The sequence below is a fragment of the Schistocerca gregaria genome, chromosome 1 (assembly GCF_023897955.1).
Source record: "Schistocerca gregaria isolate iqSchGreg1 chromosome 1, iqSchGreg1.2, whole genome shotgun sequence".
Lineage (NCBI taxonomy): Eukaryota > Metazoa > Arthropoda > Insecta > Orthoptera > Acrididae > Schistocerca > Schistocerca gregaria.
Window position 1 is genome coordinate 523,354,640 of NC_064920.1, and position 144,179 is coordinate 523,498,818.

Consider the following 144,179-nt stretch of genomic DNA (forward strand, 5'->3'; position numbering starts at 1 on the left):
TTTCAGCACAGTGATTTAGTCACAGCTCCACTCCATGACTGAATGGTCACTGTTCTGACCGCCACTCAGAGGTCGAGGTTTCGATCTACAACGTTAGTGAGAGGACAACAGTATTATCATAAGAGAGTGACGAAGGTGTAGGGCTAATGAACAGCTCAACCTCATGTCTTTTACGGCCTGAATAGCTGACAGGTTTTCACTGCAGAAAATACTTCGATAATTGCTTACAGCAAACTAAGAAAATTAAGATCTATGAAATTAGTTCTTATGAAGACAAATAAACACAGTTGAAACAGCTGCTGCAGTATGGATATGTAAATCAGGCATTCTTGTAATTTAAAAAAATAGTGGTAGATCAATATTCTACATCTACATCTACATGCATACTCTGCAAATCAAATTTAAGTGCCTGGCAGAAGGTTCATCGAACCACCTTCACAATTCTCTGTTATCCCAGTCTCGTATAGCGCACAGAAAGATTGAACCCCTGTATCTTTCCGTAAGAGCTCTGAATTCCCTCATTTTATCATGGTTATCGTTCCTCGCTATTTAGGTCGGTGTCAACAAAATATTTTCGCATTCAGAGGATAAAGTTGGTGACTCGAATTTCGTGAGAAGATTCTGTCGCAACGAAAAACGCCTTCGTTTTAATGATGTCCAGCCGAACCCCTGTATCATTTCAGTGACTCTCTCTCCCATATTTCGCGATAATACAAAACGTGCTGCTCACCTTTGAACTTTTTCAATGTAATTCACCAATCCTATTTGGTAAGGATCCCACACCGTGCAGCAGTATTCTAAAGGAGGACGGACAAGCGTAGTGTAGGAAGTCTCCTTACATTTTCTAAGTGTCCTGCCAATAAAACACAGTCTTTGGTTCGTCTTCCCCACAACATTTTCTGTGTGTTCCTTCCAATTTAAGTTATTCGTAATTGTAATTCCTAGGCATTTAGCTGAATTTACGGCCTTTAGATTTGACTGATCTAACCGAAGTTTAACGGATTCCTTTTAGCACTCATGTGGATGACCTCACACTTCTCGTTATTTGGGGGTCAAATGCCAATTTTTGCACAATTCAGGTATCTTTTCTAACTCGTTTTGCAATTTGTTTTGATCTTGTGATGACATTATTAATGGATAAACGACAGCGTCATCTGCAAACAACCTAAGACGGCTGCTCTGATTGTCTCCCAAATCGTTTATATAGATAAGGAACAGTAAAGGGCCTGCAACACTACCTTCGGGAACGCCAGAAATCACTTCTGTTTTAATCGATGACTTTCCGTCAATTACTACGAACTGTGACCTCTCTGACAGGAAATAACAAATCCAGTCACGTAACTGAGACGATATTCCATAAGCACACAATTTCACTACAAGCCGCTTGTGTGGTGCAGTGTCCAAAGCCTTCAGGAAATCCAGAAATACGGAATCGATCTGAAATCGCTTGTCAATAGCACTCAGCACTTCATACGAATAAAGAGCTAGTTGTGTTTCAGAAGAACGATGTTTTCTAAATACATGTTGACTGTGTGTCAATACACTGTTTTCTTCGAGGTAACGCATAATGTTTGAACACGATACATATTCCAAAATCCTGCTGCATATCGACGTTAAGGATATGGGCCTGTAATTTTGTGGATTACTGCTACTACCTTTCTTGAATACTGGTGTGACCTGTGCAACTTTCCAGTCTTTGGGTACGGATCTTTCGTCGAGCGAACGGTTGTATATGATTGTTAAGTATGGAGCTAAGACATCAGGATACTCTGAGAGGAACCTAATTGGTATACTGTCTGGACCAGAAGATTTGCTTTTATTCAGCGATTTAAGTTGCTTCATTACTCCGAGAATATTTACTTCTACGTTACTCATGTTGGCAGCTGTTCTTGATTCGAATTATGGAATATTTACTTCGTCTTCTTTGGTGAAGGAATTTCGGAAGGCTGTGTTTAGTAACTCTGCTTTGGCAGCACTGTCGTCGATAGTATCTCCATTGCTTTCGTGCAGAGAAGGCATTGGTTGTTTGTTGCCGTTAACATACTTCACATACGACCAGAATCTCTTCGGATTTTCTGCCAGGTTTAGAGGCAGAGAACGTTGTAAATATAAGGGTTTTCTACAATAAGTTTTCAGACAGTCAGATGTAGAACCTCCAACAGAGGAAGTCGCGGAGTCATTTCTGCTAAAGTTGTCTTAAATGCTTCTGATAGTCTACGAATATATGAATCTACCATACCTTGTGAGAAATAAATAAATTTCCGCTTCCCGGAAAAGACGCTTAGAAACAGGACATTCCTTAGGAGTTAGAGAGTTGCAGTTATCTGAAAATTGCAGATTTCGATTTCCATTGCGGGATTTCTTTTTCTACGCTTCTATAATACAAAAGGCAGTAAATACGTAATTCATAGGAATGCGAGGTATTCAATACAAACAATCAGAGTTCTTACGAAATTCGTAGGTCTGGGAGATATCTGGGGGTAGCAGGGTTAAAAAACAGGGGGCGAAAGGTTATTTACGACTTGTTCAAAAAGCAGACAGCAGTTGTAAGAACCGAGGGTCATGAAAGATAAGCAGTGGTTCAGAAGGGAGTGAGACAGTGTTGTAGCCTATCCCTGATGTTATTCGATCTGTACTTTGAACAAGAAACCTAAAGTAAATTTCGAGAACGAATTAAAGTTGCGGAAGAAGAAATAAAAGCTTTAACAGTTTGCCGATGACACTGTAATTTTGTCGGAGACAGGAAAGGACTTGGAAGTGCAGTGAAAAGGAATGGACAGTGTCCTGAAAGGAGGATATAAAATTAACTTTATGAAAAGGAAAGGAAGAGTAATGAAGTGTTGCCGAATTAAAAAAGACGATACTGAGGGAAATGAGATTAGAAAATTAGTCGCTAGAATTAGTAGATGAATTTTGTTACTTGAGCAGTAAAATAACTTACTATGGCCGGAGTAGAAGGGATCTAAAATGCAGAATGCAATGATAAAAAAGCTGTTCTGAAGAAGAGGAAGTTGTAACATGGAATATAAACTTAAGTTTTTGGAACCTTTTCTGAAGGGATTTGTCAGGAGTATAGCCTTGTACGTTAGCGAAACGTGGATGATAAGCAATTCGGACAAGAACAAAGTAAGATTTCTTTAAAATATGATACAGGTGATTGTTGAAGATTAGATAGGTAAATCACGTCATTAGTGAAGAGGTACTGAAAAGATCAGAGCAGAAAAGAAATTTGTGGCATAACCTAAGTAGGGATCAGTTGATACGACACATTCTGAGACAGCAAGGAGTTGTCAGTTTAGTACTAGAAAGGAAGCCTGGGTGGCAAAAATTTCAGATGGAGCGCAAGAAATGAATACAGTAGGCAACTTCAAATGGCTTTGGGTTGCAGTAGTTATTCGGAGATGAAGAGGCTAGCGCAGGGTAGAGTAGCGTAAACAGCTGCATCAACCCACTCTCGGACTGGAGACCATAATGACAAAAACAACGAGAGATATTAAATATAAACACATTTTATTGTGAGTTACACTTGACATGAAGTATGATGTTATTTTCAATAGAGGGGCTTTATGGAACTCATCCAATAAGAACTGTATACTTTAGTGAAATGTTGAAAACAAAAGCTTTAACAATATTAAGATATTGCGTCGTAGTTTTTAACAACACAGGTACTACAATCTCGTATTTTTCCGCAGTTACCAGGAAGCGACTGTCATTTAATATGTCTTCCCCCTGTACGCGAATTACATAACTTGTACAAATGCAAGATGTGATGCACAAACAACGAGATATGGTAGTTTGGGTCTTAGACATGAATCGTGCACGGATAACCAAAGCGGTTATGCCGTCTGTCCACGTAAAACGGGAAATACGGGTTCGAGTCCCGGGCCGACACACATTTTCATTGTCGTCAAACAGCTTATACTTGTCCGTATTCGCAATTGCGTGTAATTTCATGTATTAAACATCGTTATTGGTACTTGTAGCGATATATGTAACGATGACTTGTTTCACTGCAATTAACAAAATTAGAACTTTCACAAAATATCGAGCGATATGTTTTCGCTCCGTCTTCGTCTGCTTTTTTATCGTTTTTCGTTTTTACGCAAAATCTATTTTTATTTTATACATACTCGGCGGTCCAGAACGCTAAGTTTTAGTGCTCACTGAAACCATCAAATTAAACATTACTGGGCATATTTCATCGTTACTCGCCAAGAACGACTTTATTCCTCCCGACGGCACGTACACGCTGCAAGTATGGCGAGGGATTTGTTCAGTCGGCTGACTTTTTTACGGCAACCTTATACTCGTTTATAATGGAAGAACACACTTCCGTAGTTAAGTGGCCAATCAAGGCCGATAACAGCTCATCTTAGGAAACAAATATCAATTTGCCTCTGAAACGTCTAATGTGTGCTCTAAGGAGTGATATTATATTGTTAGGTGGGTGTTACTCCGAAAGGAGGAAAAGTCATTGATAACTGTACTAGACTTCTGTTTGCAGGTAACAGTATCTATAAGGAATGTGTCTCGTAAATTTTCCAGCAAACGATATAGCTGCGGGAAAGCTCAGGGTATACTTGGCAGCCTCGAATGAAGCATTTGACTTTGTTAGAAAAGCGTCTTGCTCGATTCTTTGAATTTCCTGTAGTCCACGTGACTGAGAAAAATGTCTTAAATAACGGAAGGTGCTCAATTTCTCGTGTTGACGTGTCAGGAGCGGAGACAGCTGAGGCAGAAGCAGGAGAGGTAGGTCACGAGTCTGGGCGCCTCTGATTCGGCGCTTTCTGGACGACGTCTCCCCCCCCCCCCCCCCTCCAATAGGTCTGGGATTTGTAGTACTCACCTGGCTCACGCGGGCGAATCTTGCTTGCACTATTCGGCTTCAGAAGAAAACATGAGTAAAACTGATGTCTGTTAGTTATGATTCATAGTGTCGTGGAACATATAATTCTGAAATCATATAGGTTTTTACTTTTACTACAGAGCTTATTACCATTAGAAAGTAGAGAATCTCTTGGTCTCAACCTCTTTCCCGTGTTCTCGGTAGTCATCGATGCGTTTTAGAAAATCTCAATCAAGTTTTCGTAATGGACTGGCTTGTATTCGCAGTAATTCTTGCCCCTTGTAGTCGTTTACATAAGGCTTTTGCTGTACTTTACAACGGGAATCAATACAACGCCTGAAAGTAGTACAAAATTAAATTTTGCGTTAGCAGATGTGCTAAAAATAATTGCCTTTGGATAACGCGCACTTCACCTTTGCATTATGACAACATTATATAATCTGCAACGCATTTTGCATGAATTCTAAAATGTGATTGTGCAGATGATTGTCGCTGTTCTGGTCTTCAGCCCAGACACTTGCTTTCATGTAGTTCTCCGCGCTACTCTATCCAGTGGAAGCTTCTTGAATAACCCGAACAACTTCTGTAACCTACTCTCATTTGAATCTGTTTTCTGTATTCTTCTCTTGATATCCCTCTACAAATTCCCCCCCCCCCCCTCTTCCCTGTTCACTCCAACAAATTGGTGATCTCTTGATATGTCAGAACGTGTCCTATCACCTGATCACAAATTTTAAATTTCTTTTGTTCGCACTTCTATTCCATACGTCTACATCAGTTACGCCATCTACCCATGTAATCTTCATCATCCTCTTCTAGCATTTCGTTTAACTTATTGTGTAAACAGCTTGTCGTCCACGTTTCACTTCCGTGCAAGGTTGCACGCAGATGAATAGCTTCACAAATGACCTCCTAGCACTAAAATTTATGTTCAAATCTAAACTTAGTTTCTTCAATAACGCTTTTCTTGCCATTGCCAATCTACATTTTGTATCTTACATCCTTCGACCATCATCAGTTATTTTACTACTGAAACAGCAAAAAAATCATCTACTGCTTTTAGTATTTCATCCCCTCAGAGTCGTCTGATTTAATTTGACTACATTCCATTACCCTTGTTTTATCCAACTTTCAAGACACTCTTCATTCTGTTCGATTGTTCTTCCAAGTCCTTTGCTGCCTCTGACAGAACTACAATGTCATTGGTAAACCTTAAAGTTTTTGTTTGTTCTTCGTGAACTTTTTTCTTTTCCAAATTATTCTTTGGCTTCTTTTACTGCTCCTTCAATCTACAGACTGAATAACACGGAAATACGCAAAAGATTTCACTTCCTGCACAATATCTGCTTCCCCTTCATGCCCCTCGAATGTTTTAATTGCCATCCGGTTTGACTACAAGTTGCATACAATCTTTCGCTTCCTGTTTCTTATCCCTAGTATCTTCAGAATTTCAAAGAGTGTATTTCAGTCAACATTGTCATATACTTTCTCTCAGTCTACAAATGCTATAAAAGGAGCTTTACCTTTCTTTAACCTATCTTCTAAGACAAGTTGTAGGGGCAGTATTGCGTCGCGTCTTCTTGTATTTTCAGAAACCCAAAGTTATCTTCCCCAGAGTAAGCATCTATCAGTTTTTCTATTGTTCTGTAAATAATTCCTATCAGTACTCTGCAGCCATGAATTATTAAACTGTGTAACTGCAGATAGGATAATTAACAACATTCTATTTGATAGAATTTTCATCTGATCCTCAATGAAACATATCTAAACAAAAAAGATTGGTGACAAGGAGAATCCATCATGACATCGCTGCTATTTTAATAGTACATATTACCAGGCACTACGAAATAAAAGAACTTGAAAACAGTGTTGTGGAAAGGGAAGAGGAAGCTAATAAAAGAAACATGAGAAATATTGTACTGAGAGAATAAAGACAAAGCATTGAAAGACCCAAGTGGAAACAAGGGACTTATAGAAGACAACCTTCTCACAGGTATATTAAGATCCTTGGAAGAACGTACCGTGCCAAAACTATTTAATCGGAAACTACATGAAACAGGCGAAACATCCTCAGCCTTCAAGAAGAATGTTATTATTCCAGTTTCAATGAAGGCAAGCATTGACAGACTTGAACGTTAGAGAACAGTCAGTTTAATTATTCATGGTCTCAAAACACTAACACAAGTTATTTTGCAAAATAATGAAAAGATTGGTAGAAGCCGATCTGGAGAAGTATTAGTTTGGGTTCCGGAGAAACGTAGGAACACGCATGAAATAGTGACCTGCGATTTATCTTACACGATAGACCTAAGAAAAGTAAAACTACGTTTATAGCATTTGTACATTTAGTAAAAGCTGTTTCGGTGTGGACTGTAATGCACCTTTTGAAATTCTAAGCTTAGTAGAGATAAAATAGAGAATGAAATATTAAATACAGGATGCACAGACCCAACAGGTAAAAAGTCGAAGGGCATGGAAAGGAAGCATTAGTTGAGAAGCCGGTGGCGAAGGCTTCTCCCCGAGATCATTTAGTTGGCAAATTAAGAAAGCAGGAGAGGAAGCGAAGCAGAGAGAGGTTGAGAGAATTAAAAATGCAGAATAGCAATAGCAAGAAATACTCTTCTAAAATGATTATTAGAAAATCTTTTTCGAATTTATTTGTACCGCGTCTAGGTAGCTTTGTACGAAAGTAAAGTAAGGATGACAAACAGTTCGGATGAGATAGAAGCTTTTAAAATGTGGTGCTGCAGAAGAATGTTATAGATTCAATGGGTAGGTGCGATAACTAATGAGGAGTTACTGAAATGGGTAAAAGAAGGGGTCGGTTAATACACCACAGTATGAGGCTTCACATAATCCTTAGTTTGGTAACGGTGAAACGCGTTAGGGATAAATTGTAATGGGAAACTGGTGGCTGACTACAGTAAGCAGGTTATAATGAATGCATTTTGCAGTTTTGAACGTCATGCACAAGCTGTATTTACAGGAGAACCTCTCGTCAGGCTCGGAACTACCGCACAAGTGCTGAGTTAGACCGAACAGAACCTCAACGTGTCACGGAAGATGTCCATAAGCTAAAACGTGTTTCTGGTCAGACACCTTATAATTGAACGTGCCAGAACTGTGAGGGACAATGCACTTCAAGTGTACCAAGCGTGATGGAAGGGCTTCTTTGAAGTACTGGTCTCGGCTCATCTTATGAATAAAAGTTTTCGGTAGTTTTTTTACTACGTTCGAATCTTACACACTTTTACGTTCGTTTCTTGCTTCTGACACGTGTAAATCTAAATTTCATACTCGCATGCCTACAACGCGGATTCGTCGTATACGCCGTATCATAATTAAAGAAATGAAGCCACACAGTAACTGATGGGGTCATATATACATACACATGTAGGTTCATTGGAATAGTGCAGACACTTAGCGCCTCGTAAAAGCAAAAGTACCTGATAAGAATTTTAAATCTTCATGAATAAACTGAAATTGGTTTGACAAAAAACTTTCTAAAATGCGACTAGCGCAAAATCGATTTGTCCTATGGTGAAACGAACATACACGACGGAAAAAAATCAGCACCAAGTTATAACTACTGTAGAATAATTAAATTTCTAGAATCAGTTTGTATCGGTAACAGATTTAAGCGATCAACGTTGCAAGATCGCATGTTACTGTGAGAACGAGAAAATGTGAAATACTGCTTCATTAGTAATCAGTATAACCGCCAGTTTGTTAAATGCAAGCATGCAAACGTGCATACATCGTGTCCTAGATCTGCCAAACGTCAGTTTGTGCGATGGAGTTCCACGTCTGTTGCATTTGTTAAGTCAGTACATGAACGACTAATGCTGTTTGTGGATAACGATGGAGCTGTCGTGCGATGATGTCCCCTACGTGCTCGATTGGAGACAGGTATTCTAACTGAGCAGCCACAGCCAACATTTCGGCACTCTGTAGAGCATGTTGTGTTACAAATGCGGTATGTGAGCGAGCGTTATCCGGTTGGAAAACACCCCCTGGAAAGACGTTCACGAATGGCAGCACGGGAGGTGGAATCACCGGATTGACGAATAAATTTGAAGTCATAGTGTGTGAAATACCCCTGAGAGTGCTCATGCTGTCACGCTAAATCAAACCCCAGATGTAGGCCCAATGTGCCTAGGTCTCAGAAAGGCGCTCACCTGGCCTCTTTATCGCCAACATACGGGCATCACTGGCACCGAAGCAGAACCGGTATTTTTCTTTAGGTCATCAGTCTTGTGACTGGTTTGATGCGGCGCGCCACAAATTCCTCTCCTGTGCCAACCTCTTCGTCTCAGAATTGCACTTGCAAACTATGTCCTCAACTATTTGCTGGATGTATTCCATCTCTGCCTTCCTCTACAGTTTTTGCCCTCTACTTTTCCATCTAGTGCCATGGAAGTCATTCCCTCATATCTTAACACATGTCCTATCATTCTCCTTATCAGTGTTTCCCACATATTCATTTACTCTCCGATTCTGCGCAAAACCACCTAATTTTCTACATTCGTCTGTAGCAGCACATCTCAAATGCTTCGATTCTCTTTTATTCCACAGTCAGTGTATCAGTACAATACAATACCGTACTCCAGACGTACGTTCTCAAAAATTTCTTCAACAAATTGAGGGCTATGTTTCATACTAGACTTCTCTCTGCCAGTATTGGCCATCTTTCAATTGCTAGTCTGCTTTTGATGTCCTCCTTGCTCCGTCCATCATCGGTTATTTTACTGCCTAGGTAGCAGAATTCCTGAACTTCGACTACTGCGAGGAAATCAATCCTGATGTTTAGTTTCTCGCTGTTCTCATTTATGCTACTTCTCATTACTTTCTTCCCATAACATATCCTGTACTCATTAGATTGTTCATTCCGTGTCAGCAGATCATGTAATTCTTCTTCACTTTCCCTCAGGATAGCAATCTCATCAGCGAATCGTATCATTAATATCATTTCACCTTCAATTTCAATTCCACTCCTGAACCTTTCTTTTATTTCCATAATTTGCTTCTTCGACGAACATATTGAACAATACCGGGGAAAGACTACATCCCTGTCTTACACCCCCTTTAACCCGAGCACTTCGTTTTTGGTCGTTCACTCTTTTTATTCCCTCTTGGCTCTTGTACATATTGTGTATTACCCGTCTGTCCCTATAGCTTATCCCCATTTTTCTCAGAATTTCGAAAATCTTGCACCATTTTATGTTATCGAAGGCATCTTCGATGTCGGCAAACCCTATGAACTTGTCTTGATTTTTCTTTAATCTTGCTTCTATTATCAACCGCAATGACAGTGTTGCCTCTCTGGTGCCCTTAAAAAGCAATACTGATCGTCATCTAGCACATCCTCAAGTTTCTTTTCCACTCTTCTGTATATTAATGTTGTCAGCAACTTGTATGCTTGAGCTGTTAAGATAACTGTGCAATAATTCTTGCACTTGTCAGTTCTTGCCGTCTTTGGAGTTGTGGGGTTGATGTCTTTCCGAAAGTCAGATGGAATGTCGCCAGAGTCATACATTTTACATACCAAAGTGAATAGTCGTTTTCTTGCCACTTCCCCCGATGATTTTCAAAATTCTGAGGTAATGTTATCTCTCTGTTCTGCATTCTTTGATCTTAAGTTCTCCAAATCTCTTTTAAATTCTGATTGTAATACAGAATCCACTATCTCTTCTAAATAGACTCCTGTTTCCTCTTCTATCACATGAAACAAATCTTCACCTCATAGAGGCTTTCATTGCATTCTTTCCACCTATCCGCTTTCTCCTATGCATTTAACAGTGGAATTCCCGTTGCACACTTAATGTTACCACCCTTGCTTTCAGTGTTATCGAAGGCTGTATTGACTTTCCTGTTCGCTGAGTCTGTCCTTCCGACAATCATTTCCTTTTCGATTTCTTCACATTTTTCATGCAGCAATTTCGTCTTATCTTCCCTGCACTTCCTGTTTATTTCATCCCTTAGCGACTTGTATTTCTGTATTCCTGTTTCCCGGGACATTTTTGTACTTCCTTCTTTCATCGATCAAATGAAGTATTTCTTCTGTTAACCATGGTTTCTTCGCAGTTAACTTCTTTGTACCTATGTTTTTCTTTCCAACTTCTGTAATGGCCCTTTTTAGAGACGCACATTACTATTCAACTATACTGGCTACTGAGCTATTCTTTATTGCTGTATATACAACCTTAGAGAACGTCAAGCATATTTCGTCATTCCTTAGTACTTCTGTATCACACTTCTATGTGTATCGATTCTTCCTGAGTAATGTCTTAACTTCAGCCTACTCTTCATGACTAGTACGAGGGTTATTCGGAAAGTAAGGAACGATGGGTCGCGAAATGGAAACCACAGTGAAAATCCGATGAAGTTTTGCACAGGTGCGTTGGGCAGTGTCTCTAGTATGCCAGTCGATCACGTTACGTCGTTCTTTCTAGTTCTGAGCACACTGGGAGCTCATAAAGGTACCTAGAACAATAGTGTCTCCCACCAAGTACGAGGACCTGGTGAGAAAGTTCGCCTGGAGCTATGAAGCCAAAACTACACGACTGTCGTGAGTTTTCTCCTTCAAGGCAATTTTCAGTCGCATTCTGCAGGGGCAATGAGGATGTTTCTACGTCGTTTTCACTTGGAAATGTTTGATTACCCACAATGTAGCCCGTAATTGTCTCCCTCTGAGTTTCATCTATGCTCGCATGAACCGCTGGCTATGAAGACAACATTTTGGCACAGACAACGAGCTGTAGGGCAGCGTAGAGAATTAGCGGAAAGCACTGGCAGCTGACCTGTAAACCGAGGGTACTGGAAAGTTGGTACAACGCTACGACAATCGTGGAAGTCGGATCGGCGACTATGGAGATAAGTGGCTGGAAGTTGTAGCTAACTGTTGCAAATGAAACAGTTTTTATTTTTCACTGTGGTTTCCATTCCGCGACCTGTCGTTCCTCACTTTCGGAACAGCCCTCGAATATTGTGATCTGAGTCTATATCAGCTCGTGAGTATGCCTTACAAAACAGTATCTCTGTCTGACCATGATGTAATCTAACGGAAACCTTCCCGTATCACCCTTTTCAAGTATACGTCCTCCTCTTGTGATTCTTGAACAGACTATTTGCTGTTACTAGCTGAAACTTGTTACAGAATCGTCTATCATCGGACAACACAAGAGACCTCCACTCCGTACTCCAATGAACTCTCACTTGACACCTCTGAAGTCGCAAACGGCAGTGCTTTGGGGTCGGTGGAACGCACGCTACAGGGCGTCTCACTCGGAGATGTCTTTGAAGTAACAGATTTGTAACAATTCGTTGTGTCACTGTGGTGCTGACTGTTGCTCAGATGGTTACTACAGATGCAGTACGATGCGCCAACGTCACACGTCGAACACGATGGTAGTGCCACGTGGCCGTACGGAGTTCGGGCCTCTTGCAACCGCACACTCTCGTGAGCACCGCTGCCAGTAGTCACGTACAGTGGCTGCGTTCCTGCCAAGTTTCTCTGCAGTATCGCAGAAGGAACACCCAGCTTCTGGTAGTCCCATTACACGAGCTTGTTCAGACTCAGTGAGGTGCTGATAATCACTTTATCTTTGTCATCTTAAAGGCATTGTTCACTAACTTCACCTCACTTCGTACAGTCTCAAAGGTAAGTAACACTCACGACCGTTACAGTGCGTATTTAAAGCTAACGTGATTTTCATCCCCATAGTGGCGCTACTAGCGCCATTCTGAACCAAGTAGAGAGAAATATGGTTAGACGTTAACTTTCAGATGTAGAAACAGGCCTACCAACTTTCGTTTATCTCGCAGAAATCTTTCTTGGTGTTGGGATTTTTTCCCCGTCAGCGCATAATTCTCAGATTTGTACTGGCAAATATGTTTGAAGCGATGGAAATGTAGACTCTGAAAGACACTTTGGTCAGAATAAATCACGAAAAAAAATCAGGAAACGTGAGGCACTGTAATTGATTTATGGGGCAACTTCTTTTATTTATAAGTACACTTTATAATCATTTGTATCTCTTCCGGTATTGCACCAATTTTTCAATCTCTGCATCTTGAAATTTGTTCAACTCGTATAGTTTTTTGCCATTATAATTATTATCCTCTGCATTTCTATTCAGTAACAACTGATTACTTTTACAGTTGTCTCACTACAACAATCCTCTCTTTGTCGGGCGTTTTACTTATATATGAAGCTCTTTTTCTCACCTTTTAATTCTTCAGTCCTCCCCCTGTCTAATAATTAATATAATGATGCTTCGTACAGGCAGTAGATAGCACACACTCATGAACCAAAACATTACGATCATCTGCTTAAGAGCGAGTTGCTCCACCTTTGGAGCGGAGTACTTCAGCAATTCTACGAGACATAGACTGTACTACTCCTTAATAGATTTTCGGTGGTATGTGCCACCATATGCGTACGCACATGTCGTACAATTCTCCTATATTCCGGCCTCTGATTTGTGGGTGCAGAGATGAGGTTTCATAGCATCACAGATTGTTCCATCTGGTTCAGATCAGGCGAATTCGGTGGCCAAGAAAATAATGTGAGTTTTTGGCGTTGTCCCATGGACAGTTCTCCTACTGAGAAATACAGTTACTGTCAAGAAAGATATTAAGCATGAAAGGATGCAAGTGATCTTCCATAATGATCATTTAATCCACAATTGACATGACACCTTCGATAACTACAACAGGTCCCGAGAAAGGTGAGGTATATGTCCCACAGAACACGATACTGTCCCCATCGGCCTGCCTTCGTGGCCCGGTGCGTTTCGAACAGCTGTTCGCCTTGAACGACACCTATCTGGACAGGACCATCAACTTGGCGTAAAAATAAACGTGTTCATCCCACTAACCGACAAGTTTCCAAATCCCGATGATACCGTGCGAACCACAGTCGTAATTGACAATGTCGTTGGATCAACATGGGAACACATACGGAGAGACAAACGTAGATACAATTGTGAAGAGACTATAAGTAACATAAGAAACACTTTAGTTGATAGACAAAAGAAAGAAGTAGAAAAATGTACAGGTAAATTCTGGAATAATAAAATACTTAGGAATGGAATAAGTAGGAAGTCTAGAGAAGCGAAGGCGTGACTACATGAAAAAGTGAATAAATCGAAAAAGAAATGATTGTCGGAAGGACTGACTCAGCATATAGAGAAGTAAACACAACCTTCGGTGAAATACAACGCAGGAGCGGCAACGTTAAGAGTGCAACGGGAACTCCACTGTTAAATGCAGAGGAGAGAGTGCATAGGTGGAAAAAACATACATTGAGAGCCTCTGTAAGAGGGAGGACTTATTTGATAACACAATAGAAGAAGAAACAGAAGTCGACAGGGAAGAGATAGGGGATCCGTAATAGAATCAGAATTTATAAGAAATAAGGTAGCAGGGATAGATAACATTCCATCGGAATTACTAATATCATTAGGGAAAATGGAAACAAAATGATTATTCACATTAGTTTGTAGAATGTGTGAGACTGGCGACATACCTTATGACTTTCGGAAACTCCACAACTCGCAACATTGCAAGAGCTGACAAATTAGAAAGTTGTCGCACAATCAATCAGCATACCTGTTGTTGTATCAAAGTTGCTGATAAGAATAATATACAGAAGAATGGAAAAGAAAATTTCGATCTATTAGATGATGATCAGGTTCGCTTTAAGAAAGGTGTGGCACCAGAGGAGAGGGTCTGATATTGCGGTTGATAATAGAGGGAAGACGGATGAGAAATCAAGACACTTTTATAGGGGTTGTAGACCTAGAAAAAGCTTTCAACGTTGTGTAATGGTGGATGATGTTGGAAGTCCTCAGAAAAGTAGGGGTCAGCTGTGGAAAGAAGTAATTTACAACATGTACAAGAGCCCATAGGGAGCAATAAGAGTGGAAGACTAAGATCAAAGTGTATGGACTGAAAAGAGTGCAAGACAGGGTTGTAGCCTTTCACCCCTGCTGTTCAATCTGTACATCGAAGAAGCAATGACGGAAGTAAAAGAAAGCTTCAAGATTGGAATTACAACTGAGAGTGAGAGGATATCAACGATAAGATTCGTTGGTGAAATTCCTGTCCTGCGTGGAAGTGAAGAATATTACAGAGTATGTTGAATGGAATGAACGGTCGAATGAGCACAGAGTATCAACGAAAGACGAAAGCAATGAGAAGCACAGAAATGAGAGCAACGAGAGACTTATCATCGTTAAATGTGATCACGAAGTGGATGAAGTTAAGGAATTCTGTTACCTAGGCAGCAAAATAAATCGTGATGGAATGAGCAAGGAGGAGATATAGAAGAATAGGACCTACAAAAAGGGCATTCTCGGCCAAGAGAAGTGTCAAACATAGGACTTAATTTGAGGAAGAAATTTCTGAGACTGTAGGGTTGGAGCACAGCATTGCATTGTAAGGGGCATGGGCTGTTGGAAAACTGGAAGCTAAGAGAACAGAAGCATCTGAAATATGGTGCAACAGAAGAGTGTTGAAAATCACGTTGGCTGATAAGGTAAGGAATGAGGAAGTTCTCCACATAATTGCGAAGAATGGAATGTACGGAAAAGCTAAGAGAACAGAAGCATCTGAAATATGATGCAACAGAAGAGTGTTGAAAATCAGGTTGACTGATAAGGTAAGGAATGAGGAAGTTCTCCACATAATTATGAAGAAAGGACTGAACGGAAAAGACTGACAAGAAGGACATCTGTTAAGACCTTAGGGAATAATTTACATGGTAGTAGAGGGAACTGTAAAGTGACAACACTGTAGAGGGAGACAGAAATTGCGATACATTCAGAAAATAATTCAGGAAGTAGGTTTCAAGTGCTACTGTGAAAGACAAAGGTTGGCACGAGAGAGGAATTCATGGTGGGCCACATCAAACGTGTCAGAAGACTGATGACTCAAAAACAAAAGTCTACTCAGAAGCTCTTGTTCAATTATATGCGCTGAATGGTGTTCTCCGAAACATTTCGGCCTTCGCCCACGTTGAACTGTGTCGTCAGGTCGGGCACAGATCGCCGCCTATCCTACCAATTGCGGAAGTCTGCGACCACCACGTTCTGTGGTGAGCCATGGCCATCTGACACATTGTCGAATGCTAGTGCTTCACATTCCTTGAATCTCTTTCCATAGCGCCTCCCGACAGTAGCAAGAGGACAGCAGACTAGATTCACTGTTTCCGTGATGTCTGTCCCCAAGCATGGAGCAATTACAATTTGCTCTTGGTCAAAGTCTCTTTTGTCAATGGATACCCGAAATTTACTGCAAGTATCGTAGCTAGAATCATTCCCCATCTATTTCGTCTCGAATTTTATTCTTTCCTTACCGCATCATGAGCCCAGAACGCTACCAAGAGTATTTAATTTTGTGGTGTGCAGTGGTGATGATGTTTTGACTAGTTGGTATATATGTATGAATTGGCCCACGTATGCTACGACTGTGAAACAGCATTGTTTGGTTAGCGATTAAAATGTTGCTGAACTACATCTTTATATGCTAATAAGCCACTTGATAAAGGGTTAGTAGAGGAAGTAATCCATTCAAGGGTGTCACTGCACAGCCATAGGGGGTCTGGACACTGCTAGCACCACAGTGGCTTTGAAGACTGTGCCTTCCTCAACAGGAGCCATCATGGAGCATCCCTCGCCGGACAGCGACTCGCTGTTGGGTCCCGGCGCCACCCTGCGGCGGCTGATGGGCCTCTGGCAGCCGAGAGGTCGTGCTGCCCGCCTCCTCAACGGACTGCTCGCTTGTATGACGCTCGCCTGCATCACATTTCTGGCGCTGTGTGTGGTCCTCAGGCTGTATATGGACCCTCCGGAAGAACTCGAGCAGATCACGCTGTGCTGCCTCGTCGCTTCTATCTGCGTTGGTTTTTTTTGCAAGGTACACTTTACTTTTAAGTCCACCATTCATGTATGTGGTTATGATTCTCATGCACGGTATACATACTTTACGATGACTACAGGAATGTTAACGCTTGAAACAAGAAATAATTAGCTGAAATTTTCAGTTACATTGATTTGCTTAGCGAACTGTTTAGTCAATAAATAACGAGAAAAGATTTTTTTGACTACAGGAACAGCCTTTGAGCACCTCCTGTGCCAAGAAGCGGCGGGTGCGTGGCTTCGTCAGAACAAGCAGAGGCTTCCTGGTTCGTGTTGACTATACACGATCGAAAAAAGAAGAGAATTAAACTCGTTCGACTCCTTTGAGATGCCCTCCAAGTAGCGCTACAACCGAACTTTGGAGGAAGTAGAGTTTTTCAAATGTTACGCGCATCTTTCTACTGGGCTGACCACTGAAAGTTATCGTGCATTTTGTGATAAATGTACTTCATTTAGACGAAGTACCTCCATGAAATCTTTATTTTTTTACTGAATGCCAATTTCACATAAGCTGTAATGGGTATAACACTAGATTTATACATCTTTCCTCGCTGCGTGCGTCTGTTTCCAGCATTTAATGCCCTGTAATATATGACAGTCGTCTGTCCATTTCTAACCAATGGCGCAGTTCTGGGTAGCAAGTTTCCACAGCTACCGTAATGGACTTGTGTCGCGGCAAGACCTGACGCTCTCCCTTTCCTCTTACAGATCAATAGCGTAGGTCAGCGATTATAACTCCAAGCCCTTCAGCTTGATTAGTAATATGTTAGGTCCTCAATGAAGGGTCGCCACTGGGTAAGATTAGTTCTCGGAAAACTGTCGATATCAGGTGTTACCTGGGTACAGAGATCGTATACCAAAATCAAGATCCTTCTAATTATGTCTCCACGAATTATGCGTAACCAGGAACTAAAGCATAGTTCTTCGTTGATCTAATCCACGCCCACATTTTCACTACTTCTTGCTCGTTCTAGATACCTTCTGCATCTTCCTCAACCTTGAAACCGCATCCGGACTACAGAAGAGCGTCGATTATCGGCTCTAGTTGAGGGATATGCATCTTCAGAAAAACGGTTTATTCGGATAAGCGAACTGTATACTTTTATTTAACAATTTACCAACAAAAGTACATGTTTTTATAATAAAATGACTCTCTTTCATTATTACAATCGCAAGTACACAGAAACGCAAGTAGTACAGCCTACTAAGCAAAAGATATGTAATACATATGCAATTTGTGTATACGGTACGCATGTATAGGATAAACGCTTAAGAATCTCCTTAATGTTGGTGTGTCTAAGCAAGTTCACTCACTTCTTCAAGGACTGATACCTGATGCTGTTCGTTTCGTTCTTGAGTTTCAAATGATCGCGAGGCAGCATCTAAAAAGGTAAACGCTTCGGAAGCAGGGCAGTCCATGTTCATCACCATTTCCTGGACCGTTAGGTGGTAGTGTTAGTCCTTGGAAAGTCGTCGGTATCAGCTATTATCTGGCTGTAGAGTTCGTATACGAGGATCAAGACCTTCTAATTCTTCTGTTGCGTTTGCTGAGGCCTCCATGTGTCCGTGACGAGGTTTACAATTTACTTATCGTACATGATTTTGTGCTCTGGACGTCTGCAACGTCGACACTCATCCATTCTTGAAAACCTTCTTCACCACATTCAGGGCAATTGAGTTCTTTTAGCATATTGATCGTTTCAGACATATCATCCTGCTTGTTATTTTCAAATAGACTTCGAGAATTTTCCGCCAAACTCAAAATTTTATTCCAGGCTTTATTCAAATTGTGTTCCTTTACACTTGCTCATCCTGCTCCTGTCATGTAGGACGCATCCTTCGAATCAATACATCTTAACAGACTTTCTTCTGCCTCCTATACTATTTCTAACAATAACTCAATCAACAATTCTTTGCCGTTATACCGTCAAAAAATCTCAATTACGCCTTGATACATGGGCTGTAGTAAAAAGGTTACCTTGGGTAGAAGAAACTTTAGTTTTAAGAAATTACCCTTTTCGTTGTCCGCCCCCGGTAGCTGAGTGATCAGCGCGACAGACTGTCAATTCAAAGGGCTCCGGTTCGATTCCCGGCTGGGTCGGAGATTTTTTCCGCTCAGGGACTAGGTGTTGTGTTGTCCTAATCACCATCATTTCATCCCCATTGACGCGCAAGTGGCCGAAGTGGCGTCAAATCGAAAGACTTGCACCAGGCGAACGGAAGGCCCTCGTCACACGACATTTCATTTTCACCCTTTTCGTTTAAATGATGCATGGGACGGTGTTGTGTGAAGTATCAGTAAAACTTTCTCTCTTTTGTCATTATTTCACTAATGAGATTTGACATTCCACAAACCGCGAAAACCGCTCTTTCATTCAGGTGCTGTTTAGTGGATGTAAACAATAGAGATCGCAGACGTCTTAACGTGTTTGAAACAACGAGATTTCTTGCTTTTACCAATGACGTCGGCTACGAGTAGCATTAGCACAAGCTAAACCAGCAAAAAGATATTTGCTTATTTTAGGACCAAGTTAGCAAATTCGCCACGTGAAGCAGGGGTTTTTCTTGGAAAATTTTTCCAATTGAGCCCAGTTAGCATTGTGAACGTTTTCCAGAGCATAATCTTGTTTCCGCAACAAATCCCTTAGTTTGATTTTGAAAGAATGAGCTACTTTAGAAGCTGCAGACAGATTCTTCCTTGTATTTGAAGCTCACGACTTACAGCGTTTTAAGCAGCCCGTACTTGCTTTCAAACTAGACGCTACTGCAAGATTTTCATTAAATGGAATTGGCTTTTTGCCTAGAACGGGCTATACTTGTGATTTTTTCTGTGTAAACCACTCGTAAACGAAGTCATCCGTGTCAGTGGCGTGCTTCATTAGACTCAAGCTCAGATATGTAATTTGTGATGCTCGTCGTTTGTAATTTTATGCCCGTAATTGTCGACTTACCGAAACTGCACCCGTTAAATAATGTGGATGGATGCAGATTCACCTGCCTGTAACCTTTTACTGATCTTCTATTTATCCCTCATACAAGGGCAACATGCTTACGTTTTTACCTTTAGGCAATTGATATCGCAACTTTATTTTACGCGGCAGATCTGACACAAGTGTCCGTAACAGAGTGTAAACGTTTAGTGTTGTCGGCAGTTCAGCATGGGTGTGCATGTGTCGGGGGGGGGGGGGGGGGGGGGGGAGGGGGGGCGTGTTGGAGGTGGAGGTGAGGTAGGATTAGGGGGCGCGCGAGAGTAACAGTAGCAACTCTTCTGTTGAGCGGTCCTTCGGTTGACCGACATTCCCATAATCGACGTTCTAGTGTGCTAGTGTGGCTCCCACTGAGACTGCCCCCTCAAATCCCATACCTCAAACCTCTCCACCTTCCAAAGCCTGAAACACATCACTAAGGTCCCTACAATACCGTATCGCGGTCGCCAGAGGTTATTATAGATTACCACTACAGTTTCAAAACTAACTTAGGTTACCACAGATTGTCATATGAAAGCATAGAGTACAGTAGATTTTCTAGCATCTTTGTCAGTTAAGGTCATATCAACGTTATCTGTACGTTAGGTGTGATGCATACCTCTTTGGAGTTTTTTTATGATCAGTATTTTAAAACCAGATGCGGTGAACCTTCTAGGAAGTGAGTGGGGATGTGTAAAGGGCTGCAGTACCTATTCAACATTTTTATCCAATTGAAACTGTCAGTGTTTAAGTGAGGTTTTATTCGAAAACTGTTGAGTCATAATGTGACCTGAGTGACGTTTTAATAAAAATGAAGAAAACTATATATACTTCTCATATAGTGTTAGAAAAAGCAGTTACCTGAAAACAAGGTAACGTACAAAAAACGCATAACAAAAATGTATCAGACATCACTTTGCTTCATTACTTCATCGACCTTACATTATACATATTTATGCCATTTATGAACTGTCTTCATATTTATCAATAATAACAGGAAAGTCTTGCCTTTGAACATGATGATGAACGTTCTATTGAGTACAAAATAACAACAGTAATCACATGTTTTGTGTTTGTGCATCTAAACTGTACTTGCATCAAAAGTAATTGCTTTTTTTACACGAAGCTGCAGAAATTACGCAATCAACTAATTAGTACTACTTATGAAATACAATCTATATTCTATAACGGGGTAGCATATAGAATGGACTAACAACGGAAGATGTGGAGTTCTAATTATGTGCAAAACAAACAACTAGACAAACAAAAAGCAAAAAGAAGTAGTTGGCTCCCAATTTCTCTCGTACACATTCATTTATGTTTCTTGTTCTACCAATGCTGTCAATACCATCGGTAATCCTAACATTTACTACGTCATTTATTTCTGTAGAAAAACTACCGAATCGTATTTTTGGTTGGGTACTTACTACTCTAGCCATCGCTAATTTCTTTATTTGTTTGTAGACGGAGAGAGTGTATTTCTAATGGTCGACCATTGTGTAGCCCTTCTAGTTGTGTCCTGTCCACCTTATCACGTTCTTGTGACCACCCTTGGCGAAGATAGCGTCCGAAGCGACGTTCCAGCGCTCACTAGTTGCAATTGTCTAGTGCGACACTGTTGACCTGTAGGGTCGCCAAGAAATTTTTTGGGTTTCACAGGAGCGGCATTAACGCTGCACGTGTTCTGTGCCCGTAGGCGTCCCTCTTCATGGCACAGGGCGGCACGCTGCGACAGACGGTGGGACTCCTGGAGGACATCAGGCTGCAGTTCTGCCGGGGAGACAACAACCAACTGACGCGCCACCGGTACCACAAGCTTTCAAACAACGTTTACTGCTACTGTCAGGTTAGCACAACAAGGGCAACCGGAAACCTCAGCTAAAGTTAACTGTGATTCTTTACGCATAATGAGTATCTAAGTCTCATGTACCACACTTTGTTTTTATGAAAGCAGGTAAGTTTTATTCAAGATTCCAATGCACCATATTATTTCACTGTCTTATGGCTAAACATAATCTCCGTTCAATACAATGGCCTATTGCTTGTATGGCCGCATGGTACCACTCTACTGGTCGACGTCTGAGAGAACTTCTTGCTGCATCTATATCCATGTACTGCTTCCCATGTAGTCGTCCTTCATTGGGCCAAGCAGACGGTTCTTTTTACTCTTTATGGTCTCCTGTTAAGTGACGAGGAACCCAACGGGTATCCACATCTGGCGGACGATTGTGTGAGCACGACCAGGAGAGACGTCCACTTCTGCAGCGAGGTTCTGGAGTATGATTCCTCCGTCACCTCGAATGAGAGTGTCCGCACGTACCAACACTGCAGAGGTCACAGCCGTGTTCGCCGGCAGGCACGCGGAAGGTCGGACAGGTTTGCGCACCTTCTTGCGGTGATGACAGACGCCTCTCCCAACGATTCACCATCCTTTTGTTCACTGCCTCTTCGTAGACACTCTGCAAGCGCCTTTGAATATCCGCGATGCTATGGTTTTCCGACAAAAGAAACTCAATGACAGCTCTATGTTTACAATGCGCTTCCGCTATAGACGCCATTTTCAAGGGCACGTTTAGCACCAACACCCATCGGGACTTCATGAAACTAGTGACTAAAGAAGGAATATTCTGCAATGTCCCACAGCAAATTTCGCATTTTTTAAATCGAAATAGGCCGAGAAAACAATTGTTTCATTGATTATTGGACGGTTCTCGTACTACAGGTTTTCAAAAATTGACAGCGTATCCAAACAAAGACACAAGTGCATCCTTAATAACAATTAAAATGATATGGGTGATGTGATAATAATGTGGTGTATCACAGTTAAGACTTCGACGTCACAGTTATGTCGCTCGCTTCCACTGTTCGACTTAACGAGGTTCATAATAAGAGTGCTTTCCAAGCTGCTCGAATGACCGGTACATTGTGGTTAGTGTCTCTTGATCGTTTTGTATGTAAGATCTCTTTTATGAAATATATTTTAAACTGTCCTTTGTAACAGACGTCAGACAGATCGTGTGAAACTTGAGACTATCAAGAATTTCACAGAGGGAACATTTTTGATGTTACATTTAACGAAGTATCTGCTACAAAACGAGGCATATTGCATGCCGTATCAAGCAGAAAAAATCTTTCGAGAATCATATGCCTCTGAAATCATTAACTAAGAGAAACAATGGAAGTAAGTCGCTTCTACTGAGGTTTATTGCAGGACTTCGTAGAAAAATATTTCTAAATTGCATTCTGATTACCATAATGTAAGAAAGAACTGCGTTAAGTGAACAACTAGCAGAAGAAAATACATCCCATGGGGTCCATCCAGCCCCGCCCTCTTGTATGTAGATGCAGAAGATATTGTTCTATGGTATCGAAGACGAAATACGGAGCATAATACAGACAATTTATTGCTATATCAGTTGTGTTTATTCGTAGAACATACCAAAGTAATGGGATACTTTTGTACTAGACGGATACACACTCGTCAATACAAACGTTGAATTTTTTTCTTTCCTTTGGGCGGACGCCGAGTGGATCCTAGGCTACTGTAAAACACAAAATATTGTTGTTGTTGTGGTGTTCACTCCAGAGACTAGATTGTTGCAGCTCTCCATGCTACTGTATTCTGTGTAAGCCTCTTCATCTCCGAATAACCACCGCAACATACATCCTTCTGAATCTGCTTAGCGTATTCATCTCTTGATCTCTCTCTACAATTTTTACCTTCCACGCTCCCCTCCAGTACTAAATTGGTGATTTCTCGATGTCTCAGTACGTGTCCTAGCAACCAATTCTCTCTTCTTGTCAAGTTGTGCCACAAATTCCTCTTCTCCCTAATTCTATTCAGTACCTCCTCATTAGTTACGTGATCTACCCATCTAATCTTCATCATTCTTCTGTAGCACCATATTTCGAAAGCTTCTTGTCTAAACTGTTTATCGCCCAAGTTTCATTTCTATACAAATACTTTCCGAAAAGACTTCCCTGACACTTGAACCTATACTCGATGTTAACATATTCCTGATCGTCAGAAACGCCTTCCTTGCCATTTGGTCCCCAAATAACAAAACGCATTTACTACTTTAAATGTCTCATTTCCTAATATAATACCTACAGTATCACCTGACTTCATTCAACTACATTACATATCTTCGTTTTGCTTTTGTTGATGTTCATCTTAAGTCCTTCTTTCAACACATTGTCCATTCCGTTCAGCTACTCTTTGCTGTCACTGACAGAATTTGAATGTCATCGGCAAAACCTCAAAGCTTTTATTTCTTCTCCAAGGATTTTATTTCCTACTCCAAATTTTTCTTTTGTTTCGTTTACTGCTTGCTCAATAAACAGATTAAATAATATGGGTGATAGGCTACAACACTGTCTCACTCCCTTCTCAACCACTGCTTCCCTTTCATGCCCCCGAGTCTTATGACCGCCATCTCGTTTCTGTACAAACTGTAAATAGGTTTTCGCTCCCTGCATTTTACCCCTGTCACCTTCAGAATCTGAAAAAGAGTATTCCAGTAAACATTGTCAAATGCTTTCTTAAGTCTACAAATGCTGTAAACGTAGGTTTGCCTTGCTTTAACCTATCTTCTAAGATAAGTCGTAGGGTCAGTATTGTCTCACGTGTTCTACCGTTTCTACGGAATCCGAACTGATCTTCTCTGAGGTCAGCTTCTTCCTGTTTTTCCATTCGTCGGTAAAGAATTCGTGTTAGTATTTTACAACCGTGACTTATTAAACTGATAGTTCGGTAATTTTCATACCTGCCAACACCTGGGATTGGAATTATTATATACTTCTTGAAGTTTGAAGGTTTTTCTCCTGTCTCATACATCCTGCTCTTCAGATGGAAGAGTTTTGTCAAGGCTGGCTCTTCCAGGGCTGTCAGTAGTTCTAATGGAATGTTGTCTACTCCCGGGGCCTTGTTTCGCCTTAGGTCTTTCAGTGCTCTGTCAAATTCTTCCCGCATTGTGGTACATTAGCCCACTTTATTACAACATAGGTAAGATGAATTTCTCAACTTTGTACATACCACTTGCACAGGAATCTCATGAGTATTCACAGCTGTGTCTGAACATAAACGTACCACTTGAAGCAAACAAAACACAAGTCTCTCACTTAGAGTTCAGCTGACAATAACATTCATAGAGAGTCCCGCCTAAATCATTGATCATTCAGGTGGGATTCTGTAGTCTTAGTCGAAGATCGCGGACTGAGCTGAGGGGTACCGCGCTCGCCAGTTTCGGCGGAGCTAAGCCGCTGCTGATCATTCGTGGATGTATGTGGCTTTTAGCGACTATCTTGTACTGAGATTGCTTTGCGGGCACCTCATTCTTCGGACGACGCCACATATACTGTCTCATTCTTTTCTTAGCTATCGAGTTGTTTGTGGATGTGTGTTGTGGGGTACTGTAATAAGTACTAATACAGGAAGGTGTAGTGTTTGATTCCTTGGTGATGAGGGGGAGGGTGAGAGGGGGAACCTTGTCCCGGTGCATAACCTATCCCTCTGAAAGAACACCTGATACTCTTTGAATATTCCCATTCGACTGGCAAGCTATCATATCGTGTCACATATTCTCGATCTATGAGACACTGTGTAGGCTGTCTGATCAAAAGTATTCTGAACGCTGTACCCCGTCGTCATATCATATACTTTAATTATAAATTTAAAACCTACGTTTCAACCTTATTACAACGGACTCCCTCAGGGCAAGACTAGTTTTGAGAGAGGAAAGATGTGTCAACAAGTCTTATTTTTGAAACTTTAGTGGCCCTAGAATATAACAGGCACGTGATGAAAGAAGTTTCAGCGTGGGAAAGAAGCTATTGGTGAACTAGCCGGTTTGTCAGTGGTTGGCGACAGTCCACAAATCAACACACAGCTTCTGGTGGGCACGTTTTCTTCCTGGTGTGCGTGGAAATGCACTGATGGTTCCCTTGTAACTACTTGTTTAGGATGACGTGTCCCTGTCAGGTGAGGGTTCTGCCTTGCAACCACTCCCGGCCGTTTGGACTGGGATAGCTAGTAAACAGGGCGCCGGAAGTTTGCAGCCGTCCTCTCTATTGATGTTATTAGGCTACTTGATAATTTCAGTCGCTCCCGAATTTTTCATTGGCGCATCCACGACTTTTCGGCCAGAACACTGGCTTCCTTGAACAATATTGGCTGTCCACAGTCACCGTGGTGTTCCGCCGTCGCCGATATATTATGCTGTGCTAATATCACAAAGCATTCATGTTCTGCTCCTCATGTGCGAATTTGTCTCCGTATCTTCCCTATGTAGCCACCTTCGAACTCACAATATAGTTAATTAACTTCTGCATATTTAGCTTGTTAACTGCATCCTACGGCGGACCTATCATCTTGTGGATCCTATGGCTGCTGCGGGAAATCAGTTTGAAACCTCATCGGCGGAGGACGTTGCATAGCTGTACACTGACTACCTTCCCGTATGGTAAGTGCACTAGCCGATGCTTCTCTTCATTGCCCTCTTCTCCTATTTATTTCGGTTAGCTTTGGTCGTCTTTCTTATAACGTTGTTGTCATAACCGTTGGAACGGAACGTTTTCTATAGCTTCCTTAATTCGTCCTTGATGTTGCTAGTATTACTTATCCAATGGCCATGGGCAGGCGGCGTGAACACTTCTGAGCTGACTGATGGCGTTTCTCAGCGTGCAGGTATCGATTTGTGAGGATTGGTTTCCCGTATACTTTGTGTTCTAGTGAAACATGTGCAGTTCTATATATCTCCACGTTCAAAAATGGCAACTATCCGTTGTTTTCGGTTTCGTGGGAGACCTGTATATTATTACGCACGCTGTTTAAATGCCGAAGGATACTTCCCAACTCCGCCTCCCTCGGTAGCCATATATCATCTACACACCGTAGCCAGCAACGAGAGTGTAACGCTGCTGAAACTAGAGCCGTTGGCTCAAAAGCTTCCACGAATGTGTCCGGAGTAACTGGGCAGAGGGGGGAGCCCATTACCACTCTATCTACTTGCTCGTAATATTTTCCCCGCCAGGTAAAGTACGTTGATGATAGGCCTTTATTTTTTGAGTCGTCAATCTTCTGACTGGTTTCACGCGGTCCTCCACGAGCTCCTATCCTGTGCCAACATCTTCATCTCAGAGTATCAATTAGAACCTATGTCCTCAGTTATTTGTAGGGTGTATTGCATTCTCTGTTTTTCCGCTCTACAGCTCCTTCTAGTACCATGGAAGCTACTTCGTGGTGTCATAACAGATGTCCTTCCTTCCCTTCCAACAGCCGGTGTGGCCGTGCGGTTCTAGGTGCTTCAGTCTGGAACCGCGTGACCTCTACGGTCGCAGGTTCGAATCCTGTCTCGGGCATGGATGTGTGTGATGTCCTTAAGTTAGTTAGGTTTAAGTAGTTCTAAGTTCTAGGATACTGATGACCACAGATGTCAAGTCCCTTAGTGCTCAGAGCCATTTGAACCATTTGAACCTTCCTGTCCCATTTCCTTGTCAGACTCCGCAAAAAATAAAAATAAAAATAAATGTTCAAATGTGTGTGAAATCTTATGGGACTTAACCGCTAAGGTCATCAGTCCTTAAGCTTACACGCTACTTAACCTAAATTATCCTAAGGACAAGCACAAACACCCATGCCAAGGGAGGATTCGAACCTCCGCCGGGACCAGCCGCACACTCCATGGCTGCAGCGCCTGAGACCGCTCGGCAGTCCGCAGCTCGTGGTCTAGTGACGCCGGCACGGTAGCTCAGCGTGTTCGGTCAGAGAGCTGGCAGGTCTCTGTAATAAAAAACTGCGTGAGGGGATCAACAACAATCTTCAACGGATGTCTTCTGACTTCCACTACGACAAAAAAAAGAAGAGGTGTCTAGTGTCGCTGCCTATGGATCACGGAATCCTGGCTTAGATTCCCGGCATAGTTGCGGATTTTTCTCCGCCGAAGGACTGGGTGTTTTGCTATCCTCATCGTTTCATCATCATTCGCTAAACTGGTGAGATTCGACTGGGTAAAGATTGGGAATTTGTGCGGGCGCTGATAACCTCGTAGTTGAGCGCCCCACAACCCAAACATCATCATCAGCTTGTCAGTGTTTTGAATATAGTCCTTTCGTCACCGGTGCTGTGAAGAACTTCCTCACTTCTTATCTTGTTAGTCCATCTAATTTTCGACATCTTCTGTAGTATCCCGTTTCAAATTCTTTGGTGATCTTCTTTCCTGGTTATCCCACAATCCATGTTTCACTACCGTACAATGCTGTTCTCCAAACGCACTTATCAGAATTTTTTTACTCAAATTAAGAACTGGGTGTGATACTAGTTGACTTCTCATGCCTAGGAGTCCCGTTTGTGCTAGTGGCATTCAGCTTTTGATATCCTCATTGCTCCTACAGTAGTGAGTTATTTTGCTGCCTAGATAGCAGAATTCCTTAATTTTGACTACTTCGTTATTACCAATTACGATGATAATTTACTCGTTGTTCTCATGTTTGCTGCTTCTCATTACTTTAAACTTTGATTGATTTATTCTCTATCCACATTCTGTACTCATTACACTATTCATTCCATTCAATGCATCTTGCAATTCTACTTCACTTTCCCTGACGACAGCAATGTCATCAGCGAATCTTATCATTGGTAGCCTTTCACCTTGAATTCAGATTCCACTGAGTACTTCCGTCATTAGTTCTTCGATGTACAGATCGAACAGTAGAGCCGAAAAACAATACCGCTGTTTTACACTCTTTTTAATTCGAGTACTTCGTTTTTCGTCTCCCAGTCTCGTTGTTCCCTCTTGATTCTTGTACATATTGTATATTATCATGCTTTCGCCATAGCTTACAACTATTTTTCACAGAATGTCGAACATCTTGCATCATATTACATTGTCAAAAGCTTTCTCCAAGTCGCCAAATTGTCTGGATTTTTCTCCAATCAAGTTTCCATTATCAGTCACAACAACAGAACTGCCTCTCAGTTATCTTTCTCTTTCCTAGAGCAATGCTGATTGTCATCTAATAGGTCCTCAATTTCCTTTTCCATTCTTATGTATATTATTCATGTTAACAATTTCCGGAATTGTGCTTTTCTGAATGAGAGACCGTATATCATGAGTCTCATACATTCTACACACCAACTCGAATAGTCGTTTTCTTGCCACTTCCCGCAACGATGGAATATTATCTACCCCTTCTTCCTTATTCGAGCGTAAGTTATTAAGCTCTTTTACGTTCTGATTCTAATACTGGATCCCGTATCTCTTGAATATCATACCCTGTTTCTTCTCCTATCACGTCGTCAGACAAATCTTTCCCCTCATAGAGTCCTTCGATGTACTCCTTCCACTTATACCCTTTCTTCCTTGGTTTTAACAGTGGAGTTCCCGTTGCACTCTTAATGTTGTCACCCTTCCTTTCAGTTTCACGGAACGTTGTTTTCAATTTTCTATATGCCGAGTCAATACCTCAGACAAGCATTTCTTTTCTGACTTCTTCACGTTCATCCTGCCGCCATTTCACCTTCGCTTTCCTTCGTTAGCTACGTGACTTTTATTTCCATATTCCTGAAGTTGTGCGATCGTTTGAATACTTTCTTCATCGATCAGCTGAGCAGTTTATTGTGTTAACCATGGTTTCTTCACAGTTACTTTATTTGTACCTACGTTTTTCTTCCAAAAATCAGTGACTGAGCTTTTTAGAGATATCCTCTTCAACTGAACTGCCTACTGCACTATTCCTTATCGCAGTATCTATAGGATCAGAAAACTTAGAGCGTATCTCCTTATTTCTTAGTACATTTGTATCCCACTTCTTTGATTATTGATTTTTCCTGGCTAATCTTGTAAACCTCAGCCTACCCTTCATCACTACTAAATTGTAATCTAAGACTATATCTGCTTCTGTGTACACCTTACAATCCAATATCTGATTTCAGAGTCCCTTCCTGACTGCCATGTAATCTAAATGCAGTTTTCCAGTAAATCCCGGCCTTTTCCAAGTATAACTCCTCCTCTTGTCAATTTTGAATAGATTATTCGCTGCTAACTATCTGAAACAAATTGCAGAACTCAGTATTTCTGCTCTGTCTTTCCAAGTACCAAGCCCATGCTCTCCCGTAACCCTTTCATTTACTCCTTCCCCTGCTACCACAATCCATACTAAATGATTCGCATACTAAATTATTCGCTCAGTATCCACATATACTTTCTCTATCTCTTCGTATTCATCTTGCGACGTCAGCATGCACAACTGAACTATTGTTGTCAGTGTTGGTTTGCAACCGATTCTGATGAGAACAACGCTATCACTGATCTGTTCACGGTAACTCACACTCTACCCTACCTTCCTACTCATAGTGAAACCCTACTCCCGTTATACAGTTTTCTGCTGCTGTTGTTATTACCCTCCACTCACCTGGCAAAAATCATTGCCTTCTTTCCATTTCACTTCAGTGAGACCCCCATTATATCTAGACTGGGCCTTTGCATTGCCCTTTTTAGATTTTACGAGATTTTACGGTTTTCCTACCACGTTAAAACTTCTGACGTTCCAAGCTCTAACTTTTAGGACATTATCCTTCCATTGATTATTCAATGTTTTTTTCGTGGTAACCTCCCACTTGGCAGTTCCCTCCTGCAGATACGAATGGGGGACTAGCCCGGAATCTTGTACGAATATAGAGATGAACATGACAGTTTTTCAATTACAGGTCACAAGGCTTGTGGAGGCACAGCGCGTGTCTTTAATGCAATGGTTTCCATTGCTTTCTGCATCACCACACAGTTGATCATTGCTAATTATTTCGCCTTTAGAGGCAGTTTCCCACCCCAAGGGCAAGAGAATCGTCTCAATCTCCGTCCGCTCCTCTGCCCTCTTGTAGTAGGCCGTTGGCAAAATGAGGGTGACTTCCTGCTCTGAAAGTGTTCTGTCGCCGTTCCTGATAGTTTTCATTCGAAATTTAAGCAGTGGCGGGGTTCAGGACTCAGGAAGTTTTGATGAGTAATAAAATAGGCTAACTGGTTTTCTGCTTTTTTATGCCTAAATCTGTGTTACCACCCCACTCACTTTCGTGATTATAGAGAAACTTACAAAAAAATGGTCTTTTTGCCGAAGCCACTTTGACCCTAAATGTGCGCCATTTCAGGCGTTGGTCGCTAACTATACATATCCCAGTAGTTATACCTAAACTAAGAGAAGAGGAAAGGAAAGGGGAGAGGGGATATAATTTATAGCGGTAATGTTCATTTTACTCATTTTTAATTTTTTAACCGATGGTCTGAATTCCGAGAATCCCCACCCCTCGTAGCCTTAGAGAAATCTTGCACTTCGCGACATTTTCTGGGAGTCGTCGGCACTTTGAAGGCAGAGGGCCAAATCGTCGGCATGAGCGGTGCAGCAAAATCGATATCTACCCAGCAACGTCCTCGTTAGACGTTGTCTCAGGCCACGTAATATGGTTCTAGGGAAAAGATGTACAGCAGCGCCGACAGGGGTCACCTCTTTTGCATCGAGCACCTGATAAGGATTGGTTACGTGACGTTACGATTATATGGCACCCAGGATGTCGCTCCACCCGGGAGACTTGGACCGCCTCATCAATAGCTTCTGGGTATCCCATATGACGGAGGACAGCAGTAAGAAAAGAATGTTCGACCGGATCAAACACCTGGCTGAAGTCTGATAATGCCAAAGCCGACGGGAAACGTCCAGCACGAGCGATGGATATAGGATCCCTGAAGTGGCAGAACGCTGTCCGAATGCTGTACGCTCCGTCTAGCGGCGTCTTATCAGAGGAAATAAAATGAGAGGCCGTCGTCTTAAGTCGTGCTGCCAAAAGACGAGCAAAGACCTTTGTGTCGCTGTTTGGCTGGGTCAAGGGCAATAATCATTGAAGTGCGGACCTTGGTGCCGCTTGTGAATGGGACTCTTAGACGATGGCTACACCCGCAGGCATTAGCGCACCACATCACATGTATCGGGCGAGAACTGCTCCTATGTAGACGGCGTAAACTTGTAATTCACTCAAGAAGAATGGACGCTGTCTGGTGTTTGGAAACAACGTGTAACAATCCTTCCTACACTTACCGAGTAAACGCTGGTGACGAACACATTTCACGACTGTAACAAAGACAATTGTTTGGTGAGACATGTGTTACCATAAGCAGTGCGAAAAAATTAAGGACGGACTTGGGTTGTGAAGTGTTGTACTGTCCAGATAAATTTAGTTGGGAAGACGGGGAGCCAACCACCCAGACGAGGCCTCTGTACTTCAAAACCACACAGCGCTGGCAGTAAGACCCACGAAACACGTATGGTCGGGCGATGTGGCCGAGTGGTTCTAGGCTCTTCGGCCCGGAACCGCCCTACTACTACGGTCGCAGGTTCGAATCCTGCCTCGGTCATGGATGTGTGTGATGTCCTTAGGTTAGTTGGGTTTAAGTAGTTGTAAGTTCTAGGAGACTGATGACCTCACAAGCTAAGTCCCATAGTGCTCAGAGCCATTTGAACCATGTTCAAAAACGTATATAGAACGCTGTGATAAACGCCACATTCTATTGCCGCAAGAGCGATGACACTCCGGGAAAATAATCATCGAGTATGATCTGTTTTTTCGTTTTCCAAAATAAAAACAAGTATAAAATCAATAATTCCATAAATACGTACTCCCAGTAACACAATGCAATCGTCACCGGAACGGATACCTATACGTTGTTTTATAAATATGGATAACTTGTTGAGAAAATTGTTTTAATTTTTCGTGAGCACGAACTAATCTGTCCTGTTCTTATTTAAACAGATTATCAGTCTGGTTCGATTGAAAAATAATGCGGACTGGCTGTTCCACACTCTGCCGTCAGATTGCGCACCCGTTTTACTTAATATAAATCCACACAGTTCCGAATGGTATTATAATTGAAGGAACATACCTCTGTAAAATGTAAATACCAGACAATTATGTGACCGGTCTCTATCTAATGAAGTTGCACCCGTCAACTAGTGTATAGTTTACACAATTGTGGCTCCTATGGAGGGCAGGACGACAAAAATAAAAAAATAGTTTTTTTAAAATATGCCTATTTTATAGCGCACATCTTCCTGAATAGTTTGATGTATAAAACGTATATATATTTGACAGATTTTAAGGCACATTATTTGGTCTTAAGTGTACCAAAATGCAGCACCACACCCCATTGCGCAACATCCTTCTGTCATACGTAAGCGTATTTCGATCTGTAGAAGTCGAATATTTATATTTCCGCGAAACAAAGGACTATTGGTATCTATACTTTCTCTGCTGCTATCGCTGATTTGTTCTCTGTTTTGAAAGGCTTGCAGTGTGGTGTGAATTTCGAAAGGACTTTCATTTGGCTGTGTTGTGTTCATTTGCAGCATACTATCGCACAAGATGCATAGAATTTCTTGCTTCAACCGTTTGGGCCTTATACGTCCACAAAATGCCCACAGACAATAACCGTACCCATAACTTGTGCCCAAAAGGAATTGACTCATGGTGTGTCTATCAAAGGTCAATTGCTGGCGGTGAGGAATGTCATCATCGAAATTCTTTCCCAGCTGCTGTAATGGAAGCCATAAAACCTGTATCAGGGACCTTGAAAATGAAAACTTTTTGTAGAAATGAACTCATGGCGATACCCAAAACCCAAATGTGTATGGGAAAACCATTTTTGTGGAAGGGAATGCACTTTCTATTGGTGTTTATGATGCAGTTTCATGTTCTAATGATGGTGTGCAAAGTAGGAAATATATTTTAGAGAAAATGGGAATTCAGCTCGGAGAGAACCGCATCAAAGCTTTGTATGCTATAGGTAGAGAGCGTGTAGTGAAAGCAGATAAATCTAAGCTAGAGTCTTAGACGAATCAGTTACGGTCTCGGATGCGGAGCCGGACGCTGTGGACGAGCGGTTCTAGGTTCTTCAGTCCAGAACCGCGTTGCTGCCACGGTCTTAGGTTCGAATCTTGCCTCGGACATGGATGTATGTGATGTCCTTAGGTTAGTCAGGTTTAAGTAGTTCTCAGTCTAGGGGACTGATGACCTCAGATGTTAAGTTCCATAGTGCTTAGAGCCATTTGAACCAATTTTCGAATGCGGATATCTGGAGTTTGGTTATAGGATAGAGAATTGTAGGGCTCATCCCAATAGCACAGTCGTACACTACACAAAGCAAGTGACTACTAGGTTAGCCGAATAGTGTGGAGTGCTAGGGAGAATTTAAATTTATTAGAGCTAATAATGCCTACAAAACATTAGGAACAGAAAGTTTGTCAAAACAGGAAGTGAATAACCGTGAAATCGTAAACTCAGATCGGATTATATAAATCGCAAGGAAGAATTTGGACTAGTGGTGGTGGCCTTTTATCACCGTAAGGAATTCCATAATATCAATGAAATTGTTACAGATTCTGAAACTGAAATAATCTGTGTGAGGATAAGCAAGAAAGGTGGCTCACAAAGGTAATCAGATGCGTTTATATACCATCTACCTCAAGATCTGCGATTAAAAGTTGTGCCAGAGACGAAAGTGTCCCGCTATATATTTCCTAAAAAAAAAGAAAAAAAAAGTTCTTCAAGCATACATTTATTTAGCCAATTCATGGGGACAACGTCCTAGATCCGGTTACTAACAGAGAAAACTTAAGAACAAGAAACATCTTAGAGAAGGGCGTCACTGACAAAAAGGCAGATACAGCACTAATGACTACAGGTTTAAAGAGAAATTAATTTCTGTTAATATAGGTTACCTGTCTTGAGTAGACTGCAATGTGATCACGTCAGATAACCTATGGTAACAGATGTTAACAGCTGCTGCGGAAGAAGGCCAAGGTTCGAATCCTGCCTCGGGCACAGATGTGTGTGAGGTCCTCAGGTTAGTTAGGTTTAAGTAATTCTAAGTTCTAGAGGACTGATGACCTCAGATGTTGAGTCCCATAGTTCTCAGAGGCATTTGAACCATCAACAGTCTTCCTTCGGCAAATGATCTGTCAGTGGAGTTTTCGACCGCTGCTTATAAAAGCATTTGTGCCTGTACTTGGAGGGACCAGGTGAGTCACCAGGAGTGATCACGATGTGCAACATCCAACGCATTGCCACAGCAGCGGCGTCGTGGTGGTTGTGTGTTTTGGTCTGCAAACCGGGAAATCCGTGTCCAAATCTCCCTTTTTTTCAGAAATTTAACTATCTGTCTGGCAACTGATGTGCCTGTTCTCCTTCTGTAATCTCGGCAATTGTCACACGATACGTTGGTTATTATCAACAAAAGTAAAACAAGGATAATGGAATGTAGTCGAATAAATTGGCTGATGCTGACGGAATTAGATTAGGAAATGAGACACTTAAAGTAGTAAAGGAGTTTTGTTATTTGGGGAGCAAAACAACTGATGATGGTCGAAATATAAAATGTAGACTGGCAATCGCAAGGAAAGCGTTTCTGAAGAAGAGAAATTTGTTAACATCGAGTATAGATTTAAGTGTCAGGAAGTCATTTCTGAAAGTATTTGTATGGAGTGTAGCCATGTATGAAAGTGAAACATGAACGATAAATAGTTTGGACAAGATGAGAATAGAAGTTTTCGAAATGTGGTGCTACAGAAGAAAGCTGAAGATTAGATGGGTACATCACATAACGAATGAGGAAACGAAAATTTAATAGTCATGGGTGACTGGAATTCGAGAGTAGGAAAAGAGAGAGAAAGAAACATAGTAGGTGAATACGGATTGGGGGTAAGAAATGAAAGAGGAAGCCGTCTGGTAGAATTTTGCACAGAGCATAATTTAATCATAGCTAACACTTGGTTCAAAAATCGTAAGAGAAGGTTGTATACATGGAAGAATTCTGGAGATACTGAAAGGTATCAGATAGATTATATAATGGTAAGACAGAGATTTAGGAACCAGGTCTTAAATTGTAAGACATTTCCAGGGGCAGATGTAGACTCTGACCACAATCTATTTGTTATGAACTGCAGAATAAAACTGAAGAAACTGCAAAAGGTGCGAATTTAAGGAGATGGGAACTGGATAAACTGACTAAACCATAGGTTGTACAGAGTTTCAGGGAGAGCATAAGGGAACAATTGACAGCAGTTGGGAAAGAAGTACAGTAGAAGAAGAATGGGTAGCTCTGGCGGATGAAGTAGTGAAGGCAGCAGAGGATCAAGTAGGTAAAAAGACAAGGGCTAGTAGAAATCCTTGGGTAACAGAACAAATATTGAATTTAATTGATGAAAGGAGAAAAAAAATACAAAAATGAAGCAGGCATAAAGGAATACAAAAGTCTCAAAAATGAGATCTACAGGAAGTGCAAAATGGCTAATCAGGGATGGCTAGAGGACAAATGTAAGGATGTAGAGGATTATCTTACAAGGGGTAAGATAGATACTGCCTACAGGAAAATTAAAGATACCATTGGAGAAAAGAGAACGACTTGTATGAATCTCAAGAGCTCAGATAGAAACCCAGTTCTAAGAAAAAGAAGGACAAGCAGAAAGATGGAAGGAGTATACAGAGGGTCCATACAAGGGCGATGTACTTGAAGACAATATTATAGAAATGGAAGAGAACGTAGATGAGGAGGAAATGGGAGATACGATACTGCGTGAAGAGTTTGACAGAGCAGTGAAAGACCTGAGCCGAAACAAGGCCCCGGGAATAGACAACATTCCATTATAACTACTGACGGCCTTGGCAGAGCCAGTCCTGACAAAGCTCTACCATCTGGTGAGAAAGATGTATGAGACAGGCGAAGTACTATCAGACTTCAAGAAGAATATAATAATTCCAATCCCAAAGAATTTAGGTGCTGACAGATGTGAAAATTACCGAACAGTCAGTTTAATAAGTCACAGCTGCAAAGTACTAGCACGAATTCTTTACAGACGAATGGAAAAACTGGTAGAAGGCGACATCGGGGAAGATTACTTTGGATTCCGTAGAAATATTGTAACACATGAGGCAATACTGACCTTACGACTTATCTTAGAAGAAAGATTAAGGAAAGGCAAACCTACATTTCTAGCATTTGTAGACTTAGAGAAAGCTTTTGACAATGTTGACTGGAATACTCTCTTTCAAATTCTAAAGGTGGCAGGGGTAAAATACAGGTATCGAAAAGCTATTTACAATTTTTAGAGAAACCAGATGGCAGTTATACGAGTCGAGGGGCATGAAAGGGAAGCAGTGGTTGGGAAGGGAGTGAGGCAGCGTTGTAGTCTCTCCGCAATGTTATTTAACCTGTATATTGAGCAAGCAGTAAAGAAAACAAAAAAAATTTGGAGTAGGTATTGAAAGCCATGGAGAAGAAATAAAAACATTCAGGTTCACGGATGACATTGTAATTCTGTCAGTGACAACAAAGGACTTGGAAGAGCAGTTGAACGGAATGGACTGTGTCTTGAAAGGAGGATATAAAATGAACATCAACAAAAGCAAAACGAGGATAATGGAATGTAGTCGAATTAAGTCAGGTGATGCTGAGGGAATTAGATTAGGAAATGAGACACTTAAAGTAGTAAAGGAGTTTTGCTATTTGGGGAGCAAAATAACTGATGATGGTCGAAGTAGAGAAGACATAAAATGTAGACTGGCAATGGCATGGAAAGCGTTTCTGAAGGAGAGTAATTTGTTAACATCGAGTATTGATTTAAGAGTCAGGAAGTCATTACTGAAAGCATTTGTGTGGAGTGTAGCCATGTATGGAAGTGAAACATGGACGGTAAATAGTTTGCACAGGAAGGGAATAGAAGCTTTCGAAATGTGGTGCTACAGAAGAATGCTGATGGTTAGATGGGTAGATCATATAACTAATGAGGAGGTGTTGAATAGAATTGTGGAGAAGCGGAGCTTGTGGCACAACTTCACGAGAAGAAGAGACCGGTTGGTAGGAAATATTCTGAGGCATGAAGGGTTCACAAATTTTGAATTGGAGGGCAGCGTGGAGGGTAAAAATCGTATAGGGAGACCAAGAGATGAATACACTAAGCAGATTTTGAAGGATGTAGGTTGCAGTAGGTACTGGGAGATGAAGAAACTTGCACAGGATAGGGCAGCGCATGGAGAGCTGCATCAAACAAGTCTCAGGACTGGCGAGCACACAACAAACAACAACAATGAGGGGTTATTGAATAGAATTGGGGAGAAGAGGAGGTTGTGGCACAATTTGACTAGAAGACGGTATCGGTTGGTAGGACATGTTCTGAGGCATCAAGGGATCACCAATTTAGTACTGGAGGGCAGCGTGGAAGGTAAAAATCGTAGAGGGAGGCCAAGAGATGAATACACTAAACAGATACAGAAGGATGTAGGCTGCAGTAGGTACTGGGAGATGAAGAAACTAGCACAGGACAGAGTAGCATGGAGAGCTGCATCAAACCAGTCTCAGGACTGAAGACCACAACAATAACAACAACAACGTTGCTTATGAAATATAAGGATGTATTACCGTGACAAATAATGTGTTGAATAGTGAGAGCACGTGAGATACCCCATAGACCACTCATAGAAATGAAAAGAAGAATTAAACGATCGTGAAGTCTTTTACAGCAAAGGAATTGAAGAAGAAAACTTCGAAAATGGAACGCGAAAGTCATAACATGTGGTAGTAGACTTGAGTAGAACAAATTGGAGGTACGTAGGTCTCGAGGTTCCTTCCTTACACCTCGCTGTTGTAAATGGACGTTACATTGGGCACAGAAACAAATTTGAATACAGCGAACAGACATGTCAGTGAGCGGCAGGACAGTTCACAATTCCTAGAAAAAAAAGAATCGCTAGGGAGATTTGAACAGAGGTTTTCTCTTTGCAGTCTAATGCCGTGACCACATAACCACGACGTCGTAGCTTCTCGAATTCGGTTCATATTGCGTATCTTGAGCTTGGACCGTTCACTGTTTATATTTTGCTACTTCGGTACACCTTCTTTCTTTTTTCATGTTTGATCTGTGTTCAGTATTTGGCTGACTATCCACTGGGACGGCTACCACAACATTTGACGGGGTGGCGGTGGGGAATTTCCCTGGTAACTTACCGTGACCTGCAACCTCTTTGACTCGGTAGCGTCGCTATTTTCTGTGGCTGAACCAATGGCGTTACCTGTGCGAGACGCAAGACAGGAGGCAAATGAAACTAAAGAGGAGGATTTAGAGAAGAAAGTGATGTGCATGACGATGGAAATGAGGACTGTGAGAAAAACATTGGTGAAGATGTAACAAAAGAGGTAACCAAGAGGAACTGAAGTGTGTGCTTTTAATGTATCTATGATGCAGGAGGTTGATACTGTAGGAAAGATGGGTTTTGAAATAAAAAATACATTATGGGTATGACAGGTGCAGTCAGTTCTTCAGAAAATGACAGAGTTAAGTAGTGCAGAGGTTAGTGCACTGGACTCTTATTTTGGAGGACGGCGGTTGAAATCCGCGTCCAGTGATTCTGGTTTAGGTTCTTCGTGATCTTCCTAAATAGCTTAAGGCGAATGCCTGTACAGTTTCTCTGGAGAGGTACATCACATGTCCTTCCCCGTTTTTTGTTCTAAGTCATCAGTCTTCTGACTGGTATCAAGCAACCCACCACGAATTCCTCTCCTGTGCCAAACTCTTCATCACAAAAACACTGGCCTTAGTACCATACAAGTTATTCCCTCATGTCTTAACAGATTTTGTACCATTCTGTCCCTTTTTCTAGTCATTAAATTCCATATATTCCTTTCGTCTCCTATCCTGCGCAGAACCCCATCAGTCATTACATTATTAGTTTACTTTACTTTCAACATTCGTCTCTAGCAATACATCTCAAATACACCTATTTCCCTATTTCCTAGGTTTCCCGTAGTCCATGTTTCAGTACCGTAAAATGAGGTCGACACGGACATTCTCAGAAATTTCTTCCTCCTTCCTCGTATTAAGGCCTATGGTTGATAGTAATAGAATTCTATTGGCCAGGAATGCCCTTTGTACCAGTACTAGCTTGGTTTTTATGAACTCGTTACTCCGTCCGTCATACGTTATTTTGCAACCTAGGTATTAGAATTCCTCAACTTCATATACTTCGTGATCACAAATCCTGATGTTCGGTTTCTCGCTGTTTTCATTTCTGCTACTTCTCACTAGTTTCGTCTTTCTGTACTCATTAAACTATTCATTTCATTCAGAAAATCTTGTAATACTTCTTCACTTTCACTGATGACAGCAATGCTATCAGCGAGTCTTACTACTGATATCCTTGCAACTTGAATTTTGAGTCCACTCCTGAACATTACTTTTATTTCCGTCACTGCTTCTTAGCTGTATGTTGTTGTTGTTGTCTTCAGTCCTGAGACTGGTTTGATGCAGCTCTCCATGCTACTCTATCCTGTGCAAGCTGCTTCATCTCCCAGTACCTACTGCAACCTACATCCTTCTGAATCTGCTTAGTGTATTCATCTCTTGGTCTCCCTCTACGATTTTTACCCTCCACGCTGCCCTCCAATGCTAAATTTGTGATCCCTTGATGCCTCAAAACATGTCCTACCAACTGATCCCTTCTTCTAGTCAAGTTGTGCCACAAACTTCTCTTCTCCCCAATCCTATTCAATACCTCCTCATTAGTTACGTGATCTACCCATCTAATCTTCAGCATTCTTCTGTAGCACCACATTTCGAAAGCTTCTATTCTCTTCTTGTCCAAACTAGTTATCGTCCATGTTTCACTTCCATACATGGCTACACTCCAAACAAATACTTTCATAAACGACTTCCTGATACATAAATCTATATTCGATGTTAACAAATTTCTCTTCTTGAGAAACGCTTTCCTTGCCATTGCCAGTCTACATTTTATATCCTCTCTACTTCGACCATCATCAGTTATTTTACTTCCTAAATAGCAAAACTCCTTTACTACTTTAAGTGTCTCATTTCCTAATCTAATTCCCTCAGCATCACCCGATTTAATTTTACTACATTCCATTATCCTCGTTTTGCTTTTGTTGATGTTCATCTTATATCCTCCTTTCAAGACCCTGTTCATTCCGTTCAACTGCTCTTCCAAGTCCTTTGCCTTCTCTGACAGAATTACAATGTCATCGGCGAACCTCAAAGTTTTTATTTCTTCTCCATGAATTTTAATACCTACTCCAAATTTTTCTTTTGTTTCCTTTACTGCTTGCTCAATATACAGATTGAATAACATCGGGAAGAGGCTACAACCCTGTCTCACTCCATTCCCAACCACTGCTTCCCTTTCATGCCCCTCGACTCTTATGACTGCCATCTGTTTTCTGTACAAATTGTAAATAGCCTTTCGCTCCCTGTATTTTACCCCTGCCACCCTTAGAATTTGAAAGAGAGTATTCCAGTCAACATTGTCAAAAGCTTTCTCTAAGTCTACAAATGCAAGAAACGTAGGTTTGCCTTTTCTTAATCTTTCTTCTAAGATAAGTCGTAAGGTCAGTATTGCCTCACGTGTTCCAACATTTCGACGGAATCCAAACTGATCCTCCCCGAGGTCCGCATCTACCAGTTTTTCCATTCGTCTGTAAAGAATTCGCGTTAGTATTTTGCAGCTGTGACTTATTAAACTGATAGTTCGGTAATTTTCACATCTGTCAGCACCTGCTTTCTTTGGGATTGGAATTATTATATTCTTCTTGAAGTCTGAGGGTATTTCACCTGTCTCATACATCTTGTTCACCAGCTGGTAGAGTTTTGTCATGACTGGCTCTCCCAAGGCCGTCAGTAGTTCTAATGGAATGTTGTCTACTCCGGGGGCCTTGTTTCGACTCAGGTCTTTCAGTGCTCTGTCAAACTCTTCACGCAGTATCTTACCTCCCATTTCGTCTTCATCTACATCCTCTTCCATTTCCATAATATTGTCCTCAAGTACATCGCCCTTGTATAAACCTTCTATATACTCCTTCCACCTTTCTGCCTTCCCTTCTTTGCTTAGAACTGGATTGCCATCAGAGCTCTTGATATTCATACACGTGGTTCTCTTCTCTCCAAAGGTCTCTTTAATTTTCCTGTAGGCAGTATCTATCTTACCCCTAGTGAGATAAGCTTCTACATCCTTACATTTGTCCTCTAGCCATCCCTGCTTAGCCATTTTGCACTTCTTGTCGATCTCATTTTTGAGATGTTTGTAATCCTTTTTGCCTGCTTCATTTACTGCATTTTTATATTTTCTCCATTCATCAATTAAATTCAATATTTCTTCTGTTACCCAAGGATTTCTAGCAACCCTCGTCTTTTTACCTACTTTATCCTCTGCTGCCTTCACTACTTCATCCCTCAGAGCTACCCATTCTTCTTCAACTGTGTTTCTTTCCCCCATTGCTGCCAATTGTTCCCTTATGCTCTCCTTGAATTTCTGTACAACCTCTGGTTCTTTCAGCTTATCCAGATCCCATGTCCTTAAATTCCCACCTTTTTGCAGTTTCTTCAGTTTTAACCTACAGGTCATAACCAATAGATTGTGGTCAGAGTCCACATCTGCCTCTGGAAATGTCCTACAATTTAAAACCTGATTCCTAAATCTCTGTCTTAACATTATATAATCTATCTGGTACCTTTTAGTATCTCCAGGATTCTTCCATGTATACAACCTTCTTTTATGATTCTTGATCCAAGTGTTAGCTATGATTAAGTTATGCTCTGTGCAAAATTCTACCAGACGGCTTCCTCTTTCATTTCTTAGCCCCAATCCATAATCACCTACTATGTTTTCTTCTCTCCCTTGTCCTACTGACGAATTCCAGTCACCCATGACTATTAAATTTTCGTCTCCCTTCACTACCTGAATAATTTCTTTTATCTCATCATACATTTCATCAAATTCTTCATCATCTGCAGAGCTAGTTGGCATATAAACTTGTACTACTGTCGTAGGCATTGGGCTTTGTGTCTATCTTGGGCACAATAATGCGTTCACTATGCTGTTTGTAGTAACTTACCCGCATTCCTATTTTCCTATTCATTATTAAACCTACTCCTGCATTACCCCTATTTGATTTTGTATTTATAACCCTGTATTCACCTGACCAAAAGTCTATTTCCTCCTGCCACCGAACTTCACTAATTCCCACTATATCTAACTTTAACCTATCCATTTCCCTTTTTAAGTTTTCTAACCTACCTGCCCGATTAAGGGATCTGACATTCCACGCTCCGATCCGTAGAATGCCAATTTTCTTTCTCCTAGCTGTATAGGTTGAAGAATAGGGACAAAAGGCCACATGTCTGTCTTATACCATTTTAATCCGAGCACTTCATTCTTGGTCTTCCTCTCTTATTGTTTCCTCTTGGCTCTTGTACATATTGTATATTACCCGTCTTTTCCTACATTTTCCCCCTATTTTTCAGAAAATTTCGAACGTCTTGCACCATTTTACATTGTCGAACGATTTCTTTTGGTCGACAAATCGTATGAACGTGTCTTGATTTATCTTTGGTCTTACTTCCATTATCAACCGGAACGTCAAAACTACCACTGTTGTACCTTTACATTTCCTAAAGCCAGACTGATCGTTATCTGAAACCTCCTTAATTTTCTTTTTCATTCCTCTGCATATTACTCTTGTCAGCAACTTGGACGCTGTTTAACGGACCGTGCGATAATTCTCTCAGTTGTCTCTCTTGCAGTCTTGGGAATTGTGTGGATGACGTTTTTCCAAAATTCAGAATGTATGTCGACAGCCTCATAATTCTACACATGAACGCGAATAGTAGTTTTGTTGACACTTCCTCCACCGATTTTAGAAATTCTGTTGGAATGTTATCCATGACTTCCGCCTTATTTGATGTTAAGTCTTTCAAAGCCATTTTAAATTCTGATTCTATTACTCGATCCCATCCCTCTTCCACACTGACTCCTCTTTCTTCTTCTAGCAGGTCATCGAACAAGTCGTCCCCCTCATAGAGGCTATGCATGTAATCTTTTCACCTGTGTCTAATCTGCATTTAACAGTGTTATTCCCATTGCAATCTTAACGTTAAATTCCTTTTGGTCTCTTAATGTTACCACCGTTCTTTTAATTTCACGGAAGGTTATTTTGACTTTTCTATTAACTGAGTCAGTACTTTCCACCATATTTTCCTTTTACATTACATGTAACTATTCCCCCTTAGCTTCCCTGCATTACGTATTTATTTGATTCCTGTGTGACTTGTATTTCTATGTTCCTGAATTTCGCTTAACATTTCTGTACTTCCTTCTTTCATTGATCGTCCGAAGTATCTCTTCTATTTTCTATGGTTACTTCGCAGTTACCTTCTTTGTACTTCCATTTCTCTCTACATCTTCTGTTATTGCCCTTTTGGAGATGTCCATTCTTCTTCAAATGAACTGCTTACTGAGCTATTCCTAATAGCAGTATGTATAGCTTGAAAGAACTTCAAGCTTATCTCTTCATTCCTTAGTACTTTCGTATCCCACTTCTTTCGACTGATATTTTCTGACTACTCTCTTAAACCTCAGCATGCTTTTCATCACTACTAAATTGTGATCTGAGTCTATATCTGCTCCTGGGAGTGCCTTACGATCCGATATCTTCTTTCGGAATCTCTGCCTGACAGTTACGTAATCTATCTGTAATCTTCCTATATCTCCACGCCTTTACCAAGGATACCTTCTCCTCTTATGATTCTGTATTACTAGCTGAAATTTACTGGAGAAGTCAATGTTTCTGCTCTCTCCTCTCTCAGTCCTACTATTCTCCTCTAATCCTGTTTTCTGATCCTACACATGCGACCACTGCTGTGTTTTCATCTTCCTTTTCTTTCTTTCCTTGCTACGAGCTTGGCCTCGGTATCTAATGACAGGACTTTAACGTTAATCATAATTTCTGTTTGTCTTTTTCAGAAAATGATGATGCATGTGGAAAAAAGAAAGATATAATTTCTGTTATCCTAACTCATAAGGACAATTTTGTAGCAGGAAAGGAAGTTGCAGTAAAACATAGTAAAGCTGAGGTGAAAAAACTGAATGCCATGAGAAAATTTCTGAAGATTGACATATACGAAAAACGGGGAATCAGTGGATCTATAATGCTGTAAAACGATCTACTGCAGAAGAAGGCTGCTGAAGAAATGTGTGCCTCGAGCACACATGGACAGACATATACTGCGTATAGTAAATAGTTGTAACATATTGTGGGAGTAACATGAGTACTATTTCCGAGAATACGATACGGATACAGACCAACTGCTATGCCAGAATTAGACGTTGCTAGCGCTACAGGGGAGACGAGTGATCTTATTAAGAGACAAGTAAACGTTAAATTCACTGTACAGGTAATGCAGGCGGAATACAGATTTGTGGTGACTTCCGAGATTTGTATTGGTATTTTTATTGCTTTTCAGCTGGTACGTTGAATATAAAGCAGAAATATGCGGTGAAAGACATTATTTAAAACTTAAAATTGAGGGAACGGCACTAAAAGGAAATTTCAGGAAATGTTAATTCAGGGTTAGACTTCATTTAATCGCTTGGAAAAGTCTTGATAGCAATTTTGTTATTGCAATACGTCTTATGCATTTCGACATTATAATATCGTCATAGACTATAAAAAATACAAAGACAAAATTGCTATCAGCAGAAATAGCTGACATATTACATTTTCACCAGTTAAATGTAGCCATAACAGAGAATGTACAAAAATGGTTTGAAGCTTTTCAAATGTTTAATGCTCTTACTGTGAGTTAATAAAACTTGTCCAAAAGGATAAATATTATCTAGTCAATATTCCTTCACAACAGGGAAGTGCGTACTGATTTCAGGGGTCAAGGTTGATACAAAGTACACTAGTCCGCGAGTTAGCCTTAAGGCCGTGATGTAATGATGCAGTTGCTTCAGTAATGGTTTCGTATAATAAATGCACCAGAAAAGAATAAATGTAATTTACATTGTAGCTTATGAAAAGTAGTTTTAAAACATATGTCGAGGAATGCAGTAATTATATTACAGAACAAGTGAGGCTTATGCATTGCTAGGTCTTCTACTAACCGTAAAAACAGGAAACAAATGTATTTGTCATGCTGCTTGCCTACCTCTACTGGTACTTCCAGTGTGAAATAAATGAAAAAGGGGAGAAATGGCTCAAACGAAAATTGTTCCGCAGGATACAAACTTTGAAAATCCCATACATTTGTTGACAAATAGTAAAACAGCAACCACCCAGTTTAACTTGTATAAAAGTAGTGTGAAATTAACAAACAACAATAACAGCACAACGACATTGGTGCTGCCGCCCGAGCTGGCAGGGCGGTTCTAGGAGCTACAGTCTGGAACCGCGCGAAAATTACGGTCGCAGGTTCGAATCCTGCGTCGGGCATGGATGTTTGTGATGTCCTTAGATTAGTTAGGTTAAAGTAGTTCTAAGTTCTAAGTGACCGATGACCTCAGAAGTTAAGTCCCATAGGGCTCAGAGCCATTTGAACCATTTCTTTTTTTTTTTTTTTTTTACATTGGTGCTACTTTTCGCACGTGGTTCACATTTCAATCTATATTCAAATTCATGGATTCCGTACTCATTCTTAAAGATTAAAAACACATTTTTCACGAAACGTGTGTTGAAATTATATTTATCGCATGCAAAATTAGTAAGTGACATAATAAAAGCCGGGGTGAGGTGGGGGTGGGGGGGGGGGGGCGGCCGGGAGGAGAGAAGGTGTTTGTGAGAGGAAGTAGGGAAGAGGGGGAGAAGCAACAGTATTAAAATTTTCATATATTTAAAATAACATTTTTAAACTTCTGTTGTCCTTCGACTAAGAAATTGTTTATTTGTATTATGAAAATAACACTGAGTACCAGGGTTAACATCGAACGTCTTGAAAGCGTTGTAAAGTGCGTATGACATAAATTTTAAGAAGATCTTTCAGCTTATCCCATCATCGTCAAGCGTTAAATAGTAGCTCACAAAGATTTATCAGTCGGTGACCAAGATGAATGTATGGCGCAATACATATAGCGATGTAATTAACCTATATTTATCCCATTTAAAAACCAATTTGTTGAAGAAAGCCACACAAAGACGTATAAAATTTAAGGTAAAATATTAAATGATGTATTTGGATAGCGTGCGAAGCATCAATGATTGTGGGTAAATCATTTCAAGAACAAAGGACACAAAAAAAGCTCGGGCAGCACTAAGAGGGAGAGAGATAGGATGAGCTTAATCTACTCATGATATGAGGGATGCAAGGACAACGGAGCATCAAAGTGTTTATTTGAAACCAATAACGTGGACAAAAAGGTGGTAATTTTCAGGGAAGGCAAGAACCCTCTTGGGTTTCGAGTGGAAATCGTAAATGAAATCGTAAACCATTCTCCATAAGTACTATGCAATGCTAATTGTAAGAAGTGAAGCAGTATCATGAGAAATTGGCAGAATGAGGCAAAGTTGTGTTTTTATAGACAGACATGGGAGCTATTACAATAATCCTTTCATTCTTGTAAAGAAGAAATATGGAGGAGATGAAATAGCCATGTACGCTAGTATCTCGAAATCCATAGTTAAAAGGCAGACAGATAGAATCATAAGCCGGCCGAGGTGGCCGAGCGGCTCTAGGCGCTACAGTTTGGACCCGCACGACCGCTACGGTCGCAGGTTCGAATCCTGCCTCGGGCATGGATACTTGTGATGTCCTTAGGTTAGTTAGGTTTAAGTAGTTCTAAGTTCTCGGGAACCGATGACCTCAGCTGTTAATTCCCATAGTGCTCAGAGCCTAGAATCATAAAATAGGGGAAATTATGCAGTGATTCCATAATGTTTAGTAGATGATCAGCTTTTCTTTTCCAGGGAAAATGTTATTCATATAAGATATTAACTTTAATTTAAATATTTCTTCCTGTACGTTGATACAAGCTTTATATCAGTCACTGGGGACAGATAAGTATTAGCATAACTACATATGTCAGTGACCCGTTAGTTGCTGCTGGGTGTAGAGTACTGTCACTGAGTAGCTACACAGCTACTCAGACTCTATTAAAAGAGGAATAACCGTAAGAGTGAGAAACTCAGAATTTATATTCGTGGGACACTTCACATCGATAGAAGGTATAACAAAAATCGAGAAAAACAGTACTTAAAACTGTTGACTGCCTTCAAACAATCATTGAAACTTCCTGGCAGATTAAAACTGTGTGCTAGACCGAGACTTGAGCTCGGGAAGTAAAGTTGTAAGACGCCATTGGGTAGCTCTTGCCTGCGAAGGGCAAGGACACAGTTTTAATCTGCCAGGAACTTTCAAATAGGCACAAACTCTTCTGCAAAATAAAAATTTCACTCTGGAAAAAGTAATCGATATCAGTTGTTGCTCTCCAAGGGCTCTATTGCAAATTTATAGAGGACAGACTTTCAGTGATCCCTCTTTAATAAAACTGTTTCGTGCAAAAATACAATTTAAGTGAAGAGAAAATGATTTGAAAATTTAGGGAGTTTAGAACACAAACTGACATAAAGTGTGTCTGAGACCATACTGATCTTGTAACATTAGCTTCTTCAAAGAAATATTGGCTACTACTTATCAAATTGACAATATGGGCTCTATTTCTCAAATAGTTTGAGTCAGTTATCAGATATTTAAAAGAATAGAAATACTGTGTCATGCAGCTTGTTGAAGTTTCTAATAGAAAGATTCAGCACCAGTGATTTGAGCAATGGTGATACATTTTTTAAAAAGTTGTATAAAAGGAGTTGCAGCTAGAAGAGAAATAAAACGGATCTATAGGGATATATCTGATGACTTTGGTGGACTTAAATGCTTAAAGTCGGGAAGAATATTTTTTCATTGAAGCTGGAGAAGAAGAAACAAATAATGACATTGAAAAACAAGAAAATACATTCTGGAAATGACAATAACACTAGACTGGTGGATGAGATGAAATCAGAAATAGGTACTGAAGAAAGCGATAAACAGTTTTGGATGAAAGCCCAATCAAGGTAGGCCATCTGAATAAGTTAGTGTATGATTAGCTAATGTAGAAATTAAATGTGGACACAAACATAGTTCCGTTTTGTTTCCATGAAATCAAAATTGTTAAAATTGTGTCTGTGAGATGTCAGCATCCACTTACTTTAGTGGACAGGTGCCACTCTATGAATTACTCAGAATAGGCTGCATGCCAACGGCAATCTCATGTTTGTAAGCTGCCGCAAGTGCCTCAAATCATGACATTTAGTATTTTGTCCATTTGGCAATCAAAGTTAGTCCTGCTCTTCTGCTACTGTTACTATGTGCTGCATTTATGTAAGTAATAAGCTTAATCACATGTGGTGGTTTCAGAAGTGGGATGTTAGAGACAGACAAACAGATCGAAATTATAATGAATCACCAATTTTAATTACGAGATTCATTGTCCTCTCTGAATCTGCATTTCACATTAGAAAGGAATCGATGATTGCAATTGTCTGTGGTACCCGTAGCTTTAAAGAGAACACATGAAATACATCTACATCTAACGAGAGCCTTCCGTTGCACGCTGATAATGATACTTCCATCAGTCGTGTTAGTCACCACCTTTATTGTAAAACTGGTACTAGCTTCAGAAAGAAACTACCCATTAGCCGTTTTTAGAAGTCAACTACCACAAGCGCTCTGAAATTTAGAAAAATTTAAGACTGTAGAATAGCACCGGGTGATCAAAAAGACAGTATAAATTTGAAAACTTAATAAACCACGAAATAATGTAGATAGAGAGGTAAAAATTGACACACATGCTTGGAATAACATGGGGTTTTATTAGAAGAATAAAAACTCCCCATATTGCTAGAAGCCTGAAAGATCTCCTGTGCGCGTCGTTTGGTGATGATCGTGTGCTCAGCCGCCACTTTCGTCAAGCTTGGCCTCCCAGGTCCCCAGACCTCAGTCTGTGCGATTATTGGCTTTGAGGTTACCTGAAGTCGCAAGTGTATCGTGATCGACCGACATCTCTAGGGATGCTCAAAGACAATGCCTCACCATAACTTCGGACATGTTCACAACATTATTCCTCGACTACAGCTATTGTTGAGGAATGATGGTGGACATATTGAGCATTTCCTGTAAAGAACATCATCTTTGCTTTGTCTTACTTTGTTATGCTAATTATTGCTATTCTGATCAGATAAAGCGCCAGCTGTCGGACATTTTTTCAACGTTTGTATTTTTTTGGTTGTAATAAAACCCCATATCTTTCCAAGCATGTGTGTCAATTTGTACCTCTCTATCTACATTATTCCGTGATTTATTCAGTTTTCAAATTTATACTGACTTTTTGATAACCCATTATATAATGAAACACACAATGCCAAGTGGGACTTGAAGCAAGGATTTGAAGATAGGCAGTTGCTTGTTTGGACACTAAAAAATTAGACGAAATCTCAGAAACCAATGCTACGAACACGCGACTAGTTCACTACGTGTGAACTTGAATAATGAATGTAAAACATCCCCAATTCTCGCAAATGCAAAAGGAAAGTGCTAAAACCACTTCCACGCAATGTCGAAATAGCATTTTCCGTTTTTACTCGGGAAAGCGAACTCACCTTCGTTCTAAAAATCGTCACAATTAGAAACTGAGCGTGCAAAGAGAGTCAATAGTCGCTTCCTACACGACACATTACTTTTGTGTAATTGGTGCTGTTTAGGACACTCGTAGCAATGTCTGAAAAGTGTTAATACTTTCAAAGTATTAAATTGATACCGAAATTAAAATTTTCGGGGTAATATTGATTACGTGACCTGCCTCCTAGGCAGTCTAGCAGTACATTGACGTTCGGGGCGCCCCAAGACCTGAGGGGGCACCCCGCTCCACTACACATATACTTCCACACTGCAAGTCACGTTAAATATACTCAATTTTGCAAAAGAAAGAAAAACATAGGACCAAAGAATCGCAGTCTTTGGTTTGTTCTACCCACAACATTATCTATGTGATCGTTCCAATTTACGTTATTTGTAATTGTAATCCCTAAGTATTTAATTGAATTTGCACCCTTTAGATTTGTGGGTCTTTTCTCGTAATCAAAATTTAACGGATTTCTTCTAGTACTCATGTGAATAACTTCACACTTTTCTCTATTCAGGGTCAATTTCCACTTTTCGCACCATACAGATATTTTATCTAAATCATTTTGCAATTCGTTTTGGTCATCTGACGACTTCACAAGACAGTATATGAAGCATCATCTGCAAACAATCTAAGGCGGCTTCTCATATTGTCTCCTATGTCTTTAATAGAGATCAGGAACAAAAGAGGCCCCATAAGACATCCTTGGGGAACCCCGGATATTAATTCTGTTTTACTCGATGACTTTCCTTCTACTGCTACGAATTGTGATCTTTCTGACAGGAAATCATGAATCCAGTCACACATCTGAAGCGATACCTCATAGGCACGCAGTTTGGTTAGAAGACGATTGTGAGGAACGGTGTCGAAAGCCTTCTGGAAATATAAAAATGTGGAATCAATTTGACATCTCCTGTCGATAGCACTCATTACTTCATGGATATGAAGAGCTAGTTGTGTTCCACAAGAACGATATTTTCTGACTCCGTGCAGACTGTGTGTCAATAAATCGTTTTCTTCGAGGTACTTCACAATGTTCGAATACAGTATCTATTCTAAAACCCTACTGTAAATCGACGTTAGTGATATGGGACTGTAATTCAGCGTATTACTCCTACTTTCCTTTTTGGGTACTGGTGTGACTAGAGCTCTTTTCGAGTCTATAGGTTCGGATATTTCTGTGAGCGAGCGGTTGTGTATAATTGCCAAATACGGAGCTAGGAAATTAAAAGATTCTGAAATACTACATATAACTGCACCATCACTAATAAGAAGTGAATGGGGATTTTCATTTTCATTTAAGAAGGATTCACTATGTGTCAGGAAAATAATTTTCTTGTGAATGCTAGGTGCAGTTTACTGGTACTGTAGATGTTTATTACATTTTATGCTAAAATAATGTAGATATACACATCAATAAAGCCTCTCAGTATGAATTCTATATTTTCAGTGTTGTTTCAATGTTTTTTTCCATTAGTTAGAAAGTATTTCTCTGACGTGACATCGTGCTACTGGTAATAAATTTAGAACTTGGGATTTTCACTTTTAAATCGTCTGAATCTTTGCAGCAAATGATAAATATATGTTGCTGTGACTGAAACTTTCCAAGTAACCAACTTATGCCAGCTATTATGGGCAATATTATATCACTAAATAACTCAACCATGTGCCAACATCCAAAGTTTCAGTCAGGCAATATTCTTATCCTGTTTCATTAATATCCGGTGGGAGATTATTGCCCATGTGTGTCGACGACCAGGGATCGAATTAACACAGCATAAATCCCGCTGTATGGCGAAAGACTGTGGTCATCATAAGCGGCTTAAAGCTTGTACTGATGCTCTCCAGGAGATGAGAAAAACTTATGATCAGAGTCAAGGAGGACTGAACAGTTTTACAGTAAATCGTTCCAGTGTCCCATAGTTTCTGGCCACCCTCCAGAATAGCTCTTAGTTCTAAAAATTTCTCATAGCGTTACAGTGCCGTGGTTTCTTTGTTTGGGCAGATGGTGGCGATACCGGCGGTAATTGGTTGGGTCCTTTGCCCACTGCTGTCCCGCATCATCACTAAGACCGACCCGGACCAGCAAGAGCCTCAGCGGCAGTTGCCAGTTCCAGCCTGGTTACCTGCTGACATCTACGCATCACCAACATTTGAGTTACTGTATGTCGCCCAATCCTTCTCTGTTATGGTTATAACTGAGTCTTGCCTGAGCATAGACGTTTTCTTTGTTCATATGATGTTGATGGTAGCAGCGGAGCTTGAAGTTCTGAATGACAACCTTTCAGCCATGGAATTCATTAATTTGCAAACGACGAGAACTGAGGGAGAAGGATTTATTGACAGACGTAAAAGAAATGGCAGACGATTAACATTACTTAACAGTGGCCAAAACCTTGGTGAACAAACTTTGACAACTAACTCGGCACTTGAGGGGCTTCACCAGCAATTGGTGAAAAATGTGCATCACCATCAAGCAATCCTAAGGTTAGCATTGCAAAAATCATGCATAGAGATGCTCCTGAACTTCTCACTGTCTTTTCTTTTCATTTTAGCTTCCGGTTGTCCACTTTTTTGTAAGTACCCAAAGTAGAACAATGACTACCTTTTAGTTCCTTTTTCATATGGTGACTGTCGGTGGGACAAGATAAGGAACATGTGCACATCAATGTCTATTACAGTCATAAAACTAGTTGTAGAGAATTTAGTGTCACATAAAAGACAACACTAATTAACTTTAAAGAAATATCCAGTACTTTAAACATTACTACGACACAAATTCACAAATTAGAAGCTTCAGATGGAATACTACTTTCAGCATGTGAATATTACTTGACCTTGAACAGAGAAAATGAAGATGATAATTATACTCAAAGTGAAATTTTTGACAGAACAGTGTAGCTTCCCTAACTTTTGATGAGTTGACAATAATACTGATACTATGGTGGTCTACAATAAGATAATTGTAGACATATGATCCCTCTCAAAGCTATTAATTGTTCATTAGATAGTCTCCAGTGTGAAGGAAGTTTCTGTGAACTGAATACAAAAGCTATTTTATAAAATTCCGTGGAATTCTCCTATAAAAGTTTTCTTTATCGATAGACAACGATTCAGTTACAGCTGATGATCCGGAGACGTTCCGTAACAGCTGTGGTACCAACGTTCTCAAAAATTGCACTGAAGACTACAATGTCATTGAATGGGGATAAACTGTCCTTGGTCATCAAAATAATTTCTATTAACATCTCTTCGTTATGAATTTTGGGAGATTCGCATCATCACATCTGTGGTATAAATATGAATTATAAGACAGCAAATGAAATTTAAAAATACTTATGTTAACGATGTTGTCCAACTGACAAGCAGCCTTTCAAAAACAATATAGGCCCTATTTCTATGTACATTCTGGCAGGCCACCAGTATCAGACTAGAAATCGGTAAGAAATGACACAAAGTAAATAATTTTGCTAGAAGGTGGCGTTCGTTGTGATAGGACTACAACAGGTAGAATTGTTACACAACAACGTTTATTTAAATTTGCATTTTGTATATTAACTACCTGTGATCTGCACTATTACAAACTACTGTCTTTATACAACCTTCATGTGCAACACTATTTGTAATTTTGGTGTGCTTTCAGCATTGTTTGTGTGTTTCAAATTCGTCATCTTGGAACATAGCACATGTGATTTTATACTAATGTGCTTCTTTTATAATAAATAATTTTGTACAGTTTAGCCTATGGTTATACTGTGACAGACACCACTTTGTGGCAAAATTGTTTACTTTCTGCCATGATGTAATGGTTGCTCCACTTTGGACACTGATGGTATGCTGGGATGCTGCAGGGGCGACGTAGGTATTTTTGAATGGTGCGTTTGTCTTTTTCATTGGGTTGTTGGAATGTAAATCTTAAAATTTCAATTCTAGTTTTACATGGTACGTGTAAATAACAGATTTTATAAAGGGAGTGTTTACTACTGCACAAAATTTGATAAAATAAACCGAGGCTATCACGGATTCCGAATGTGAATTAATCTGGGTGAAATTATGAATCAAAAACGGTCAAAATGGTAATCGAATGCTTTTATAGACCACCTGGGATAGGATCTATAGTTGTACAGCGCTTCAGGCAGAACTTTCACAATATCTTTAGTAATTTTCCTGATCATTCCGTGGGTGACTTCAACTTGCTAGGTATAGATTGGGAGTGTTATGCAATCAAAACTGGTGCCAGAGACAGGGAATCGTGTGGCATTGTTTGGATGTCTTGTCTGAAAATTACCTTGAGCATATAGCTAGAGAACCAACTCGTGATGGTATTGTCTTGGATCTCCTGGCAACAAACACACCCGAACTTGTCGAACAAGTGAAGGTAGAGAAGGTATCAGTAGTCACAAGGATGTGACAGCATGTGACGACGGGTCACACGTAGTATCCTGGTTTTGATCTCTATAAAAAGGTAGGAAGATATATTTGCTCAGCAAGGGTGACAGGATATAAATTTCAGAATATTTCAGCAGTCAGCATCAAATGTTGGGTGATGAGAACGGAGGTGTGAACACCAAATGGAAAAAATTCAAAGGCATCGTTCAATATGTCCTAGATGTGTATGTTCCGATTAGGTTTTAAGGCATGGGAATGATCCACCATGGTTTAGTAGTCGTGTTAGAAGACCCCTACGTAAACAAAGAGCAATTCATCTCAGAGTGAAGAGAAGTAAAAACAGAGCTGACAAAAAAGAAAAAAAAGGCTGAAAGAAGCAAAAATGAGCGCCGGATAGCAATGTGAGAAGCTTTCAGTGATTGTCAAAGTAAGACGTTGTCAGCCGACCTGAGTAAAACCCTAAGAGATTTTGGTCATATGTAAAATCAGTAAGTGGGTCAAAATCATTTATTCTTTCTCGCAGCGACCACACCAGCACCAAAACGGAAGATAACAGAGAGAAGGCCGAAACACTGAATTTGGTCCTCCGAAGTTGTAACACTGTCCCTCCTTTGAATCGCCGTTCGAACATCTAAATGGCAGATATTGATATAGCCCATCGCTGAATTGAAAAGCAGTTACAATCGCTTAATTGCGGAAAGGCTTCAGGATCACACGAGATAGCTGTAAGATTCTATAAAGATCATGCGAAAGAACGTGCTCCCCTTCTAGCAGCAATTTATCATAGATCGCTTGAGCAACGAAAGGTATCTAACGACTGGAAAATAGCGCAGGTCAGTCCGGTTTTTAAGAAAGGCTTGAAGACAGATTCACGCAATTATAGACCTACATCGTTGACGTCAATCTGTTGTAGAGTTATGGAACATGTTTTATGCTCAAGCATTATGACGTTGTTGGAAAATGATCATCTGCTCTACAAAAATCAACATCGATTCCGCAAAGAGAGATCCTGCGAAACTCGGCTCGCTCTGTTCCTCCACAAGATGCACAGTGCAGTGGACAACGGCGCTCAGGTTTCTGCCGTGTTCCTTAATTTCAGTAAGGCATCGCCGTTTAATGAAAAATATACGAGCTTACGGAGTATCGGAGCAGACCTGCGATTTCTTGCAGATAGAACTCAACACATCACACTTAACGGAACTAAATCGACGGATGTTAATGTAAAATCTGAAGTACCACAGGGAAGTGTGATAGAACCGTTGCTGTTTACAACATATATATAAATGATCTAGCAGAAAGAGTCGGATGCTCTTTAAGGCTAGTCTCAGATGATGCAGTCATCTATACCAAAGAAGCTACACCAGAAGATAGTAAGAAACTGCAGAACGATCTGCAGAGAATTAATGAATGGTGCCGGCTCTGGCAGTTGACACTGAACGTAAATAAATGTGACATATTGCGCATACATAGGAAAAGAAACCCGCTACTGTATAGCTACACTATTGATACAAATTGCTGGAGACAGCGTCTGCCGTAAAATATCTAGGCGTAACTATCCAGTGCGACCTTAAGTGGAATGACCATACAAAACAGATAGTGGGAAAAGCACACACCAGACTCAGGCTCGTAGGAAGAATCTAAAGGAAATCAAACTCATCCACGAAAGAAGTGGCTTATAAGGCGCTTGTTCGCCTGCTTCTTGAGTATTATTCAGCTCTCTGAGATCCCCACCAGATAGGACTGACAGAGGAAGTATAGAAGAGCGGGGCGTTCGTTACCGCATCGTTCAGATGGAGAGAGAGCGTTACGGAGATGCTAAACAAACTCCACCGGCGGAGTTTACAAGAGAGACGTTGCGCATCACGGAGAGATGTATTACTGAAATTTCGTGGCAGCACTTTTCAGGAGAAGTCGGACAACATTTTACGCCCCCCCCCCCCCCCCCCCGGTACATCTCGCGTACTGACCAAGAGTAGGGAATTCGAGAAATTAGAGCCAATAGAGAGGATTACTGACAATCATTCTTCCCACGCTCTATTCGCGAGTGGAACAACGTTGGAGGGATCAGATAGTGGTATGGAAAGTACTCTCCGCCACACATCATTAGGTGGCTCACTGAGTATGATGTAGATGTAGATGAAGGGGTTACCCCAAAATGTGACATTAACGATAAGTCTGTTGGTGACGAAGACCAGTGTATTTCCATTCAGTAGTAGAGATGGTTACAGATCTCATAAGGAACTTCTAGCCAAAGTAATAAAATAGAATGTCTTTATTTTCTGTAAATTACAACACCTATTCTTTTCCTTTGTAGTTTAGCAATGCCAGTTCTGTCACAAAAGAACCTCATAATATCATGAGCGTTCTTCAATTGTAGCTGACACATTACTGATGCAGTTGACTAACTATTACAAAAACCTGCATTTAAAACAAATGTGTGGTACACAGTGACACATACATCTATTTTTCCCCTGATTATTTTTCTATCTCATACACGAATTTCATATAAATAGGTTTTTACAACATAACTAATATTTTCGTAGTAGCATAGCGTTAGGCAACAGATTTTGAAAAGTTGAGGAATATTATCAACGGATATCGAAAGAACATGAAAGAATAGAACAACGTAGGAACGAGAAGGATACAGACTATGAAGCAGTTGGGCTGGAACGGGAGCAGATGAGGACAGCAGTAATGTCAGGAACCTGCCAACAGGCAGAACATCTATACAGTGTATAAGATAAATAATACGCTGTTAAAAAAAGGCACAAAAGTGAATAAACTTCCAAGGACTTAAATATAAGGATATGGTACAGCAAACACAAGTCTGATGTATACAGAAATGTGTCAACAGCAAATGATGCATGGAAACACACTAGATTAAAGAAAATTAAAAAATACTACACAAGTGTTATGAAGAAAATAAGAAAGCAGAGGGTCTGCAACTAAGGTCACATACAAACAGAGAACACAAGCATACACGACTAGTCGAGAAACATGAAAAATTAGCACACAAGTAAACAAATGCGAATAAAAATATGGAATAGAAAATGTATTGAAGATACCAGCCTTACACGTAGTATACAAAACATGAAACAAAATCCAGTCACTTTCATGCAAAGCATCAAATCCTGGCGAGTTCCAGGATCAAATATGTATAGGCTTGAATGTCCATCACGCAAGTCACTGGGAACAGAAAGAATACATCAAAAAGAGGAAATATGTAAACAGTCGTATAACATTTTCAAAGCATCATCGAATCAATGATATTGGAAGGACACATGAAAATCATAAGAACGAACAAATTTTATAGAACACAGCTGTCATTCGGTTGTAGAAAAACTGTGCCATACAGAAAGACCATGTGCTGAAGAATAATGGAAGTAAACTAGGAAATAAATATAAGTAGCCACCAAACTGAGGTACTTATAGAGATCAAAACCAGGATACTACGCTATCCAAATTACTTGTCACGTGTCCCTTCTTTTAGAGATCAGTCACTGAAATGGAGAAAATAGTCACTAAAAAAAACTCTAAATTAATCTGCATACTCAAGAAACAGACAAAATATAGCCACTAAAAATACACACTGCTGAGGACAAAGCTCCTTGCAGAATCAAAAATAGCTGTTATCCTCACTCCTCACTTACCGTTTTTCCCATACTTTCCTGACTACAAATCAAATGTCACTCGCTTCCGGAACACACACAGAGAAATACGACCATCAAAACGGAACACAAGAATATATTGATATCAGAACACATAAAAACGCACAAGTGTACATCCTAACATTCCACAAATTTATTATCACAGTAGAAGAAAAGAACTGCTCGCAGGCATCATACTTGTGATACGTGAGGTGTTAATAATTATGAAATGTCTGAAGAAATAATGAAAGAAGCACTCTATCAAGAAACACTTTACCTCAGCAAAGATGTAAAGAAAGGATTGTCAAAACCATCAAGAACACGTGGAAGTAAAAATATTTAAAATTTTTGTGGAAACGTGCGAAAGATTTGCTTATAACTGAGAAAAATTGACGAATGCCTGAAACATTCGTCTGAAAACTGTTCAAAATTATGTCATCGCATCTCTAGCGCGTATTTTAGAATTCAGTTTTGTACAATTTGCCACTGGAGATTCTTCATACACAAAAGTAGAGAAAAATGAACGGCCAACACTTCAAAAATTATTTAGCTGCTACCCTAGCGACATGACACTGGTTAGCGGACTGGTCTCGCATTCAGAGAGACGACAGTTCGAACTCCCATGTGACCATCCAGATTTCGGTTTCACGTGATTTCCCTAAATCGATCGAGATAAATGCCTGGATGATGCTTTCAAAAGGACTCGGCCGATTTCCTTCCCCATCCTTGAAATATTCCGAGCTTGTGCTCCGTTTCTAACGACTCCGATGTCGACGAGACGTTAAAAGCCCTAACCTCCCTTCCTTCCTTCCATCCTTTTAGTTAGTCACAGAAGAGGTCCCTATGTAAGAAAAGACTCTCATGAATGATTTTAAAGACATGCTAAGTAATCGCTGATGTACAATAATTATTATTTTATTAGTATTTAATGACCTTCGACAGGCTGTGATTTTTGGTAAAGGAACTGTTTCTGTTTGGCCTCAAGATATAGAAGCGGTAAAGCTTGGCCTCATTCGAAAATCCATGTACGTAGACTGATTTTTATTGTGTTACCCAGGAGATAATTTGAAGACAGAAACGTTGTAGTAGAGTAGGTGAAAGAAGAACACCAACACTGTTGCCAAATTTCAACTGCGAAACGCAAACTGCTGTAAGCGAAAGCAGTTGTCGGGTATAGGGCTGTCACAATTCTGCGGTGTTACCATAGAGACATATACAAAATAGCGTTATTTGTTGAATTAGACGCGTGAACAGTAGCGCGAAGCAATTGCAACTTTGAGGGATGATTCTTCTATTGTAAGATTCAAAATCTCACGTTTTGCAGCTGTAGGCATCGGTCGATAAAACATAATGAAATAAGCGATTTTTATAAACCGATTAAGCTGAGTGGACTACGGTACTGAAAAGGTCGGCAGAAGAAAGTTATAACCCATGTGAAAGTCATTTTGTATTATTGTGCCTTCTACACTGATTAAACTCAAATGAAGAATGTAGACATAATAAGACTTAACAATTTACATGGCAAGCTTCGCCTTCTAGCGCTACAAATGGAACTGTTCAGTATCAGCGTCTGGTACATCAGAAAAAGCAGCAGATAGCCTGATCAAATTAATCCATATTAAACTGAATTATTCAAGTGAGATGCGGTAGGGAGCTGGTATTGAGTGTAAGGGTACTGAGCTACACTCCTGGAAATGGAAAAAAGAACACATTGACACCGGTGTGTCAGACCCACCATACTTGCTCCGGACACTGCGAGAGGGCTGTACAAGCAATGATCACACGCACGGCACAGCGGACACACCAGAAACTGCGGTGTTGGCCGTCGAATGGCGCTAGCTGCGCAGCATTTGTGCACCGCCGCCGTCAGTGTCAGCCACTTTGCCGTGGCATACGGAGCTCCATCGCAGTCTTTAACACTGGTAGCATGCCGCGACAGCGTGGACGTGAACCGTATGTGCAGTTGACGGACTTTGAGCGAGGGCGTATAGTGGGCATGCGGGAGGCCGGGTGGACGTACCGCCGAATTGCTCAACACGTGGGGCGTGAGGTCTCCACAGTACATCGATGTTGTCGCCAGTGGTCGGCGGAAGGTGCACGTGCCCGTCGACCTGGGACCGGACCGCAGCGACGCACGGATGCACGCCAAGACCGTAGGATCCTACGCAGTGCCGTAGAGGACCGCACCGCCACTTCCGAGCAAATTAGGGACACTGTTGCTCCTGGGGTATCGGCGAGGACCATTCGCAACCGTCTAGATGAAGCTAGGCTACGGTCCCGCACACCGTTAGACCGTTTTCCGCTCACGCCCCAACATCGTGCAGCCCGCCTCCAGTGGTGTCGTGACAGGCGTGAATGGAGGAACGAATGGAGACGTGTCGTCTTCAGCGATGAGAGTCGCTTCTGCCTTGGTGCCAATGATGGTCGTATGCGTGTTTGGCGCCGTGCAGGTGAGCGCCACAATCAGGACTGCATACGACCGAGGCACACAGGGCCAACACCCGGCATCATGGTGTGGGGAGCGATCTCCTACACTGGCCGTACACCTCTGGTGATCGTCGAGGGGACACTGAATAGTGCACGGTACATCCAAACCGTCATCGAACCCATCGTTCTACCATTCCTAGACCGGCAAGGGAACTTGCTGTTCCAACAGGACAATGCACGTCCGCATGTATCCCGTGCCACCCAACGTGCTCTAGAAGGTGTAAGTCAACTACCCTGGCCAGCAAGATCTCCGGATCTGTCCCCCATTGAGCATGTTTGGGACTGGATGAAGCGTCGTCTGACGCGGTCTGCACGTCCAGCACGAACGCTGGTCCAACTGAGGCGCCAGGTGGAAATGGCATGGCAAGCCGTTCCACAGGACTACATCCAGCATCTCTACGATCGTCTCCATGGGAGAATAACAGCCTGCATTGCTGCGAAAGGTGGATATACACTGTACTAGTGCCGACATTGTGCATGTTCTGTTGCCTGTGTCTACGTGCCTGTGGTTCTGTCAGTGTGATCATGTGATGTATCTGACCCCAGGAATGTGTCAATAAAGTTTCCCCTTCCTGAGACAATGAATTCACGGTGTTCTTATTTCAATTTCCAGGAGTGTATAATGAATTAATTAACGTTTCTAAAAACACTAATGGATTTATTTTTAAGGAGAAAAAATCAAAGTATAACATTTACAAATGGTCTCCATAGCTGAAAAGACTAAATTTCAATAACACGACTATTAGCGAACGCCTCAGAACGGCAACAGTACAAAATCACTTCCTTTTAGTAAAGCATATTAAATGAGGTGAAAATACATTTACATTACAAACAGCAGAACATATGATCAAATGAATATGTCACAAATATTAACCATCGGCGATTGCCAGTAATTATCAAACGCCAATGCGTTCGAAGTAGCCAAAATGACTGATCTATGTGCTTCAAATGGCAGAGGTAAGAAGCAATAAGTCCTCCTCCTATACTAACATAGGACGGAGGTTACCGCTGCCACAGTACTAGAAAATTTCAATACAATTTTCAGTCATGCTACACAAGCATCTTTAACTAGACCACAGTTGACAAGAGATAAAATCATATATCCTGTAACACAGAGACAACTCTTTAATTATTTAGTAAAAATTATACTCATTACAAACGCAGAAAAGTATGAACGTTTTGCAGGAAACTTTGACTTATCTACTGAGGCATGTAAGTTTTCTTTAGTTTTTTTTGTGCTTATGCAAACAATTTAGTAACCATCTCGTGCGAGCTCGCGATACTAGCCAACAAGTAACTATAGACACGCCTCATAAATAAGGTAGCGGGATTAAATAATTTTCACTGAGTAAAAAGTACAATTAGCAAATCAGAAGAATTACACCTGCATTCTATACCCTTAGATTCTAAAATCATTTTTGAATAGTGGCAGCTGCATACCTACACAAATTGACAGAACTGAACCCAAGTAGTACCAGACAAAATAAATAACATAATTAACGCATTTATGTATATAACAACGGGAAACCAGAACACGGAGTCAAAATGGACGCCAAATTACGTGTAGACTAATCGGAGGCTCACCTTGATTACTCGTAAAATCCAGCGCCCATTGACAAACGCTTGCTGAGATAGCGCGGAGAGAAGGATGTAACGAAGATTATTCGCAGTTGGAAACCCATGGGTATCATGCAGCAGACGCCACTGCGTCCAGTACTTGCAAAGGTAAGACCGGACTCCAATACGACACCACAATGGACACAAACTGCTTGTAACTTCGATAACAGGGGACGCGCCAAATACTGTGCGTCCTGCAGAAGTAGCATTTAACGAGCAATGTTCATAGCTGCGAACAACACTCGGCCCCGCCAAAACCGTAGCGAGCAAAGCCACCCCTCTTGCTTACGGGCCACGGCAGATGCTTTGCCACAATACGTCGCCTTATTTACACTCTTCGCCGCCGGTGTCACATTTTCATTTCTTCGTCTGCAGCTCATGGTCCAGTGGCGAGCGTTGCTAACTCTTGATCACAGGATCCCGGGTTCGATTCCCGGCAGGGTTGGGGAGTTTCTCTGCCCGGGGACTTGGTGTTTGTGTTGTCCTCATCATTACCATTCGTGACAGTAGTTCGATTGGACTGTGTACAAAATTGGTCTGTGTAAAAAGTGGAACTTTGTACGGACGCTGATAGCCGCGCAGTTCAGAGCCCCACAAACTAAACATCATCCTCATCTCTTTTTCCTCCATGTCTCCGCAGCCCTTAACTACCATCTCTTCCGTCCTGCCCCTACTGGCGGCCAGAGGGATTCCAAATCCGCGGGAAGTTCGCGAAATTAAATTCGGACTCCCGGCACATCAATTTTCCAGCTGTATAATGACTCTTCGTTAAGTTCATCTTCAACAACATTTATAAAAATAAATTTGAATGTACTTTTTTGCTTTTGCTTTTATTCTGAAAGGGGGGCTATTAAAGGGAGCGATTACGTTTCCCTACTGAACAAGCAGTAAAGGAACACGCAAATCACGAATAGTTACAACAGGAAAACTTTTCTCACTGCTATAATCTGGTAGAAAATAGAAAGTGGCAAGTATGTTCCAGTAAACTTGCATTACCTCTTGGTCTTTCTTGTTCAAGTATGACGTTCTGCTATTGTTGTGGGACTGGACGGGTTTTCGCGGTCACCGGGGTTCAAATCCCTGTCTCATCATCTCAGATCTGTATTTTCTGAACCACCTGAGACAGTTGCTCAGATAGTTCTTAGAACAATGTTGGTGACTTATTCCTTTCTTCAGCCATCTCTAAATCTGTTGGTCCATTCTCAGCAGCATTGAATCCTACTAGGCGCTACTCTTTAACATACCAGTATCTCTGGCACTGGTCACTTCTTCACTTATTGCTTCAGTGTCCAGCTATTGCAAATGACAGTTTGTAGACTAGCAAATAACGTGTGCGGTGCAGATTCCCTGTTTTTATCTGATGCCACATAGTCTACTATGTTTGAACAGTCGGAACTTCACCCCGCTCAGTTTTACGATTGGTAAATAACATTTACAGGTCTTTAATCATAATCATTTTTGTATAGTCATGTGCATATCCTGTGATAGAGTGTTCATTTCACATACATATGCGTCTCAATTTTTTTCGTTTTCAAGACGTAACTTCGCTATTTTGCTAAATTGTTGTTTCTATATTTTTAAAGTAGGCGATGAAAGGAAAACAATAAATTCACCAACGTGAAAACTACAAAGGGAATGGGTATGTACGCAGCATTGAAATTCTAAAAGTAGTACATTCACATCTACATCTACATCTACATGACTACTCTGCAATTCACATTTAAGTGCTTGGCAGAGGGTTCATCGAACCACAATCATACTATCTCTCTACTATTCCACTACCGAACAGCGAGCGAGAAAAACGAACACCTAAACCTTTCTGTTCGAGCTCTGATTTCTCTTATTTTATTTTATTGATCATTCCTACCTATGTAGGTTGGGCTCAACAAAATATTTTCGCATTCGGAAGAGAAAGTTGGTGACTGAAATTTCGTAAAAAGGTCTCGCCGCGACGAAAAACGTCTATGCTGTAATGACTTCCATCCCAACTCGTGTATCATATCTGCCACACTCTCTCCCCTATAACGCGATAATACAAAACGAGCTGCCCTTTTTTGCACCCTTTCGATGTCCTCCGTCAATCCCACCTGGTAAGGATCCCACACCGCGCAGCAATATTCTAACAGAGGACGCACGAGTGTTGTGTAAGCTGTCTCTGTAGTGGACTTGTTGCATCTTCTAAGTGTCCTGCCAATGAAACGCAACCTTTGGCTCGCCTTCCCGACAATATTATCTATGTGGTCCTTCCAACTGAAGTTGTTCGTAATTTTAACACCCAGTTACTTAGTTGAATTGACAGCCTTAAGAATTGTACTTTTATCGAGTAATCGAATTCCAACGGATTTCTTTTGGAACTCATGTGGATCATCTCACACTTTTCGTTATTTAGTGTCAGCTGCCACCTGACACACCATACAGCAATCTTTTCTAAATCGCTTTGCAGCTGATACTGGTCTTCGGATGACCTTACTAGACGGTAAATTACAGCATCATCTGCGAACAGTCTAAGAGAACTGCTCAGATTGTCACCCAGGTCATTTATATAGATCAGGAACAGTAGAGGTCCCAGGACGCTTCCCTGTGGAACCCCTGATATCACTTCAGTTTTACTCGATGATTTGCCGTCTATTACTACGAACTGCGACCTTCCTGACAGGATATCAGGATGTACAGATCGTAAGTAAAGCTGGAAAAGAAGCCACTGATAGTTCGTAAAAGTACTAAATATTGTAAAACACTTCTGTGTGGCATTGGTATTAAATCGGCAGAATCTCGCGATATTTCAGACGAGTTCGAGTTCGTCAGTGAAGAAATGGACATTGGAAAATTTGACATCTTTATAGGGGTGCCCAAAATTATAGCACATCATCCAAATTGCTCAGTGACTTCTCCTATAGTTGAAAAACTTCTTATATAATAAGGATATAAAATAAAAGAAAATGAAATTAATGGGTAGCAAGATGGAGGGAGTTTAATATAAGAAAGTAATAATTCTAACCTGTTGCTAATGTTGTTACAGATTTGTGTCTCTGCTGCAGTCAGCAATGAATGTGTCAATATTCAGTCTCTTATTCGTCAACATGGCAAACCTCTGCTCCAGCTTATTTGTCGCAGGCGTAGTAAGTAGATTCTTTCATTACTTTCATAGTCATTAAAATTAAACATGACATGTATTTGTGCTTATTTTTAAATTAGCTTTTGAAATGCTGGACAAACTGCTTGAGAGATTTGAATGGAACCCGACTCAGAAGAAGTGAGTTGCAACTTACGAGCAGTGGCCTCATTACGTGTACACTGACGGAAAAAACTGTAACATCAAAAATAATTAACGTACAGTAATGAAATCCCGGGAATACGTTTGTCTAAGTAATGTATTTAAGTGATTAACATTTCGAGATCACAGCGCGAAATAATCCGTTGAAAATATGAACTGCTGGTTTATTAATAACTGGTGAAACCACCAAATTGTTTAATAGCAGCATGAAAACGTGCATGTATTCTATTGTGCATATGCCGGAAGTCAGTTTGTGGGATGGAGTTCCATGCCTGTTGCACATGATCGGTCAATACAGATGTGGTTAACTCTGTTTGTGGATGACGCTGGAGTTGTCGTCCGAGTTTATCCCATAATTACTCTATTGGAGACTGATCGGGTGATCAAGCAGGCCAAGGAGGTGCGTTGTAACAGCAGTATATGGGCCTGCGTTATCCTATTGGAAAATACCCTCTTGAATGCTGTTCATGAATGGCAGGTCGAATCGCCAGACTGACCTACAAATATGCAGGTGCATGGGATATCCAGGAGAGTGCTCCTACTGCCATACGAAGTCGCACCCCTGACCATAACTCCAGGTGTAGGTCTGGTGTGTCCAGCACGCAGACAGGTTGGTTGCAGGCCCTTGGCTGGTATGCTTCTAACAAACACCCAGTCATTACTGCTACCGACGCAGAACCACTTTTTACGAGAAAAAAACAACAGACAACAGACCCCCACCCTGCCCTGAAATCAGCTCTCGTTTGACAGCATTGAAGTCCCAAAATAGTATACTAGATAACTATTATAAGTACTACTGTATAAGTACTATATCAACTGCTGAGAGATTTGTCGTGTCTAAAAGTGTCTGGCTGTTTGTTCTAGCTCTCTGTCGATTGAGCAACACTATGATAAACCTAGAGACCGAATATTTCCGAAGTGAGATGTTACCATGTAGATGGCATACCTGAACGCCAACGTATTTCGGGCGCAGTTACCGCCCCGAAACCGCCTGAATGCCTACCTGAAAACCGCCCCATACTTTTACATCAACGTGTGGTAAGACTCTGGTAACGAAGTATCGACACAGGATTGACTCAATCGGCTGGACATACTCTGTCGCCAAACAGCGAAAGGTCACAGCGCGATGGTGCTCCAAACAGCTACCCACAAGCGGTGAAGAGTGCAGCAGACTCTGAGTGTTGATCAACAGCCACTTCCTGCCAGTCACCAGCCGTGCTTCTTGGAGACCAAGACTGGACGCCGTCGGGCTGCCCTTGGAATCCATTGAAGCCTCTGCCCACATACCGACACGCTTGCACAATGGCTTCTCTCTGTAAGGCATGTGCCGTGTCTTAATTGTATCTGTTGAGTGTAGATGACAGTGTATTCATCGTGTTGTGTCACATTTGTGTTGTAGAATGGTGTGAGAAGGGAGAAAGCGAAAACCACAGCCAGAACGTAGCCTAATTCTCCTGAATACCACTAATGGAATTATCAGGCTTAACGTCCACATCCAACGGCCAGATCACCACCAATACTCGTGTGCCTTCATTGCATTTGACAGCGCAAAGATGTTTGGAATTTAATGCAACGCAATCGTCTCAAGGTGGTGTGGGTTGTAGCATGGAAGCAAACAGCCTCCAGCTCTTGTAGACTGCTGGCTAGAGTTTGGTATGTAAGCTTACGACTTCCCACTCTATGGGTGACAAATCAGTAAAAAAGGCAGATCATTCAGTGAACAGTGTATTCCTCAAGCCGTTTGCGATGTAAGCTGCAGATTTGGGTCTTGCATTATCCTGCTCTGAGAAAGGTATGACAACAGGATATAACATTCTTGCTACATGATGACGAATAAGCGAATTCCTTTCAACAGTTACCATATCAGTCCTGTAGACTGTAGTTCCCACACACTGATTCCAATAGCTATAGAGTAATTGGTCCTGAGAATAGTCGTTTCCAGTGACCTTCCACCAGCTGCTGCTGATACATGACATTCATCTGAGCCCTACAAACAGAAGCGAAACTCTCTGTTGAACACCACAGAATGCCAGTCAACGTCCAAGTTGTCACTCTGGCTTTACACCACGCAGGTCTCTATTGTCTGTGTTATAGGGTCAGCGGTAACTCATGGAAACTGGAGATCCCCGTCCAGCTTAAAGTAATTTGTTGCCGACGGTGCGCGACGACATTCTGCTCATAATGCCCGTATTTCAGCAGTCGTCATACATCCTTTCGTCAGAGCCATTTAGACAAACCTATGCCTGCGGTGTAATCTTCTTGGAAAGATCGCGCCTACGCTTCCTCGTAAACTTTTGTCCTAGGTATATCTCCTCATCTTTCGTCCTGCAGTTATTGCACTACAGCGATCTACCAGTACGATACTCCCATGTTTTCCTTGCCATCAGAGTAGTGAAGTTGGCAGCATTCAGTAAACGTGTTAGTGGTTTATCTCTATCCATTTCGCTGGCCGGTATGGCCGAGCGGTTCTAGGGGCTTTAGTCTGGAACCGCGTGACCGCTACGGTCGCAGGTTCGAATCCTGCCTCGGGCATGGATGTGTGTGATGCCCTTTGGTTAGTTAGGTTTAAGTAGTTCTAAGTACTAGGGGACTGATGACTTCAGATGTTCGGTCCCATAGTGCTCAGAGCGATTTGTACCATTTTCTTTCCATTTCCGTCACTGTATGTTGCATGGCAGGGATGGTAGGACTGATCCCTGCGGTATCCTTTGTTAGTCATCTTCTGTCACTCAAAACTTTTTTCCGCTCTGTATTACACTGAAGTACATGAAAGAAAGTGAATAAGTCGCAACACCGCTTTCTGATACTCTAAAGAAGAGCCAGTTGTGAAATATTTACGATTTACATTTTAACGAAATTCATTGCCTGTCATGTACATTTCCGAAAGACGAAATTAGTGAGAAAAACTTTCAAAAATCATACGACAATCTGCGAATTACGCCTACACCCTGACAAACGTGAAAAACGAACCTGTCACATGACGCTACAACAATACAATGAACTTCCATGTAATAAATATCTATTTCAGATACAGAGAAGTTTGAGAAACAAGTAAAGACTTATAATACAGTACTCCTGCGTCTAATCAATAAGAGAGTATTTTGCTAAAATGTAATAGTAATTTTATATGAAGGTAGTATGTGTTCCCGAAAGATAACATACCACTGATGACCGTGCAGCTTCTCTAGAATGAAATGATAATTAGATCGACATCCTTGCTGTAAACAGGCGTTGATATGCATCACTGGGGACATGTTAAAAACGTGTGCTCCGACCGGGATTCAAACTCGGGATCTCCTGCTTACATGGCAGACACTCTATCCATCTGAGCCACCAAGGGCACAAAGGACAGTGTGCCTACACGGACTTATCCCTTGCACGCTCCTCGTGACACCCACATTCCCCACACGCCCACACCACTATATTCGTAGTGCGCCTAATAGATGTTTGCCCATCACTTTCATTATTCGTGGCAGATTAATCTACCAAGGTCCATACGAGTTGAGGCATAGCGTGTGAGTTCGCATATCTATTAGGCGCTCTACGAATGTAGTGGTGTGGACGTGTTGGGAATGTGGCTCTCACGGGGAGCGTACAAGGGATAACCCGTGCAGGCACACTATTCTCTGTGCCCTCGGTGCCTCAGATGGATAGAGCGTCTGCCATGTAAGCAAGAGATCTCGGATCCGAGTCCCAGTCGGGCACAAACTTTCAACAGGTCCCCAGTGATGTATATCAACGCCTGTTTGCAGCTAGGATATAGATTTAATCATCATTTCATAATGATAATTTGACTTGCCCTTATAATGTTAGCCAACATGTCCATGCTGTGAGGGTGATGTGGCAGGACTGACAATAAAGTTATATTTCCTATGGCATCGTTTAACGATGAAGGCATCCTTTTGGGTAGAGTACACCAAGCGTGAAACAATCCCCATTTGATCTCCAGGTAGGGGCCACTCAGGAGGACCTTGTTATGAGAAAAAAATTGATTTCTACAGGGTTAGAGTGTCGAACGTTAGATCCCTTAATTTGGAAGGTAGGTTAGAGAACTTGAAAAGAAAAAATGAAGGTATAAAACAGTAATTAGAGTAGAGCAATGGTAGGGAGAACAAGTGATTACAAAGTTGCCAACATAATACTGAACAAGAAGAAAGCAAGTGTAGATCTAATAGTGAAGAAAAATTACTCTCTATAGCACAATTATCAAATTGCGTTTTTCAAGATAGATATAAAATCACGACTCATTATAGTAGTACATGTATAGATGTATCCAATAGCTCCACAGGTGATGAAGAGATTAAAACATACAAGTGATTATTTTATGATAAAACAGGAGAATTTTTCGGCATACCAAGGGAGATTGGAATGTATAACAGTAAAAGGAAGGGGAATGAAAAGGAATCGAGAAGAAGAAAGATATAGGAAGAACGAATTTTGCATGGCACACATATTAATCATTCCTGCAGTTGGTTTCGCAATAATGATAAAAGGTTACATGCGTGAGAGTCCTGGAGGCATTGGACGGGCTCAGATACACGGTAAGACAGACATTTAGAAATCAGATTTTAAACTTCAAAACATTGTCAGAAGTAGAGGTGACTCTAACCATAATTTATTTGTAATAAACTGCAGATCAAAACTGACAGTAGAGCAGGAAGTTATGGAGATGGGACCTCTATAAGTTTTAGTAACCGGAAGTTATTGACAATCTCAAAGAGAAAATTAGCCTATGACTAAGCGAAATATGAGAAAGGAACACAACAGGTGAGTAAAGACAACAGAAGGTGAGTAACCTCGAATGTTGGAATAATAGAGTAAATTAAGCAGAGAAACAATGCCCAATAGAGGGTCTTGGATAATGCACCAGACATTACACTTCACTGATGTAGGTATATAAAAATGCAGTAAAGGTAACTGGAAAAGGGAGTACATACGTCCAAAACATGACAAAATGTGCAAAACGGCAAAGCGGAAATGGCTAGATGATGTGAAAAGCTGTAAGAACCTGCATGATGAATATAGGAAAATAAGTTAAGGACCTTAATGAGTATTAAGAGTACGCACGTTAATGCACTGCTAGTGGAACAAAATGTTCTCGATCCTAGGTTCGAACTCCGTCACCGCTTACATTTTGAATGGAAATCATCACCAGTGGCATCCGCATACTTCCGGCGTAAGAAGTCACTCTGTCATCCAGAAGCCTTGTCAAAGAGGGCGGAGGAGCCTATAGAGATTCTGGGCACTCTCTTGCCCTTGCGCTGGGAAACTCCCCCTAAATGCGGAAGAATCAACTATGGTCAATGGAATGAGTATGCAGAAGCCAATGGAAACCACCCCGTGAAAGACACATATTGTGTATCAACAGGGCATGTGGCCTGTTCTTGAGACGGCCATGATGATGTCTCTGTTGGTAAAAAATTCCAGACTGGTCCTCCATTCGGATCTCATGAGGTAACTGCCAAAGGGGAGTGAACATGAGAAAAATATTGAATAACAAACGAAATGATAACGTTCTACGAATCGGGGCGTGGAATATCGTAAGTTTTAACATGGCAGGGATGATAGAAAATCTGAAAAGGGAAATGCAAAGGATCAATGTCGGGGTAGTGAAGGGAAATGGAAAGAAGACAAGAATTTGTCGTCTAATGAGTATAGGGTAATATAAACAGCAGCATAAAATGCCACAACTGGAATGGTATTCGTTATGAATAGGAAAGAGAGGCACAGAACGTGTTACAGTGAACAGTTCAGTCAGCTCAGTGATAGAATTATTCTCATCAGAATCGAAAGCAAACAAACAGCGATAACGACAGTTCAGTTACACATGCCGACCTCGCAAGCTGAAAATGAAGTGTCAGCATAAGAGAATATTGAAGGGGTAATTCAGTATGTAAAGGGAGATGAAAATCTATTTGTCATGGGGGATTGGAATGCGGTTGTAGGGAAAGGAGTAGAAAAAAAGGGTTCCTGAAGAAAATAGGATTGGGACTACGAGTGAGAGAGGGGAAAGACTAACTGAGTTATATAACAAACTTCAGCTAGTAATAGCGAAAAGTCTGTTCAAGAATCACAAGAGAAGGAGGTATACTTCCCGGAAGATACGGGAAGATTACCGTTAGACTGCATCATGTTTAGGGAGGGATTCCGCAATGAGACACTGGATTGCGAGGGTGTGCCCTGGAACAGGAACAGACTCAGATCACAATTTGAGAATGGTGAAGAGTAGGCTCAAGTTTAAGGGACTAGTCAGGAAGAATCATTACGCAAACAAGTGGGATACGGAACTACTAAGGAATGTAGAGACATGCTTGAAGTTCTCTAAAATCATAGATGCTGCGATAAGGAATTGTTCAGTAGACTGTTCAGTTAAAAAAGAAATGACATTTCTAAAAAGAGAATCACAGAAACTGTAATGAAAAACATAGATAAAAAGAAGATAACTGCGAAGAAATCGTGTGTAACAGAAGAAATACCCCAGTTGATCGATGAAAGAAGGGAGTACAAAACTGTTCGGGGAAATTCAGGAATACATAAATAGAAGTCGTTTGGGAACGAAAGATACAGGAAGTGCTGGGAAGCTAAGGTGAAACGGCTGCATGGAAAATGTGAAGAAACCGGAAAGGAAATAATAGTTGGAAGGACTGACTTAACGTATAGAAAACTCAAAACGACCTTCGCTGAAGTTAAACAAAAGCGCGATGATATTAAAGTGCAAAGGAAATTCCGCTATTAAGTGCAGTAGAGAGAGAGGAGAGAGAGGAGAGATGAAAGGTGTACATTGTAGCCCTCTATGAGGGGGAAGAATTGTCTGATATGATAGACGAAGAAACAGGAGACGATAGAGAAGAGATAGGGGATCCAATATTGGAATCAGATTTTAAAAGAGCTGTCGAAGGCTTGAGACCAAATAAAGCAGAAGGGATAAATAAAATTTCATCAGTATTTCTAAAGTCATTGCGGAAAGTGGCAACTATCTGTTGCCAGCGGTTCTAATACCAAATACATCTTCTCTATCCCTTCCAAACCAGATTCGTCGTGCAGGGACTTCCTCCAAGTTTTACATGATTAAAAAGCTACTTTCGCTATCCATTAACCAATATTACAAGTAAAGTTTTAACACTTCAATTTTTTTAGAGAATATTATTTTTAAAATTACATAACTAGATTAATTAAACTGACCTAACTTAACATCAATTATGAATAAAAGTTTTACATAGATGTTACATCAAAGAGCTTGGTAATGCAGAAGTCACATTAAGTAAAAACAAAGAAGTTAGATAATACCGGTAGCTAATATTGCTAATGGTATTACATTCTCACAGATTTCGTTGACCCACGGGACAACTTCATGGAACTGCTGAAATATCTGATCTGGCAGACGCTTGGGGAAAGACGCTATCTATCCCGCGAGAGCTTTTATATAATTTTTCTGACACGAATATTAAGTGAACAAACTAGGAATGAAGCACAGTCGCCTACGTTGTGTAGGCACAAGGGAGTTTAAACTGTCATCCTGCTCTAACTACGTACGCGAATAAAACGGGAAGAAACCTTAACGAATGGTGCAAAATCCCCCTGCCAATCCACAATGATTTACAGAGTTTGGACGTAGTTATAGACACGATTGCAGAAACCAGATGGAAACTAATCGTTTCTTCCCATTGGTATATTTCTCCGTCTGGTTTTTTTACTGTTCTTTTATTGCTTGTATTCTCGTAGCTACTCTGCACTTCAGCAAGTTACACAAGCACGGATGTCTAATATTGACTTTTGTCTTACTTATTCAATAAGTGTTTTTGCCTGTTATGTTGCAGCACAAAAGCCACTATAATTCTGTATTATCGAGGATAGTCTATAGACTCTTTCTGGAATTTATTGGAACGTGTTTACTGACACTGTAAACATTTTTTATTTAGCTGCTGCAGAAAGAGGGAAACATAGGAAAAGCGCTGAATGCGTTTTTCTCAATACCTGCTCTTCTGTACGAAACTGTGATTTATTGCATTTATGGACACATCATGACCGACCAGGTAAGTGTCTAAGTAAATGTAATATAATTTTTTATTTGTGAGACAAACACAAATGCCGGCCGTTGTGGCAGAGCGGTTCTAGGCGCTTCAGAGCTTCAGTCCGGAACCGCGCTGCTGTTACGGTCGCAGGTTCAAATCCTGCCTCGGGCATGGATGTGTGTGATGTCCTTAGGTTAGCTAAGTTTAAGTAGTTTGTAAGTCTAGGGGACTGATGACCTCAGATATTAAGTCCCATAGTGCTTAGAGCTATTTCAACCATTTGAACAAACGCAAATATTCTGCAACTTGTTCATGGTAAACCCATTTGGGCACAGTTGTAAAACATTTTTATTGATCGAAGTCTTGCAAGTCAGAAGTCGGTATACACTACCAGGGCGTTGGGTTCTAAGCCCCATCATCAGGTGTATGCAGCAGTAGTAGGACGTCATGTCGATGCCCAAACAACTGTAAGGCAAACATGTACCGTGGGTGGACCACCAAATGCCTCAAATTGGGATGTTATTTGACGGCCTGCCTATGACACATGTTTGCCTACAAGTGGTTTAGGCTTTGACATGATGTTTGACTTCTGCTACATTTCAGATAAACCTGATGATGGGACTAGGATAGCAAAACCGTGGTAGAGTATAGCGACTGCTGTGGTACAAGTCTTCGTTCAATAAAAATGTTTTACAAATGTGGGCAAATTGTTTAGCATGGAAAGGTAATGTAGTTTGTTCTTATTTTACCGTTGCCGAGTGGATGAGGTTTACGTAATGTTTCCTTTACGATGAACTCAGAGTGAATAAGGAGGGTATTGTGCAGGGGAGCAGAGGGGGAAGTTGTCTGCGACTATTATTTTTTAATGTTACCCGTTATTTTATTTGTTGAAATATTTTAGAATTTATTTGTCTTGGCCCTAGGTGATTCAGTCTGGAACCACGCTGCTGCTACGGTCGATGATTCGAATCCTGCCTCGGGCATGGATGTGTGTGATGTCTTTAGGTTACTTAGGTTTTAGTAGTTCTAAGTCTAGGGGACTGATGACCTCAGATGTTAAGTCCCATAGTGTTTAAAGCCATGTGAACCATTTGCCTCCGGCATGGGTATGTGTGTTGTTCACAGCGTAAGTTAGATTAAGTAATGTGTAGCCTTAGGGACCGATGACCTCTGCAGTTTGGTCCCATAAGACCTTACCACAAATTTCAAAATTTTCTTTGTTGCATGTACTTGACAGATGCCATAAAAATTTACTTACTTAATATTTTCCACTCCGCAAGGGTAGTTTGATATAACTTAGCGATAACTTAAAAAATGTCTTAAAAGGTACAAGCCGCTGGACGTTTCAGTTTACTTACGTGAAGTGTTTCCCACACAGCTGCAGCTGAAACCCATTAAACGTTTTTTCGAAGGCTTACAGTCGAAAATGTGTGGAAATACGTCAGAAATATGTTCATTATACTCACAGATCAAACATATACTTGAAGATCACACCCTTTGTAGTTAGCGTCAGTTTTAAAAAAAATTGCCCACATATCCAACACAATATCTTTCCTCAAAGCAATTACGTCTTTGAACTCTGCGTAAGAATATGTAAAGCGTCTTTTGGCAAAATTCACAATAAACCAAAACTGAAAAATGTAATGATAATTTCTCGTTAACATTGACTAAATTGAATAAATGGATTTACTACGTGGATGTTCCACCGGCGGTACGCAACAAAAACAAAATTTTTAAAGTCATCGGAAAGGAATTTTACCTATAAACAAACGTCTTGCATATTTTGTAAAAAAATACAATTATAGAAGAAAAAGAATCTTTCGGTATAGTGATCCACTCGCTAAAATATCGACGAAGTGCACATGGCTGAAAATATTCTAACGGCTAAGAAAGGACGAACGATTGGAGTTAACATCTAGTTGATAACAAGGTCATCAGAGACGGAGAAAAAGACCGTATTGAGGGAGGATGGGAAAGGAAATAGGCCGTGCTCTTTCAAAGGAACCATCCCGGCATTTTCATGGAGCGATTTAGGGAAATAATGACAGGGTTCTGAAACATCGCCCATCCACTTGCGAGGCTAAAGTGCGCTAACACTGCACCACCTCGCTCGGTTTGTACGCGCAGCGAGGCAGCAAGTACATTGTATCTGAGGCAGAACTGAGAGCAATAAGGCGACTATATCTTAACACTGCGAGACAGACCACTGTGTTTTTTTTTTTTTTACCGTTACAAATGTTTGAAATGTGGTCCATATTCGGATCAGGCTCTTTTCGGTTAAGCGGCGATAGGTTTTCCAACAGGGAATATTGCGATTGGAGGCGTTGACCTTATTTGGAAAGGAAAACTTCCGAAATTATGTTAAAAACCGACCAGTTTTATTCAATTTTTAAGGCAGTACAACCCAGATAGAAACATGAAGGCCTACCGCCTTATGTGTATGTGTATCTAATGTGTGTGAGAGAGTAATATATTTGGCTTACTGGGTGCGAGCTGCAGCGTGTCTCCCCATTGCGACAGGATGCCACAACTGAGGTCCGTAACCCATCTCTCACATTTGTGCACCAAAATAATGCGATGGCCAGCCCGGAACCGTAGAGTAATATCGCAGAAATCAGTTCGCTTCCACCCAATATAAAGCTCCTCTGCCGCTTCTGGTCGAATTCAGGTATGACCAACTGAACAAAAGGTGCTATAAAGGTAGTTTTAACTATGTGGTTTTCCCATTAATTACTATGTGAAAACATTTTGTGCATAAGTGTCACTCTCGAGTAGAGATTTAAAAAATGGAGGATCGCGTAGTCTACAAACTAAGGTTGAATAATTTTACCATCTCCCGCCTCCCACGTAATCTGCAGACAAACAACAAAAATTCTATAAGCCTATAAGTTCTAATTTGGCATTTCCTCAAACTGGAACAGTCTGATCACTAAGTACTATGCTGAAAAGTCAAATTGGATCTTTGTTTCCGTAGCGCTCTTTTAACACAGCTATTAAACCATGGTGGATCCATACCGTCGCTTAAAACCTTACCTAGAACATACTTGTCTAGAGCATATTAAACGATGCCTTTGAATATTTTATATTTGTTCTCCAAATCTTCGTCTTCATCATCGAATATTTGATGCTGACTAGTGCTGAGATATTCTGAAATTTGTGTCCTGTCAGCCTTGCCGAGATAACATAAATTCCTACCTTTCTTAACGTTCCTTGTATTACCCGTCGTCACAGATGCTGTCTCAGCCTAATGATCACTGATACCTTCCTCTACCTACTACGCTACAAATAGATCAGTCAGCACCCCGCGTAGGTTGCTAGTTGTCTTCACTAAATCAGCTAGCCGCCGAAAGGAGCCGAAAATGGCCTCAGAACCCAAGCGGCAGGCGTCGTTCGTGCCGACATGTGCCACTACATGCAGCCGGTTGCACCCAGTGCGCTCGATAGCCACCGGCAAGGCCTCCTCCACATCACGGATGAGACCGCCCTACAAACATACCGAATGCACACTGGAATTCTTTCCCGCCTTGCCTGTTATCTCCCTGAGGGTCTCCATCAGCCGCCCAACATTGGAGCTACAGATGACAAACATACTCACTCTCTGTACTTGTCCGGAGGCATCCCGAGCTTGCTCAGAGTTATCAACAACACTGGGAAGCACCTGTTGCTAAGACGTAGGGAGCCAACCGCACGGCCTGCTCCCTCTTTCCCCTTCCGTCCAGTGGCATGGGAACCCAGTACTGCCTTTCGCCCACTTTCGAGTGAGGACGGACGGGTCAGATGTTGCGTATAAGAAGCCGCAGCGACGTCCGGGTCACCAAAGGTGTCGCAGGTCTCGTCATTGGAGCTCTGACATCGCCGCAACTTTGAGCATTAGCTAGAAGCTTGTCGACGGTAACCAACGCAACTTCCAACTGTTTACGGACAGCAGCCAACTCTCATTGTGGCCGCTCACAACAAGCACGGTCCCTACCCATGAAGTACTGTTTGTAAAATAGGTATGAGGTATCAAATGGCGCTACTGATTGAAAATATACCAAAGGTGAATAAAGTAACACTAAAAGTTTCTGTGCAGATTTCTCGTGGTACTCTTATACCGCAAGCTATTAAACATAAATTTCTCTATGAAGTTGATGTATTTACAGACACCTGTTATTAGAAATCATGTTTGCCGAAAAGATACTGCACGAGATAAATATTCACACTAGAATGCCGTGATCTAAACTGTATGCTGTCTACTAGCACAACATTAAAACTTAGTGGCGTGACGTATTTCTGGCGACGCGAAAATTTACACTAAGAAGCCGTTATACACAAGGATGTTCTCAAGACTGACGCAAAAACAAAAACTACAATTAATTTTCTAGCCACTACTCAGTAAAATGCACACGTACAATTCACTTCTTTGCAGAAGCACATGAATGAAAACAAAGACTAAATTAATTTATTGTCGATCACATGCGTCCTCTCGGCTAGACGGCACATTCGCAGTATCATATCTTATAATCAATCATCCACTACTTCTTCCATTATATACGTTCGCTTCCACTGTACAGTTGTTGTATACATTCATGTAAAAATTCAGTTTAATTACTCATACTAATTGTGAAAAGAAGTGCAGTGAAGTTGAGTCTCAAGACAGTAAGGCCTAAATAAAAATAGCAATAAAGCACAATGCGTAATTTTTGCAGATGATGACATAAAGCTGACAGTCTCCTGCAGAGAGCATTTTAAAGAGTTTCTCCTCCGCTATAGAAGAACGGAAGCTGAAAATGAACCAATTAAGGCCTCAAAAAATAGGGGTGATCCTAGGCAAACATATTTTAAGGTAACTCCACAATTAAGCAAAGTTAGTTAGATAGTGCCATTACAGGAGATAACTGAGCCATTCCGGCCATAGGTATTCTTGTTGGTAAAGTTAAAGGATGACGACAAAAGTGAGATACAAATATCGACCAAAACATTCCTGTATAGGATACATCGAGAAGCGGAAATGCTACGAGAGAACCAAGCGAGGACAATATTCACAAGCAAATATTGGTTCAATAAGAACAATAAGAGGGCACTGCTGGAAGAAGCTATGTTGAGAGATATCTACACGAGGTAGTAGTCTTAATAGAATGTGTAACAGAGAAATATCCTTAAGCTAAAAAAGGAGACAGTTCTCCATGAACTTCTTGGGCGAACTTGAATGCTTCATGATGTTCATAACGCTTCAGTATGAAATCGAAATCATTTTGAAACCAGTTCTTGATACCGATAGTATATTCCTCCTTTCTCTGAACCAAAACAGTGATGCCAGATTAGTTGTAACCTCTTGTATTATTTATTAAAATATAACATTGCTTGTATACTATTTTATATCTGAGAATATGTATATAAGAAATGTATTTCTTTGCGTAAATAGTTCCTCTTTCCTTTGTTGTAAAAGTTGCGGAATGTAGGACATCAAAGTCGAGATCGTTATGTACTGTTTGGGGAGTATCTAATTGTCAATTAGAGACGTCGTACCAATAAAAATTAAGTATATTTCACCATGACATGGTTAAGAAAAATTTAATTCCTTAATAAAACAAAGTATCTAAAATCAACACGAATTATCAAAATAATACAACTTTTGTCTTCGAAACGGTCTGTCTCTACGTTCAGTCCAGAACTACCATAAACAGGGGAAGGTAGCAGTATGGGTAGATACAGAACTAAATACAGTTACAACTAATTCACTGCCACTATTATGTCAAAACAGTTGACAGAAGCAGAGAAAGCAGGAACTAACACGTGTGCATTTTAGCAAACTTTTCACTTTTAGATCTACAGCGTGCAGAATCGAGATACTGACAACCTGTGGCAGAGACGTTATACACTGAAGAGTCAGAGAAACTGGTACACCTGCCTAATATCGTGAAGAGCCCCCGCGAGCACGGATGACGCAGCACATCGTGGCATGAACTCGACTAATGTCTGAAATAGTGTTGGATGTTAACTGACACCATGAATTCTGTAGGACTGTCCATTAATGTGTAAGAGCACGAGGGGGTGGAGATCTCTTCTGAACAACACATAGCGACGCTTCCCAGATATACTCAACAATGTTCATGTCTAGGGAATTTAGTGGCCAGCGGAAGTGTTTAAACTCAGAAAGTGTTCCTGGTGTCATTCTGGACGTGTGGGCTGTGGCATTGTGCTGCTTGAATTGCCACCGTCCGTCGGCATGCACAATGGGCGTGAATAGATGCAGGTGATCAGAGCGGAGACTTAACCACGTGTCACCTGTCAAGATTCGTATGTACAAGTATCAGAGGTCCCATATCACTCACATGTCCATTGGCTCGATACAATCTGATACGAGACTCGTCCGACCACACAACATGTCTCCATTCATACCCAGTCCAATGTCGGTGTTGCCGCGCCCAGGCGAGGTGTAAAACATTGTGTTGTGCAGTCATCAAGGGTAGTCAAGTGGGTTTTCGGCTCCGAAAGCCGATCTCCATAATGTTTCGTTGAATGTTTCTCACGCTTACACTCGTTGGTGGCCAGAATTGAAACTGCAACAATTTGTGGAATTGTTGCACTTCTGTCACGTTGGACTATTCTCTTTAATCGTCGTTGGTACCGTTCTTGCAGCATCTTTTTCCGGCCGCAGCTATGTCGGAGATTTGATGTTTTATCGGATTCCTGATCACTCCCGTGGTCTAGGGGTAGCGTCTTTCATTCATAATCAAAACGTCTTCGGTCCACTCTCTTGCCCTGGGGATGGGAAATTGCCCCTAAAGGCCGAAGAATCAGCAATGATCAACGACATGAGGATGCAGAAGGCAATGGAAACCACTGAATTAAAGACACGTAACGTGTATCCACAGGACATGTGCCCTGTAGTTGAAGAAATGTCATGATGATCTCTCCATTGGCAAAAGATTCCGGAATAGTTCCCCATTCCGATCTCCGGGAGGGGACTGCCAAGGGGGAGGTTACCATGAGAAAAAGATTGAATAATCAACGAATGTTCTACGAGTCGGGGCGTGGAATGTCAGAAGCTTGAACGTGGTAGGGAAACTAGAAAATCTGAAAAGGGAAATGCAAAGGCTCAATCTAGATATAGTAGGTGTCAGTGAAGTGAAGTGGAAGGAAGACAAGGATTTCTGGTTAGATGAGTATCGGGTAATATCAACAGCAGCAGAAAATGGTATAACAGGTGTAAGATTCGTTATGAATAGGAAGGTAGGGCAGAGGGTGTGTTACTGTGAACAGTTCAGTGATCGAGTTGTTCTAATCAGAATCGACAGCAGACCAACACCGACAACGATAGTTCCGGTATACATGCCGACGTCGCAAGCTGAAGATGAACAGATAGAGAAAGTGTATGAGGATATTGAAAGGGTAATGCAGTATGTAAAGGGGGACGAAAACCTAATACTCATGGGCGACTGGAATGCAGTTGTAGGGGAAGGAGTCGAAGAAAAGGTTACAGGAGAACATGGGCTTCGGACAAGGAATCAAAGAGGAGAAAGCCTAATTGAGTTCTGTAACAAGTTTCAGCTCGTAATAGCGAATACCCTGTTCAAGAATCACAAGAGGAGGAGGTATACTTGGAAAAGGCCGGGAGATACGGGAAGATTTCAATTAGATTACATCATGGTCAGACAGAGATTCCGAAATCAGATACTGGATTGTAAGGCGTAACCAGGAGCAGATATAGACTCAGATCACAATATAGTAGTGATGAAGAGTAGGCTGAAGTTCAAGACATTAGTCAGGAAGAATCAATACGCTAAGAAGTGGGATACGGAAGTTCTAAGGAATGACGAGATACGTTTGAAGTTCTCTAACGCTATAGATACAGCAATAAGGAATAGCGCAGTAGGCAACACAGTTGAAGAGGAATGGACATCTCTAAAAAGGGCCATCACAGAAGTTGGGAAGGAAAACATAGGCACAAAGAAGGTAGCTGCGAAGAAACCATGGGTAACAGAAGAATTACTTCAGTTGATTGATGAAAGGAGGAAGTACAAACATGTTCCGGGAAAATCAGGAATGCAGAAATACAAGTCGCTGAGGAATGAAATAAATGGGAAGTGCTGGGAAGCTAAGACGAAATGGCTGCAGGAAAAATGTGAAGACATCGAAAAAGATATGATTGTCGGAAGGACAGATTCAACATACACGAATGTCAAAACAGCCTTTGGTGACATTAAAAGCAACGGTGGCAACATTAAGAGTGCAACGGGGATTCCACTGTTAAATGCAGAGGAGAGAGCAGATAGGTGGAAAGAATACATTGAAAGTCTCTATGAGGGTGAAGATTTGTGTGATGTGATAGAAGAAGAAACAGGAGTCGATTTAGAAGAGATAGGGGATCCAGTATTAGAATCGGAATTTAAAAGAGCTTTGGAGGACTTACGGTCAAATAAGGCAGAAGGGATAGATAATATTCCATAAGAATTTCTAAAATCATTAGGGGAAGTGGCAACAAAACGACTATTCACGTTGGTGTGTAGAATATATGAGTCTGGCGACATACCATCTGACTTTCGGAAAAGCATAATCCACATAATTCCGAAGACGGCAAGAGCTGACAAGTGCGAGAATTATCGCACAATCAGCTTAACAGCTCAAGCATCGAAGCTGCTTACAAGAATAATATACAGAAGAATGGAAAAGAATATTGAGAATGCGCTAGGTGACGATCAGTTTGGCTTTAGGAAAAGTAAAGGCACGAGAGAGGCAATTCTGACGTTACGGCTAATAATGTAAGCAAGGCTAAAGAAAAATCAAGACACGTTCATAGGATTTGTCGACCTGGAAAAAGCGTTCGACAATATAAAATGGTGCAAGCTGTTCAAGATTCTGAAAAAAGTAGGGGTAAGCTATAGGGAGAGACGGGTCATATACAATATGTACAACAACCAAGAGGGAATAATAAGAGTGGACGATCAAGAACGAAGTGCTCGTATTAAGAAGGGTGTAAGACAAGGCTGTAGCCTTTCGCCCCTACTCTTCAATCTGTACATCGAGGAAGCAATGATGGAAATAAAAGAAAGGTTCAGGAGTGGAATTAAAATACAAGGTGAAAGGATATCAATGATACGATTCGCTGATGACATTCCTGAGTGAAAGTGAAGAAGAATTAAATGATTATCTGAACGGAATGAACAGTCTAATGAGTACACAGTATGGTTTGAGAGTAAATCGGAGAAAGACGTAGAATGAGAAGTAGTAGAAATGAGACAGCGAGAAACTTTACATCAGGATTGATGGTCACGAAGTCAATGAAGTTAAGGAATTTTGCTACCTAGGCAGTAAAATAACCAGTGACGCACGGAGCAAGGAGGACATCTAAAGCAGACCCGCTATGGCAAAAAAGGCATTTCTGGCCAAGAGAAGTCTACTAATATCAAATACCGGCCTTAATTTGAGGAAGAAATTTCTGAGGATGTACGTCTGGAGTACAGCATTGTATGGTAGTGAAACATGGACTGTGGCAAAACCGGAACAAAAGAGAATCGAAGCATTTGAGATGTGGTGCTATAGACGAATGTGGAAAACTAGGTGGACTTATAAGGTAAAGAATGAGGAGGTCCTACGCAGAATCGGAGAGGAAAGGAATATGTGGAAAACACTGGTAAGGAGAAGGGACAGGATGATAGGACATCTGCTAAGACATAAGGGAATGACTTCCATGGTAATAGAGGGAGCTGTAGAGGGCAAAAACTGTAGAGGAAGACAGAGATTGGAATACGTCAAGCAAATCACTGAGGACGTAGGTTACAAGTGCTACTCTCAGATGAAGAGGTTAGAACAGGAAAGGAATTAGTGACGGGCAGCATCAAACCAATCAGTAGACTGATGACCAGAAACCAAAAAAACCGGTTTCCTGATATTGCCGATGTTGTTGTTGTTGTGGTCTTCAGTCCTGAGACTGATTTGATGCAGCTCTCCATGCTACTCTATCCTGTGCAAGCTTCTTCATCTCCCAGTACCTACTGCAACCTTCATTCTTCTGAATCTGCTCAGCCTATTCATTTCTTGATCTCCATCTACGATTTTTACCCTCTACGCTGACCTACAATGCTGCATTTGTGATCCCGTGGTGCCTCAGAACATGTGCTACCAACTGATCACTTCTTCTAGTCAAGTTGTGCCACAGGCTCCTCTTCTCCCCAATTCTAATCAATACCTCCTCATTAGTTACGTGATCGACCCATCTAGTCTTCAGCATTCTACTGTAGCACCACATTTCGAAAGCTTCTATTCTCTACTTGTTTAAACTATTTGTAGTACATGTTTCACTTCCATACGTGGCTACACTCCATACAAATACTTTCAGAAACGACTTCCTGACACTTAAATCTATACCCGATGTTATCAAAATTCTCTTCTTCAGAACCACTTTCCTTGCCATTGCCAGTCTATATTTTATATCCTCTGTACTTCAACCACCATCAGTTATTTTGCTCCACAAGTAGCAAACCTCCTTTACTGCTTTAAGCGTATCATTGCCTAATGTAATTCCCTCAGCATCGACTACATTCCATTATACTCGTTTTGCATTTGTTGATGTTCATCTTATATCCTCCTTTGAAGACACTGTCCATTCCGTTCAATTGCTCTTCCAAGTCCTTTGCTGTCTCTGACAGAATTACAATGTCATCGGGTAACCTGAAAATTTTGTTTCTTCTCCATGGATTTTAATACCTAATCCGAATTTCTCCTTTGTTTCCTTTACTGCTTGCTCAGTATACAGTTTGAATAACATCGTGGGGGGGGGGGGGGGAGGCTACAATCCTGCCTGTCTCAGTACCTTCCCAACCACTGCTTCCGTTTCATGCCCCTCGGCTCTTATAACTGCCATCTGGTTACTGTACAAATTGCAAATAGCCTTTCGCTCCCGGTATTTTACTCCTGCCACCTTTAGAATTTGAAATAGAGTATTCCATTCAACATTGTCAAAAGCATTCTCTAAGTCTACAAATGCTAGAAGTGTAGGTTTGCCTTTCCTTAATCTTTCTCCTAAGATAAGTCGTAAGGTCAGTTTTGCCTCACGTGTTCCAACTTTTCTACTGATTCCAAACTGCTCTTCCCCGAGTTCGGCTTCTACCAGTTTTTCCATTCGTATGTAAAGAATTCAGGTTAGTATTTTGCAGCTGTGACTTATTAAACTGATTGTTCGCTAATTTTCACATCTGTCTACACTTGCTTTCTTTGGGATTGGAATTATTATACTCTTCTTGAAGTCTGAGGATATTTCGCCTGTCTCATACATCTTGCCCACCAAATGGTAGAGTTTTGTCAGGACTGGCTCTCTCAAGGCCGTCAGTAGTTCTAATGGAATGTTGTCTACTCTCGGGGCCTTTTTTCGAGTTAGGTCTTTCAGTCCTCTGTCAAACTCTTCACGCATTATCGTATCTCCTATTTTATCATCATCTACATTCTCTTCCATTTCCATAATATTGTCCTCAAGTACATCGCCCTTGTATAGACACTCTATATACTTCTTCCACCTTTCTGTTTTCCCTTCTTTGCTTAGAACTGGGTTTCCATCTGAGCTCTTGATATTCATACAAGTGGTTCTCTTTTCTCCAAAAGTGTCTTTAATTTTTCTGTAGGCAGTATCTATCTTACCCCTAGTGAGATAAGCCTCTACATCCTTACATTTTTTCTCTAGCCATCCATGCTTAGCAATTTTGCACCTCTTTTCGATCTCACTTTTGAGACGTTTGTATTCCTTTTTGCCTGCTTCATTTACTGCATTTTTATATTTTCTCCTTTTATCAATTAAATTCAATATTTCTTCTGTTACCCAAGGATTTTTATTAGTCCTCGTCTTTTTACCAATTTGATCCTCTGCTGCCTTCACTACTTCATCCCTCAGAGCTACCCATTCTTCTTCTACTGTGTTTCCCCCAGTCCTGTCAATTGCTCCCTTATGCTCTCCCTGAAACTCTGTACAACCTATGGTTTAGTCAGTTTATCCAGTTCCCATCTCCTTAAAATCCCAACTTTTTGTATTTTCTTCAGTTTTAATTTACAGTTCATAACCAATAGATTGTGGTCAGAGTCCACATCTGCCCCTGGAAATGTCTTAAAATTTAAAATTTGGTCCCTAAATCTCTATCTTACCATTATATAATCTGTCTGATACCTTCTAGTATCTTCCATGTATACAACCTTCATTATGATTCTTGAACCAAGAGTTAGCTATGATTAAGTTATGCTCTGAGCAAAATTCTACCAGACGGCTTCCTCTTTCATTTCTTGCCCCCAATCCATATTCACCTACTATGTTTCCTTCTCTCCCTTTTCCTACTCTCGAATTCCAGTGACCCATGACTATTATGTTTTCGTTCCCCTTCACTACCTGAATAATTTCTTTTATCTCATCATACATTTCATCAATTTCTTCACTATTTGCAGAGATAGTTGGCATATAAACTTGTACTACTGTAGTAGGTATGGGCTTCGTGTCTATCTTGGCCACAATAATTCGTTCACTATTCTGTTTGTAGTAGCTTACCCATAAACCTATTTTTTTATTCATTATTAAACCTACTCCTGCACTACCCCTATTTGATTTTGTATTTATAACGCTGTATTTACCTGACCAAGAGTCTTGTTCCTCCTGCCACCGAACTTCATTAATTCTCACTATATCTAACTTTAACCTGACCATTTCCCTTTTTAAAGTTTCTAACCTACCTGCCCGATTAAGGAATCTGACATTCCACGCTCCTATCCGTAGAACGCCAGTTTTTTTCTCCTGATAACGACGTCCACTAGAGTAGTTCCCGCCCGGGGATCCGAATTGGGGACTGTTTTACCTCCAGAATAATTTAACCAAGAGGACGCCATCATCATTTAACCATACAGTAAAGCTGCATGCCTTCGGAAATGATTACGGCTGTAGTTCGTCCTTACTTTCAGCCGTTCGGAGTACCAGCACAGCAAGGCCGTTTTGGTTAACGTTACAAGGCCAGATCAGCAACCATCCAGACTGTTGCCCCTGCAACTACTGAAAAGGCTGCTGCCCCTCCTCGGGAACCACACGTTTGTCTGGCCTCTCAACAGATACCCCACCGTTGTGGTTTGCACCTACGGTACGGCCATCTGTATTGCTGAGGCACGCAAGCCTCCCCACCAACAGCAAGATCCATGGTTCATGGGAAGGATATTCACGATATACTCGTGAAATGGCCGTGCTGGAAAATCCCCACTTCTTCGCTATCTCGGAGACGCTGTGTCTCATCGCTCGTGCGCCGACTGTAGCACCACGTTCGAACTCACTTAAATCTTGATAACCTGCCATTGTAGCAGCAATAACCGATCAACCAGTTTCGCGAGACTTGTATTATATAGGCGTTGCCGACCGCAGCGCTTTATTCTGCTTGCCTTAGGTATCTCTCTATTTGAATATGCGTGCCTATACTAGTTTCTTTGGCGCTTCAGTGTATTAGGATTGGAGGCATCCAGTATCACACTCGGCCAGTTCACTGAAGACATGTTTTTCAGTGTGGATACAAATCCTGTACAGGCAAAGCAATGATGGATACAAAAGTTTTTCTTTCATAGTTACATCCTTAACGGCTTCATATTGAACTTCTACGTTTCGTCAAACCTCGTTCATAATGAACCCATTTTTTTGGTAATTGAAGTTTTGAGATGCCATTTTTATTGCATTTTTATGTGAAAGTACTCAAATTTTACAAAACTGAGAAACCTACTTAAATAAAAAACAATATAGCAATAAAATGGCTATCAATACAAATTGGATAGTACACATAGAACACAAAATAGTAGTTTTGTTCTAGATGTTTATAGTTCACTTATATCTTGAACACAATAAAAAGAAAATGATCTGCAGATATTCAAGTGTGTTATTAATTTCCACTTTGATGTGCTCTTGTTCTTACATTTGATATAATATACACATTGCACTGCCCAACGATGATAAAATACAAGCACACAGTTAATAGAATTGTTTTAGCTCAAGTTACCTTGAGCAGCTCGCGTATATGGAAATTATTACAAAAGTTATGTGTTTCCAATGTACAAATGAAATATTATGACTTCAAAGAATATACAACATAAGGAATTATTTTGCCTACTGATGTGGTGACATTGTCATGTAATCTAATAACACAAGGTCCCCGTCAAAAATGTTGCGAAATATTGTTGCTTGTTCCTTGACATAGCCTGGTATGAATCCATTGGCTGCACGACTTTCTGCTGCATGACCAAAAATTAATTGCTGTCTAGCAAGTAGACATGCCTGATTTTGAAACATATTCTTCTTTCACTTGACAGCGATAAACTGATAACATTGACTCATTTTCGTAATTTTTTTTGACCTGCCCTGTTTTTACTGATGTTTGATCTCCGTGCTAGTGCCTCTTTCACAGAAAAGGTAAAAATCTTTGTTGAAACTGGTTGGCTCATTTCTTCCAATTTCTTCAGATTATATAGTTGCTATTTCACAGCAATGTTTAAGATTTACCAGCACAATTAAAATTGGTGGTATTGCGAACTGGCAGAAGTCACATTTCAGTTGATATTTGAAGGATTAAGGGTGTTAAGTGTATATACGTTATTAGTCGCTATTAGGAATTAATGCTCGAAGCTGCTACAGGAATTATACGAAACTTTGCCACACAACTATTAAAACTGAAATGTTAAAGGCGTGCTTCTCCGCTCTGAAGTATTACATAAGCTGAATACTGTAATCAAAATTCGAAGCTTAATTTCTGGTGCTGTTCACTTACTGCAAGAAGTATAGGGCCACGAAATACAACACAAAAATGAACGTAGTATGATTCGTTTACTCCAATGCAAAATATTCCATCTGGGAATACTGAGAGCGTAGTAATAAAGTTTTATGTGAATCTGAAAAAAATTCTGTTTCTGCAAAATTCCTTCTGCTGCTGACAGGCGCTTAACGTTTTAGCGTGAGAATAATTAATTACATTTCTCCAAGCCTACACAATGGTGTGTACCTGTTCTATTTAGCATTGTTCATAACACGTTTTTAAAATAGGTTAAAAGTATAGTAATTTCCCCTAGTCCTATACAGATTCTTAACCCCATACAGATAATCCTGAAAATTTGTTCTTGTGAATTTTTAATTGGTATGGCATCACCAATGAAAAAGAGAAACATGCTGCAAATGTAACAGATAATTGGTACATGAATACCTCACCTAAGTAACTAACCATTCTTTTGCACTGCAAATGATATCAACTGTGCTTTTTCTCAACGGCAGCTACTCTCTACGCTCCGTACTATTATGTTGCATGTGCCTCACATTTTCCGTTCTAAATTTTACAAATATTGCCATAACTAGAGACCGGTTTATATGCATTTGCATGTTCCATATATATTTGCTTATTTGGCTATTGGCTACTTTTCACCGGTTATTGCATATTTTAACTGAAAACTAGTGACGATGGATATTTTCCCTCTATATTTTCAATATTTTAAAACTTTTGACGAGTGGTCTCTAGCTCTATCTAGTTTCGACGTCTCACAGATGGACCGTAACATAGAACTGCGTGCAATCGCTATCCGACAGACCACTGCCTAGTAAAATCCTTACAGAAGAGGTGCAGGAACAGGCAGACAGAGTCAATGCTCCTGCACCCGCGCCCACGGTTAATCCCCTCCGCTGTCATACCGTAAGCGTCGGAAACAAATTAAACTAGGCAAGCTCTTAATGCACGTCCATTGCTTCAGTACAGATTTCTGTTTACTTGTATACAGTTGAATGTATTTAAGACGTGTAGTGTGTAACGTGTTGTGCGCCATGCCGGCTGAAAAAAGAAATGTCGTTTCGTGGATAGATACCATCCTGGAACATTTACATACGACGGAATTGTTTTATATTGTCGAGTTTGCAAGAAAAACGTTTCGTGCAAAAACGTTTCAAATGAACCGGCGTGTCAAGACAAGTCTTCATATTGCAGGAATGTAGAAGAAAGGACCACGACAACCACTTCTGACAACAGCAAGTTGCAGTAGCAGGGATTTGTCCAAAGGCAATCACAAAAGTTGGTTTAACATGGATCTATGTGAAGCATTCATTGCAAGCAATATTCTTCCTCACAAAATTACAAACCCTGTCCTCAAAGACTTCCTGCCCAAATATTGCTTAAATCAAAAATAAACGACGTGAATGAACATTGGGTAAAAATTACACACCGACAATTTACGAGTAAATGTGCTGGAAAAAATAAGAAATGAACTAAAGGACAACATTATCTGGATTTCAGTTGACGAAACTACCAACTTTTGTGGCCGTTAGATTGCAAATTTAATTGTTGGTGCTTTAAAAGAAGAACCTCCTTCTTCTTATTTAGCGGCCGGCAAAGAACTTGGAAAAGTAAATCATTTTACGATTGCCAGACCTGTGAATGAAGGTGTTAGAAAAATATTTCCACAATCTTCTGCAGATGAAAGGGTGTTTCTGTTTATTTCAGATGCTGGTCTCTATATGATCAAAGCAAGAAAAGCCCCCCCCCCCCCCCCAAGTATTTTATCCCAATTTGATTCATGTGACACGCTTTGCTCATGGAGTTGGTTCTTGAAGAAGGACGTTCCACGTTTATGAATGTAGATAAACTGATTTCATCCACAAAGAAAGTGTTTCTAAAAGCTCCTGCTCGAATCAAGACCTACAAAGAAAAAATACCAAATGTGCCTTTACCTCCCGAACCAGTGTTAACTCGTTGGTGTACGTGGGTCGAAGCTGTGCTGTTTTGCAATGAAAATATCGAGGCCAATAGAGTGGTAATAAACGACTTCGATAGTGGAGAGGCTTTGCAAGTGCAAGGAAGCTTTTAATGATTCCTATGTTATAAAAGACATTGCTATGATAGGAAGTCTTTTTCCCAAGTATTAAAAAGCTCGAAATTCAAGGTTTGGCGTTGTATGAATTTATTCAGTCAATGAATAACATTATTCTAGTAAACTGCTGATTGCCGGAGGTATTCCCATCAAAAATTAAAGAAAAGTTTGCAAACATTTTAAACAATAACGCATGCTTTGAAACCTTGTGCCAAATTGATAGTTTTATTAATGGGACCGGTGAACGTTTACCAGAAACGTTAACTCGTGTGACCAGGGCCTCCCGTTGGACAGACCGTTCGCCTGGTGCAAGTCTTTTGATTTGACGCCACTTCGGCGACTTGCGCGTCGATGGGGATGAAATGATGATGATTAGGACAACACAACACCCAGTCCCAGAGCGGAGAAAATCTCCGGCCCGGGAATCAAAGCCGGGCCCTTAGGATTGATATCCTGTCGCGCTAACCACTCAGCTATCGGGGGCGGACAAACAGTAAGTGCCTACATAGCACCCAGATTCAAATACTGTCCAGTTACCTCAGTTGATATAGAACGATCCTTTTCTGCTTATGAAAATGTTTGAGTGAGCGAAGACAGAATCTTACTACCGAACATTTGGAACAGTATTTGGTCGTTTATGTTTACAATAGTAGAGTAAATAAATTGTAAATGATGCTTTGGTCCGATAGTATTAATTAAAAGTTAACACTGTTGAAAAAATTCATGATTGTATGTTGTTTTTGAAATTATGGAGTTTTTGAGCGTGCTCGTCTGCGTGTGATGTATCTCGAAGTTGGTTCTGTACACATCGACTGTTCCGCTGCAACTTACTCGCGTTGCATCGCTTGTTACCGACAAAAAAACCAAAGAAAGAACAATTCTTGAAACATAGTGTGCGGTCCCATTTAGCAAATGTTTAGAAAATAATCTCAGAAAGGTCCCTTTCCTAACCTATAACATACTGTTTTCAAAAATCTACCGATTTTTCGCGTGAATAGCGCTCTCCCTCGTAACTGATATTCTCACCTTCGGATTTGAAATATAATGCATGCAGTAACTACCATGTTTTTTAATTATTTTATCTTCCATATTTCGGCAATCTTATTGCATTTTTAAGCATTTTTCATGCTTATTTTAACGTTTGTATGACGCATTGAATCCGGTCTCTATCCATAACCATTAAAACTTCATAAGCAGCAAGATGTTAGGAATCTTTATAAGACTAAGAGAAATTATTTTATACTTCTCAGTCCGTTTTGAAACTTGTTATATTACCAAGTCTTAATTTAAATAATTGTTTTATGAATTTTAGTTTTGTGTGTGTGCAATTTTGTCAACTGATTTCAAACATTCTGATGACATTACGACAGAGACATGCCGGCCGCGGTGGTCTCGCGGTTCTAGGCGCGCAGTCCGGAACCGTGCGACTGCTACGGTCGCAGGTTCGAATCCTGCCTCGGGCATGGATGTGTGTGATGTCCTTAGGCTAGTTAGGTTTAAGTAGTTCTAAGTTCTAGGGGACCCATAGTGCTCAGAGCCATCTGAACCATTTTTTTTTTTTTGACAGAGACATCTGGTGACTTTCAAGTTTGCTTTAGTTCTTCCTCATCCAAGCCAATCAATACATTCCATCCTACTATGTATATACACTATCATGAAAAGAGCGTGATGGTAAAAACTAAAGAAATTAGAGGTCACTTGGAGGGCTACCATCAATCGTTCTTAAAGCGAAACATTCGCGACTGGAGCAGGAAAAGGGGGGAATGGCAGAGGTACACAAACAACCCTCCGCCACACAGCGGACTATGAAGCAAAATTAATATTGCACTATGATCCGCTACTAAGCTATATTGAAAGTTCACATCTCTAAGCTAATTGCGGAGTTAGTTTAAAATCAACTATGTGGAGTCATCAGTCTTCTGACTGGTTTGATGCATTTCTCTCCTGTGTCAACCTCTTCACCTACAAACTACGTGCTCAGTTATTTGCAGGGTGTATTCAAATCTCTGTCCCCCTCTACAATTTTTACCCTCTATCTGCCTCTAATACCATCGAAGTCATTCCCTAATGTCTTAGCAGATGTCCTATCACCCTGTCCCTTCTCCTTGTCAGTGGTTTCTTCTCCGATTCTGCGCAGAACCTCCTCAATCCTTACTTTATCAGTCCACCTAATTTTCAACATTCGTCGGTAACGTCACATCTCAGATGCTTCGAGATTCTTCTGTTCCGGTTTTCCCACAGTCCGTGTTTCACTGCCATACAATGCTCTGCTTCAAACGTCCATTCGCAGAAATTTCTTCCTCATATCAAGGCCTATGTTTGACACCAGTAAACTTCTCTTGGCCAGAAGCGCTCTTTGTGTAATTGCTAGTCTGCTTTTGATGTTTTCCTTGCTCCGCCCGTAATTAGTTATTTTGCTGCCTAGGTAGCAGAATTTTTTTAAGTTCATCTACTTCGTGGCCACCAATCCTGAAGTTAAGTTTCTCGTTGTTCTCGTTTCTGCTACTTCTCATTACCTTCGTCTTTCCTCGATTTACTCATAGTCCACATACAGTACTCATTGACTGTTCATTCCATTCAGTAGATCATGTCATTCTTATTCACTTCCAGTCAGGATAGCAACCTCCTAAGCGAAACAAGTCATTGATATCCCTTTACCTTGAATCTTAATTCCACTCCTGAATCTTTCTTTTATTTCCATCATTGCTTCGATGTACAGATTGGACAGGAGGGGTAAAGACTACATCCTTTTCTTACACCCTCTTTAATCCAAGAACTTCGTTCTGGGTAATACAATCTTTATTATTCCCTATTGGTTCTCATGCATATTTTATATTACCCATCTTACCCTTTAGCTCACCCCTATTTTCTCAGAATTTCGACATCTAGCACCATTTTAAATTTTCGTACGTATTTGCCAGATCGACAAATACTGTGAACATGTCTTGATTTCTCTTAAGCTTTGCTTTCATTATCAACCGCAACGTCAGAATTGCCTCTCTGCCGCTATTATCTTTCTTAAAGCCAAATTGATTGTCATCTAACACATCCCCAATTTTGTTTTCCAGTCTTGTGTATGTTATTCTTGTAAGCAACTTGGATGCACGAGCTGTTAAGCTGTCGTGCGATAACTCCCGCATTTCTCAGCTCTAGCAGTCTTCGGAATTGTGTAGATGATATTTTGCCGAAAGCCAGATGGTTCGTCACCTGACTCACATATTCCCCCGCTATGATTTTAAAAATTCTGATGTAAGGTCATCTATCCATTCTGCCTTATTTGATCTTAAATCTTACAAAGCTCTTTTAAATTCTGATTCTAATACTGGATCCCCCATTCCTTCTAAATCGATTACTATTCCTTCTTCTATCACATCAGACAAATTTTTCCCCTCATAAAGGCCTTCAATGTACTCTTTCCACCTATCCACTCTCTCCTCTGCATTTAGCAGTTGGATTCCCATTGGACTCTTTAATGTTACCACCCTTGTTTTTAATTTTACCGAAGATTGTTTTGACTATGCTATATGCTGAGTCATTACTTCTGACGATCATTTCTTTCTCGATTCTTCACACTTTTTATACAGACGTATCGTCTTAGCTTTCCTGTACTTTCTATTTTTTTATTTCTCAGCCACTTTTTATTTCTGTATTCCGGAATTTTTCTGAACGTTTTTGTGCTTCCTTCTTTTGTTAATCAACTGAAGTATTTCTTCTCTTACTCGTGGTTGTTTTGCAGTTACCTTCTTTGCACCTATGGGTTTCTTTCCAACATCTGTGACAATCCTTTTTGCGGATGTCCATTCCTGTTCAACTGTACTGCCTACTGAGCTACTTCTTATTGCTATTACTTATAGCTTTAAAGAACTTCAAGCGTATCACGTCAGTCCTTTCTACGTCCATGTCCCACATCTTTGCTTACTGATTGTTGGTGACTAATCTCTTAAACTTCAGGCTAGTCTTTGTCACTACTGCATTATGATCTTACAATCCAGTATCTGATTTAGGAATCTCTGTTTGACCACAATGTAATGTAGCAGCTGAAGTCATGTATTACCTAGCCTTACCCAAGTATACCTTCTCCTCTTGTGACTCTTGAACAGAGAGTACATTGTTCCTAGCTGAAATTTGTTACACAACTCAATTACCCTTTCTCCTCTCTACTTCCTTATCATAAGCCCATATTCTCATGTAACCATTTCTTCTTCTTATTGCTTTACAACTGCATTCCAGTCCTCCATGACTATTAGATTTTCATCTCTCTGTAAGTACTGTATTACCCTTACAGTTTCATAATATGCTATCTCTCTGCCTCTTTACCTCCAGCTTGCGACGTAGGCATGTATACCTGTACTATCGTTGTGTTGGTTTGCTGACGATTCTGATAAGATAGCCCTATCAATGAACTGTTCACCATAACAATTTCTTTCCCCTATCTTCCGGCTCGTAAAGAGTCCTTCTTCCATTATACGTTTTGTGCTGCTGGTGATAATACCCTATCCTGATCCAGAAGTACGAAAATACCTCTCCAGTATCGTCCGCTCTAGAAATATCACGGTCTGCTACGACCTGCTGGTGTATGGGACTTATTTATCAACTTACAGGTTACCTTTCGTTGCAGGCCATAATTCCCAGATAAAAGATTCTGTGATAGGTAAATTCCACAGATAATTAACTTACCGTGGACTCATCTACTGACTATTATTTCATTTACTGACTATTATTTCCATAGGTGGCAAGCTGTCTTACAGCTATAACTGCCACAGAAAAATAGATGATACCCATCTACTGACGATTATTTCCATAGTTGCACTGTTTCCCTATAGCACTTTTCTTATCTAGCTTGCGCGAAACCGAAGCAAACATTTTAATAAACAGATGGCACGTATTCTGACAGTGATTTCCTTGAGCTATAGAATACCCCGGAGCTGGTCAATGCCTCTACTGTGGTCATTTATCCAGGGTCTCAGACAAAGTCAAAGTACACACTTTGGTACGTACATGGCGCCATGCACTATTGGCATTTATTACAATGACTGGTAATATCAAATGAGCGGCTGTTGCATTAACTGCTACTTTTCAGTAAACAGTTACTTTCATCAGTTAAATTATATTTTGACACCTCTAATAGGAAAGGCTTTGAAGATATGCACTGTGCATATCATCGTATCTCCTGAGAAAGTTAGCTCTTGCATAGCTACAATGTTGAGTGCCACATAAATAGGATAAAAGTGGTAGGACAAATATCTGCCCCTTCCAGACTCTGTAAAAACCTCCCAATCCTTCAACACCATGTACTCTGCTTCGCCTTCTGTATCCGCCTTCCTCTATGACCTCATCCCCATCCCACATCTTCAACCTTTTCCTTGAACACATCCGCACCATGCACATCGTCTGCAGACCCGATCGCCCCCACCCCTGGTGTCTTCTATCCTCTGCACGCCTAGCCCATTGCAGTGCCTTTACCATTGTGTCCTACCCTCTCTCCATCTCCACACTTTCCACCTCTTCTCCCAGTAGAACGTCGAGCACCTACCCCCTCCAAGGTGATGACATTCATCTTGATATGTAGCCCTTCTACCAACTCTAACATCACTTTCCCCACTCCTACTCCCCAGGGCTCCCTTCCCTCCCTTCCTCTGAGCGGTTTTTTCCTCCCTCCTCCGCCCCCTCCGTTCCCAGTGAACCCGTTTTGTGTCCTGCAGTGCCTCCTGACTTGTCTCCCCTCTCCAACTCCCACACCTCCCATCCCCTGCCCTTTGGTGTGCCCGCCAACCCCCCTTTTCTTCTAATCGCACCCCTTCCAGTCCTCCTCCCTTGCTGCACCTCCCTCAGCTAATCTCTCCTGGCTGTTTTTATTCTTCAATGTGTTTGATCTTCTCGTAAAGAGTTTGTAAGTGCCGTCGTTCTGGAGTGTTTTAATACTGTGGCCAACTTTTAATTTGTGCATGTCACGTCAATACTTCTTGTGTCCTACACACATCGCTCACTGTGTGTTTTAACTTTATGTGAACTTTTTTTTAACTTGTCCCCTTGTACATGTATATTTTAACCCCCAATGTCTCATCTTACTGTGTTCTCATGTACCCATTTAGCGCCTTTTATATGTCTCATGTTTACTCTCTATTATTAACTGCATCACTCAGCTGAAAAGCGGCGGATTGTGCCGCTGCCAGCCTTCCCCTGTCTATATGGGGCAGTGGAATTAAATCACAATAAAGAAAAAAATAACAATGGGCATAGAAAGCAGACACTTTACTTTTTATGCCACCCTAGACAAATTTGACAAATTTAAGCATTGGTAAGGCAATGAATCTAGTCGAATATGAAATAAATTAATCATTTCTAGATGAAAACTATATGATTTCTTCCTAATTTCCGTTTTGAGATCACCCTGTACAGTTAACAAACGCCAAATGCCAAATGCGGGTAACAGATGACCTATTCATCTCGTTTTAAACAGTTTGTACTCTCATCATCCTAGTACCGGAGCGATGCAGTCCCCATCTACTATCTTACGATTTCAATGAGAAACTTAGCAATAATATAGTTTCAAGGAAGAGAGAAAAAATGAGAGAACAAAAAGGTACACAAATTGCCAAAATGAAACAAATTAATTTGTACAGATTGAGTACGGTTGAATCATATTTTAGCAAGCCTTATTGCATCATCGAAGCCTGAGGGATGCAGGATGTGTTAATTAATTTCGGTAGTATGTTAGTTTCGTAAGACCGACGTTTGGGGCCTGTAGGGATTTGCCAAGCTACCTTTCTGGTGCGGATATACTGCAAGAATCCCATGTTCCGTGCGTGGTGTGGAGTTAAATAAGGAGTTTCCTGAAACTATATCTTACAAGGAGGAGCTGCACCATCTTACGCAATCGAAACTTCGCTATCTGAAAGAAGGATAAATATAATTCGATACTTATTTTGTCTTAGCTGCCAACACACCACGCTTTCCGAGAGTCCGAGAGAAAGACGAAGTTTCACGCCACTGCATCGGTCTGCACATATGAGTGTTACACGAAACAAATTGGTAACTTCGTGACTGATGGCAGAGGCTCGAATTTTTACGTTCCATGTTCAAGTCCAATCTTTTGATGTTTTTTTAACACGTTTTTATAAGTTTTCTGTATTGTATATTTGTTGTGTACATATTTTGAAATTGATGTTAGACCAAATCCCTGACGAGTTAGAGTGTTAAAACATTCAACGTAGCTCAGAACTGGATGACAATGCTCTATTAACTTACGTGTCTCTGTTGCAGTCGCAACAAAAAGTTTGAAGTAGACTGAAACATTTGACACACCCGGGGATAGAGAGAAGAAAGTAATTATTTAAGTAACAGGATTTTTTATATAAAACAATTTAAAGATCGACTAAAAACTGTAAAATATTTTGTCTTCTTCACACAGAAATTAATAACCACAAGGATAGTCCCGAAAATATCTGCTAATGAAGTTTTAATAGCTATGAAAATTCTTGTGGAATCAAAAACGAAAAAGGTTGGGAACATGCAACCTACAATTGATGCATGAATATTTGATCTTCTTACATTCGTGTATTAGACGTTTTCAACGTTTTTCATTTTAAATTCTTCGAGACTTTCATGGTGTTAAAAATTCATAAGCACATATTTTGACAACTGTCAGTGAGGGGATAGGAATCTGTATAGAGCTAGGAGAAATTGTTTCACACTTTTTGGTTAGCTTTAAAAGAGAATTATATTATACAGGCCTCATAATGGGTATACAACAGTTACAAAATCTAGAGATCTCACGAAAAATACCTATCTTTACTCTTTGGATAGTTTACTGACCTTGCAAAATAATAAAGCCATTCTGTATGTTATCAAGTCGTGGACTGCCGAAAGCTTATAACTCCTTATATTATGCTCCGGTTATCAATGAAACCGGAATATCGAGGTGTTCATTACAACTGATTCCGCCAAAGTATATGCCGTTCTGTCAGTACTATGACATATACTTTTACTGACAGCTCAAGAAGTACAGTCGCCCTTTACAAAACAACACTGACCTGTTCGTATCACGCAGAAAACTGAAACTATAAGCAGAAGCCATGAAATTACTAAAATGTGCCCCTTTAGATTTCGAGAAAATGCTTTGGTATGCATGGTTTCCCACATAATTATCACCAAACTGCGAGGTATTCAGAGCGCTAAAGAAGTGGCTTTTCCTAATAATTTCACATTAAGAAATGTGACTGTGACATACGTGAATTCGCACGGTGTTGCTGGTGCTTCGACTTTGCATGCCTTGAACGTTTTTGTAGTAGATATCACGCCGTGGAGTACAATGGCTCTGACGAAGTATAACATTAAAAATCAAAGCAAAAATTAATGTGCTAGAATTTCTATGTTTTTCATTTGCAGTCACTATTAGTTACATAGGTTACCTAAGATTTGTGATAGCAAAATCTAAATTAAATAATATTTATAATGCTTATTTATTTTGTGAATAATTACATTGCAGTTCACGATTCCGCAAAAATATTAATGTCATTGATCTCACATACTTCCGTGACACAAAAGGAGAAAAAGCATCATAAGATAGGATTTGAACATGCTGTTAACATCATTTAGAATTAATTTCTAAATGTTTAATTTATTTCATCAACCTCATTTCATTTAAATTTATTGCCTTACCAATACCTAAATTTTCATGTTATTCCACAGTTGTTTAAACAGTGAGGGGTCTAGCCTCCACGCCTATTTATCCTTTTGGCTTTACTGTATGCCCCATTCTAAGTATTTGTACTCCCCGTCGATGCAGTGGCAGCCACCGACACCGTCTTCTAGGGGCGAGCTCCCCACCATGTTAGCCAGCTCAAGATTCACATTGCCCTAGAAGCCGTGAGCTGCCTGTCACTGGCTTAGAGGAGAATTGGCAAAACTGTAGAATACCTCTGGTGACTATGTGACCGTCGATTTCTTTCTTGGTTTGGTTCGGAACAACCCAGCTAAATTCATGCACGATATTCTTGTCATTCAATGAAATATTCTGAACTATCCTCATTTACAGAATGACATAGAAGTAGTAAATTTTTGGTTTTAGTCCAGGAAGCTCGTGCCAATAGAAACTACAGCTTATTTCGCCATTTACCTTGCCAATTCTCCGTCTTGGCTATGATTGGCTCAACAAGGGACGGCTGTTCACTCTGGTTGCATGGCAGCATAGTGGAAAAGTGTTCACCTTACAGATCTGGCTGGAGACAAATTTTTTGACCTCTTCTGTGAAGAAACCATTAGCAGCCACACCGAGAATCTATAAAGAAAACCTAAGACAATAGGTTTTACTGCTACCGTGGTTCTGTACCCTGCAGATCTAAAGGCAGCTACTCGCTGAACTGTTCATTTGTTAGTGTCTGTTTTTGTACTTCTGTCGTTTGCACTGACATAATTGTGGAACTGAAATATTTGTTAACTCAATTTTGTTATGTTTCTACCCATACTGCTACGTTTCCATGGTTTCGTGGTAGTCCTGTAATGCTGCTTGAGAATGAATGTTGACTGAATGTAGAGATAGACCGTTTCGATGCCGAAACTGCGTATTGTCCTACTAATTGGTGACAATTTTGGATACTTTGTTTTATTAAAACAGTCCTTTCTGGTAACATGATCATAATAAGTTGTAAGTAATTTGTATTAGTATAGTGCATACTAAATAGCGTTTTCTCGGTAGTTTATTGAACACAACAAATAAACATAAGAGATAAATAAACCAGCCTCCCGCACTACCTAAAACAGTCTGACGAAGTTTGGATAGGTTTTCGACTTCACATATATAGACGGTATGTTGGTAGCTCTTCTTGGAAGTTATGATTTGTTATTAGCCGGTAAAACTGTGCAGTTGCGCATAACAATGACGTGAGCGATCTTTGTCACCGACTGCACAAGATCCTTTCAACTGGAGCCTGACACGATCCTTGATTCAAACGTCAAAGAGCTTCTACTGTTTACGTGGATTACGTTCCATATACGGATCATAATCGTAAAAAATGTATATTTTTACTGAAACATCGGTGAAGTGTCATTTGTCGCCCTGTAGTTCAAAACGATTAACTATAAAAAAGAATAGTTTCACTGCACGTATAATGAATTGGTTGCAGTTATTTCAAGAGACAAAAGTGTATCAAAAGAGCATGTTTACATCGATAATAAAAGCTACTCCCGAATAAAGTATGATATCTCTGACAGTAAGAGACAGCTGTTGGCACATGTTTGCGCATGCGATGCTAAGCGTGGTCAAGTGTCTGAGCATTCTGCTCTTGTAATATATACTTTCTCTACTGCCTCGTATTCGTTCTCGAACATACGCGCTCGAACATATGCGCGATAAATCGAAGGCATCAGACAGATTTTGATCTATCCTCCTTTAATGGAGATTCAACAGTAGATTCGACAGCCTCAGCATTCACAACCTCTTGAGAGAAAGCTTATCACCTTCCAAAACTTTCCCTGGCCTTCTGACTACCATGAACATGAAACTCTGAGATCGTTCCCTGTATCAGTGAAATACAGAAAGGTTATCTGTAGGACAAGAATGGCCACAAAAAAAAAACGAACAAAAGCTTAAAACAATACGATAAACCAACTACTGGAAGCAAATGCATGTACGAATGAACAGGAATAGAACAACAAAATAATATTTATTTGGCTCCTACAAATTGACTTGCGTCCAGCTAGTAAGTTACTCCAGTATGAACCTCGTTTAAATTCGCTGTCCCACAGCTAGAAACATATTTCAGCGATAATAAGCCCCTCTCCAATATGTTATCGAAAATTCAATTTGTTTTCAATCAAGTTTGCTGCTCTCTTCCTAATTACACAGTCTGACAAAAAAAGTGAATCATTCAGAGGGAGAGGCGGAAACGGAACTAAAAAGCTTGAGGGGTTACGCTACATTAGTTCAGTGATTATAAAATCGTGTCAGCCATACAGAGAACTTGGCAGGAAGAGGCCACTTATCAGTATGACGCTGCTCTTTCTCTAGGTTGCATACATGTGCTGAGTCTGCTGGAGAGGATGTCATAAAGCCGTTGTGCCGTCTCCTGAGGCAAGCTGGACCACGATTGCCGTAGCTGGTTCTTGATGTCCTCGATACTGGTAATGGGAGTTGATGTCCGAGATTGTCCCCGACATTTCTACCGGGGAAAGATCTGTGGATCTTGCTGGCCGCACGAACGCCTCAGTTTTGCGCAGAGAGTACTTGGAGACACGTACCATATGTGAAAGAGTACCACCATGGGGTTACCCATTGGCAGTCGCCTTTTCTAGGCCCTCTCAACCGCAGCTTTCCCACAAGGAAAAATTCTGCTGCACTCGGCACCATATTTCTTAATTGAGTTCCATAGACTCCGCACAATGCAACTGTAACATCAGCAAGGGCTCTGGCCAACCTTAGATGAGAGTTACCTGGAAAGCTCGTGCGATACAAAATATCTTCCTAAAAGACCCACTTCATCTGGAGTCTACTTCTGGCCGATATGTAGCGAATTTCCTCGTTACCAACAACTTTGTTTGCCATACAGTAAAATGAGGTGCTACACTTTCACATATTATTATGTCTGTCACGATTTATAACACTGCCTTGCTTTTAGATAACGCTGTCTCAAAATTCCAAAAGAACATTCCAGATTTGTTTTATTTTGTTACCCTTTGTCAAGAATAGGCGTCACAATGATAGAGCTTACAGTGTTTGCACCCCTTTAGCAAAGACACGGAAGTGAAATATTCTTTGTATAGTCGTTGCTATTCGTAACAGGAGTAACAAACCTGTTCCAGAGCGAGAGGCTGGTCTACTCCGCTTTCAGCAGCGGCTGGGTCGATGGTGACGCTCGTTTCAAACGTAGCATGGTCATCTTCATGATGGTTACTGTGCGTCCGATGGCGATAACGGTGGGCAAGACGTGCAAGCTGTCCAAGCAGATGTTGCTTCAGGTGAGTCAAGAACTATCGTAGATCTAGTAAAAAACTGTCGATTACGACTGTTTACAGCGAAATTACTGCTACTGTGAATAGTAACACTTGTTATAGTTGCACGCGATGTGGGCCATCAGCGGAAGAAAAGACGCCGAGTGTGTATAATTCGTGGAAACTGTATGGCAGCACTGGTCATAGGCACCATATCAGTTAGTGCGTCAAAGGGGTAGTACACTGCCGGAAAAAACTTTACTTACACCTGGAAAGACGGCGTCGATTTTGTTCTGATGACGGAATATGACGCCTGGGGTATAGTAGACGTCGTCCGGCGACAGATTGAATAATGGCATAACTACCAGAGGGCTATGTGTGTCTACTTTTTATAGGCAGTGCTCACGGCCAGAAGGCTCTGTGTGGTGCAAATACACTCCTGGAAATGGAAAAAAGAACACATTGACACCGGTGTGTCAGTCCCACCATACTTGCTCCGGACACTGCGAGAGGGCTGTACAAGCAATGATCACACGCACGGCACAGCGGACACACCAGGAACCGCGGTGTTGGTCGTCGAATGGCGCTAGCTGCGCAGCATTTGTGCACCGCCGCCGTCAGTGTCAGCCAGTTTGCCGTGGCATACGGAGCTCCATCGCAGTCTTTAACACTGGTAGCATGCCGCGACAGCATGGACGTGAACCTAATGTGCAGTTGACGGACTTTGAGCGAGGGCGTATAGTGGGCATGCGGGAGGCCGGGTGGACGTACCGCCGAATTGCTCAACACGTGGGGCGTGAGGTCTCCACAGTACATCGATGTTGTCGCCAGTGGTCGGCGGAAGGTGCACGTGCCCGTCGACCTGGGACCGGACCGCAGCGACGCACGGATGCACGCCAAAACCGTAGGATCCTACGCAGTGCCGTAGGGGACCGCACCGCCACTTCCCAGCAAATTAGGGACACTGTTGCTCCTGGGTTATCGGCGAGGACCATTCGCAACCGTCTCCATGAAGCTGGGCTACGGTCCCGCACACCGTTAGGCTGGCTTCCGCTCACGCCCCAACATCGTGCAGCCCGCCTCCAGTGGTGTCGCGACAGGCGTGAATGGAGGGACGAATGGAGACGTGTCGTCTTCAGCGATGAGAGTCGCTTCTGCCTTGGTGCCAATGATGGTCGTATGCGTGTTTGGCGCCGTGCAGGTGAGCGCCACAATCAGGACTGCATACGACCGAGGCACACAGGGCCAACACCCGGCTTCATGGTGTGGGGAGCGATCTCCTACACTGGCCGTACACCTCTGGTGATCGTCGAGGGGACACTGAATAGTGCACGGTACATCCAAACTGGCATCGAACCCATCGTTCTACCATTCCTAGACCGGCAAGGGAACTTGCTGTTCCAACGGGACAATGCACGTCCGCATGTATCCCGTGCCACCCAACGTGCTCTAGAAGGTGTAAGTCAACTACCCAGACCAGCAAGATCTCCGGATCTGTCCCCCATTGAGCATGTTTGGGACTGGATGAAGCGTCGTCTCACGCGGTCTGCATGTCCAGCACGAACGCTGGTCCAACTGAGGCGCCAAGTGGAAATGGCATGGCAAGCCGTTCCACAGGACTACATCCAGCATCTCTACGATCGTCTCCATGGGAGAATAGCAGCCTGCATTGCTGCGAAAGGTGGATATACACTGTACTAGTGCCGACATTGTGCATGCTCTGTTGCCTGTGTCTATGTGCCTGTGGTTCTGTCAGTGTGATCATGTGATGTACCTGACCCCAGGAATGTGTCAATAAAGTTTCCCCTTCCTGGGACAATGAATTCACGGTGTTCTTATTTCAATTTCCAGGAGTGTATGTGAAGCAGGCTGGCAATTATGCCACGCAGACGTGCCTCCTATTGCCAACCGAGCGAGTTTGGAGGTGGTCAGATTGTTCCCTTCCGAATGGTGGGATGGTCCTTTTGCAGAATAGCCTCATCTGTTGGACTTGCAGCAACGACACCTGTAGACGAGGATATAGACAGATGCCCGCTAGGAGCGCGGTATTGTTGGATCAGCAGTGGCAGGTCGTACAGCTACCACAGCACAGACAAGAGGGCTTCTAAGACCAGACGTGTCAACACGAATTGTTGCAAACCGATTGTTAGCAGTGGGACTAAGTAAGACACGCATACCTATAGCTGTCTTCCTCTCACACCACGGGATAGACATACACAATTCAACTGGTGCCGTCAGAGGATCGCTTGGAAGATTGAATGGAGTGTTATGGTCTTCAGCGATGAAGGCAGATTCTGCCTTCATGCAGTCAATATCAATAGGATGGGGCCCCTCCACGCCCACATCAATGTGGTGACGAAACAAAAAGTTCTACTGGGTCCTGCGTATAACACGCTAGTTTTCAAATTATGAGTCACAGGATGCGGGCTGTGATGTTGTCCAAGGGTCTGGATAGGATTACTCATTGACATGGTCCATCAGGAGACAGAAAGTGGACGAAAGCGATCGATGGGTAGCGGTTTGTAAGGGCAGAGGGGAAAAAGTGCCAAGGCAATCGCCAGGGGAAAAGTGCGACAGTAGGAGGAGCAGTAAGGGCAGTAGCGGCTTGCTAGCTACGACAGTGCATTGCAAGGTGTGGTTATGTTAGTGCGAGGTATCGTGCATCGTTACCTTTGTCGTTGCGGGTGCTCGTTGTAGGGCCTGCTGCAGCTGCTGCGCCCCTGCAACAGTTCAGGTCGTCATACATTAGTGGGCGATCGGTCATAGATCAGATCACGGTGTAGGGGGTGTGTGTGGCTGGTTTGCGTGCTGTGTACAGTACGGTTTCCCTGCGATTGCCTGGTTTTCGACGGATCGAGTAGCTATTTTGCAGGGCTTGCCAGTACTGTCGTGTTAGCGTACTGTGGACCATAGATGTTTAGCTTCTTGCTAATAGTTCTTTGGCCTGTTATGTTTCCATCTATGGTTGTGGTCGTAGTTACCCATAGAATGGACAAACGGGTTATTCGAGTGTCTCGTGTTTGCATACAGTCATGTAGAGAGTTTTTGGAATAACTGCGAGATGGTATCTAGCCGATATTCCCCGTGAAGATCCGCGTTGCGTGTATAGCGCGGAGCATTGGGTATGATTCTGAGTACTTTGTTCTGTATGAGCTGCAGACGGTGTAGGCGTGTGGGCGCGGCGTATCCCCAGACGGGAGCCTTCACGCAAGTGATGTCGTTTACGCGTACGACGTAGACCTGATGAGCGCTGTCTCGTATAGTGCGATCGTCCAAGACGCTCTTGCCCAACCCACACATTATGGTATAGGGTGCGCTAAGTTAGAACTCTCGTTCAGCTTTGGTGTTTCTGGAAGGGGCGCATACCCGTGCTAAGTAGCGCTATGTACATGCAGGGTGTTGCTAGACACGATGTTTTGCCACTCTTGCAGCAAGAAGTGTTGTTCCAGCAGGATAATGCACACTGCCAGTGAAGCTCAACGTGTTCTGCAAGGCATACAGCAATTTCACTGGCCAGCACGATCTCCAGACTTTCAGTCCAGAACTGCAACATACAATTGGACGAGAAGCGACGCGCGCGACTCGTCAACCAACAGATCTTACAGAACTACGTGAACATGTAGAGCAGGTGATGCATGATGTGTCCCAGGGCAGTATTCATCGTCTGTACGAACTGAGGATACCGAAGGCAGCTCCTGTATTGCCTGCCGTGGAGGCTACAACACGTACTGACGTGGGTGTATCAGCATTCATCGATACGTGGTGCCTCAGAACCGGTTATGGTATTGATCCGTAAACGTAATAATTTCGTGTACTCCATATGTCCTGTTGCAATAATAAATCTGAATTAATTGGAAACTTCTAAAATGGTGTACTAATTTTTTTCCGGAAGCGTAATTACCACACTCACAGTACATTGCTATCACTCATTCGCCAAAGAAACGGTGAAATGGACACATGTTCCTGTTAACGTGTAACTGTTCATCTCGTGAACTAGTTCCACTGAAATTAGTAACGAACCGACTAACTACGGTCCCTACATTTTCGTAGAAATAGTAAACCTGACATCAGGAACATGCTGTGTATGAAACTTTTCGAAACTGTTTAAGTGCACGTAGATGAACTATTGATACAGTCACGTTCCAGAAAAATTTTGGAAATATATATGGCTTAATTTAAAATTCCTAAATTTCATCTAGCTTTTGAAGTGCACTTACCAGAGACAATCGTTTTCTTACTTGAATGATGTGGGTCCCTTGGTGGCAAAAGTATGGGTTTCAGAAGGTTGAAAGCTGGTATCGTTTGTTTCGTAACGAGCTTAGATATAATGAAGACAAATTGTTTTCCGGGTTTCATGTATGAGACACGTAATGATAGCAATATATCAGTTAATTTTCTTTCTTCACAGGTCTTGAACGGAACGTATGGTTTATTGAATATGCTGTATCACGTGCATAGAAGCGAATGAAGCGGCACCGAAGAGACAGACCTGAAGAACACTCCGAGTACCCTGCCCATTTCAAGAAAACTGCAGAAACAGTTATACCGGCAAAATTTAATGTTAACTATAAACAAATATCAAGCCTCTGTTAATAACAGATCGTAAAGCAAGTCTCTGTTGATAATAGATCACCCAATGCTTGTATCATAGTCTTCTTGACGACTGATTAAGATTATTTAATTAATATGAAATCGAAGCATATAGTTCATACGTGAAATGTACACTGAAGCGCCAAAGAAACTGGTATAGGCATGCGTATTCAAATACAGAGATATGTAAAGAGTCAGAATACGTCGCTGCAGTCGGCAACGCCTATATCAGACAAGTGTGTAGCACAGTTGTTAAATCGGTTACTGTTGCTAAAATGGCAGTTTATCAGGATTTAAGTGAGTTTGAACGTAGTGTTGTAGTCGCGCACGAGCGATGGGACACAACATTTCCGAGGTAGTGATGAGGTGGGGTTTTCCCGTACGACAATTTCACAAGTGACCGTCAATATCAGGAAGCCGGTAAAACATCAAATCTCCAACATCCCTGTGACCGGGAAAAGATCTTGTAAGAACGGGACCAACGACGATGAAGAGAATCGTTCAGCTTGACTGAAGTGCAGTCCTTCACCAAATTGCTGCAGATTTCAATGTTGGGCCATCAACAAGTGTCAACGTGCGAACCATTCAACGAAACATCATCGATATGAGCTTTCGGCGCCGAAGGCCCACTGGTGTACCTTTGATGACTGCACGACACAAAGCTTTATGCCTCACCTGGGTGCGTCAACACCGACATTGGGCTGTTGATGACTGGAAGAATGTTTCCTGGTCGGATGAGTCTCATTTCGGATTGTATCGAGTGGATAGACGTGTACCTCATGAATCCATGGACCCTGCACGTCAGCAGCGGACTGTTCAAGCTGGTGAAGGCTCTGTAGTGGTGTGGAGTGTGTGCAGTTGCAGTGATATGGGAACCCTGATACGTCTAGATACGAGTCTTGAGAGGTGACACGTAAGTATGCATCCTGTCTGATCACTTGCATCCATTGATGCCCATTGTCCATTTCGACGAAATTGAGCAGTTCCAGCAGGATAAAATGCGACACCCCACACGTCCAGAATTGCTATAGAGTGTCTCCAGGAACAGTCTTCTGAGTTTAAACACTCCCTCGACATGAACATTATTTAGCATATCTGGGATGCCTTGTGACTTGCTGTTCAGAATAGATCGCCGCCCTCTCGTGCTCTGGATTTATGGACAACTCTTCAAGATTCATTGTGCCATTTCCCTACAGCACTAATTCAGACGTCAATCGAGCCCATTCCACGTCATGTTATGACACTTCTGCGAGCCCGCGGGGGCCCTGCCTGATATTAGGCAGGTTTACCAGTTTTTTGGCTCTTCAGTGTATTTCCGTATCATTTTACATGTTCTGCGTCCATACATATGTCAACAGTATTTGTGTGTGTGACAGTTAATGTATCCAGAAGTTGCCTTTTCAGGAAATAGTTTAAAACACTGATCTTTCATAGAGGCTTTAAGCAAGACATGATTAGAAATCAGTGTTTTGTAAAGATTTTCATTTCAGTTTGTGTGCGTCTTTGGTTTGCAAGTAGACCTACATGAGCGAAATATAAGACAGGGAGACGAAGACCGCAATAACTGAAACTTCCTACACCCCGACGCAACAGGAGACGTGCATTCAACAGCCCTGCAAAGTTTCTCAAGTTTCGGAGTAAGGTGGCTGAGAGTCTACGTTTGGGGTTGAAATATATCTATGCGTACTAATATATCCTAAAAAGCTCAGTCGTATGTTAGAGAAGTAACCAATAGTATGTACAACGTATATATTTGTGTTACCACGACGCTAAAAACTGTATTAACGCCTTACGGAAATACAAATGCACTGCATTTCCGTAGTGAAGTTACTCAACCAAACCCTTCGTGCGCCGCAGTTTGGGGCGCCGAAAGGTCAGAGGAAGTACGACCACAGCATCACCATTCTGGCTGTGTAGTTTACAGTGTTCTGCAGCATAGGTGTTCCGCACACTCTGCGACTGGAAGAAGCACTCAATGAAACACTTGGGTGTCATACCCGAATTATTTATAACGACTAGAGGAGAAAACTTGTGCACGTTATTTCAGCACATAACTCTAAAACACCAGTAAGTAACAAACGTAATGGTTATGGTAAAACTGTGTTGTTGGTTTTGTTTTTAACCATTTGGGTGTATTAATTATCAGGCTGCAGTCTGTTGTCCGACAATGTGTCCTAATGCAAGTAAGAGCAAAACAAACACAAGCGCTGAAAGAGAGAAAAATCAGCAGTCTAAGAATTTCCTAGTAAAATAACAGAAATATTTAACCGGTGTTTGTTCATGTCAGGGCAAGTTATGGTGCCTAGAGGGCCTGAACTGCTCTAGTTATGGACTAAAGGAAGTCGTACTTAACTCGAGACGTGTAATATCATATAGAACATATTTATGTGTTCACGACTGATACCTCTCACTGGTGCAAAATTACTTCATTGGTTAGTTGACAACAGTTTATTGAACAAAATTGGACAAGAAGAAAATAAATTTTATGTCACTTATTGGACACGAAACTGAAAATTCTCTTTTCTCTATTGCCAGCAGGTTGCTAAGGACACAAGTAGTTTGACCGTAAAAGCAGGCTGTCTACAACAATGTGGTCCACATTTCATCAATGTCTCCGAATACGAGAAACAATAATCACTAGCAATAGCAATGACTATAGTCGATTCTAACAGATTTAAAACCAGAGTAAAAAATACATTTCCTACTGAAACTTTCGTTCATTACTTTTCCTCTGGAGAAATTTAGTAGTATTCCTGTACTATCACGTATCGATAGCACCCCATAGCTTCAGAAAGTTGACAAGGGAATTGCAAGTGTCTGTCAGAGGCCAATAGAGGTTGTGCAGGATCTGGCAGACCCTGTGGTGCGCGCTAACTGAGCAACGCCTTAAGCAGCTCCGTACCATGAGCGGCCACTACCAGCACACTGTAGGACGGCCGACGGCAGCCAGACGTTCCACTCGCTCTTGGAGCCTCTTCGCTACACAATGCTATGCAGACGCCGCCCAGTCGGGGCTCCGGCACCATCGTTCGTGTTGCAGTGCAGGGCGCCTGTTCCTTGTTGACACAGACAGCTGGAGTCTGCTCCTTGCAGCGTTATCTGCAATGAGTCTTTACACGCTTGGAGAGATAAAGTTTACGTAAATCTTCTGTTTACTGTGTTAACTTGTTTGCTAATCATTTCTGCTCCTGTCCAGCTTTCCAATGACGACAGTTGCAACACCACTCTGAAGCCAACCTCTCCTTTCAGTCGTGTATGAAGTAGTAGACAACAGTTCAAAGCCACATCAGATAACAAATATTCAAGTTTTCTCCTCATTTTCATCACACTTGTCATTTTTTCCAAATAAGACAAAACATCGTTCATTGCAGATTAGGAAGAAATAAAAAGGTTGCTCCAAGCTGTTTGCCACGTGACAGAATATTTGGGGAACGAATATAGTAACGCCCTCTTTGCATTGTTCATAAAAGTTGTATATGCAAAAGATTATACCACTGGACGTATGTTCAAATGTTGTTGTGAAATACCAGTCTCGGATTTATTCTTTTACGCTTTTCTCAATTCTTACCTACACATTGTTTGGTATTTACTAATTTAGAGCTCACCGACTTGTCTACTACTTAATCATACTTTGAACGTTTAATCAAAAGTTATTGTCTGTGGCAGCTGGAGCAGGAACCTGATTGCTCTCATTTGGCTTCATTGACTTCAGCAAAAAATATAGCAGAGTTAGGATTCATTTCATATGTAGTACACTATCATTTTAAAAGCAGTGTCACGTAGATAAGAAGCATGCTTTGAGAGGAATACGTGCTACTTTAACTGCGGAAGTCCAGAAAGACTGGAGTAAAGCAGCAAGAACGATATCAGCTGTTCTCTATAGCTATAACATGTATGGCAGTCTTCTTTACTTGTTCAAATACGGCAAACCTCCAACATGGTACTGTGAAATATTGACAAATCGAGAATGATTAATCAATAAAATTGTATGAAGTTTTAGTTTGCTGCCATTTCACCACTAAATATTGGAAACACGACAACAAAGCAATAACATCATAATACCTTATCATAACCCACAGCCGGCAAGAGTGGCCGAGCAGTTATAGGCGCTACAGTCTGGCACCGCGCAACAGCTACGGTCACAGGTTGGAATCCTGTCTCGGGCATGGATGTGTGTGATGTCCTTAGGTTAGTCAGGTTTAAGTAGTTCTAAGTTCTAGGGGACTGATGACCTCAGCAATTAAGTCCCATTGTGCTCAGAGCCATTTGACCGATATGTTGTTCTTGTTGTGGTCTTCAGTACTGAGACTGGTTTGATACAGCTCTCCGTGCTACTCCATCCTGTGCAAGCTTCTTCATCTCTCAGTACTTACTGCAACCTACGTCCTTCTGAATCTGCTTAGAGTATTCATCTCTTGGTCTCCCTGTATGATTTTTACCCTCCACACTGCCCTCCGATGCTAAATTTGTGATCCCTTGATGCCTCAGAACATGTCCTACCAATCGGTCCCTTTTTGTTATTTGACCCATAACCCACTCTTATTTTTAACAATTGAAATTCAGTTGATAGAAATAAAGCTTGTATCTACTGATCCTTCACCTTAAAACTATACAGTGTATCGAAGTTATTATTCACTCAGACGAGTAGTTACAATAAAGCTCCCGAAAAAGCTATTTCTTGTTTCTGGAAAAGAGAAGGAATATATATTACGATTTAATGTCTTGTAGATGCTAAAGTCACTATAGAAATGTTACAATCAGGGAAAGAACAAGTATATTGACGGAAACCTCTCGTGCAGTTCACAAAGGTAAAGACACGACATTTGCTATAAGTGATCTAGGTCAGAATCGAAGAGGATGGTGCGACAAGGATCTGAATTCCGTCCCTCCACACTAGGCGGCCCGTTTGTTAATAAGTCGCCATTCGCTCCGTAATTGGTTCTGAAAATTCGCTTAAGATGAAATGTATAAAATCTACTGAAATATTTAGAAATGTTTTTTGTCATCATATACCACAGCTCCCAGTTAGGTGGCTAGATTCATTATTATCAACGGAATGGAATAGAATTTGAGATATAATACTGTGGAAAAATTCTAGACGTTTTTTCACAATGTCATTAGTAACAGAAGCTCAATAATCGCAAGCCAGTGCCAGATAAGGTTCTGAAAAAAAAGTCTTCCGTATTATGTAGTTCTTGTACTGAACCGTCCCTAAGGTGGGAAAACTACTGAAACTTATATACAATCATGATGATTATTTAAATATGTATTGTTCAAATAAAGGTTGGTGCTTGTTGCCCACCTACTTTTATCTTATTGTGGCTTACCTGCAACAGATGCTCATCTCTTCTTCCAGAGCGTTCGTATGACAGGAAATTGCCACACCAGCATAAATACGATGAGTAGCACGCCAACTACGTCTGGCTATCTGTCACTCTTCGGGCGAATTCATTCACACTGTCGAGTAAACAAAAGCGTTTTGTGTTTTCTTATACTTTGTTTTATTTACGTATAACCATCACCTAATTGAAGGGCTCGAAGGAAGAACGTTATAACCCTCAACGAAATGCGGATCAGTCTGATCACGTTGTCTGGCATGGTTTAAGCTACGCTACGTGCTGGTACCAAGAACTTCATGATTGGGTAGAGAACAAAGACAAACATTTTGATAGATGCATACGAGAAAATTTACCAACAATTGTGCACGACTCCGTAGCGGAATACATCACTAATAACAAACAGCTGGTTAGTGACGCAGTACAGTCTGTCACTGCACCAATGACACAATTCACCATCAACCACAGTCTGCATGTAACGAAAATGTCAGTCAAAATGTACAGTTCAGAAATCAATATACATACGAGTATGACGCACACAGACCGCACACAACAAACGCACAAGAACAAAACACACCACGACAACAACACATACCACGTCGTGCAAACACAGACACAAGCCATTATCATGGTAAACCACAGGAACATTCTCGTAAATTACTCGCCATCTGAACATTACAGTAATTACAGTGGAACAAATCCATATCATAATGCAAAGGAAGAAGAAAGCTTAATAAAACACAGGCAATTTCAGACTTTTATCCCAGAAAAGCGAACCATTCATCCGGCGATTTTTCTTAAATCTTTTAGTAATGCATTTCCACGCACTTGGAGTGACCGGAAAAAGATTTCATATATTTTCGGTTACATCCAAGGCGATGCAGCTGTCTGGGCATACAGTCAAGCTGACGTATGTACCACGTACAGTGAGTCTGATCGTGCCTTTCTGAACAAATTCTGGTCGCAATCCGTCCTGGAGCGACTCAGAAGACAAATTTTAGAAACTGAAACTTTTAACAGTAAAAATGGTAACTTACGCAGATATTTTGTAAAATACTTGAACATGGGACATTTTTTGGACGAACCAGTCGCAACACGTGATATATTCCGTGCGTTGAAGGCAAAATTGCCTTTCAACATTAAAGAAAAACTCTTACATATTCCGGATGACGATCCAGATTATTTTTAACAGCTTTAGATTCGGTTGACATGTGACTAGAAGATCAGCGCTTTGCGCGGGAAAACAGCAAGCACAATGTTTATACTAGTGGTATGCAAAACATGGAGGCCTGCCAACTCAATTCTGGCGCGCCGACAGTTGGATACGCGGTACAGCAAAAACTGCAAAGTCACATGCCGTCTCAATACGGAAATCAAAATCAATACGCGTATTCCAATACAAACAACAGTTAAACAGTAATAACTACGAGCCAAGACAGCATCAAGGCTGGACTCGTAGCGATCACTACTTTCATTCAAACACTGCTATACTACAGCAGCCACCAGGACAAAATTGGAGCATACCTTACGACCGACAGGTAAATCATAATGCGCAACTGCAACAACAACCGCAAAAGTTTGGAGATCACAACAGGCAACATCCGAATGTGAATATAATAGAAGTGACACCGGATACACAACCTAAATCTGTGTCAGTACCTAATACAAATGCTAATACAACAAACTAGAAACAGTCACTTCTATGCCCCAGGTCGTAACTGAAGAATTCTTGGGGTTATTTGACACCACCATTGAACAACAAAATATTGATATGCCTAATAATTGTCAACAAAAACTACCTGTTTGATTTATAAGATACAACCACAATGAGAATGTATCTGATGAACTTTAGCAAGACAGTGCACAATGTCGTTCAAACACAAATGAAATTGTTTTAGCCTCTACTACTGGTGTAGTAGGTGGGATTCCAACTACTATTATCTTAGATACAGGTGCAGCTGTGAGCGTTTTGTGTTTTCATTTCTATGAAAAGATGTGTGAATTGGAGCCTGTGCCTGAGTTTCCCGCCAAAAACTGTAAAATAACTACTGCTCTAGGTAATAAGTCATGTAGCGTTAAGAAGCAAGTTAGCAAGTTTTTGTAAACATTAAAATAGGTAATGGAACTGTACAATGGCCATTCCTGGTTGTACAAAACCTTGTGACAAATTGCATATTAGGATTTGATATTATGAGCGAGAAGGACTGCATTATAGATTTCTCCAAAGGTAAATGTATTTTAAATGATAAAGGCAGTGTAATTATTATTGATTTGGACAGGAGAACTCTAAAGCATGACAAACACTGTACAGGGTACAAGGTTCAGTTAGTACTTGACAATGACATTCAAGACACGCACACACACTCATCTGACACAGAACGAATGGACTTGAAAACATTGATTGATCATAAGATAAATGAAGCTACAGCTCTCAGTGTACGTATGAAACTACAGGAAGTGCTATCCAAATATTTACAAGTTTTTACCAAACGATTAGGTGTTACCAACACGTTTGTCTACAAAATTGAAGTTAAGCCTCACAATATCTTCTACCACAAGACATATGACGTACCGTTATCTCAACGACCTGCTGTGTGGCTAGAACGGAAACAAATGTTAGACTGGAAAGTCATTGAACCATCCACCTCACCTTACTGTAGTCCTCTACTTGTTGTCAAAAAACCAAATGGTAACATTAGGCTAGAGTTAGACGCACGAGCAATAAACGAAATAATTTTACCAGTTCACACAAAACCCGAAAATGTAGAAGAGCAATTACAGAAATTTCTAGATCCAAAATATTTTTCCACAATAGATCTCGCTAATTCATTTTGGCAAGTAGGTATCACTCCTGATTCTCGGAAATATACTGCATTTATGTTCGGGGGGGTGAACCTATCAGTTTTGTGTTCTACCCTTCGGATTGAATGTCAGTTTTGGAGTATTCATTACAGCCCTGGATACCGTGCTTGGCGATGATTTAGTTGAGACAGTCACACACTATGTAGATGATATACTGATAGCTACGCAGTCTTGGAATGAACACATTGACACACTTCAAATAATGTTAGAAAAATTTTCAGAAGCTGGAGTCACACCTAATCTTAGAAAATCAAAATTTGGTTGCAGTGAGATAAAATATTTAGGACATATCATTAATTCACAGGGCTTACGTCCTGATCCCAGTAAATTAGATGCTATCAGAAACTTTCCTAGCCCTCGAACAAGAAAGCAATTAAAAGCATTCCTTGGGCTATGTTCATTTTTCAGACTTCTTTTACCACAACCACTTTTGAACAGTAAACATATGTTAAATCTACTCAGAAAGAATCAAGTTTGGATCTGGTCGGAACAGTGCCAGAATGACTTTAATACAATTAAACATGCTTTAGTGAATGCAAACATATTGAGCCATCCAGATTCCAATTTAGATTTTTGTATGATTTGTGACGCTTCATGTTCTGGCTTGGGCTGTTTCTTATTTCAAGTTGTAAATAATAAAGAAAAGAACAGATAAGAATTATGGGTTTTGCAAGTCGTACTCTAAGTGAAAGTGAGCATACATACTCCACTACTGAGTTAGAAACACTTTCCATAGTCTGGGCATTCAAGAAAATCAATTATTATTTAATTTGCAAACATACAGTAATTTATACCGATCACCAGGCCCTGATATTTTTGTTAACTTGTAAACTTGTACATCTTAGACTATCACGATGGGCAGTTTCTCTTCAGAACTACGTTTTTGAAATTAAGTACATAAAAGGTAAGGACAACACCACTGCCGACGCTTTGTCTAGACTTCCACAAGGTATGAATGAAACCAACAGTGACTTAGAAAATATAAATGACTACAGGATTCTCTTAATACAAGACAAGCAGTATCACCAATATTATATTGATATGTGCAGAAACATGGGTAAATTACAAAAGTCTGATCCTCATTGGTATAAGATAATAACATTACTGGTAGAAAAACACAATCATCCTTTGACTAAGTATTACAAGTTACACAATGATGTATTATTTTATCGAAGACATCCAAATGCTACTAACTGGTGTGTATACAAAAATGTGCCAAATCTTATCAGTCCCGGTGTGTATGCATTCCCAGAGTCTGAAACTAATTTGATTTGGCACACACACTTAGTTTGGGGTCATTTTGGGACGAAAAAGTGTTTGGCAAAGCTCAGCACATACTGTTATTTTAGCAACATGAGAAGAAATATTTACAGGGAACTGAAAACGTGTCATATGTCAAAAATCAAAACCTCAGAATTTATCCACAAAAACAGATTTACATTCTATTTTACCGAGTAAACCCCTTGAAATTCTGTGTACTGACATCAGTGGACCGCATCCAGCAAGCTCTGGAGGCGTCAAATATATCTTAGCTTTTCACGATGTATTTTATGACCATGTAAAACTTTATGCTTTAAAATCCGCCACTGCAAATTCTATAATACGAAGATTCTCAAGTGATTACCTGACGCACGTGGGAAAACCTAAAGCAATTCTGTCAGATAATGCAGCATACAACTCTGGGTACAAATGGAGAAATTTCTTGAAGGACAATAACATTAAAAGTATATTTATTTCAAGGTTTAGTCCACAATGTAACGCGACTGAGAGACTTTTCCGAGAACTAAACCGATTCATGAGGACCTATATTTCATCAAAACACACTAATTACCTAAGTCTTTTCGAAGACGTACACAATAACTTAAATATTTACAATACAAATCACACACTTAAAGCGATCATGTTCAATTGCAAACAGAACGATCAATGGATAGAACCATTATCTAAGTTGTCAGACTACACTGACACATCCCGCACAGATACGAAACAAACATCACACAAACATAATAAAAAGAAAACAAAAATTCAAGTCAGGAATGCTTGTATGACTTCGTACTCATCATAAGTCTGTAGCACTCAAACGACGCAATGCTAAGTGGCGTCTGCTATATGAAGGACCTTATATTATTGTTAACATACCGCATCCTGGTGCGTATCTGTTACAACATCCTAGAACTAACAAAATTATTGGGCTATACGCACACCGAGATCTTAGAGCATTTCATGCTAAATAATGTCAAAGTCATATCCATGAAAACATTGCTAAGCAACTCACAAAACTCTGTTTGCTACAACATAGATAACAAGTAGTATAGAAATTTTCATTTCAGCTGTATCAGCGACGCAGTTGAAGACAGAAGAACTTTTCTTTCAACGCCTCGGCAATACCAAGAATACTGAATATTAAGATAAAAGTTTTAATTACGTATCAGTGAATAATATATTAATTTTTCACGGAACATTCGTGACTGTAGGTACCATTGACTTGGTATGACACCTGACGAACCGACAGACGTCATCTGTGAAGGGACCTTTTACTTCTAGAAATAGATTAGACGCACATCTCTCAGCAAGAAAAGCATCTGCCAGTAGCCAAAGCCACACAGACACTATACACACACGCATAAAACTCGAGGAATCTAACAGTTTCCGGTCTCTTATTATTTTGAATATTTATTGAGTAGTGAAAACGCCTGTCTTACCTACTGATGTAATCATTGTTGTGTCTAACCTACCTTAATTTCAGATGACGTAAAAAAAATCTATAAAATCCCAGGACAACCATTAAAGAGAACGTAAATATCTGCAATTCATGTAATCAAATGTGACATAATGTCATAATTTATAGCTATGTAATGATGATGTAAACATGTTTGTGTGTAACTGTATTATGTTTATGCTAAGAAAATATGTGACGTGTGTAAGTATGATTACTTATGTTTTTTTTTAAATGATGTATAATGTAACTTACTATGTGAAAATTTCAACGATAACGAGTGCCAAAGTGTGAAAACCTTAAGAAAAAAATTCGTAGTGAACCACTGTTCACGGACATTAACGTACATCATTAAGTCTGCAACTACGCAGAAACCTATGTGAATGTAACTGTTAATGACATTCATCATGCATCGTACCTTCGTAAACGCGATGAACGATTTCTTTGATAAGCAACTACGAACATTTAGGTGAGCTACATTTTAAAAGGAAAACTGAAAATGTGACGTGCATAATTGGTTCATCGTCTAGTGACATTACTACAGTACCTAACTTCTAGATGTTAACTGGATTAAATGGTCACAACGTACCTGTCCAGAAAACAACACGACGAGTGGAAGAATTTTGGTTGGAACTTCTGGGAACGGAATGTTCTCGAAATGTGACGGACACACTTACCTGGACTGTCCAAGGATCGACGCCAGCTATGTGCCGTCCGAGGTTCTGCAACCAAGCTTCCTCGGAATACTGAAAACGAACTGCATATGGACCAATTACTCGACGGGTCACGTCCGATCTGTAATAAACAATGCTCTTTGTCACAACGAACTGCATCACAACGACTGTAATGTGTATAGGTCAACGCACCTGAAACAAATAGACATTTTTCTTTGAAGCATTTCAATGCAATACTGTGTAACTAGGAACATTCAACAATCTAAAGTTGTGTTGTATTATAACAAATATTGTAATTTTAAAATTAAGTTACCTATGATAGAATGTACTCTTCATATGTAATCTTGGTGGAATATTTTCTTAATGCAACAACTAAGAAGTGCGCGCGCACACGAACAATATGAACTGCAATACTGTGCCGCGTGATCTAAATTTACGATATAACGGCAGTGCCGGAGTCACATAGACGCTTTTGCTCATGCGCGCTCTCTATTTTGCCAACAAACAACTTTTACGGCGCACGCGCGTCATTCAAAGTTTGTATATAATATACTGTATAATGTATGTCATGTAAATAGTTGTAGATAACTTAGATTTTCTTGTGCCTTTAGGTGAATTGCTCGCCTGCAGGTGTGTCCTTCCGCCTCGCAATTCAGGGGGCAATATAAAGGCACATTTGCATGCCATGCGTGAGTTTCCTTGGAAACGCGAAATCTTAACTAAATAATTAATCTCTGACAAATAAATAAAGCCTATGGCACAGAGCTGCAGCGCTATGACGCTGATAAAACAAAATACAATTATGACACTCTTATGTTTCATTAAGAAGAAGTAGGTCGAGTAGAATAGCTGGTGCGGGAAGCACGTACACTCCTGGAAATGGAAAAAAGAACACATTGACACCGGTGTGTCAGACCCACCACACTTGCTCCGGACACTGCGAGAGGGCTGTACAAGCAATGATCACACGCACGGCACAGCGGACACACCAGGAACCGCGGTGTTGGCCGTCGAATGGCGCTAGCTGCGCAGCATTTGTGCACCGCCGCCGTCAGTGTCAGCCAGTTTGCCGTGGCATACGGAGCTCCATCGCAGTCTTTAACACTGGTAGCATGCCGCGACAGCGTGGACGTGAACCTAATGTGCAGTTGACGGACTTTGAGCGAGGGCGTATAGTGGGCATGCGGGAGGCCGGGTGGACGTACCGCCGAATTGCTCAACACGTGGGGCGTGAGGTCTCCACAGTGCATCGATGTTGTCGCCAGTGGTCGGCGGAAGGTGCACGTGCCCGTCGACCTGGGACCGGACCGCAGCGACGCATGGATGCACGCCAAGACCATAGGATCCTACGCAGTGCCGTAGGGGACCGACCGCCACTTCCCAGCAAATTAGGGACACTGTAGCTCCTGGGGTATCGGCGAGGACCATTCGCAACCGTCTCCATGAAGCTGGGCTACGGTCCCGCACATCGTTAGGCCGTCTTCCGCTCACGCCTCAACATCGTGCAACCCGCCTCCAGTGGTGTCGCGACAGGCGTGAATGGAGGGACGAATGGAGACGTGTCGTCTTCAGCGATGAGAGTCGCTTCTGCCTTGGTGCCAATGATGGTCGTATGCGTATTTGGCGCCGTGCAGGTGAGCGCCACAATCAGGACTGCATACGACCGAGGGACACAGGGCCAACACCCGGCATCATGGTGTGGGGAGCGATCTCCTACACTGGCCGTACACCTCTGGTGATCGTCGAGGGGACAGTGAATAGTGCACGGTACATCCAAACCGGCATCGAACCCATCGTTCTACCATTCCTAGACCGGCAAGGGAACTTGCTGTTCCAACAGGACAATGCACGTCCGCATGTATCCCGTGCCACCCAAAGTGCTCTAGAAGGTGTAAGTCAACTACCCTGGCCAGCAAGATCTCCGGATCTGTCCCCCATTGAGCATGTTTGGGACTGGATGAAGCATCGTCTCACGCGGTCTGCACATCCAGCACGAACGCTGGTCCAACTGAGGCGCCAGGTGGAAATGGCATGGCAAGCCGTTCCACAGGACTACAACCAGCATCTCTACGATCGTCTCCATGGGAGAATAGCAGCCTGCATTGCTGCGAAAGGTCGATATACACTGTACTAGTGCCGACATTGTGGATGCTCTGTTGCTTGTGTCTATGTGCCTGTGGTTCTGTCAGTGTGATCATGTGATGTATCTGACCCCAGGAATGTGTCAATAAAGTTTCCCCTTCCTGGGACAATGAATTCACGGTGTTCTTATTTCAATTTCCAGGAGTGTATATTTTACTAACTGGCACACCGCCATATTTGATGTTAAATAAGAACACTGCGAGTTTCAATCTTAATAGGCACTCGATTCTGTAAAGAATTTATATTTAGGACAGTAAGTAGAATTATTTAACTGTAGGCTTATTCGTTGTAAATATCTGATTTAACTAATTGGGTAAACTTTTTTATGTTTAGTAGACAGTCACCTCTGTACGACGTATTGACATGGCTGGCAAATTATTCTAATATTGAGATTTAGATTTTGAGTCCGCACCTACCGCAGCAGTCTTTAGAAACGACTTAAATACGAAGTGCGATTATTTGAGTCTTATTTCACGGTCAACTACGAATGACATTGCATTTACGAAAAAGCCATTGTCAAGGGTCTGATACCAAATAATTAAACGTCCACGTTCCAGATAAGCAAATATTAATTACAACCAATCACTATCATACATACACAATAATTAATATTTTATTTCATTTTATTTATTTATTTTATAGGGCTATCAGGCTTAGTCTCTGAGAATATGTTAATTCATAGGCACAGCTGCAGTCCTACAAACTACTGAAGATTAGTAATTTCATTGTACTATGTGTTTCTTTCTCTTTAACAGTGTGCCGTACCGCATATTATTGCAACCTCGAATCCTTCAGCTTCTATCATTTCGGCGTCCTACTTTCTTGCATTTAGTAACGGGCTGAAAACACCCACGCGTTTTGTGTCTCTGAACAGCTAGACACAATACAAACCAACTTCGTTCATGTGAACTGCGTGATTTTGTCACAGGCCAAGGCCACACCCATGAGGAATCTGCAGACTCAGCCACCTTCACCTCCATTGGGTTCAAAGCCGCCAGCTACGTACACGGAGGCCACGACACCGAGACAGCGCCGTGGCCGTCGCCTCCACCGCATCACCAGCAGCCCCAGCAGCAGTGGGTGGGCCCGCTACGCAGTGTCACCTTCTGATGGGCCGCCGTTGCCCCTCTAGTCGCCTTTGCGCTTCAACCACTAACGGTCACGATCGTTAACAATGTGTGCTTAAAGGAAACCTGGTCTGCAGCCTCATAGTTGCACCACTAGCACCACTCTTATGCGACCGGAGTGAAAATGGGATAGAGTCCACCTTCCAGATAAAGAAACACGCCCATCAACTTTAGTTAATGTCGCATAGCTCCTTCTTGGTGTAAATTCTTCCGTCAGTACATATTTCTTATTGCAATTCAAAATGATGGCATTCGCTTTAGCATGCTGCAGTCTACTTCTGAATGCGTAAAAATTACTCCGGAAAAGTAAGGTCTAAGCAAATATGAGAAATTATTCCAAGGGACAACATAGTTCTGTATTTAGGAACAAAATTTCTACTTAAATTTAAAAGCGTTGTAGTCAAGAAAATATTGCATTTAATAGCCTGTGTGTTGCGCTAGCACTCTGTTACCCATCAATAATCAGTAAGTGAAATGAAATCAAGAAGTGTTGTCAAAACTCAGTTACAAAAGTTATTAAAGAAACTCAGTTCATCTGCAAATATCGCGTGTTCCGTGGTAGAAGAGTTTCTTCCGTTTCACGGTGCAAGATGGTGTATGAGTGACGAAGAACGGCTTAACTGTCTGAACATTACGTAACTAGTTTTGAAAATACACTGTATTTTCCTCACCATAAAATTCTGTAACTGAAGAATTATCATTATCTCCAAATAGCTATAATACTTTATACATATGATCAATATGTAAAAGTAGTAATATTTACAAATGCTGCATGAATCACAGTGTCATATTCCACAATACTAAAAACAGTAGAAAATGCCGGAAATTGCTTATGGCGTTTTTAATGCGCACTTCCTCATATGGTCCCAAAACAGGTCACTAGATTCACAACCAGAAACATCTCGTGTCTCTGGTACACTATCCTCTAGGTACAACACACTCCCGTACTCAGAGAATAAAACACTGTATGAATAAGGCAAAAAACGATTTTGAACATTGTGAAACAAACAAAAATAGTGATCGAAATGAATTTGAGATCTCAGAAAATAACTCTGGCTGAAATTGTGACAATATTAAGATGTTGGTCACTGCCCTGGTGCAAACAATAACGTAATTCAGGTGCGGTTCGTGTGTTTATTATTATCAAAGTCATATCGAGCACTCCAAATATTGATCTTGAGTACTGTTACAAAGGGTGCTCGTAGAGTTTTAATTACAAAGAAAATAAAGTTACGTAATTAATCTCTTGTTTGTTACTATTTACAACGTCTGCAGTTCTGATTCATATCCAAATCCAAGTCCCAAAGTAACATGGAGTGCTGCTACCTGCAAGTAAGCAAAATAAATAAATTACCTTACTTTAGTTTTTGAGTGGACAATTAAAATATCTTAATAATCACTCGTCATACGAACAGTGCTGCACAATGAATTTGATGTAGACACACAGCTGTTCCGGTTTGTGTTATGGAACATTTCATGTCTTTGGGAATTGTCGGTGTTTTCCTGCAGCCCTCTAATTTGCTCGCACAGATAAAGGTCAAGAGGTTTTATGTCCGGCGAGATTGCGGTTTCCCGAAAGACCGAACCAAGAATCTCCAGACGTTCTGTTGACAACGTCTGTGGTTATGTATGTGGAACGGATAGGACATCCATCATATTGGCACCACGCAGTTTGCCTCATTTCCAGTGGGATGTCTTCCAATTATTGCAGCAATATTCCTGTTATGAACTGTGGAAAGTTTAGCCCATTCAGAGTCACATCACTGAAACAAGACCTAAAACTGTACTATTTTTGACAGGGCAGAGTTGAAACCATATTATATTGCATAGCTTCATAATTCCTCTTTGTTCTATTTATTGCGGATACACCATTGTTGCACAATAATTAGTTAACTGGTTTTCTTTATGTGTCTACCCCAGCTACCACATCTGAAAACTATTTGAGTATGAAGCAAGACGTCATGTAAATACAGATAGTTTGGAAGTCCAAAGAAAGAAACGTCTTGCTTGAAGAATTAGGAACGTAGAAGTTAGTGGTATTTTATGTTTTATTAGGACAGACTTTGGTCCTGAAGTTTGCATGCTAATTTGTAACTAATTTATATTAGAGTAGTGCAATTTTTATATTCCTTTTCCATCAGATTCTTTTACACTATGGTAAACGTAAGAGAGAAATGTAATATAAAAAACATTGTATTTATTACACCGTCTAAATCTGACAGTTTCCACGGTTGCAGAAATAGATTGGTTTGGCACTAATGACGTCCTCAAGCCAAGTTAGAAGTGCATTTTCATCCAGAAAGGAACTTTCGTAATAGCTTGTTCTGTGAAAGCAGCCGTGTGGGGTTCTTTAGCAACAGCCGATGTAATTTTCTTGATCGCTTTTCTTACTGCGCCACCGAAATGGGTGTTATTTGTTGGCAATAAATGGCAGCTGTGATCCACACACCGTTGGGGAGCAGTTCCTAGTACACGTCTACGTTTTCGTGCCACCAGAAGCAAAATATTTTCTGTTCAGCTCACCCCTGGCTCGAGGAAATACCTTCTGTTAGGGTTCAGCCGTCGATTTACTTCTTAAGAAGTTAACAAAAAGAAATAATAACACGTCACCAGTAACAATATTAAATAGAAATGCTACACGAGTGAACTGAGAACTGTAAAATTCATGTACAGACACCTCTATGAAGGTTTTTGCTTTGAATTTGTGCATCGGTACTCCTGTCCTGACTTCTTACCTTTACACATTGAATAAAAATGTGACGCGAAGATTAAATGGCAGCAGTCAATCGCACTGATCAAATATTGGGACTTCCTGAATGTGGAACATCATTCATTCCGGAATGATTCTTCCTGCATCGAGAAAGTCATTTTCTGACGTAGTATCTCCGGTTGCACGGGATCCATACATGGCACATATGTTTTGAGCAGCGTCTGATCCCTTCACTCCTCTATTAAACCGAAAGCAAACTGTAAGTGTAACAAATCATTGTCTAGACTCTATTCTGTATTGTATAAACAACATTTTAAAGATTCAAATCTGCAACATAGTGTGAAAGGCAATATTGGAAATTCAATCAAAAAGCGAAAATAGATAAAAACACCCACAGTAATTCACTAACCAACACGTCAAACAAAGCGTTTCGAACTTATATAGAACATAATGTTGTTTTAGGTAACTTACACATGTCCTTATTCCTCACTACGTGTGCTGCGTGAGCAGTGACAGAACAAGTGTACCCCTGCACGGTGAACTCTGGTCTTATCGAAGTTATTTCACATGGAAAATGAAACGACAATAGTAAATAATTTGATATTACTGATGAATTACGAATTCAGACTCAAATCTTTGCGCATACAGCCAGCGACGATTGGCACTAGACCACGAACAGGTACAGCCATCTTAAAGTGTTGCCATGTCCTGCAGGTATCCGGACTTTGATTTGTGAGGAGCAGCTAGTTTTATACGCGCCTTAAGTTAACGACTCTGGTTTAGCCACTGCGACTGTTGGCCAACAGTTGGGTTTTGTGTCGAAGAGTGTACATGTCTGACATACCACATTATGGCTGAATTTGTAAAATTCGTAACTCAATTCGTGATTTAGCCCCTGAACTGCTTAACGAATCACCGAAATATTTAGTCTAGCCGTTGACAATATCTACCAGTGATATACTGATTATCTTTGTTGCTACACATATGTAGCAGTAATTAAAGTTTTATCGAGTAATGCGGTAATATATATTGTTTTAACCTAACATATAACACTACCGCGGATTAATAATATTACCAAAGAGTTTCACCCTCTAGCAGGATTTTTGAATGTGACCGTGCGTTACCTAACAGAAAGAGGGTATCGAACATGAAATTCGTAAGGGTGGCAGTTGGTAGACAACAGAAAGACTAAAATTTGGTAAGAAATTACAGTAACAAATTTAATATAAACGAAATAATAAAACGGTCGCAAGACTAATTAGGCATAATAATTTGGAAACTTTATTTTCAGTGGGTTTGAATATACTCTTGCAAAAGTGACTTTCATACATTTTTCACAGAAAAGTACATTGAACACCTACAATAACCAGACGAAACTAAACAGTGGGTAGCAGTACGACTCAATTGCAAAGACTAGCATTGACAGAAACAAAATAGAGACTTTACCCTGCTGACTACAATCACTGCTTCAGTTTTTAAATAATTCAGGACTAAAAATGTTCTCAAAGACTAAAACGAGACTAACTAGCATCTGACCAGAGTTCAGTTTAGGTTAACACACTTATACATATCACAAATTCAATAAAATTCACAATACTCACATTTAATACGTATTTCACTTTTTCAGTGTTTCAGTTCATTCACAGAAACCTACTCTCAGTTTGACTTAATCTGTTACTAAATATTATAGTGGAATCCTACAAACTGACCTCTCCTTTACCCACAAATAAGCACACTTTACAGAAAATCCTCACATTATAATAAATGCTAAACTACAAATAGACTTAAGATCATTTAGCCCTCAAAGCTTGAAAAAATTATACACTAGCAATATTTTTATCTGGGTTGGTAAATAAGTTGAAATTAAAGCAAATATTCAAATGGTTTCAAATTTTTTGTGTCTTTCATCACTTGTGAAGCCAGTGATTTTAACCAGTTACATTTACATTCACTAGTACTAACCATTTGGCACTTTCCTATTGTAATATTTCACAGTAAATCAGAAATTTTTCATCTGACAAATATTATGTGCCTCTTTTATTACTAGTCCTCCTCCCATGAACCATGGACCTTGTCGTTGATCGGGCGGCTTGCGTTCCTCAGTGATACAGACGGCCGTACCGTAGGTTCAACCACAACGGAGGGGTATCTGTTGAGAGCCAGAAAAACGTGTGGTTCCTGAAGATGGGCAGCAGCCTTTTCAGAAATTTCAGGGGCAACAGTCTGCATGATTCACTGATCTGGCCTTGTAACACTAACCAAAACGGCCTTACTGTGCTGGGACTGCGAACAGCTGAAAGCAAGGGGAAACTACAGCCGTAATTTTTCCTGAGGGCATGCAGCTTTACTGTATGGTTAAATGATGAAGGCGTCCTCATGGGTAAAATACTCCGGAGGTAAAATAGTCCCCCATTCGGATCTCCGGGTGGGGACTACTCAAGATGACGTCGTTATCAGGAGAAAGAAAACTGGCTTTCTACGGATCGGAGCGTGGAATGTCAGATGCCTTAATCGGGCAGGTAGGTTAGAAACTTTAAAAAGGGAAATGGACAGGTTAAAGTTAGATATAGTGGGAATTAATGAAGTTTGGTAGCAGGAGGAACAAGACTCTTGGTCACGTAAATATAGCGTTATAAATACAAAATCAAATAGGGGTAGTGCAGGAGTAGATTTAATAATGAATAAAAAATAGGTTTATGGGTAAGCTACTACAAACAGAATAGTGAACGAATTATTGTGGCCAAGATAGACACGAAGCCCATACCTACTACAGTAGTAAACGTTTATATGCCAACTAGCTCTGCAAATGATGAAGAAATTAATGAAATGTATGCTGAGATAAAAGAAATTATTAAGGTAGTGAAGAGAAACGAAAATTTAATAGTCATGGGTGACTGGAATTCGAGAGTAGGAAAAGAGAGAGAAGGAAACATAATAGGTGAATACGGATTGGGGGTAAGAAATAAAAGAGGAAGCCGTCTGATAGAATTTTTGCGCAAATCATAGCTTAAATATAGGTAACATTTGGTTCAAGAATCATAAAAGAAGGTTGTATACATGGCAGAATCATGGAGATACTAGAAGGTATCAGATAGATTATATAATGGTAAGACAGAGATTTAGGAACCAGGTTTTAAATTGTAAGACATTTCCAGGGGCAGATGTGGACTCTGACCACAATCTATTGCTTATGAACTGTAGATTAAAACTGAAGAAACTACAAACAGGTGAAAATTTGAGGAGATGGGACCTGGATAAACAGTCTAAACCAGAGGTTGTACAGAGTTTCAGGGAGAGACTAAGGGAGCAGTTGACAAGAATTGGGGAAAGAAATACAGTAGAAGAAGAATGGGTAGCTTTGAGAGACGAAATGGTGATTGTAGCAGAGGATTACGTAGGTAAAAAGACGACGGCTAATAGAAATCCTTGGGTAACAGAACAAGTAATGAATTTAATTGATGAAAGGAGGAAATAAAAAAAATGCAGTAAATGAAGCAGGCAAAAAGGAATCCAAACGTCACTGCACACAGGAAAATTGAAGAGACCTTTGGAAAAAAGAGAACCACTTGCATGAATATCAAGAGCTCAGATGGAAACCCGGTTCTAAGCAAAGAAGGGAAAGCATAAAGGTGGAAGGAGTATATAGAGGGTCTATACAACGGCGATGTTTTTCAGGACAATATTATAGAAATGGAAGAGAATATTAATGAAGATGAAATGGGAGATATGACACTGCGTGAAGAGTTTGACAGAGCACTGAAAAAACTAAGTCGAAACAGGGCCCCATGAGTAGACAACATTCCATTAGAACTACTGGGAGAGCCAGTCCTGACCAAACTCTACCATCTGGTGAGCAAGATGTATGAGACAGGCGAAATACCCTAAGCTTTCAAGAAGAATATAGTATTTCCAATCTCATAGAAAGCAGATGTTGACAGATGTGAAAATTACCGAACTATCAGTTTAATAACTCACGGCTGCAAGATACTAAAGCGAATTCTTTACAAACGAATGGAAAAACTGGTAGAAGTCGACTTCGTGGAAGATCAGTTTGGATTCAGTAAAAATGTTGGAACACGTGAGGCAATACAGAAAATAGAAAATAGATTAAGGAAAGGCAAACCTACCTTTCTAGCATTTGTAGACTTAGAGAAAGCTTTTGACAATGTTGACTGGAATACAGGGTTGTCGACTCTCCCCGATTTTATTCAATCTGTATATTGAGCAAGCAGTAAAGGATACAAAAGAAAAATTTGGATTAGGAATTAAAATCCATGGAGAAGAATTAAAAACTTTGAGGTTCACCGATGACATTGTAATTCTGTCCGAGACAGCAAAGGACCTGGAAGAGCAGTTGAATGGAATGGATAGTGTCTTGAAGGGAGGATATAAGATGAACATCAACAAAAGCAAAACGAGGATAATGGAATGTAGTCGAATTAAGTCAGGTGATGCTGAGGGAATTAAGATTAGGAAATGAGACATTTAAAATAGTAAAGGAGTTTTATTATTTTGGGAGCAAAATAACTGATGATGGTCGATGTAGAGAGTATATAAAATGTAGACTGGCAATGGCAAGGAAAGTGTTTCTGAAGAAGAGAAATTTGTTAACAGCAGGTATAGATTTGGGTGACAGGAAGTCGTTTCTAAAAGTATTTGTATGGAGTGTAGCCATGTATGGAAGTAAAACATGGACGATAAATAGTCTAGACAAGAAGAGAATAGAAGCTTTCGAAATGTGGTGCTACAGAATAATGGTGAAGATTAGATGGGTAGATCACATAACTAATGAGGAGGTATTGAACAGAATAGGAGAGAAGAGAAATTTGTGGCACAACTTGACTAGAAGAAGGGATCGGTTGGTAGGGCATATTCTGAGGCATCAAGGGATCACCAATTTAGTATTGGAGGGCAGCGTGGAAGGTAAAAATCGCAGATGGAGACCAAGAGATGAATACACTAAACAGATTCAGAAGGATGTAAGCTGCAGTACGTACTGGGAGATGAAGAAGCTTGCACAGGATAATGTAGCCTGGAAAGCTGCATCAAACCATTCTCTGGACTGAACACCACAACAAAAATATAGTGTACTAGTTTTCAACGCAATTTTGCGTTGAATTTTACATTGGTAAATTATCTGTCAATGATCCGTCCAATTACCATGTAATCCAAAGGCATATAATGTATACGACAGCTTACTTCACCATGATTCTATATTATATGCCGAACGCTCACAGCAGTTCACCCATAACTGTTATGGTTACGCTGAGTGACAGTGTATAGCATGTGTTTTACGATGGAAATGTTTCATGTGTCATATCATCGTTGTGCATGTGAATTCCGCGATCTGTGGAAACTATCGAATCAAAATCTTCTTTATACAACACAAACACAATCACCTCCCTCGTATGTTCCTTCTCGCACACTATACTTCAGATGCATGTAAAACATCAGCAGAGACTAGGAAACGTTAGGTTTGTTCCCAGGTTTTTGACTTTTAACACATGCTGCTGGGCCAATGGAACACTGAACACTAATTTGATTACGTTTTGGCTCAGTCAAAATAGTATGATACACTGATAGGCCAAACCACTATGACCACCGTCCACCGCGACGCTGGATAGTGCATGGTGCCGTTGCGGGTACGTGACGCGGTAAGAAAGGTATGTCATCGGAACAGACATGGAAGGGGGATCACCCTAGCAAAGACAGTGGCTGGAATTTGGGGAAACCATTGAGATAAGCGACTTTGACAAAAGGCGCCTGAGAAGGCGTATCTTGGGAATGGCGAAGCTGGTCGAATGTTCACGTGCTACTCTCGTGAGCACCTGCGGAAAGAGGTAGACGGACTGCGAAACTATTTCTAGGATCTAAATGGTTGGACGTACACAACTTCTCACAGAACGTGGGATTCGGAGGCTTTTCTGCTCTGGTAAGTAGGATAGGTGGTGATCTCTGATATTTCTGCGGAAAGAGCACAAAGCTGGCCTAAGCATAAGGATTTCGGAGCACACCGCTCATTGTATATTGTGGAACACGGAGCGCCGCAGCAGACAACCCTTACGTGTTCACATGGTGGACCAAGGACATTTTCAATTACGATTGAACTGGGAACGGGACCATGTGATTATACTGTTGAACAATGGAAACCTGTCGGTGAGTCACATTTTTGCTACACCAGGTTGCTGGTCGTCTCCACAAACGCTGTCATCGATGTGAACGACAGCTCTGTACGTGCAGCACGCTAAGAATACAGGCTGGAGGGAGCAGTGTTATGCTCTGGGAGTCATTCTCCTGCACTTGCATGGGACCTATTATAGCGATCGAAGACACGATGACAGCTGCGAATCACTTGCATGCCTTCACGCTTGTTGTACTTCCCGACGGCGATGTCATATTTCAGGAGTACTCATGTACTTGTCTCGGAGCCAAAACGAATTGACGAGGATTATGTGAACTGAAGTTGCTGTCCCGACGATTTAAATCCTTTAGAACCCACCAATGAAGCTATTGTGCTCCATTAATGCGTGAGAATATCACCGGCCCGTTATTTACGCGTATTACATGACCTGTGCGTAAAAGCTAATGCCACATAACACCGCAACGCTACTAATAAACTGTCAGATTCCTGATACGCACTGTCAGTGATGTATTTTGTTCTTAAAGCGGACAAGTAGGCTATTGGGAAGGTGCTAATAATGTTTAGGCTCATCGGTGTATGTCCTTTCATTCGGTTATATCACACGAGACATTCATTAGGTGTACCAGTTAAACAGTGTAGTTTGCAACACAAGAAATAAATTGACAGGTTTGGGATGAACACAAGAGGTAAGTTGTGAAGAACAAAAACAAGAACTTTCTTGTCAGAGTGAATGCTCAAATTATCTGAATTGTAAAAAGTAACAGTCTGAGGCTGAATTCCTTTAAAGCCTATAAAAATGAATTTTTTTAACATTGGCCCTACGTCTGCCACTTCCCAGTGTAGGAGATGTATCAAAACAAAATAAAAACTCCTAACCACTCAGGAGCGTACCGTTTGGCCATTCGAACTTCATGTTGACAGCGAAGAGTGGAAGATTTCATCGAGGTAGCGCGTCCTCTGGGCGAGTTGGCTCTGGCTCTGAGCACTATGCGACTTAACTTCTGAGGTCATCAGTCGCCTAGAACATGGAACTAATTAAACTTAACTAACCTAAGGACACCACACACATTCATACCCGAGGCAGGATTCGAACCTGCGACGCAGCGGTCGCTCGGCTCCGGACTGTAGCGCCTAGAACCGCACGGCCACTCCGGCCGGCTCTGGGCGAGTTCTTCACAATGCTGTTGGATGCGCGAGAACTGCCGCCCGCCATCGATGAGCGAGTCGAAATAGTCGTCTCTCGGAGTAATGGTGCTGTGTAAATGGCACCAACTTGTTTTCGGCGAAAGTAGGAAATAGTACGACCTGCGCGCTGATCAGATCTGTGCGCTGGCCCGGCTACCGGTGTCGCCCCCTCTTCACCTGCTAATAGGCTGGCAGCAGTACCATCGCCGTGAGGTATGTTGTGCGGGTTGCCGTTGGCCCCTGTTACAGCTGTCCGAAAGAACAGAACACCATGCATTCATATAATTCACTCGCCTCGATGGGCAATGAAACCACAACCTTCTCTGCGGTTGCTGAACATGCGTATCGTTCGATCTCCTGTGGGAATCTAAAATTAGCGGTGTGGTGGACATGGGCAGGGACTGCTGATAGGTGGCGTTAGGTGGGAATGTGGATCGGCTGGAGATCGTGCCGAGATAGTCGGTGCATTGGCCATAAACATTGTGTCCGGATGGTGCAGTAGTTGACGCAGCTGTCTAATGTGCTGGAGACACCTTGTCCGAATCCCTGACCGAAACATTTTCACTCGTTGCCACCTATTTCGCATTAAGTCTAGATGCAGCCGATATAATCTGTGCCTTCCGTTTCCTTTCCTTTTTCCCCACTCCACCTTCAAAAGAGTGGTTCAAATGGCTCTGAGCACTATGGGACTTAACATCTATGGTCATCAGTCCCCTAGAACTTTGAACCACTTAAACCTAACTAACCTGAGGACATCACACAACACCCAGCCATCAAGAGGCAGAGAAAATCCCTGACCCCGCCGGGAATCATACCCCGGAGCCGGGGCGTGGGAAGCAAGAACGCTACCGCACGATCACGAGATGCGGGCACACTCCACCTTCAATTGAGACAAAAAACTGTACTATCAGTAAATTGTTTTGGTCTTATTATGCAAGCAATTATCTTCATCTCTCAGCTTCTTGTTTAGCAGAAGAAAACATCTTCAGAATCTGAATTTGTTTGTGGTCAGCTGAGAACGGTTAGCTGTTTGCTACTGAACAGTACTGCGATTAAGGCTATTTAAATGAGTAGTAAATAATACAGATCTTTGTGTCTCTTCATCTGACGACGGCAAATTTCGTACATGAAGTGTATCATTGCAACTAACTTCATGTGAGAACTATTGAAAAATGGCACTATTGGACTTAACATCTGAGGTCATCAGTCCCCTAGAACTTAGAACTACTTAAACCTAACTAACCTAAGGACATCCCACACATCCATGCCCGAGGCAGGATTCGAACCTGCGACCGTAGCAGTCGCGCGGTTCCGAACTGCAGCGCCTAAACCGTGTGGCCACCGCGGTCGGAGTGTGAGAACTATTGTATTCAGTTGCAGTAGAGTGGCCAGACCACGAATTATTTACTAGGTGGGAACATCAAACACAAAAATAGTACAATAGTCTAATTACAACATCTCAATGAATGTTTTGAACTGTTACCGAATTCACCAAACGTAAACCAGTGCCGCATGGTTCGCATCGGCTGCGACTTCTTGTGAGCAAATCTGTTCTCATGGCAGCAGTGTTGTCTCCTGACCAGCTCGCACAACGCCAGCCAACCAGCCGCGACAACCCTCCAAGTTATCAATGCTTTCAAGTAATAAATTATACTACAAGCTTGGAAAAACAGTTAGGAAGGCAGAGACGCTCTGGCAATTTGTCTTGATTGTAAGTAACACAATTTTAAATACACTCCTGGAAATTGAAATAAGAACACCGTGAATTCATTGTCCCAGGAAGGGGAAACTTTATTGACACATTCCTGGGGTCAGATACATCACATGATCACACTGACAGAACCACAGGCACATAGACACAGGCAACAGAGCACGCACAATGTCGGCACTAGTACAGTGTATATCCACCTTTCGCAGCAATGCAGGCTGCTATTCTCCCATGGAGACGATCGTAGAGATGCTGGATGTAGTCCTGTGGAACGGCTTGCCATACCATTTCCACCTGGCGCCTCAGTTGGACCAGCGTTCGTGCTGGACGTGCAGACCGCGTGAGACGACGCTTCATCCAGTCCCAAACATGCTCAATGGGGGACAGATCCGGAGATCTTGCTGGCCAAGGTAGTTGACTTACACCTTGTAGAGCACGTTGGGTGGCACGGGATACACGCGGACGTGCATTGTCCTGTTGTAACAGCAAGTTCCCTTGCCGGTCTAGGAATGGTAGAACGATGGGTTCGATGACGGTTTGGATGTACCGTGCACTATTCACTGTCCCCTCGACGATCACCAGAGGTGTATGGCCAGTGTAGGAGATCGCTCCCCACACCATGTTGGCCCTGTGTGCCTCGGTCGTATGCAGTCCTGATTGTGGCGCTCACCTGCACAGCGCCAAACACGCATACGACCATCATTGTCACCAAGGCAGAAGCGACTCTCATCGCTGAAGACGACACGTCTCCATTCGTCCCTCCATTCACGCCTGTCGCGACACCACTGGAGGCGGGCTGCACGATGTTGGGGCGTGAGCGGAAGACGGCCTAACGGCGTGCGGGACCGTAGCCCAGCTTCATGGAGACGGTTGCGAATGGTCCTCGCCGATACCCCAGGAGCAACAGTTTCCCTAATTTGCTGGGAAGTAGCGGTGCGGTCCCCTACGGCACTGCATAGGATCCTGCGGTCTTGGCGTGCATCCGTGGGTCGCTACAGTCCGGTCCCAGGTCGACGGACACGTGCACCTTCCGCCGACCACTGGCGACAACATCGATGTACTGTGGAGACCTTACGCCCCACGTGTTGAGCAATTCGGCGGTACGTCCACCCGGCCTCCCGCATGCCCACTATACGCCCTCGCTCAAAGTCTGTCGACTGCACATACGGTTCACGTCCACGCAGTCGCGGCATGCTACCAGTGTTAAAGACTGCGATGGAGCTCCGTATGCCACGGCAAACTGGCTGACACTGACGGCGGCGGTGCACAAATGCTGCGCAGCTAGCGCCATTCGACGGCCAACACCGCGGTTCCTGGTGTGTCCGCTGTGCCGTGCGTGTGATCATTGCTTGTACAGCCCTCTCGCAGTGTCCGGAGCAAGTATGGTGGGTCTGACACACCGGTGTCAATGTGTTCTTTTTTCCATTTCCAGGAGTGTATATAGCTCAATCACAAGCTAAATGCAGGTTTGAAAGTTGTGGCCTGATTTTGTGGGGTGGAAACATGTTTTGCTGATGTTGGAAGGGCCTTTTGGACCTTTGCCCACCATCCCAAGAGCGAGTTGCGGTTTCTCATGGCACCATCAAATCTTCAGCTACCCTCTGTGAGTTTTACTCGACCACGACGCTTGTAAGGAGAAACCGAGACTTTCAGTTTCTGAATCAGCGTTCACATAACTTTTAAGACCAATTGCAGCACCTGGCACTAAAACTTGTTTTCTCCTATGTAGGTGATCTGCTGAATTACTCTTTCCATTTCGCCACACCATAGTTTTTTGTTACCATGACACAATATTTCTTTCTGGCTATCGAAGATCCCTTAGCCTCTGGACTTGAGTGTATAAATTATTTGAATAAATTATTTTAAATAGGTCCCAGAGCAATATTTTGGGTGAAGAGAGTTATCAAAACCAAGCACAGAAGTTGGACTTCTGACGACCTAAAAAGGCATTTATCAGAAAATTATGATCACCAAGTAAATGTAATGATATTCAAAACAATTTATTCATTTATTTATTTGTTTCGGTTTCGACATACTGTTGACAGATGATCGGTAACGTTTTTAAAATTGCATAATGTGATTGTTAAGGAATCTGTTATCAATTGCAGTAAATATGTTTGGTTACTAGTTGCGTACTACGTAATTAATTCATTTTCAAGCCTGGTCTACTGAGACTTCACTGAAAGTGCCTGATCTTACTCAACATCAGAATGGCAATACATGATTTATAAAATGTTCGCAGAATGACTGTCAAATCCATGATTTTGACTGGCTAAGAGTCACATGTGGGTTGCGACAGTCATTCCGCACACATTTTACATATTACCATTTTAATGTTCATTAGTAATCTCAGGCTCTTTCAGAGGAGAGTCGGTAGCCCAGGCTTGTAAATCAATCACCTGGTTCGAAACAAGCTCCAAACATAGCTACTGCACTATTGACGTATTCGTTGATCTACGCTTTCGAAAAAATTTAGATGATTTCTTCACTTGCGATTAGCAGGTTGCCCAAAACTTGAATAATTTTTTCAGTTTCCATACACAATATACAACAGTACTCATGTATAGTATTGTTGATAAGAGTCTGAAAATCGCCAACCTGATTAAATAAATATCTCGAAATTATAAACTAAGATGTTGAAAGGAGACACAAAACCAGTTACAGGTCTAGCGAATCGAAGACTTTTGAAGAATTTCGAAATTCAGCGCGGACTTCAATGCGAGATGCTTATAACAGTTTCCACAACGAAACTTTGTCTCGTAACCTGGCAGAAAATCAAAAGAGATTCTGCTCGTATGTGAAGTATGTTACCGGCAAGAAACAATGCCTTCTCTGCGCGATAGCAATGGAGATACTATCGAAGACAGTGCTGCCAAAGAACAGTTACTAAACACAGCCTTCCGAAATGCCTTCACAAATTAAGACGAAGTAAACATTCGATAATTCGAATCAAGAACAGCTGCCAACATGAGAGAAGTAAGTATCCTCGGAGTAATGGAGCAACTGATATCACTTAATAAAAGCAAGTCTTCTGGTCCACACTGTATACCATTTAGCTTCCTTTCGGAGTATGCTGACGCATTAGTTCCATACTTAACAATCATATACAACCGATCGCTCGACGAAAGATCCATACCCAAAGATTGGAAAGTTGCACATGTCACACCAATATTCAAGATAGGTAGAAGGAGTAATCCACTAAATTACAGGCCAATATCGTTAACATCTTTATGTAGCAGAATTTTGGAACATATATTGTGTTCGAATTTTATGAATTAGTTCGGAGTAAACGGTCTATTGATACTCAGTCAACTTGAATTTAGAAAAGAATTGTTCCTGTGAAACACAACTTGCTCTTTATTCACATGATGTGCTAGTGACAAGGGACTTCACATCGATTCCGTATTTGTGGATTTCCGGAAGGCTTTTGACACTGTACTACACAAGTGGCCTGTAGTGAAATTGCGGGCTTATGGAATATCGTCTCAATTATGTGACTGGATTTGTGATTTCCTGTCAGAGAGGTCACAGTTCGTAAGTCATGGAGTAAAACAGAGGTGATTTCTGGGTTCCCCAAGGTGGTGTTATAGGCCCTTTGCGTTTCTCATTTATATAAACGATTTGGGAGACAATCTGAGCAGCCGTCTTCGGTTTTGTGCAGATGATGCTGTCATTTATCGACCAATAAAATCATCAGAAGACAAAAAAATCTGCAAAAAGATTTAGAAAAGATATTTGAATGGTGCGAAAAGTGGCATTTGACCATAAATAACAAGAAGTGTGAGGTCATCCACATCAGTGCTAAAAGGAACTCGTTAAACAACGTTTACACGTTAAATCAGTCTAATCTAAAAGCCGTAAATGCAACTAAATACCTAAGTATTACAATAACGAGCAACTTAAATTGGAAGGAACACATAGAAAATGTTGTGGGGAAGGCTAACCAAAGACTGCGTTTTATTGGAAGGACACATAGAAAATGTAACAGACCTACTAAGGAGACTGCCTACACTACGCTTGTCCGTCCTCATTTAGAATACTGCTGCGCGGTGTGGGATTCTTACCAGATAGCACTGACGGAGGACATTGAAAAAGTTCGAAGGAAGGCAGCACGTTTTGTATTATCGCGACATACGGGAGAGAGTGTCACAGAAATGATAGAGGTTTTGGGCTGGACATCATTAAAAGAAATGCTTTTTACGTTGCGACGGAATCTTCAAACGAAATTTGAATCACAAACTTTCTTCTCCGAATGCGAAAATGTTTTGTTGACACCGACATACATAGGGAGGAACAATCACCACGATAAAATAAGGGAAATCAGAGTTCGTTCGGAAAGATATAGATGTTATTTCCGCCCACTATAAGATATTGGAACAATAGAGAATTGTGAAGGTGGTTCGATGATCCCTCTGCCAGGCACTTAAATGTGATTTGCAGAGTATCCATGTAGATGTAGATTTAAGGGAGATTTCCAATAACGTGCAGTGCACGTTTGAAGGAGAGTACTTAAACGACTCTTGTGTGACCTTTCCATGAGTTCTGACCGATCGTTTCGTAAGTTCATCATACCGAAGTAAACAGAGAAGTTTAAGGAATTCTGAGGCGTGTAGTTAGGTTTAATAACTGATCTGTTTAGTTCGTACAAGAATCTGACGGAAAGGCACAGTACCGCAATGACAACAAAGACAAGAAAAACAATATCCTACACGCCGATCACGTTAGGAGCAATAAATGTAACATATTAATCAACTGTATTACAACACTGGCTATTCTTCGCAAATACGTACGGAGAGCGTGACGGAAGCTGTGATATGAAAGGGGGAGACGACGGTCTATCACAGTTTTTTTGAAGACCAGGAACTTATCTTAAACTTGTGATAACCATTTATCAAAATTATGTTTTACGTAAAACTTTGAGTAATGATTCCAGACTAAAGAGTCCACATGTTAACATTGACATTATTTGTACTAACAAACGTAGATGCCGTACGGGGTAGCCGCGCGATCTGAGGCCTTCTTGTCACGATCCTCGCAGCTCCCCTCCGTCGGAGGTTCGTGTCGTCCCTCGGGCATGGGTGGGTGTGTGTGTAGTTCATAACGTAAGTTAGTTTAAGTTAGATAAGTAATGTGTAAGCTTAGGGACAGATGACCTAAGCAGTTTGGTCCCATAAGATCTTACCACAAATTTCCAAAAATCGTAGATGCAGCCTTCAGTTTTTTCGAGAGCAGCTACGAGATGCCTAGCTGTTCTCTTTTGTCTTTTGTCATCTGTTGTCATCATGAAATCATCGTGTTCTGCGGCTCTGTATAAATTATAATATATTAATTCTCAAACAAAATGTGTTCGACTTCGTTCTTACGGTGACTACCTATGTAATAATAGTTTCATTTTTCAGCCTTTTGTGGGAGAAAGGCAACATTTCGACGTGGCACCGATATGGAATTGCCGTGACTTTGTTACAGGTTTTCAATATGTTTTTTTTTCCTTTATTGTACAACATAATCTTACAGTCGTATTAAAAAGAAGTCCGAGAATTTTAACTAAGTACACAGCATAAAGTGATTTCGAGATCGGCATACGCCGTTTACATTTGAAAATTCTATCGGTACACATTTTTAGTTGTTGCCCCAGCACCAATCTGGCACAACTACATCGTGCAGATTCGGTGCATATTTAATGAGCGGAGGTGAAAGCCAACTCACAAACTCTCCTAAAGTTGCTCAAGTCGAATTTCTCTCAATTCGTTGAACATAAGACTCTTCCTCTTTCGTTCAGATCAGTTGCAACAAAGTACACGCGTCAGCCGTGAGACATATACGCCAAATGCGACCATATTTCTGGGATACCACTGTTGTTTTAACGCAGAATTGAGAACCCTAACAGATGGGTGTTACTGGAAAAAAGAGTGCTTGGAAATAACACATCGGTTATACACTGAGGTGACAAAAGTCATGGGATGCCTCCTAATATCGTGTGGGACATCATTTTGCCGGGTTTAGTGCAGCAGTTCGACGTTTTATGGACTCAACAAATCGTTGGAAGTCGCCAGCAGAAATGTTGAGTCATGCTGCCTCAATAGGCGTCCATAGCTGCCAAAGTGTTGCCTGTGCAGGATTTGGTGCACAAACCGACCTCTCTGTTATGTCTCATAAACGATGGAGGGGATTCATTTCAGGCTACCCGGGGGCCTTACCACTCCCTTGAGTTCTCCAGAATGTTCTTCAAACCAACCGCGAACATTTGTTACACGGTGACATGACGCATTGTCATCTATAAGTATTCCATTGTTGTTTCGGGACATCAAGTCCATGTAAGGCTGTAAATCGTCTCAAAGTTGCCGAATATCCAGAAGATCCAGTTCATTCCATGTAAACACTACCCATAACATTATGAAGCCATCATCAGCTGCACATGGTCCGTGGCTTCGTGTGGTCTGTGCCACACTTGAATCCTACCATCAAGTCGTGTCAAATGAAATCGTGACTATTCTGACCAGGCCACGGTTTTTCAGTCGTCTAGGTCCAACAGATAGGTCACGAGCCCAGCACAGGCGCCGCAGGTGATGTCATGCTATGAGCAAACACACTCGCGTCAGTCACGTGTTGCAGCGGCCCATTAATGCGAATTTCGTCACTGTCGTAAAGATATTCATCATTTGGATTTGCAAATCCTTGTGTTTACCGTTTTTGTAGTTAAAATTATAGGGTGTCAGTTCCGCCACTTATGCAAAACATCATTCTTCCTAATTTCCCAAGCATATTTCAGCACCACTGCCAACATCAGTTGGTTTCCGTTTTATTTAATCTATAATGTGCACATTTTGTACTAAAGGATTGTTCATCGTACATACCACATTGATTTATGCTGTTATAGCACGCATCGTTGCTAGTCTGTTAGCATTGTCAGCTCTACTTAAACAGCGCTGCTTTCGAGTGTTAAGCCTACACTGCACAAAGGAAGCAGCTACTCGGGTAGCAGAGTAGTTTCGGAAAGAAAATGAGGGTTTATTAGGATAGGGGCTCTGATGAACATTCGCGAATCGATACTCAGCAAGAGAATTCAGACCCTGTTCAGAGTATAGACACTTCGACTGTCAAAATTTTATCTGTAAATTATCGAATTGTTCGTAAAAAGGTCCAGTATTAACTGCTCTCCAGCAAAATTCTTCCGCTGAAATTGTTCTCGGGACCGACAGCTGGGTGACACTCGAAGTGAAAGGTCTGAGATATTTAGCGAGTCATGGAACGTATATCGGGAAAACAGATAAGAGGCCGTAGGAGAGGGAGTGTTCATTGCAGTTGACAAAAATATTGTCTATTGAGGTCGAAGCTGAGTGTGACAGAGACGCTATCTGGTAGCTGAAAAGATTTTCACCACGTTGAAGATAAAAACAGTGGTGTGGAAGGGGAACGCAAATATGCCAACAGCAACACCATTTACAGTTAAAAATTTTCAACACAATATTTATTTAACAACTGTCAAACTTAATTTGATACAGGATGTATTTATGACAATGAAATCTTAAAAATACTTTTTCGCATCTCCTCAGATTGAAAACACTGCGATATTTTTAGAAAGATAAAAATATTTATCGTTATCAGCAGAAAGAAAACTGGCGTTCTACGGATCGGAGCGTGGAATGTCAGATCCCTTAATCGGGCAGGTAGGTTAGAAAATTTAAAAAGGGAAATGGATAGGTTGAAGTTAGATATAGTGGGAATTAGTGAAGTTCGGTGGCAGGAGGAACAAGACTTCTGGTCAGGTGACTACAGGGTTATAAACACAAAATCAAAGAGGGGTAATTAAGGAGTAGGTTTAATAATGAATAGGAAAATAGGAATGCGGGTAAGCTACTACAAACAGCATAGTGAACGCATTATTGTGGCCAAGATAAACACGAAGCCCACACCTACTACAGTAGTACAAGTTTATATGCCAACTAGCTCTGCAGATGACGAAGAAATTGAAGAAATGTATGATGAAATAAAAGAAATTATTCAGATAGTAAAGGGTGATGAAAGTTTAATAGTCATGGGTGACTGGAATTCGGCAGTAGGAAAAGGGAGAGAAGGAAACGTAGGAGGTGAATATGGATTGGGGCTAAGAAATGAAAGAGGAACCCGCCTGGTAGAATTTTCCACAGAGCACAACTTAATCATAGGTACCACTTGGTTCAAGAATCATAAAAGAAGGTTGTACACATGGCAGAAGCCTGGAGATACTGACAGGTTTCAGATACATTACATAATGGTAAGACAGAGATTTAGGATTCAGGTTTTAAATTGTAAGACATTTCCAGGGCAGATGTGGACTCTGACCACAATCAACTGGTTATGAACTGTAGATTAACACTGAGGAAACTGCAAAAAGGAGGGAACTTAAGGAGATATGACCTGGATAAACTGAAAGAACCAGAGGTTGTACAGAGATTCAGGGAGAGCGTAAGGGAACAATTGACAGGAATGGGGGAAACAAATACAGTAGAATAAGACTGGGTAGCTTTGAGGGATGAAGTAGTGAAGGCAGCAGATAATCAAGTAGGTAAAAAGATGAGGGCTAGTAGAAATCCTTGGGTAAAAGAAGAAATATTGAATTTAATTGATGAACGGAGAAAATATAAAAATGCAGTAAATGAAGCAGACAAAAAGGAATACAAACGTCTCAAAAATGAGATCGACAGGAAGTGCATAATGGCTAAGTAGGGATGGCTAGAGGACAAATGTAAGGATGTAGAGGCTTATCTTACTAGGGGTAAGATAGATACTGCCTACAGGAAAATTAAAGAGACCTTTGGAGAAAAGAGAACCAGTTGTATGAACATCAAGAGCTCACATGGAAACCCAGTTCTAAGCAAAGAAGGGAAAGCAGAAAGGTGGAAGGAATATATAGAGGGTCTATACAAGGGCGATGTACTTGACGACAATATTATGGAAATGGAAGAGGATGTGGATGAAGATGAAATGGGAGATATGATACTGCGTGAAGAGTTTGACAGAGCACTGAAAGACCTGAGCCGAAACAAGGCCCCCGGAGTAGACAACATTCCATTGGAACTACTGACGGCCTTGGGATAGCCAGTCCTGACAAAACTCTACCATCTGGTGAACAAGATGTATGAAACAGGCGAAATACCCGCAAACTTCAAGAAGAATATAATAATTCCAGTCCCAAAGAAAGCAAGTGTTGACAGATGTGAAAATTACCGACCAATCAGTTTAATAAGCCACAGCTGCAAAATACTAACACGAATTCTTTACAGACGAATGGAAAAACTAATAGAATCCGACCTCGGGGAAGATCAGTTTGGATTCCGTAGAAATGTTGGAACACGTGAGGCAATACTGACCTTACGACTTATCTTAGAAGAAAGGTTAAGGAAAGTCAAACCTACGTTTCTAGCATTCGTAGACTTAGAGAAAGCTTTTGAAAATGTTGACTGGAATACTCTCTTCCAAATTCTAAAGGTGGCAGGGGTAAAATACAGGGAGTGAAAGGCTATTTACAATTTGTACAGAAACCAGATAGCAGTTATAAGAGTCGAGGGACATGAAAGGGAAGCAGTTGTTGGGAAGGGAGTAAGACAGGGTTGTAGCCTCTCCCCGATGTTATTCAATCTCTATATAGAGCAAGCAGTAAAGGAAACAAAAGAAAAATTCGGGGTAGGCATTAAAATCCATCGAGAAGAAATAAATACTTTGAGTTTCGCCGATGACTTCGTAATTCTGTCAGAGACAGCAAAGGACTTGGAAGAGCAGTTGAATGGAATGGATAGTGTCTTGAAAGGTGAATATAAGATGAACATCAACAAAAGCAAAACGAGGATAATGGAATGTAGTAGAATTAAGTCGGGTGCTGCTGAGGGAATTAGATTAGGAAATGAGACACTTAAAGTAGTAAAGGAGTTTTGCTATTTGGGGAGCAAAATAACTGATGGTGGTCGAAGTAGAGAGGATATAAAATGTAGACTGGCAATGGCAAGGAAAGCGTTTCTGAAGAAGAGAAATTTGTTAACATCGAGTATAGATTTAAGTGTCAGGAAGTCATTTCTGAAAGTATTTGTATGGAGTGTAGCCATGTATGGAAGTGAAACATGGACGATGAATAGTTTGGACAAGAAGAGAATAGAAGCTTTCGAAATGTGGTGCTACAGAAGAATGCTGAAGAATAGATGGGTAGATCACATAACTAATGAGGAAGTATTGAATAGGATTGGGGAGAAGAGAAGTGTGTGGCACAACTTGACCAGAAGAAGGGATCGGTTGGTAGGAAATGTTCTGAGGCATCAAGGGATCACCAATTTTGTATTGGAGGGCCGTGTGGAGGGTAAAAATCGTAGAGGGAGACCAAGAGATGAATACACTAAGCAGATTCAGAAGGATGTAGTTTGCACTAGGTACTGGGAGATGAAGAAGCTTGTACAGTGCAGAGTAGCATGGAGAGCTGCATCAAACCAGTCTCAGGACTGAAGACCACAACAACAACAAAAACAAAAATATTTATAGAAAACAGTACAATAAATGGCTTTAACGAGTCATATGAA

The 144,179-nt window shown here is 41.2% G+C and overlaps 1 protein-coding gene across 1 annotated transcript; it reads left to right on the plus strand.

The window, feature by feature from the left end:
• Positions 1-16,510: 16,510 nt before the first annotated feature.
• On the plus strand, positions 16,511-106,911 carry LOC126356169 (odorant receptor 43a-like). The gene is made up of 7 exons (XM_050006970.1): positions 16,511-16,765; positions 21,430-21,579; positions 52,268-52,749; positions 65,422-65,521; positions 73,596-73,709; positions 102,315-102,470; positions 106,852-106,911. The coding sequence occupies exons 1-7, from the start codon at positions 16,511-16,513 to the stop codon at positions 106,909-106,911; spliced, it is 1,317 nt and encodes a 438-aa protein (XP_049862927.1).
• The last annotated feature ends 37,268 nt before the right edge of the window (positions 106,912-144,179 follow it).

What these genes read in the sequence shown, in the direction of transcription:
- LOC126356169 (XM_050006970.1), top strand. Translation starts at nt 16,511, where the DNA reads ATGGAGCATCCCTCGCCGGACAGCGACTCGCTGTTGGGTCCCGGCGCC. An exon ending in GCGTTGGTTTTTTTTGCAAG is followed by an intron (nt 16,766 to 21,429) that starts GTACACTTTACT and finishes CTGTGCCCGTAG; the next exon opens with GCGTCCCTCTTCATGGCACA. An exon ending in GCTTATTTGTCGCAGGCGTA is followed by an intron (nt 65,522 to 73,595) that starts GTAAGTAGATTC and finishes TTTTTTATTTAG; the next exon opens with CTGCTGCAGAAAGAGGGAAA.